Below are 139,525 nucleotides of genomic sequence, written 5' to 3' on the forward strand. Positions count from 1 at the left end.
GAAATATAAAGAGAAGGAAATGATAATATGCATCTATTGAAATTCAAAATAGGATTTTGCAGCAAGACAATGGACTTGAAAACTGGACTATGAGAAAGAAATTGTTTTCTGCATTCATTTAGCTCCCATTTAACATAATCAAGAGCCAGATCTAGAATCAAGTTTCTACCAAAGGAGGAGGTAATTTAATCTCTCATCTTTGATTTCCTATATGTCCATAATGAGGATAATAACAGCTACCTCAACAGATTGTTTCCAAAGGGAACCCTTGTCTTTTGAAGTGGCAATTAGAGCTAGGAAGCCAAAGATAAGATATGAAAAGAATAAAAGAGAAGCCTACCACTTCTCATCTTGGGGTTTCAACAAGATGAAGGCAGGGAGGTGAGAGTCAAGGAGATGCCTTGGAATTGGGGGAATGGCTTCAGAAACATCCAGAAAACAGAAGAGATCACTGAAGCTGCTACAAAATTTTGCCCATTGTAGATAAGTGGGCAAATCAGGATGCACTGGCAGGGAGACAGGGTCTGTTTTGTGTTACCAGCCCTTTTCCAGTGATGGGTATTGAATTGAGAGCCATGGGCCTGCCACGGGGCATGGGGGGTAGGAAGAGGGTGACCTGGCAGCAGAGGCATGTGGTTTGCATAACTTGGTTAGGAGCTGAATGGGAGACATGGTAGAGATTCAGGGGTCCCACTGGGCTACCGAGAGCCACAGGGAGGTTGAGTCAGCCAGAAAGCACCAATGAGATCAGATCCAGCCAAGAGATCCACGAGAAACTCTAAATGTTGACTTTAGCCAAAGGCCCCCAGGATGAATGTGACCAAGTACATACTGACTCATAAACCGGAGGAGCCGGAGGACACTCTGAGAACCCAAGGACCCTTGCTGTCCTCCTATACCTGTCCCCAGGAGATTGCTTAAGCCACTCTATTTATTTTCATGCTTATGGGTTTGTGAGTTGTCTGTGGTTTGTCTAATCAGGCTGGGCTTGACAGGGCTTGGTAGGACTCCTTTAGTCCTGGTCCAGTGTCTATTCTGGGTCACAGCTGAAGGGGCAATGGATATCTGGAATTTGCCTTTCTCTTGTCAGATCACAGGAGTGCAAGAGGCCAAGCCAAACTACAAAAGCACATTTAAAGCATCTGCTTGCATCGTGTCCTCTGACATTCTGTTGGCACAAGCAAGTCACACAGCAACGGGGATGGATGTACACTTAAATAATAAGGAGGAAGCAAAGAATTGGGAATAACAGTCCAAACCACCACAGGGCCCTACCTACCCCCAAGAAGTAATATCCTCAGATTGATCTGGGAAATCCAAGAGCAGATGATGTTTCCCATGTGCCAAGAATATCAGTGGAGTATCACACAGAGGGCCCCAAAAGCCAGCACGCCAAGGATGATGGAGCAGGATGAAGAGACCCTGGGTCTTAGATAATGTCGTTAGGGGGCTTACTGGCTGCTGACCTCCGGACATTTTTGAAATATGAAACAATTAAATGTCTTTATTAACTGACATTATTAGCTGAGTTTTCTGTTGCTTTCATCTGAATGCATCCTCACTGCTGCAGGACTCTATTTTTATTTTTTTTTATTTATTTATTTTTGAGATGGAGTTTCACTCTTGTCACCCAGGCTGGAGTGCAATGGTGCCATCTTGGCTCACTGCAACCTCCACCTCCCGAGTTCAAGTGATTCTCCCACCTTAGCCTCCCCAGTAGCTGGGACTACAGGCATGTGCCACTATGCCAGGCTAATTTTGTATTTTTAGTGGTGACAGGTTTCACCGTGTTGGCCAGGCTAGTCCTGACCTCAGGTGATCTGCCCACCTCGGCCTCCCAAAGTGCTGGGATTACAGGCTTGAGCCACCACGCCCAGCCTTGTTGCAGGACTCTTATTAACCCTATTTGTCCATGAGACCCAGAGACATAAAGGCGGGAGTTTGGGTTTTTTGTTTTGTTGTTGTTTTTTCAGGCAGCCCCCTGAACCAAAATGGGTTCAGAGAGACTCCTTGGAGGTTGGGTTTGATCTCAGACTTTGTCTCCAGAGCACATGCTTTTACCCACCACTGTGTTATCCTACCTTCCAAGCTTGCGTGAGGCTGAAGTGTCTTATGTACTTGTAGTTTATTCAAAGGATAAAGTGGTAAAATGCCCTCATAGTGAAAAAGTGAAAGGTCTGTGCATGGCAGTAAAAAAGTGCCAATGTGACCTTGGTCTGGCCGGTAGCTGGTCAACTCAGGGAAGAGTCAGCTCCCAGAGGCCCCTACTCAGTTGTAAGGCTTGTCTTGGGATTGCCCCAGCTTTACTCAGAGAGGAATGTTGTAGTGATGGTGACTCCATCCAACAATTTAGTCAAACCTGCTTGCTTGAATCAGGCCCTCTGAATTACCTCCTCCCTTCATTACTCTATTCTCCTTTGAGATACTGGGAAGGAAATTTAGCAAATAGCTGGTCTAAGCCATCAGCTCTCAGATCCACTCTATAGATTAAGATATCTGGATCACATGGAAATATTTGTCTAAGTTGATACCAGGGACAGACACAACCATGGTCTGCCCCCCAGGAGGTGCTCAGTCAGGGTTTACTAATAAACAAACAAACCATCATCTAGTATTAAGGACTGATGATTGTCACTAGGATCCAGGGATAACTTGACTTAAAGTTCTATTTGCCAGAATATTCAGGGTTATTGACATTCAAGGGAACTGACTGACGCTAGCCAAAGTCACACAAGACTGATAGGTAAGCTAGAATACCTGGGACATTGGTTTTTCCAGTGAGTAGCGAATTCTTGTTCCTCTGCCTAAGGCACTTCCTGGTACTAAGGTGCAGATGCAGACTAAACAAGATGATTACCCAACATGAGCCAGAGGGTCAGAACCTGGTGAGGGAAGTTTCTCCAGGGCCCTGCAGAAGCCACTGAGCTATCCGTGCCTTGGGTGGATTTAGGAATTTTGAAAGTGTGACTTAGGCCGGGTGTGGTGGCTGACGCCTGTAATCCCAGCACTTTGGGAGGCCGAGGCGGGTAGATCACGAGGTCAGGAAATCAAGACCATCCTGGCTAACATGGTGAAACCCTGTCTCTACTAAAAACACAAAAAATTAGCTGGGCGTGGTGGTGGGCGCCTATAGTCCCAGCTACTCAGGAGGCTGAGGCAGGAGAATGGCATGAACGCGGGAGGCGGAGCTTGCAGTGAGCCAAGATCGCACCACTACACTCCAGCCTGGGCGACAGAGTGAGACTCCATCTCAAAAAAAAAAAACAAAACAAAAAACAAAAACAAAACAAAACAAAAAAACTGGAAAATCTAGTCCTGCCCAAGCTCCTCTCTCTGTCTTTGAGGGGAGGCAATCTCCAGAAATCTCTGCTGTCTTCCCCATTACCCTGCATGGCTGCTGGCTCCCAGGTGACCATCCCAGAATCTCCAAGTGTTCAGGGCCACCTCTGCTGCATCTGCCAGAACTCCCAAGCTTCACTGACCTCCTATGATGATGGGGCCCCTGGTGCTGACACAGCTCGGCCTCTTTATGAGAGGCTCCTGCACAGAGGGACCAGGACTGCACTGACACCTCCTGGCCTAGGGCTCTGCTTCCACAGCTGGGCTGTAGCCCTTCTTTCTTCCGGTCTTCTCCTTTGTTCTGAAGCAGGAGGCCTTCCCAGGGCACTCCAGTTTGCCGTGTTTCTTTCACTCATTCCGCCAAACATATTTATTGGTGGCCAATTTTGTGACATCAATGTGCTAAGCACTGGGGTAGTGGTGAACAAAAGTTAGGTCCCTGTCCATGTAGCTTAGGGTCCAGCTGAGAATACCAACATTTAATGAGACATCACAATGAAATGTGCTGAGAGTCATGGAACAGAGACACCTAATCTAGTGGGAGAGAAAGCAAAGCCCTTTCTAACAACATGAAGTTTATGATGAGAACTGGAGAATGAGTAGAAATTAGCCCCGTAAAAGAATGGGGGCGAAGAGGCTTACTGTTTTATACAAATTGCTTCCAATAGCAGAAAAATGCTTCATGAGATAATTACCTAGATACAGAGTTATAACCAACATTAAAAACAAAACAAGCGGCCAGGCGTGGTGGCTCACGTCTGTAATCCCAGCACTTTAGGAGGCCGATGTGGGCAGATCACGAGGTCAGGAATTCGAGACCAGCCTGGGGAAGCCAACATGGAGAAACCTTGTCTCTACTAAAAATACAAAAATTAACCAGGCGTGGTGGTGGGCGTCTGTAATCCCAGCTACTCAAGAGCCTGAGGCAGGAGAATCGCTTGGACCTGGGAGGCAGAGGTTGCAGTGAGCCGAGATTGTGCCACTGCACTCCAGCCTGGGCAACAGAGCAAGACTCCGTCTCAAAAACATAAAAAAAAGAAAGAAAAGAAAACTAAAAACAAACAAGCAAAGAAAAAAAATGCCTTTCAAAAAGAGAGTATACTTTCAAACTATTTTATAAGACTTAATATAACCCAGTCTGGTAGCAGTGGCTCATGCCTGTAACCCCAGCATTTTGGGAAGCCAAGGCAGGTGGATCTCTTGAGGCCAGGAGTTCGAGACCAGCCTGGCCAACATGGCAAAACCCCATCTCTACTAAAAATTTAAAAACATTTTTTAAAAAAATTAGGCGACCATGGTGGCACATGCCTGTCATCCCAGCTATTCGGGATGCTGAGACACAAGAATAGCTTGAACCTGGGAGGTGGAGGTTGCAATGAGCTGAGATTGTGCCACTGCACTCCAGCTTGGGTGACAGAGCGAGACTTTTATCTCAAAAAAAAAAATTAATATAACCTCTATAACAATATTAGACAAAGACAGTGAAAGAAAGGAAAGCTATAGGCTAATCTCACTGACAAACATACCTGGAAAAATCCTAAATAAAAGTTTTGCAAATGAAACCAAGCCGTGTGTGTGAGCATGTGTGTGTATTTGTGTACAATGCTAACTTGACAATGAAAAATAAAAAATCCATAAATAATGACTTATTTCACTTAGCATAATGTTTTTGAAGTTCCTCACCGTTGTAGCATATAATGTATCACTACTGCATTCCTTTTTTTTTTTCTTTCCTTGAGACAGGGTCTTACCATTGCCCAGGCTGGAGTGTAGTGGTGTGATCATGTTTCACTGTAGTCTCCGCCTCCTGGGCTCAAGTGATACTCCAACCTCTTGCCTTCCGAGTAGCTGGGACCACAGGCACGAGTCACCATGTCCGGCTAATTTTTTTTTTTTTTTGAGGAAGCAATTCCTTTAATTTTATCAGAATCCAGGACACAAGAAGAAAAACACCCAAAAACCACATGGAGACAGAAGACGAGACACAACTCCTCCCCCACCGCCTCCCTGCTCTAGAGTGGGGACAAAGTGGGGGTGAGACAGCTGTGGGGAGACCTGAACCTCAGTCCAGCCCTACAGGCTCCAGGCCTGCAGGGAAGGAGGGTAACAGGGAGGCAGGGCCCAGCCCCCCAGTGTGGGGAAACAGCTGAGGGAAGGCCCCCCTCAAAAGGCTCCACCTCCTCACCAGCACTCCTGCCCAGGGACAGGGAGCCCACAGCAGCAAGGGGACCCCGGGGCCATGGCCACGTTCATGACTGAGAAGCAGCTGAGTGGAGGCAGGAGACACACGATTATCTGGGCAGAATCAGTTGGGGCAGGGGCCTGGGAGGGCCCCATGGGCCAAACCCTAAGGTTACAGGAGGGGGCCCAAAGCGGGGCTAGTGAGTGAGGTCCTGAGTGAGTGGGTCAGTGGCTGGGCCTCTTTCTCCAGCTGCCTGTAGTCCCTCCAATACTGCTGCCAGAGGGGCCCGCCTCCAGGCAAATGGGATAAGAAAGCAGCCTGCCCCTGCTGCAGACAGAGCCAGGTGGCTGAGGCCAGGAAGGAAGGCCCAGCCAGGCCTTGCCACCTGCCCCTAGAGGCCTGTGGGAAAAGGACAGGTCAGGAAGGGTGGGGACAGGGGCTCGACCAGCTCAGACCCAAGATGGTGCCATGCTTGCTTCCTGAGTCCCCCATGAGCTGGGGTACTGCACTGGGGCCAGCGACTAGTTAGACAGGAGGCAGCAGCTTCTCAAGAAATTCCTTCACAGCTGCCATCTCCTGAGGACAGGAGCTGTGCATGACACCCAGGTATGTCTGGAACTGGACCCTGGCAGGTGGGACAACAGACCAGAGCTTCTCAGCCATCAGGGCCCCAAACCGTACGGGCACCATGGGGTCCAGCTCCCCATGGCACTGGAGGATGGCCAGGTCCTTGGCACTGCCATTAGCTGCCTGGGGGAAGGCCCGGTGCAGAGGCGGCCAGCAGCTCAACGCCAGGATGCCAGCCAGAGGGTGGGGGCAGGTGAGGGCCGTGTAGAGGGACAGGGCCCGGCCCTGTGAAAAGCCTCCCAGGATGATTTGATTGGCAGGGATCCCGTTCTTCATTTCATGCTCAATCAAGGCCTTGATGTTCTCTGCTGCCTTCTTGATGCCAGCCTCGTCCTCTGGGGCATCTGGACTCAGCCCCATCAGGTCAAACCAGGAGGGCATCACCATCTTCATGTTGAGGGTCACAGGGATCCTAGGCGCATGGGAACAGATGTACTTGACGTGAGGGAGCCGAATGGCGGAGAGGGCGTCAGCCCAGCTGTGCCCTGTGTCTCCAAGTCCATGTAAAAAAATAACCACGGCCGTTTCCCGCTCAGCTCCAGACACGGTGGCAGCATTGTTGAGCAGGGGCACAGACATGGTGTTACCACACATACACCACACGGCTCCATGGCAGGGGCCTCCACTCCCTGGGACTTCTGAGGCCGCTTGGGTGATTCTCCTCTTTCTCCCGCAGACACACACTCTTCCCCATCGGCCGCCCCCGCCGGAACACTAATTTTTTTATTTTTTTATTTTTAGTGGACATGGGGTCTCCCTATGTTACTTACCTAGCCTGGTCTCAAACTCCTAGGCTCCAGGGATCCTCTTGCCTCAGCCTCCCAAAGTGCTGGGATTACCATGCTCAGCCCATCACTCCCTGTGTTCCTTTCATTTATTTTTTTCTTTGACACAGAGTCTTACTCTGTCACCCAGGCTGGAGTGCAGTGGTATGGTCATGGCTTACTGCAACCTCGACCTCCCAGGCTCAAGTGATCCTCCCATCTCAACCTCCCTAGTAGCTGGCATTCCTTTTTATGGCTGAATAATACTCCATTGCCTGTACAGATCACAATTTATTTATCCATTCATCAGTTAGTGGGCATTTGGGCTGTTTTCACCTTTTGGCTATTATAAATAATGTTGCTATAAACATTTGTATACAAGTTTCTGTGTGGATATATATCTTCATTTTTCGTGGGTATATACCTGGGAGTGGAATTGCTGGATCATCTCATAGATAAATAAAGCCAGACACTAGCTAAAGTGGTAAGGACAGGACAGGCACAGAGGCTCACGCCTGTAATCCCAGCACTTTGGGAGGCCGAGGCAGGCAGATCACTTGAGGCAAGGAATTCGAGACCAGCCTGACCAACATGGTGAAACCCCATCTCTACTAAAAAACAAAAATTAGCTGGGCATGGTGGTGCACACCTGTAATCCCAGCTACTCAGGAGGCTGAGGCAGGAGAATCGCCTGAACTCGGGAGGCAGATTTTGCAGTAAACCAAGATTGTGTCATTGCACTCCAGCCTGGGCCACATAGCAAGTCTCCGTCTCAAAATAATAAATAAATAAATAAATAAATAAATAAATAAAGTGGTAAGAACAGATTTTAATCAGTGACATATTACTGCAATAGGGAAAAGAGTCTAGCTTGAACTGAACTCAACTTTGATTTGTAGAGATAACTGGGCATTTTAAAGCAAGAATGAAAGAACAGAGAGGGTGAGTGGGGACTCAATGACATCAGAGAAGTGACAGATTACAAAAAGTGGGAAGAGGGTTGGTCTGTGTTAAGCCCACCTGGCCTTGTTAGCTGGGGCTTATCATTAGGCTCCTACACTCTCACAGCAGCGGGGAAACAGGGGCCTTACCTTCATCTGTGGGCTGGAACAAACAGTACATTCTTTTGGCAGCCTTGAGTTCTCTCAGTCAGACACTTTAAAGGGCATTAGGGTCATCCTAGAGATGTGGCCTTGAACTGTTAGAAACTATGTTAGTGTTCATGAAAGTCTTTATCAAGTCGGACGCAGTAGCTCACGCCTATAATCCCAGCACTTTGGGAGGCCAAGGTGGGCGGGTCACTTGAGGTCAGGAGTTCGAAACCAGCCTGGCCAACATGGTGAAACCCCATCTCTACTAAAAATACAAAAAAAACTAGCTGGGCTTGGGGGCAGGTGCCTGTAATCCCAGCTACTCAGGAGGCTGAGGCAGGAGAATTGCTTGAACCCGAGAGGTGGAGGTTGCAGTGAGCTAAGAACGGGCCATTGCACTCCAGCCTGGGGGCAACAAGAGTGAAACTCTGTCTCAAAAAAAAAAAAAAAATCCTGGTTTTTTTTTTTTACCTTTTTTTTTTTTTTTTTTTTGAGACAGAGTCTTGCTCTGCTGCCTTGGCTGGAGTGCAGTGGTGCGATCTCGGCTCACTGCAACCTCCGCCTCCCTGGTTCACGCCATTCTCCTTCCTCAGCCTCCCAGGTAGCTGGGACTACAGGTGCCTGCCAACACACCCCGCTAATTTTTTGTATTTTTAGTAGAGGTGGGGTTTCACTGTGTTAGCCAGGATGGTCTCGATCTCCTGACCTTGTGATCTGCCCACCTCAGCCTCCCAAAGTGCTGGGATTACAGGTGTGAGCCACCGTGCCCAGCCCCTGGTTATCTTTTTGTACCTTTTGAAATATATGTAAATATACTGGTTTTGCAAACATTAAATTAATAATAAAAGCCATGCCATAGCAGACTACATCATATATAGGTATATAACCAAGAAAGAATTACTGTCTAGAATTTACAAAGAACTCCACAAATCGATATGAAAAAGACAACCAACCCAAGAGAAAAAAAAATTTAAATATAGGAAAGACAATCCCTCAAAGAGAAAATAGAAAATGCAAATTAATACTGACATTTTGGGCTTCAAAAAAAAGCAAATTAAAATAACGACAAGGGCTGGGTTCAGTGGCTCACGCCTGTAATCCCAGCACTTTGGGAGGCTGAGGAGGGTGGATCATGAGGTCAGGAGTTCAAGACCAGCCTGGCCAAGATGGTGAAACCCCATCTCTACTAAAAATACAAAAATTAGCCAGGTGTGGTGGCAGGCGCCTATAATTCCCGTTACTCAGGCGGCAGAGGCAGGAGAGTTGCTTGAACCCAGGGAGGGGGTGGGGGCGCAGAGGTTGTAGTGAGCTGAGATCGTACCACTGCACTCCAGCCTGGGCAACAGTGAGACTCCGTCTTAAAATAAATAAATAAATAAAATAAAATAAAATAAAATAACGATGAGGTGAAAAAAATAAAATTAATAAAATTAAAAATAAAATAATAAAATAACAAGGCGACATTCATTAAATTGGCAAAGACAGGTTTGGGAATATCAGATGTTGTTGAAGCTCCAGGGCAACAGGGACTCTCTTCTAGTGGATGGGAGTGTAAACCAGAAAAACCACTGTGGAGACCATTTGGCAATATCTAGTAGAGTTGATAATACAACTCTACTTATGAGCTTATACCCAGCCTCTCCCACATTTGCTCAAGAAGGCATGCAGAAGTATGTTCATTGCAGCATTTTTTAATATAACAGTATATAAAGTAATTGGAAATACTTTAAAATCCATAAACAGAAGAATGGATACATTATTTGTGATATATTTATATAATTGAATATTAAAGAGCTGCGTTATCCAACATGGTAGCAATGAGCCACATGAGGCTATTTAAACTTAAATTTAAATAATTAAAATTACGTCTATGTTTCACATTTTAAAAATTTAAATTTAGTTCCTCGGCCAGGCACGGTGGCTCACGCCTGTAATCCCACCACTTTGCCGAGGCGGGCGGATCAGGAGGTCAAGAGATCGAGACCATCCTGGCCAACAGGGTGAAACCCCATCTCTACTAAAAATACAGAAATTAGCTGGGTGTGGTGGCACACGCCTATAGTCCCAGCTACTCAGGAGGCTGAGGCAAGAGAATCGCTCGAACCCTGGAGGTGGAGGTTGCAGTGAGCTGAGATCATGCCACTGCACTCCAGCCTGGCGACAGAGCAAGACTCCGTCTCAAAAATTAGTTCCTTAGTCACATTAGCCACATTTCAAGTGCTCAGTAGCCACATGTGATTAGTGAGTACCCATATTAGACAATGCTGATATAGAAAATTTCCATCATTGCAGAAAGTTCTATTGGACAGCACTGTTCTACAACATAAAATGAGCTAACTGGGTCTAAATATTTCAAAAAGAAAAAAAAACAAAAAACATCAAAATATAAGACTCAAAAATATGAAGTTCATCAGAAAAAGAAGGCAAGTTGTAGAACACATAGAATATCCTCCTATTTAAAATTTGGTACAGCATGATGACTATAGTTAATAACAATGTATTGTAGGCGCGGTGGCTCACACCTGTAATCCCAGCACTTTGCAAGGCTGAGGAGGGCAGATCACCTGAGGTCAGGAGTTCGAGACCAGCCTGGCCAATATGGTGAAACCCCATTGCTACTAAAAATACAAAAATTAGCTGGGTGTGGTGGTGCGCACCTGTAGTCCCAGCTACTTGGGAGGCTGGGGCAGGAGAATCTCATGAACCCGGAAGGCAGAGGTTGCAGTGAGACGAGATCACACCATTGTACCTCAGCCTGGGCGTCATAGCAAGACTCCCTCTCAAAACAAACAAAGTAAAACAGGCCAGGCATGGTGGCTCATGCCTGTAATCCCAGCACTTTGGGAGGCCGAGGGGGGCGGATAACGAAGTCAGGAGTTTGAGACCATCCTGGCTAACACGGTGAAACCCCGTCTCTACTAAAAATACAAAAAAAAAAAAAAAAAAAAATTAGCTGTGTGATGGCTGACGCCCGTAGTCCCAGCTACTTGGGAGGCTGAGGCAGAAGAATGACGTGAACCCAGGAGGCGGAGCTTGCAGTGAGCCGAGATCGCGCCACTGCACTTCAGCCTGGGTGACAGAGCGAAACTCCGTCTCAAGAAAAAGACAAACCAAACCAAACCAAACCAATATATTGTATTCTTGAAAAATGTTAAGAGATTGAATGTTGTGTTCTCACCACAAAAATGGTAATTATGTGAGGTAATGCATATGTTAATTAGCTAGATTTAGTCATTCCAAGTTTATATATGCTTCAAAATAGCATGTAATACCTATGGAAACTAAGAATTAGGCTGGGCACAGAGGCTCACACCTGAAATCCCAGTGCTTTGGTAGGCCAAGGCAAGAGGATTGCGTGAACCCAAGAATTTGAAACCAGCTTGGGCAACATAGGCAGGCCATGTCTCTACAAAAAATACAAAAAATTAGCTGGGAGTGGTGGCTGGAGCCTGTAGTCCCAGCTATAGGCTGAGGTGGGAGGATCACTGGAGCCCAGGTGTTTGAGACTGCAGTGAGCCTTGACTGTGGCAGTGCACCCCAGCCTGGGAGACTTGTCTCAAAAAAATAATGAAAATAAAAATAAAAAAGCAGGCCAGGTGCGGTGGCTTACGCCTGTAATCCCAGCACTTCAGGAGGCTGATGTGGATGGATCACTTGAGGCCAGGAGCTCAGGAACAGTCTGGACAACAAGGAGAAACCCCATCTCTATCAAAAAATACAAAAATTAACTGGACATGGTGGTGCATGCTTGTAGTCCCAGCTACTCTGGAGGCTGAGGCATGAGAATCTCTTGAATCCAGGAGGTTGAAGTTGCAGTGAGCCAAGAAGATCACTCTACTGCACTCCAGTCTGGGTGACAGAGCTAGAATTTGTCTCAAAAATAAATAAATAAATATTTAATAAATAAATAATCAAACCAAAACCAAACCATCATGTCCTATATGATAAATATGTAAAATTTATCTGTCAATTTAAAAATAATAGGCTGGGCACGTTGGCTCATGCCTGTAATCCCAGCACTTTGGAAGGCCAAGGCAAGTGGATCACCTGAGGTCAGGAGTTTGAGACCAGCCTGGCCAACATAGTGAAACCCTGTCTCTACTAAAAATACAAAAATTACCTGGGCGTATAATCCCAGCACTTTGGGAGGCTGAGGCAGGTGGATCATGAGGTCAGGAGATTGAGACCATCCTGGCTAACATGGTGAAACCCCATCTCTACTAAAAAAAATACAAAAAATTAGCCAGGCGTTGTGGCGGGCGCCTGTAGTCCCAGCTACTCGGGAGGCTGAGGCAGGAGAATAGCGTGAACCCAGGAGGCGGAGCTTGGAGTGAGCCGAGATTGCGCCACTGCACTCCAGCCTGGGTGACAGAACGAGACTCTGTCTCAAAAAAAAAAAAAAAAAAATTACCTGGGCGTGGTGGCGGGCTCCTGTAATCCAGCTACTCTGGAGGATGAGGCAGGAAAATTGTGGAACCTAGGAGGTGGAGGTTGCAGTTACCCGAGATCACGCCACTGCACTCCAGCCTGGGTGACAGAGTGAGACTCTGTCTCTAAATAAATAAATAAATATAATAAAATAGGCCAGGCGTGGTGGCTCACGCCTGTAATCCCAGCATTTTGGGAGGCTGAGGCTGGTGGATCACCTGAGGTCAGGAATTTGAGACCAGCCTGGCCAACATGGTGAAACTCTGTCTCTACTAAAACTACAAAAATTAGCTGGGTATGGTGGCACAGGCCTGTAAACCCAGCTACTCGGGAGACTGAGGCAAAAGAATCACTTGCACCCGGGAGGCAAAGGCTGCAGTGAGCCAAGATCGCACCACTGCACTCCAGCTTGAGCAACAGAGGGAGATTTTGTCTCAAAAAAAGAAAACAATAATAATACTAATAATCCAGAAATAAATAAATAAAAAGTTTGGAAGAAATTGATGACATTCATTGTCTCCAGGGGAGGGAAGTATGTGGATGAGGGATGAAGTGGGAGGGAGATTGTCACATATACCCTTTTTCTTCTTTTACACTTCAAACCCTGCAGTTGTATCATGTATTCAAAAATAAAATAAATTTTCCAGTACCAATCAAGCCAAGAAAAAGGCCGAATATGTGTACAATCTGTATGGATGTTGACATACCATATTTATTAGTTATTTATTGAAAGCCATCCACCAGGTTATTATTTTTTATTTTTTATTTTTGAGACAGAGCCTTGCTCTGTCACCCAGGCTGGAGTGCAATGGTGTGATTTTGGCTCACTGCAACCTCCGCCTCCTGGGTTCAAGCGATTCTCCTGCCTCAGCCTCCTTAGTAGCTGGGATTACAAGTGTGTGCCACCATGCCCGGCTAATGTTTGTATTTTTAGTAGAGACGGGGTTTCGCCATTTTGACCAGGCTGTTTTTGAACTCGCAACCTCTAGCCTCTAGTGATCTGCCCCCCTCGGCCTTCTAAAGTGCTGGGATTACAGGCGTGAGTCACCTCACTGTGCCTAGCCCTAGGTTATTTTTAAAACATACTCTTGTGATTCTTCTCTGTGATGATTCTACATTTCCAAAGTGTGAAATTTATCAGTACTGACATTTCCTGTCTTTTTTTTTTTTGAGACAGAGTCTCGCCCTGTCGCCCAGGCTGGAGTGCAGTGGCACGATCTCGGCTCACTCCAAGTTCTGCCTCCCAGGTTCACTCCATTCTCCTGCCTCAGCCTTCCGAGTAGCTGGGACTACAGGCGCACACCACCACACCTGGCTAATTTTTTGTATTTTTAGTAGAGACGGGGTTTCACCATTTTAGCCAGGATGGTCTCGATCTCCTGACCTCGTGATGTGCCCACCTCGGCCTTCCAAAGTGCTGGGATTCCAGGCGTGAGCCACCACGCCCGGTCTTTTTTTTTTTTTTTTTTTTGAGATAGAGTCTTGCTCTGTCACTCAGGCTGGAGTGCAGTGGCAGGATCTCAGCTCACTGCAACCTCTGCCTCCCGGGTTCAAGCAATTCTCCTGCCTCAGCCTCCCGAGTAGCTGGGATTACAGGTGCCCGCCACCATGTCCAGCTAATTTTTGTATTTTTAGTAGATACAGGGTTTTGCCATATTGGCCAGGCTGATCTAGAACTCCTGACCTCAGGTGATCCGCCCATGACGGCCTCCCAAAGTCCTGGGATTACAGGCATGAGCCACCGCACTGGGCCTGTGTTACTTATTTTAAAAAAGAGGGCAAATTATTAGTGTTGGTGTGGTATAAGGTGAAATATATTTGATCTTTGTTCCCGTTCCCGTCACAACTCCTAACAGTTGGAATTTCCAGAGTGATGAGTGTCTTTTGTTGTTTTATTTTTTTCTGAGACGGAGTCTTGCTCTTGTCACCCAGGTTGGAGTGCAATGGCGTGATCCCGGGTTCAAGCAATTCTCCTGCTTCAGCCTCCCAAGTAGCTGGGATTACAGATGCGCGCCACCACACCAGGCTAATTTTTGTAGTTTTAGTAGAGATGGGGTTTCATCATATTGGCCAGGCTGGTCTCGAACTCCTGACCTCATGATCCGCCTGCCTCAGCCTCCCAAAGTGCTGGGATTACAGACGTGAGCCACCTCGCCTGGCTGTTGTTTTATTTTTTAACTTTTTTTTTTCCTTGAATAGAGACAGGCAAATTACTATGCTGCTTAGACTGGTTTTTAACTCTTGGGCTCAAGTGATCCTCCTGCCTCTGCTTCCCAAAGTGTTGGGCCACAGTGCCCGGCCAAGAGTGTCTTTTATTATTCATAATGAGCTCTTTTGGATCACACCAGAGTTTATGCTAATGAGATGAGTTAGGGTGAGGCCCCTAAGTAGCCTCAGGATGGGGCTGGGCACCAGAAAGACCAAGGTATTAAAGGGGTAGATTTGGAATTTTCAGCCTCACCCACCAACTTCCAGGAAAAGGAGTGGTGTTTGAAGATTAAGCTTTATAAAAACTCCTTTTTTGGCTGGGCATGGTGGTTCATGCCTGTAATCCCAGCACTTTGGGAGGCCGAGGTGGTTGGATCACGAGGTCAGGAGTTTGAGACAAGCCTGGCCAACATAGTGAAACCCCTGTCTCTACTAAAAATACAAAAATTAGCCGGGCATGGTGGCGCACGCCTGTAGTCCCAGCTACTCGGGAGGCTGAGGCAGGAGAATCGCTTGAACCCGGGAGGCGGAGGTTGCAATGAGCCGAAATCAGGCCACTGCACTCCAGCCTGGGCGACAGAGCGAGAATCTGTCTCAAAAAAAATTTTTTTTGAGACAGAGTACTCTGTCACCCAGGCTGGACTGCAGTGGCGTGATCTTGGCTCACTGCAACCTCTGCCTCCCCGGTTCAAGGGATTCTCCTGCCTCAGCCTCCCGAGTAGCTGGGATTACAGGTGCCCACAACCATGGCTGGCTAATTTTTGTATTTTTAGTAGAGATGGGGTTTCGCCATGTTGGCCAGGCTGGTCTCGAACTCCTTACCTCAGGTGATCTGCCCATCTCGGCCTCCCAAAGTACTGAGATTATAGGCGTGAGCCACCACACCTGGCCTCTAAGAACTCTTTTTTTTTTTTTCCGAGACGGAGTCTTGCTCTGTCACCCAGGCTGGAGTGCAGTGGCCCGGCCATAAAAACTCTTGAACAAGAATGGATGGGGGCTGGGCACGGTGGCTCATGCCTGTAATCCTAGCCCTTTGCTGAGGTTGGCAAATCACTTGAGGTCAGGAGTTGGAGACCAGCCTGGCCAACACAGCAAAACACTGTCTCTACTAAAAATACAAAAAGTAGCCAGGCGTGGTGGAAGGTGCCTGTAATCTCTGCTACTCAGAAGGCTGAGGCTGGATAATCCCTTGAACCCAAGAGGTGGAGGTTGCAGTGAGCCGAGATCTTGCCATTGCACTCTGGCCTAGGCAACAGAGTGCAACTGCCTCTCAAAAGAAAAAAAAAAGAATTGATGGGTTGGCAGGGTACTGACACTTGGAGGTGCTGGGAGGGTGGTGCCCAGATGGGCCATGGAAGCGCCAAGCCTCTTCCTCCCGAAAGCTCACCCTATGCATCTTTTAAATCCAGCTATTCATCTATATCTTTAAAACGTCCTTCATAATTAAGTGATAAACGTGTTTCCCTGAGTTCTGTTAGCAATCCTAGCAAATTATGAAGCCAAGGAGGGGGTTGTAGGAACCCTGATTTATAGCAGGTTTGTCAGAAGCACAGATCACAGCCTTGGTCTTGGAATTGGCATCTAAAGTGGGAGGCAGTCTTTTGGGACTCAGCCCTCCCCCTGTGGAATCTGATACCATCTCCAGGTAGCTAGTGGCTGAATTGAATCAAATAGGCCACTCAGTGTTTGCTGGATAGTTAACTGTTTGGTGTGTGGAGAAAAAGTCCCATACATCTGGTCACAAGTGTTTTGTGTTGTGTGAGCAGACAGGGAGGGTCTTCAGGGATTACAGAAATTTAATCACCCTGAGCAATTGGCTTGTTTTACAGCCTCCTGCCCTGCAGCCTCTTTTTTCCTAAACCCTGTGTTGAGTGCAGTCACCTAGTTGGTTAAAACTGGCTCCTGGCAGACCCCAGAAACTTGTAGATAAACCCGAGTGAAAGTTCCTCATTACCATGCTGAAATCTCCATCCTGGGAGGAGCTGTGGCTTCATTCTCATAGCATGTGACCTGTGTGCGGGCGTGAGGATTCACTGTGTTTCCAAAACTGGGACCCCTCCTCTACATGCAATGAGGCACCCTCTCCCCTCCCCATCGCCCCCTAAAATCCTCCTGTCACTTCTCTCCGGGAGACACTGCTTTGAAGAATCCTCCCAGTGCTCTCCTTACTTGTGACGAGTAATTAAACTCCTATTGATTAAAACCTGCCTTGTGGAGAGTCATTTGTTATTTGCCAGGCAAACAAATCCTGTTTTTTTTTCAGGTAACGAGAGTATGGTGGAAGAAAACAGTTTAGGTCAGGCACAGTGGTGCATGCCTATAATCCCAGCACTTTGGGAGGCCGAGGCAGGTGGGAGGAACACTTGAGCCCAGGTGTTGGAGACCAGCCTGGGCAACATAGTGAGACACCCCCAACTCCACCCCCATAAAAAAAAAAAAAAAGATGTAATCCCAGCACTTTGGGAGGCTGAGGCAGGCGGATCACCTGAGGTCAAGAGTTGGAGACCAGCCTGGGCAACATGGTGAAACCCCGTTTCTATTCAAAATATAAAAAAATTAGCCAAGCATGGTGGTGGGCGCCTGTAATCCCAGCTACTCCAGAGGCTGAGGCAGGAGAATTGCTTGAACCCGGGAGGTGGAGGTTGCAGTGAGCCGAGATCCTGCCATTGCACTCCAGCCTGGGTGACAGATCGACACTTAATCTCCAAAAAAAAAAAAAAAAAAGAGGCCAGGCACAGTGGCTCACACCTGTAATCCTAGCACTTTGGGAGGCCGAAGCGGGTGGATCACCTGAGGTCAGGAGTTTGAGACCAGCCTGGCCAACATGGTGAAACCCCATCTCTACTAAAAATACAAAAATTAGCCGGGTGGAGTGGCATGGGCCTGTAATCCCAGCTACTTGGGAGGCTGAGGCAAGAATTGTTTGAACCCGGGAGGTAGAGGTTGCTGTGAGTTGAGATCGTGCCAATGCACTCCAGCCTGGGTGACAGGGTGGGACTCTGTCTCAAAAAAAAAAAAAAAAAGTTTGTGTTTACAGTTGTATAAGGAAGTGGTGAGTCTGTGAGGTTTGCTGAGGCTCAGAAATTAATACCCCAAAATATGCCAACACGCTGAACTGAAGAAGAAACTTCAAGGTTTCTCTGACCTCTCTTCTCAATCAGCTCTCCCACAGGCAGGATGAGTTATTCTCTGAAGTTCCTTTATCTGCTTCAAGTCCAGACATACCACAAAGAATAATTGTTTTCTCTTCCCCTCCCTGTAAGATCAGGAATGGAATCACACCTGAGCAGGTCCTTTCCCAAAAGAGTCTGTCTCTCAGCTCATTCACATTCCACAGAGAACTATTCAAAACTCAATCTCTATCTCTGGGCCCATTCATTCTCCCTAATAATCGCCTATGGCCCCTCAAGAGAATTCCTGTTCCCTATCCCATAACCTGTTTTGCCAGGATGGTAAATAAGCTCCTGAACCCTGTGGTGGATTGGTTAATTACTCTGTGGTTCTCTCTGTGTACACATTAATCCATTTATATGCCTCTTCTCCAATGCACCTTTTTGTTTGTTTGTTTGTTTGTTTGTTTTTTGGACAGACTCTCGCTCTGTCGACAGGGCTGGAATGCAATGGCACAATCTCAGCTCACTGCAACCTCCACCTCCTGGGCTCAAGTGATTCTCCTGTCTCAGCTTCCCGAGTAGCTGGGATTACAAGCACACGCCACTGTGCCCAACTAATTTTTATATTTTCACCATGTTTCCAGGCTGGTTTTGAACTCCTGACCTCAGGTGATCCACCCGACTCAGCCCCCCAAAGTGCTGGGATTACAGACGTGAGCCACCGTGCCCAGCCTGCATCTATCTTTTGTGAGTTAATTTTCCAGCCAACCTTCAGAGGGCGAAAGGGAAGTTTTCCTTTGGCCCATACAGGTTCATTATAGCTATTCTATGTAGTTTTCTACTTAAGTATGTCATAATTTCAAAAGAGAAAAAGAGAAGGGAGAAAATTGTTCTAAGCTTTCAATGTGAAGGCCTGGCACTTTTAAAGAATAACAGCTTCTGTGGCCAGACTTTTAGTGTCAGTGTGGACTTTCCCTGGAGAAGTCCAGCCAGATGGGCAGACTGGGCAGATGCTTATACTGATTAGCTAGATTTAGCTAATGGGCAGAGCCGTCACAATGCACTGGTTGAAATGGTGCAAAAAATAATGTAAGGCTTTTTTTTTTTTTGGTACAGGATCTGGCTCTGTTGCCTATGCTGGAGTACAGTTGCTCAATCTTGGCTCACTGTAACCTCCGTTTCCTGGACTCATGCCATCCTCTCGCTTCAGCCTTCTGAGAAGCTGGGACTACAGGAATGCACCACCACACCCGGCTAATTTTTGTATTTTTTGTAGAGATGGGGTTTCACCATGTTAACTAGGCTGGTCTCATAACCGCCCAATGTGTTTACCTTGCCCGCTGCCTAGACAGAGCCGATTTCTCAAGACAGAGGAATTGCAATATAGAAAGAGTAATTCACGCAGAGCCTGCTGTGTGGGAGACAGGAGTTTTATTATTACTCAAATCAGTCTGCCCAAGAATTCGAGGAGCAGAGTTTGTTTTTGTTGTTGTTGTTTTGTTCTGTTTTTTGAGATGGAGTCTCTCTCTGTCACCCAGGCTGGAGTGCAATGGCAAAATCTTGGCTCACTGCAACCTCCACCTCCCAGGTTCAAGTGATTCTCCTGCCTCGGCCTCAGTAGCTGGGATTACAGGCCTGTGCCACCATACCCAGCTGATTTTTGTATTTTTAGAGACAGGATTTCACCACATTGGCCAGGCTGGTCTTAAACTCCTGACCTCAGGTGATCCACCTCCCTCAGCCTCCCAAAGTGCTGGGATTAGAGGCACGAGCCACCTCGCCCAGCCTGGGGAGCAGAGTTTTTAAGGACAACTTGGTGGGTCAGGGGAAGCCAGTGAGCCAGGAGTGCTGATTGGTCAGAGATGAAATCATAGGGAGTCTAAGCTGTCTTCTTGCGCTGAGTCAGTTCCTGGGTGGGGGCCATAAGATCAGATGAGCCAGTTAATCAATCTGGGTGGTACCGGCTGATCCATCAAGTGCAGGGTCGGCAAAATGTCTCAAGCACTGATCTTAGGAGATGTTTAGGGAGGGTCAGAATCTTGTAGCCTTCACCTGCATGACTCCTAAACCGTAATTTCTTTCTTTCTGTTTTTTTTTTTTTTTTTTTTTCTTGAGACAGAGTTTCGCTCTTGTTGTCCAGGCTGGAGTGCAATGGCGCAATCTCGGCTCACTGCAATTTCTGCCTCTGGGGTTCAACCCATTCTCCTGTCTCAGCCTCCTGAGTAGCTGGGATTACAGGCACATGCCACCACGCCCAGCTACTTTTTGTATTTTTAGTAGAGATGGGGGTTCATGATATTGGTCAGGCTGGTCTCGAACTCCTGACCTCAGGTGATCCGCCCGCCTCTGCCTCCCAAAGTGCTGGGATTACAGGCATGAGCCACTGCACCCAGCCTAAACCATAATTTCTAATCTGTGTTAGTCCTACAAAGGCAATCTAGTCCCCAGGCAAGAAGGAGGTCTGTTATTGTCTTTGTTTTAAAGGGCTATTAAAACAAAGGGAAAGGGCTATTATTGTCTTTGTTTTAAATTATAAACCAAGTTTCTCCCAAAGTTAGTTCAGCCTAGGCCCAGGAATGAATGACAGCTTGGAGGTTAGAAGCAAAATGGAGTCGGTTAAGTTAGATTTCTTTCACTGTCTCAGTCATAATTTTGCAAAGGCAGTTTCAGTCTCTAACTCCTGCGCTCAAGCAATTCACCCACCTCGGCCTCCCAAAGTGTTGGGATTACAGGCATGAGCAACCAGGCCCAACCTGTAAGGCCTTTTTTAAAAAATATAAAATCAGATATGAAGTTTTCTTTGGACTGGGCGTGGTGGCTCACGCCTGTAGTCCCAGCACTTTGGGAGGCTGAAGAACGTGGATCACCTGAGGTCAGGAGTTCGAGACCAGCCTGGCCAACATGGTGAAATCTCATCTTTACTAAAAATAAAAAAAAAAACTATCCAGCCGTGGTGATGGGCGCCTGTAATCCTAGCTACTCAGGAGGCTGAGGCAGGAGAATCACTTGAACCTGGGAAGTGGAGGCTGCAGTGAGCCGAGATCTCGCCATCGCAAATCAGCCTGGGCAACAAGAGGGAAACACACAACTCTGTCTCAAAAAAAAAAAAAAAAAAGGTTTCTTTGAAGAATTGTTGCCAGAAAGTGGTAATGATCCAAACCCCAAGAAAGAGTTCTTGGATCTCATGCAACAAAGAATTCAAGGCAAATCCATAAAGTGAAAGCAAGTTTATTAGAGAAGTTAAGAAACAAAAGAAGGTTACTCCAAAGGCAGTGCATCCCTGAGGGCTGCTGTTTGCCCATTGTTATAGTTATTTCTTGATTATATGCTAAACAAGAGGCAAATTATTCATGCCTCCCCTTTTTAGATCATATAGGGTAACTTCCTGATGTTTCCATGGCATTTGTAAACTGTCAGGTTGCTGGTGGGAGCATAGCAGTGAGGACAACCAGAGGTCACTCTCATCGCCATCTTTGTTTCGGTGGGTTTCAGCCGGCTTCTTTACTGCAACCTGTTTTATCAGCAAGGTCTTTGTGACCTATGTCTTGTGCCGATCTCCTATCTCATCCTATGACCTAGAATGCCTCAAGTGTCTGGGAATGCAGCCCAGTACGTTTCAGCCTCATTTTATCCAACCCCTATTCAAGATGGAGTTGCTCTGGTTCAAATGTCTCTGACAGAATGGAAGTCCCCTTTCTATTTGTTTGTTTTAAAAAATAAAGTCAGGCCGGGCGCGGTGGCTCATGCCTGTAATCCCAGCACTTTGGAAGGCCGAGGCGGGTGGCTCATGAGCCGGGCGTGGCGAGCGCCTGTAGTCCCAGCTACTCGGGAGGCTGAGGCCGGAGAATGGTGTGAACCTGGGAGGCGGAGCTTGCAGTTAGCCGAGATCGCACCACTGCACTCCATCCAGCCTGGGCGACAGAGCGAGACTCCGTCTCAAAATAAATAAATAAATAAATAAATAAATAAATAATTAATTAATTAAAAAAATTAAAAATAAAGTCAGAGTTTCTGCTATATTGCCCAGGCTGGAGTTCAGTGACTATTCACTGACGAGATCACTGTGCACTATAACCTGGAAATCCTACAGTCTTGAACTCCTGGACTCAAGGGATCCTCCTGCTTCAGCCTCCAGCGTAGCTGGGACTACAGGCATGCACCACCACATCAGGCTCAGAAGATCACTTTTAATTAGCAAATGGCTCACTAGCAGGATTTGAAAAACTTCAAAAAGCTAAGTATAACTCTCAAATCGAATGCATTTTTACTTTGCACATACTGTTCTCAAGATTCTGGCATCCAAGAAGAAAAAAAATAATACTTCTCCTAGGGCTAATAAATTTGTAAAGACTTGCTATTACATGACTTGTTTCAAATGCTTGCAGCATATTGTTTATATAAATTATAATGGTTTCCGTGAAATTTAATAATGGTTCAAATTTGTATCATTTGAGATAAGTGAGGCATCAGTGAATTTACTATGCTTTTCCCACATTGTGTTATATTCAAAGACAAAAATCTATGGCTAGGTATGGTGGCACACACCTGTAGTCCCAACTACTCCTCAGACTGAGGCGAGAGAATAGCTTGAACCCGGGAGGCAGAGGTTGCAGTGAGCTGAGATCGTGCCACTGCACTCCAGCCTGGGTGACAGAGCAAGACTTTATCTCAAAAATTTAAAAATAGGCTGGGAGCAGTGGCTCACATGTGTAATCCCAGCACTTTGGGAGGCCGAGGCAGGCGGATCATGAGGTCAAGAGATTGAGATCATCCTGGCCAACATGGTGAAACCCCATCTCTACTAAAAATACAAAAATTAGCAGGGCATTGTGGTTCGCACCCGTGGTCCCAGCTACTCGGGAGGCTGAGGCAGGAGAATCGCCAAGATCACGCCACTGCACTCTGGCCTAGGCGACAGAGCAAGACTCCATCTCAAAAAAAAAAAAAAAAAAAAAATAGAAACACAGTGGCTCACACCAGTCAGTAATCCCAGCACTTTGGGAGGCCAAGGCAGGTGGATCACGAGGTCAAGAGTTCGAGACCAGCCTGACCAACTTGGCAAAACCCCATCACAAAAAACAAACAAACAAAAAAACTCTCGGCAAAACAGAGCAAGGCTCCATCTCAAAAAAAAAAAAAAAAAAAAAAAAATTAGCCAGGCGCGATGGCGGTTGCCTGTAATACCAGCTACTCAAGAGGCTGAGGCAGGAGAATCACTTGAACCTGGGAGCTGGAGGTTGCACTGAGCCGACATCGCGCCATTGCACTCCAGCCTGGGTGACAGAGCGCGACTCTGTCTCAAAAAAAAAAAAAAAAAAGAAAGTGATCACATTTTAGGAATGCATTGACTATACCCTAAAAAGCTCAGGAGAATATACAGTTGAGGCCGGGTGTGATGGCTAACGCCTGTAATCCCAGCACTTTGGGAGGGCGAGGCGGGTGGATCACCTGAGGACAGGAGTTTAAGACCAGCCTGGCCAACATGGTGAAACCCCATCTCTACAAAAATACAAAAATTTTCCGGGCATGATAGTGGGTGCCTGTAATCCCAGCTACTTGGGAGGCTGAGGCAGGAAAATCGCTTGAACCCGGGAGGCGGAGGCTGCAATGAGCCGAGATGGCGCCATGGCACTCCAGGCTGGGTGACAGAGCGAGACTCCGTCTTGAAAAAAATGACATCACTATACTTCACATGGGCTCATTTATTGTCATTATTATTATTATTTTTTGAGACAGAGTCTCACTCTGTCGCCCAGGCTGGAGTGCAGTGGTGTGATCTCAGCTCACTGCAACCTCCACCTCCCGGGTTCAAGTGATTTTCCTGCCTCAGCCTCCTGAGTAGCTGAGACTACAGGTGCCTGCCACCACGCCCAGCTAATTTTTTGTATTTTTAGTAGAGACCGGGTTTCACCATATTGGCCAGGATGGTCTCGATCTCTTGACCTCGTCATCTGCCCGCTTCGGCCTCCCAAAGTGCTGGGATTACAGGTGTGGGGCTCATGTATTTTGTAATATATTTTCTTTTCTTCTTTCTTTTTTTTTGTGTGTGTGTCTGTGTGTGTGTGTGTAGAGGCATGGTCTAAATATGTTGCCTGGGCTAGTCTCAAACTCCTGGGCTTAAGTAATCCACCCACTTTAGCCTCCTAAAGTGTTGGGATTACAGGCGTGAGCCATTGTGCCCAACCTGTTATAGACTTTAAAATAAATTTGTTTGTGTATTTGCTTATACCCTGCACACCCTAAGTGCAGTGTAGCCTCAACATGTCCAAGCAGAGCCCTTGACCTTCTCCACAAAACTCCTCCTCTTTTGGTGCCTGTCTCCCTGTGACTGACTTTGCCAGCCACCCAGTTGCTCAAGCCAACAATCTGACATTCTCCCTCCAACTACCTTCTCTGCTCGCCCCACCCATTTCATGTCTTATCCATCTCCAGGTCCTGCTGGTTCTGCCTGTTAAGAACCTTCCACATCTCTGACCTCTCTGCATCTTCACAACTACACTTTTGTCCAGGTCCTCTTGCCTCTTGCCTGGATGACTACAGTGGTGTCCTAACTATCTTTCCTCATCCTCACCCAATTACTGCCAATCTATTCTCCATTTTGTAGCTAGCATGTTCTTTCAAAAATGCAAATACCTTCACATCACTGCCTAAATTAAAGAGCACCCCCTCTCATTGCTGAAGTGTAAAGTCCCATGATCTGATATGTTCCCTTATCAACTAACAAGGGCCCTACAGTTAAGAAAACCAAAGTTACTTCCGGCTGGGAGTGGTGGCTCATGCCTGTAATCCCAGCACTTTGGGAGGCTGAGGCGGGTGGATCATGAGGTCAGGAGTTCAAGACCAGCCTGAACAACATGGTGAAACCCTGTCTCTACTAAAAGTACAAAAAATTAGCTACGCATGGTGGCAGTCGTCTGTAATCCCAGCTACTCAGGAGGCTGAGGCAGAGAATTGCTTAAACCTGGGAGGCGGAGGTTGCAGTGAGCCGAGATCGCACCACTGCACTCCAGCCTGGGCGACAGAGGGAGACTCCATCTCAAAAAAAAAGAAAAAAGAAAAAAAGAAAACCAAAGTTACCTACAGGTAGAGGGTTCAGAGTCTGGCTGGCATGGCAAATTTCTAAATTCCTATGGCTATAAGAAAAGCCATATTCTTACTATAAACTCTCTAACAATAGGGAGTTAGGAGCTATCAGACCCCTCTTAACTATGATTTACAACTCAGATCACTACAACTCCGAGTAGACGAAGGACGGGCCTTCCAAACATTCTGTTTTTATTTTATTTTATTTTATTTTATTTTATTTTATTTTATTTTTTTGAGACGGAGTCTCCCTCTGTCGCCAGGCTGGAGTGCAGTGGTGCGATCTTGGCTCACTGCAACCTCTGCCTCCCGGGTTCAAGTGATTCTCCTGCCTCAGCCTCCTGAATAGCTGGGACTACAGGCGCGCCACCATGCCCGGCCAATTTTTTTTGTATTTTCAGTAGAGACAGGGTTTCACCATGTTGGTCAGGCTGTTCTTGAACTCCTGACCTCAGGTCATCCACCAGCCTTGGGCTCCCAAAGTGCTGGGACTACAGGCGTGAGCCACCATGCCTGGCTGAATGTGATCGCCTTCAATGATGGCAGCACCCCTACATTTTACACAGGACCACCAGTAGGGTGGATAGGTGAGCGGCCTGTAGGTGGAATGAGAAGGGCAGTCCCTTTCTTTTCCTTCTTTTTTTTTAGTAGAGAAGTGGTCTCACTATGTTGCCCAGGCTGATGCTGAATTCCTGGTCTCAAGCAATCCTGCCACCTTGGCCTTCCAAAGTGCTGGGATTATAAGGGTAAGCCACTGCACCAGGCCAAGCAGTCACTTTCACGTAAAGAAAGTCCATCCCTTGACCAGCATAGCTAACCTGGGAGAGCAGAAGGTCAGCACATCAATTGAAGAGAAGAGAGGACATTAATGGGAAGAGCCTGTTGGGTTGTGGAACAACTTTCCTGAAAGCTTTGAGAGGAGATAGGCAGAGCTATTCCCAGAGGACAATCTGGCATGTAGCACAGAGGCTGTGGAGTGGATGGGATGACTTTCCTGGGTGCCAGTGAAGCATGTGGCGCGACACCATCAGTGAGGGACACACAGGACGAAGGACTCCTTTGACTACCTGCCACTCTAAGGTAACAGAGATACCACCACAGTTGGAGCACAAAGAATGGGGGCGGGGGAGCCATCACTAGGACCCACACATACAGCTCAAGCTTAAGGGTCAAAGTGGACCAGCCGGTAGCCCAATCATGTGCGATCCATAAAAGAAATACCTCTCTGCTAGCAGAATTGATCCTACAAGGCTACAGAACCCCATAAGCGCCCAATGGGAGCGAGTTCTCTGCTGGCACAGGCTGGCCCTTGGCTCTGTAGAGTGACTTAGGAAATTTCAAGGAAGATACTCCAAAGTGCAGAGTCCCTTCAAACACAGGGTCCGAGGCAGGGCCCAGGCCACTCAGGCATAGGGACGGTACTCTGTGGAGGCATAGCAACAATGTCTAGGCTGGGTGCAGTGGCTCATGCCTGTAATCCCAGCACTTTGGGAGGCCATGGAAGGCAGATGGCTTGAGTCCAGGAGTTTGAGAAATAACAGTGGCTTAAACAAGAGACAAGTGAATTTTTCCTGTAAGCAAATTCTGAGATAACCAGTCCAGGACTGGTGCAGAACTTCCAAGATTACCAGGAAGGCAAGACGTTTCTAATTTGTGGTTCTTTTTTTTTTTTTTTTTTTTTTTTGAGATGAAGTCTCACTCTGTCGCCTAGGCTGGAGTGCAGTGGCACAATCTTGGCTCACTGCAAACTTCCCCTCCCGGGTTCAAGCGATTCTCCTGCCTCAGCCTCCCAACTCCCAAGTAGCTGGGATTACAGGCACATGCCACCACGCCCAGCTAATTTTTGTATTTTTAGTAGAGACGGGGTTTCACCGTGTTGGCCAGGCTGGTCTCAAACTCCTGACCTCAGGCGATCTGCCCTCCTTGGCCTCCCAAAGTGCTGAGATTACAGGTGTGAGCCACCACGCCCGGTCAAGCTTGTGGTTCTTCTATTCTCAACAAATGGCATGGTTTGACGGGGAAGGGCATACTCCTTCCTTTAGGGCTCTCCCTGAAATGTGGATACATTACTTCCATTTGTGCTCTATTGGCCAGAGCACTGTCCATTGCCATACCTAGTCTCAAGAGAGGCTGGGAGTTGAGATCTTTTTTGGTGGCCATGTGTCTTGCAAAAAAAAATCGAGGGTTTATTAACAGGAAAAGATTGGAGAAACAATACTGGGGGGAAACTAACAGCCTCTATCAAAGGCTTAGTGTCAGTATCAGTATTATGCTCAGCTGTGAGAGGCTGGACCGAGGTTGAGTGCCTAAGCCACAGCACCCTGTGTGGGCAGGACACCCCTGGGCAGGCCTGTAGCACTTGAGGTGGCCCGGCAGAAAACCTTGCCCTGTGGGGCTCTCTATAGCAGATGGTGGCAAACTGCATGATGCAGAAGAAAAGGAGTGGTTACTCCTTTTCCCCATGTTGCCCAGGCTGGTCTTGAATTCCTGGGCTCACTCCAGCACAGACTTTGCCCCTGTAAAGCTTCACCCTTCCCCATCCTGGAAGTAGGGAATCCTGACCAACTGACAGATTTGTAGGAGACTCCTGCTCCTATCCCCAGGGTAAAGCCTTCATGGTCTGCCCCCTCCTACCCATCCCGCCAGCCTCAGCTCCCCAGACTGTTCCGTGCTGCAGCCCTTCTCAGTTCTGCACATTTGATGAGCCCGGCTCTGGCCTGTCGTGCCCTGCTGCTGCTGCTCAGGGATACATACAATTGTACAGACTGTGCTAAGAACTTCACATGCATGATCTCTTTTAGTTTTTGTCGCTGCCTCTCTGCTCATCTGTACTCCTCACTGGGCAGGAACTTCGAGAAATGGAGGCCCACATCTGTTGTGTTCACTGCTGTATTCCCAGCAAGCAGCATGGTGCAGCACCTTCACAGGGCCTCTGGCTCCAGATCGTTGGCACACAGTAAGTGTTTCTTTTTTTAAAATTATTATTATTACTTTTATCGAGAAGGAGTCTCGCTGTGTTAGCCCAGGCTGGAGTTCAGTGGTGCGATCTTGGCTCACTGCAACCTCCGCCTCCCGGGTTCAAGCCTCCTGAGTAGCTGGGATTAGAGGCCCGCCACCACGCCCAGCTAATTTTTATATTTTTAGTAGAAACGCGGTTTCACCATGTTGGTCAGGCTGGTCTCGAACTCCTGACCTCATGATCCGCCTGCCTCACCCTCCCAAAGTGCTGGGATTACAGGCGTGAGCCACTGCGCCCAGCCATAAGTGTTTCTTATATTGAATTTGCAGCTTGTATAAAAATGAACCAAGACATTATGAAATACAGTCACTTTTTTTTTTTCCTTTTGTGACTAATTTTTCTTAAGCAGCAGTGATCAGGGAAAGGAAGATGTTTCCCTAGAACTCCTCTAGAGGGCATATCTTCCCTGGATCTTTGACATTGATTTTCGGAGCGGTAATGGATCTTACACAAGGAGCGGCCATCCCCTAGGAGGCCTGTCCACGCAGATGGAGGGTGTGGTGGTGCTGAGTGATGTCTCCCTGGCAGCTTGGACTGGAGACCCTAGAGGGAGGTCTTCATGTCCAAAGGCAGGGATCTGGAAGAAGGGGAATGTGTGTGCACAGACTGCCCCCTGCCCTTTTTTTTTTTTTCTTTGAAGACAGGATCTCACTCTGTCACCCAGGCTGAAGTACAATGGTGTGATCATTACTCACTGCAGCCTCGACCTCCCAGGCTCAGGTGATCCTCCCACTTCAGCCTCCCGAGTAGCTGGGACTACACCTATGTGCCACCATGCCTGGCTAATTTTTTGTAGAGACAGGGTTTCCCCATGTTTCCCAGGCTGGTCTTGAACTCCTGGGCTCAAGCAATCCACCCACTTTGGCCTCCCAAAGTCCTGGGACTACGGGCATGAGCTACTGTGCCTGGTCTAGACTCCCCCACTTTTTTTTTTTTTTTTTTTATGAGATGGAGTTTCACTCTTGTTGCCCAGGCTGGAGTCCAATGGCGCAATCTCGGCTCACCGCAACCTCTGCCTCCCGGGTTCTAGAAATTCTCCTGCCTCAACCTCCTGAGTAGCTGGGATTACAGGCATGCACCACCACGTCTGGGTAATTTTGTATTTTTAGTAGAGATGGGGTTTCTCCATGCTGGTCAGGCTGGTCTCAACTCCCCACCTCAGGTGATCTGCCAGCTTCAGTCTCCCAAATTGCTGGGATTACAGATTACAGGCATGAGCCACCGTGCCCGGCTTTTTTTTTTAGGCGGAGTTTTGCTCTTGTCGCCCAGGCTGGAGTGGAATGGTGCGATCTTGGCTCACTGCAACCTCCGCCTCCTGGGTTCAAGCAATTCTCCTGCCTTAGCCTCCCAAGTAGCTGGGATTACAGGCACCCACCACCACGCCCAGCCAATTTTTGTATTTTTAGTAGAGATGGGGTTTCACCATATTGGCCAGGCTGGTCTTGAACTCCTGACCTCAGGTGATCCACCTGACTCAGCCTCTCAAAGTGCTGGGATTACAGGCGTGAGCCACCACACCGGGCCTAGACTCCCATTATTATTTAACGTCTTCCATTTCTTATCAGAGAAATGATAATAAAATATAGAAAGGCACAATTCTTTATTTTAACCCCACCTCTAGCTCACTTAAATGACCAGTTATTTCCAAGTCTGGATCTGAAAATTTCTATTATGAGAGACTCTCCAGGACCTTCATTCAGTTCCACGTGTAGTCGTGACACTGTGTGATATTGGCACACGGTTGGAAATAACACTTGTATAGCAATTTGAGATGAAATATAGGCAATGCCTGGCTTCTGAAAGTGCCTTGAGGCCTGATGTTACACAAGCATTCTCAGCCCAACTTGCCTCCCCTCCTATTTCTATCTCTACCTTTAGCTGGGTATTTGGATAGTTCAGGGGAAAAAGGGGGTAAAGATGAGATGACAAAAGACACCCCAGCCGCTGGGCCCAGCACTTTGGGAGGCTGAGGTGGGTGGATCACTGAGGTCAGGAGTTCAAGACCAGCCTGGCCAACATGGCAAAACCCTGTCTCTACAAAAAATACAAAATTTAGCTGGGCATGGGGTGCAGGCTTGCAGTCCCAGCTATTTGTTGGGGGAGGGGAGCTGAAGCAGGAGAATAGCTTGAACTTGCAAGGTGGAGTCTGCAGTGAGCCGAGATTGTGCCACTGCACTCTCTTACAAAGTAAGACCCTGGCTAAAAACAAACACACACAAAAATATATCATTATGCGTTTCTGAAAACAAATGTGCTATAATACTGCTTTGATCTGAATGTCCCCCAAAATTCATATGTTGACATTTAATCTCAACTTTGGTGGTATTAAGAGGTGAGGTTGTTTGGGAAGTAATTAAGTCATGAGGACTCCACTCCCATGAATGAATTGAGGGAAAGGGCTGGAGGGAAGGGCTGGAGGGAACTAGCTTCAGCCCTTTTTTGTTCTTCTACCATGTGAGGACACAGCATTCATCTCCTCCGGAAGATGCAACAACAAGGCTCTATGTGAAGAAGAAACCAGGTCCCTCACCAGACACTGTACCTGCCGGCACCTTGATCTTTCACTTCCCAGCCCTCCAGATCTGTGAGAAACACATTTCTGTTGTTTATAAATTACTCTGTCTCAGGTATTTTGTTATAGTAGCACAAACAGACTTAGACAAATAACGTTTTATGTTTACAACCCATAAGGAGGAAAATTCTGGATTTGGAATCTATCTTGGCAAGATAATACATAGATATGATTATAAGAAAATCAGTGAGGTCATAAACAGTGGCTTACCAACATAGGTTGGTATACAAATATAACTTCACATAACAAATACAGTTGACTTGAAGTAAACAAACATAATCTACTATAGCATTCTGACAAATGTAGTTTCCTATAACAAATAATCAAAGCCTTAAGTTTCAGGTTACAGTTTTCAGAGTTAGTAGTAGCCAATTACTGCCAGGCGTAGTGGCTCAAACCTGTAATCCCAGCACTTTGGGAGGCCAAGGTGGGAGGACTGCATGAGCCCAGGAGTTTGAGACCAGCCTGAGCAACATGGTGAGACCCTGTCTCTATTTTATTTCATTAAAAATTTTAAAATATTGGCCAGGAGCAGTGGCTCATGCCTGTAATCTCAGCACTTTGGGAAGCTGAGGCAGGCGGATCACTTGAGATCAGGAGTTCCAGACCAGCCTAGCCAACATGGTGAAACCCCCTCTCTACTAAAAATACAAAAATTAGCCTGGCATGGTGGTGTGCACCTGTAATCCCAGCCACTTGGGAGACTGAGTCAGAGTCGTTTGAACCTGGGAGGCAGAGGATGCAGTGACTCCAGATCGCACCACTGCACTCCAGCCTGAGTGATAGAGTAAGACTCTGTCTTAAAATAAATAAATAAATAAATAAAAATTATTTAAAAAAAGAAGTAGCCTATCTCAGAGGCTACGTGACTTTATTACAGTTTTAAAAATGGAATGGTAGGCCAGGTGCGGTGGCTCACACCTATAATCCCAGCACTTTGGGAGGCTAAGGCGGGCAGATCACGAGGTCAGGAGTTCGAGACCAGCCTGGCCAATATGGTGAAACCCCGTTTCTACTAAAAATGCCAAAATTAGCTGGGCATGGTGGCAGATGTCTGTAATCCCAGCTACTCAGGAGGCTGAGGCAGGAGAATCGCTTGAACCCATGAGGCAGAGGTTGCAGTGAGCTGAGATCACGCCACTGCACTCCAGCCTGGGGGACAGTGCAAGACTCCGTCTCCTTGGCCAGGCACGGTGGCTCACGCCTGTAATCCCAGCACTTTGGGAGGCTGAGGCGGGTGGATCAGGAGGTCAGGAGGTCGAGACCATCCTGGCTAACATGGTGAAGCCCCGTCTCTACTAAAAATATAAAAAATTAGCTGGGCGTAGTGGCGGGCGCCTGTAGTCCCAGCTACTTGGGAGGCTGAGGCAGGAGAATGGCATGAACCCCAGAGGCAGAGCTTGCAGCAAGCCGAGATTGCGCCAGAGCCAGACTCTGTCTCAAAAAAAAAAAAAAAAGACTCCATCTCCAAAAAATAAAAAATTTAAAAAATGGAATGGTAGTTACCTTTGCTAGAGACTGAGCATGCATAAAAGTAATCTTAAATAACTTTTTCACCTTTGGCCAAATGTTGGTTCATTGTGATTTGGAGTCTACCATTACTATAACTGTATCTGTACCTATACCAATATCTGTACCTGTACCTATACCTACATATGTACTTATACCTATACCATCTGTCCTCCCCTGAAAGACCTCATCAAAGTTCTCATCTTGCAATGTTTCCTGTTAAATATCATCATGACTACTTTTAACCTATTTGAATCAAGGCTGAGTTACAGCCTTTTAAATTTTTGAATAATTTTTTTTTTTTTTTTTTTGAGATGGAGTATTGCCCTCGTTGCCCAGGCTGGAGTGCGGTGGCACAATCTCGGCTCACCAAAACATCCACCTCACGGGTTCAAGCAATTCTCCTGCCTCAGCCTCCTGAGTAGCTGGAATTACAGGCACATGCCACAATGCCCGGCTAATTTTTTTTTTGTATTTTTAGTAGAGACGGGATCTCACCATGTTGGCCAGGCTGGTCTGGAACTCCTGACTTCAAGTGGTCCTTCTCTCTTGGCCTCCCAAAGTGCTGGGATTATAGGCACGATCCACCATGCCTGGAAATTTTTTTTTAAGAGCACAAATCCACGTTTATTTATTGACTTTTCTTTTTTCTTTCTTCTCTTTTTTTCTCTTTTTCTTTTTTTTTTTTTTTTGAGAAGGAGTCTCGCTCTGTTGCCCAGGCTAGAGTGCAGTGGCGCGATCTCGACTCACTGCAACCTCCACCTTCCAGGTTCAAGCAGTTCTCTGCCTCAGCCTCCCAAGCAGCTGGGATTACAGGTGCCCACCACCACACCCGGCTTTTTTGTATTTTTAGTAGAGACGGGGTTTCACCATCTTGGCCAGGCTGGTCTTGAACTCCTGACCTCGTGATTCACCCGCCTCAGCCTCCCAAAGTGCTGGGATGACAGGCGTGAGCCACCGCACCCGGCCTACTGACTTTTCATTAGTTTAAATCCTTGAAGGGTACAGCATCGGATTCTGTGTCCAATAGCCTTAGTGGGAAGATTGCTTCAGAATTTGGCACGAATCATGCCACTGTTTCCGTGGGCCTGCCTCAGCCTCCCGAGTAGCTGGGATTACAGGCGGCTGCCACCACGTCTGGCTAATTTTTTTGGTTTTTTTTTTTTTTTTTTTGAGACTGAGTCTTGCTCTGTCTTCCAGGCTGTAGTGCAGTGGCGCGATCTCCGCTCACTGCAAGCTCCGCCTGCCGGGTTCACGCCATTCTCCTGCCTCAGCCTTCTGAGTAGCTGGGACTACAGGCGCCCGCCACCACGCCCGGCTAATTTTTTTTGTATTTTTAGTACAGAGAGTTTTTCACCATGTTAGCCAGGATGGTCTCGATCTCCTGACCTCGTGATCCGCCCGCCTCGGCCTCCCAAAGTGCTAGGATTACAGGTGTGAGCCAACGCGCCCGGCCACCAAATAGTGTAATTTTTACAGTTACACTTTGTAACTAGTGTTGCTGAAGATGGAAATGCAATTGATTTTGAAAATTGATTTTTTTCCTCTTACTGATTTTTTATCCATCAACCTTGCTAAACTTATTTATCAATTCTATCTGAATTTTATTTTAGGGATGCTGCACATGCAATAATTTCATCTGCGAATATTAACATTATTGTTTCTTGTAGTCCTTATATATTTGTTGCTTATTGGACTGGCTACAACTTCCATTGTTTTATTGATGAGGATTATTGAGAGCAGGCATCCTTGCCTTGTTCCCCATCTTGAAAGGAATGCTTTCAACATTTCCCCATTATGGTGATGTGTTTTGCGAAATTTTTGAAGATGTCCTTTATCAGCTTCTGGAGTTTAAAAAAAAATATCAACGGGTGTTGAATATTTTGAGTGACTTTGCTGCATCAATTGAGATGAATAAATTTTCCCCCTTTAATCTGCTAATGGGTCTATATTTCTCCATTCCATTTAAATTTTTTTTAAATTTGATAAATATCTTTTGCTATATGTTTCTTCTCAGGTCTCCCTTCTCAGTTATCCCCCTTTACCTTCCATTGTTGGTTTTCTCTAGTCTCTTCCTTTTCTTTTTACTGTGTTCTCTTCAAGCTCTTGCTTTTTGGAGTTTTCCCAGGATATCAAAGGTTGGGGGGATGGCAACATGGTTTTCAGACAGTGTGTCTCCCCACAATCTGCTTCTCTCTACAAGCTTGTTTGAAGCCAAGTTAAAGCAATGGATAGAAGACGGCAGCGCGGGTGCCAGACCTGCCAATTTCCAACTGCACACCAAATCCCCGAACATATGCTTGAGGCCCCTGCCTTTCGGTTTCATAAATAAAACCCTGTCCTGACTACCTCCAGGACTGGATGGAAACTCGGATGAGTAAATATGGTAGAACGACTTTGCAAACTAGCACCCTATTCACACGTAAGGGGTTGCTCTTGTCACCGAGACTGTTAGAGGCAATGTGAATTAACAGAAATAGCTTGGATTTTGAAGCTAATGGAATCTAGATCCATTCCTAACCAGCAGTGTGACCTTATTATGTAACCTTACTGAACCTGTCTCCATCCATCTCTACAAAGAACGTGGCACAATGTAGGAACTCAGTGAATTTTCGTGATTAAAAGACGAGATAATACAGGTGCATAATCTGCAAAACATAAAATACTCCATAAATGGAAGCACTAAATCTTCCCCGAGCTCGAGACTCCAAAGGCCCTGGGCCCAGCACCAGTAACAAGCACCCAGGTAAGTAGGCTGGCTGAGAGAAGAGGGCTATAAAGAAAAATTCTTTCCTGAGCTTTGAATCCCCACTGTCAGGCTTCAATGGAGCGCAAAAGTTCCTAAATTTGGTGAGAAATGGCAACATTACCAGGGAATGAACAGACCAGGCCACTCACATCCACGTGAGGGCTCCAGGAGCCACTTCCGGGCCTAGTCAACCACGACCAGGAGAGGCAGCGCTGGAGCCTCAATCACGTCGACGGAAAACAAGTGCACTCCCTACTGCAGTCACCAGGAGGCGCTAGTCCCGCCTGTCTCCCGGCACGTGTCCTCGTTTGCGCACGCGTCATTTCTTTCCTCCAGCGTCCCCGCCCCTTCTCCTCCGGCCGCCACCAGTTACGCTTGGCCAGTTGCGTTCGTGCGGCGACGTCCACGCATTTTCTGACGTAGCGAGCGACGGCGGGGAGCCGAGCGGAAGTCCAGCAGTGTTGCCGCTAGAGGAGGGGAGGGGTGAGAAGCATAAGTGGCACCGGAAGTGGAATTAATCCGCCTACCTCTCCTGCGCCTGCGAAACAGAAAAGACAAGGCGCCTGTCGGGCGGGGTGTGGCTTCGGGTGGCGGAGAACGCTGCGATTGGCCCTCGGCCGTGGCGACAGCGACGATTGGTCCCTGCGTGCAGAGCGCGGTGAGAGTGGGTGGCGGCCGTTGGAATTCAAAAGTGGCGGGTGTGGCGCGGGGCTGGTAGCGGCCGGAGCCGTGCGAGTTCTCTACCCTGCTTCGCGAGCGGGCGAGAGAACGCGAGTCCCAGGATCCCCGGCACCCAGTTCTCTTCCACTGCATTCCCCCGGCGCGTGTGGGACCGAGGTGGACATGGATCCGCAGGTGAGTAGGGGCGGCGCAGGTGTCCTGCCCTGGGGATGGGGACGACGGCTGACCGCTCCGATGCTGTCGCGCCCCCGGCTCCCGGTCGGCCTTTGTCATGTCTACCGGGAGAGCGAAGGTCCGTGCGCCCCCGCACAAGTGGAAAGGGGCGGAGGCAGGAGTGGAGACGGCTTAGAGCACCCGGGGAGGTCGGAAGGGACGTTTGTCTGCCCTCCCCCAGCTTCAAGTCTTTGGAGCCCCTCCCTTACTTTCATGTCTCCGAGATTTCCCATTTCGAATTCTCAGCCTCGTCTGACACATTTCCACTTCTTTATTCCTACTCAGGGTGTGATTGCAGTGTGTAAGAAGGGAGAGTTCTGATATGACTTCTTCCTTTGGGGACATGGTGTCTGAGGCCACATCCTTGCTGAGGTCCTTTTGTGTTAATCGCCTCTCCTTATCACTGCTGCTTCGGAGTGTAGGAAAGGGAGAAGGAGAGTAGGGTAATCTGGGCCAAAAGACTTCTCATTCTCTCTCTCCTTTCCCAAATTGTGCAGATTCGTGCCCAATGAAACTGATTGATTTAGTTCTTTCTCTTAAATGGTGCCCTGCTGCACCCCACAACCATATGCAGCTTCCTGTCTCCAGTGAAGAGAGATGAATGTGTGTGACAGCTGGAGTGTACTGTTCTCTGGTGCCAGGAAAGGTCTCCTGCCTGAATCCTTTGTTTACTAGTATTTCACGTTCAGGTTTCCCTGAAGTTAGCATTCAGCCTTAAGAGAGATTCTTTCTCTCGTGACAACCAGAGAGCAGAGTAGTATGATGTGACAGTAAGAAGTAGTAAAAGCCTTCTCAGATCTATTAATCAAGTATTTATTGAGCACCTACTACATGCTAGGCGTGGTTGTAGGTACTTAGGATGCAGCAGTGAACAAGGGACAAATCGTTGCCATCATGGAGCTGCCATTCCATGGGGATACAGACAATAAATGTAATAAATGAATTATATAACTGCCAGAAGGTCGTAAGTGCTGTGGAGAAAAGGAGAAATTCAAGGTTGAGGACGTAGGGGAGGCCAACTGGCGGGATAGAGTATTAAATAGGGTGGTCTCAGTAACCCCCATGGAAAAGATGAGTTGAATAAAGACTTGAAGGAAGTGAGGGAGATAGACAAGCAGATAGTGAGGGAAGAACATTTCAGGCAGAGGGAATCTGTTAGAGCAGAGTCCCTAAAGAGTTGTAAGGAGGGAAGTGTGGCTGGAATGAAGTGAGCAAGGGGAAAAGTTGTGGGAAAGGAAGTCAGGTAATGGGTAGTGGGGTTGCTGATCACAGTTTGTCCTTGTGGGGGTTGTTGTGAGGACTTTTACTCTGAGTGAGATGGGGAATCATTGGATGATTTTAAGCAGAGAGATAAGATTTGTTGGGTCCAACAGATTTTCGTAACCATAGCACCATTGCCTTTTTTTTTTTTTTTTTTTTGAGACAGGTTCTCTTTCTCTGTTCCCAGGTTGGAGTGCAGTGGCATGATCATGGCTCACTGGAGCCTTAACTTCCTGGGCTCAAGTGATCCTCCCACCTCAGCCTCCTGAGTAGCTGGGACTACAGGCAGCTGCCACCATGCCTGGCTGATTTTTTGTATTTTTAATAGAGACAGGGTTTTGCCATGTTGCCCAGGCTGGTCTGGAACTAACTCCTGGGCTCAAGCAATTCGCCTGCCTCGGCCTCTGAAAGTGCTGGGATTACAGGCATGAGCCACCGTGCCCTGCAACATTTTTTTTTTTGAGAAGTAGTCACGCTCTGTCGCCAGCCTGGAGTGCAGTGGCGCGATCTCGGCTCACTGCAACCTCCGCCTCCCGGGTTCAGGCGATTCTCCTGCCTCAGCCTCCCAAGTAGCTGGGACTACAGGTGCCTGCCACCACGCCCGGCTAATTTTTTGTATTTTTAGTATAGACAGGGTTTCACCGTGTTAGCCCGGATGGTCTCAATCTCCTGACCTCATGATCCTCCCACCTCGGCCTCCCAAAGTGCTCGGATTACAGGCATGAGCCACCGCACCTGGCCAACATTTTTTATTGTCGTGACTAGGTGGGGGGTTGCTACTGGCATCTAGTGGGTAGAGGGCAGGGATGCTGCTAGGCATCTGACAGTGTACAGGACTGCATTGGACATTGTCAAATGTCACCTTGGGGATAAAATCACCCCCAGTTGAGAACCACTGGTTTATGATAATCTAGGTGCCAGATGATGGTGTCTTAGGTCAGGGTGATAGCAGTGGAAGAAACAGTAAAAAGTGATTGGATTCTGGATATATTTTGAAGGTACAATCAGCCATGCTTTGCTGACAGATTAGATGTGGTATGTAGGAGAAAGAGAGGACTCTGGGTTTTTGGCTTGAGCAACTGAAAGATGGAGTTATATCAATTGAGATGGAGAAAGCTGCAAAAGGAGCAAGTTCAAAGCAGGGTTGGACATCAAGAGGTCAGTTATTAGACTTCCAAATGGAGATGTTTTTTTGATACGGAGTCTCTCACTCTGTTGCCCAGGCTGGAGTGCAGTGGTGTGATCTCAGCTCACTGCAACTTCTACCTCCCAGCTTCAAGCAATCCTCCCACCTCAATCTCCCGAGTAGCTGGGATTACAGGCACGTGCCAGCACACCTGGCTAATTTTTGTATTTTTAGTAGAGACAGGGTTTTGCCATGTTGGCCATGCTGGTCTCGAACTCCTGAACTCAAGTGATCCGCCCGCCTCGGCCTCCCAAAGTGCTGGGATTACAGGCATGAGGCACCACTCCCAGCCTTAAATAGCGATGTTGAGGATGCAGTTCAGTATAGGTGCAGGATCGAGGTCTGAGCTGGACATATAAATTTGGAAACTGTCAGCATATCAATGATATTTAAAGGCATGGGAGTGGATAGTGAGTATAGATAGAGAATGCTGTTAAAATCTGGAGAGATGAGGAGGACCTGCCAGTGAGGTAAGAAAGGGTGGTCTCCTGGAAGCTACGTGAAGAAAGCCTATTAAGGAAAAGGGAGTAATCAGTTGTATCAAATGCTGTTTGATGGGTCAAGAAAATGAAGATAAAGAATTGACTTAGCAACATGAAGTTACTTGTGATCTTGAGGATAGCAATTTCGATGGAATAGTGGGAATGAAAGCCTGATTGCAGTGGGCTTAGGAGAGAAATTGGCCACGATGAATACACTAGAGGTAATACTTTAGAGTTTTGCTGCGAAAGGCGGCAAGGAAAAAGGATAGTACCTGTTAGGGAAAGCAGAGTTCAGATTCTTTTAGTTTCGAAGAAATAATAGAGTTTGTGGTATGCCAATTGGAGTGATGCCATAGAGTACAAAGCTGATGGTGCAGAGGTGAGAAGGGAGGATTGCTGGAGGAATGTTCCTGAAATTGGGAGGATTTGGTGAGTCCAGGATTTGGTGAGGAGGGATGGGAATGTGATGCATATATGAAAGGGTTGCCTTAGGAGCAGGGCCATCCACCTCTGATCTTGTGGTGAGGTGGATGTAGGCAGGGTTGCATGAATATCTGTTCTTATAGAAGGTTAAGTGCTTTTGCTTCTCACTGTGGAAAGTTGGAGGGCATCATGCATGTCTAGCTTTATATTAATAGATGGGAAAAATATATATACTGTGGTCTTTGGAGTTGTCCTGAATAAACAAACCTTTAAACACATTTTCTGAACCAACATAAATTCCAAGGAGGTAGGTCTGTAGCAGATCCACTACGGTAGTGTAGAGAGGAGGAAGGGCACAGGTTATTTTTAAAAATTAGTGTTTGACTTTGGAATACTTAAAGAAAAATTTGGTTTCCATACTATATTTGATTACACTAAATTAAAATAAGCATTATTTGTGCACACTTCTGTAGGTGGCAGGAAAAATGCTACCTCTTTTTTTCCCTTTTTATTTTTATAGAAGCCAATGGTATGGATATATCACAGTTTAAGTATTGCCCCACTGATGAACATTCAATTTCATTCCTTCAAAAACTGTAGAGTCCTACCATGTAGCAGACATTGTACTAGGCCCTCTGGTTATATAGTTATGAACAAAACAGATGAATTCTTATGGTGCTCACAGTCTTATGTAGGGGTTATGATAATAAAAACAAAAGAAAACAGTGTATCAGGTTGTTTCATGATTTTTAAAAATAATGATGGTCTGTGAACTTCCTTGAGTAAATCTCACTGTATCACGGGTAGCTCAAACTCACTTTCCCAAAATTGAACTTAGCATCCATGAAACCAATCCTGCTGGGTCCAGTAGCATGTGCTTGTTGTCCTAGGCACTTAAGAGGCTAAGGCAGGAGGATCACTTGAACTCAAAGTTCAAAGCCAGCTTGGGCAACCCTGTCTCAAAAACAAATAAACAAAAACCAACTCTTCAGGTACTCAGATCTCTGTGTTATTTCTTTTCTTTTTCTTTCTTTTCTTTTCTTTTTTTTTTTTTTTTTTTGAGACAGGATCTCAGTATGTCGCCCAGGCTGGAGTGCTGGAGTGCAGTGGCATGATCACGGCTCACTGCAGCCTTGATCTGGGCCCAAGCCATCCTCCCACCTCAGCCTCCCTTGTAGCTGGGACCACAGGCAAATGTCATCTGGTTCGCTAAGGTGGATGTCTGCCTAGCTTAGCCCTCAAGCTTCTAGAATAGCCCCTTTCAACTAGGTTCCATGAGAATTAAGTTCTTTTTTTTTTTTTTTTGAGACCGGAGTCTCGCTCTGTCACCCAGGCTGGAGTGCAGTGGCACAATCTTGGCTCACTGCAAGCTCCGCCTCCCGGGTTCACGCCATTCTCCTGCCTCAGCCTCCCCAGTAGCTGGGACTACAGGCTCCTGCCACCATGCCCGGCTAATTTTTTGTATTTTTTAGTAGAGACGGGATTTCACCGTGTTAGCTAGGATGGTCTTGATCTCCTGACCTTGTGATCCGCCCGCCTCGGCCTCCCAAAGTGCTGGGATTATAGGCGTAAGCCACTGCGCCTGGCCAAGTTCTTTTTTTTTTTTTTTTGAGACGTAGTCTCGCTCTGTCACCCAGGCTGGAGTGCAGTGGTGTGATCTCGGCTCACCGCAACCTCCACCAATCGTTCAAGCGATTCTCCTCCTCGGCCTCCCAAGTAGCTGGATTACAGGCACATGCCACCATGCCTGGGTAATTTTTGTAGAAACAGGGTTTCACCATGTTGGTCAGGCTGGTCTTGAACTCCTGACCTCAAGTAATCTGCCCGCCTCAGCCTCCCAAAATGCTGGAATTACAGGCATAAGCCACCATGCTTGGCCAGAATTAAGTTCTAATGCCCCCTTTTTTTTTTTTGAGAGGGAGTCTCACTCTATTGACCAGGTTGGAGTGCAGTGGCGTGATCTCGGCTCACCGCAACCTCTGCCTCCCAGGTTCAGGCGATTCTCCTGACTCAGCCTCCCGAGTAGCTGGGATTGCAGGCATGTGCCACCACACCCAGCTAATTTTTGTATTTTTAGTAGAGACGGGATTTCACCATGTTGGTCAGGCTAGTCTCAAACTCCTGACCTTGTGATCTGCCCACCTCCGCCTCCCAAAGTGCTGGGATTACAGGCGTGAGCCACTGCACCCGGTCCAGGTAAAACATTTCAAACGGCTCAGTAAATGTTGCCTGATTCTCCCAAGCAGTCTTCAGCCCTCACATATCTTCCACTCTCTCCCTTGTTTATGATTCTCAGCTCCAGCCAAAAGGCCAGTTGGTTTCTTAGCCATGCTCTGTACATATTTGAATTTTTGCCTTCCAGGAAGAGCATCCATTCCTCTCTGCTTGTTTGAGTCCCACCCTTAAAGTTAGTCAAGTCCAGCTTTTCCCCTAGAGGTTATTCCCACTTTTAGGTTACGTCCCCACTTCTGTTCATGCTGTCTGGCACATAATTCAGCTTTTGGCACAAGTGGTGCTCAGTGCTTGGTGGTGGTGATGTTGACAATTGAGGCTGGGGGCCAAGATGGGAAGTTCTTGGGACATTTGGGCTCCTGGGTATTGTCTTAAGGGTCTCTTTTCCCAACAGAGGTCCCCCCTATTGGAAGTAAAGGGGAACATAGAACTGAAGAGACCTCTGATTAAGGCCCCTTCCCAGCTGCCTCTCTCAGGAAGCAGACTCAAGAGGAGGCCTGACCAGATGGAAGATGGCCTGGAGCCTGAGAAGGTGAGCTGGGCATGGAGAGCTGTGCATGTGTGTGGGGTGTGTGTGTGTGTGAAAGAAAGGAGAGAGAGAGTATAAACCATTAGGGAGGGTGACTATGGACCTTGTCTTTATCTTTCCCCAGAAACGGACAAGAGGCCTGGGTGCAACGACCAAAATTACCACATCCCACCCAAGAGTTCCATCCCTCACTACAGTGCCACAGACACAAGGCCAGACCACAGGTGGGCTCTCAGGATGGATAGACTCCAGGGACATGGAAGGCCAGTGCTCTTCAACTCACTTGTTTCTTTTCTTTCAATTTTATTGTTTTTTTTTTTGAGACAGAGTCTCGCTCTATCGCCCAGGCTGGAGTGCAGTGGCTCAATCTCACTCACTGCAACCTCCTCCTCCCAGGTTCAAACGATTCTCCTACCTCAGCCTCCCGAGTAGCTGGGATTACAGGTGCCCACACCACGCCCAGCTAATTTTTGTATTTTTTTTTTTCAGTAGAGTTGGGGTTTCGCCATGTTGGCCAGGCTGGTCTTGAACTCCTGACCTCAGGTGATCCACCCGCCTCTGCCTTCCAAAGTGCTGGGATTATAGGCGTGAGGCACCGCACCCAGCCTATTTTGAATAGGTAATAACATTTCATTTGGTTCAAAATTCCAAAGGCACAAAGGTTGTTGTATAGTGAAGTTTGCTTCCTATTTCTGTCCTCCAGCCACCCAATTCTGCTACCCAGGGCAACTGTGTGTTCTTCCAGGGAAATTCTATTGGTATTCAAGCAAGTAAGACTATACTCCCCCACCTTTTTTACATAAATGGTGGCATACTTTAGACATGGTCCTGCTTTTACTTATCTTAATCCAAATTGCTTTTTGGCATATGGAGTACAGTTGGCCCTCTGTATCCGTGGGTTCTGCTTCTGCAGATTCAACCAACCATCGGTTGAAAATATTCAAGGAGAGTGGGCACAGTGGCTCATGCCTGTAATCCCAGCACTTTGGGGGGCCAAGGTGGGTAGATTACCTGAGGTCCGGAGTTCCAGACCAGCCTGGCCAATATGGTTGAAACCCTGTCTCTACTAAAAATACAAAATTAGCCAGACGTGATGGCCCGTGCCTGTAATCCCAGCTACTCTGGAGGCTGAGGCAGGAGAATTGCTTAGAACCCAGGAGGTGGAGGTTGCAGTGAGCCGAGATTGTGCCAGCCTGGCGACAGAGCGAGACTCGGTCTCAAAAAAAAAAAATGAGAAAATATTCATGGAAAATAAAAAATAAAACCAAAAAATACAGTATAACAGTTATGGTCATGTGTCACTTGGCAATGCAGATACATTATCAGAAATGCATTATTGTGGAAACATCATAGAATGTACTTACTGAAACCTAGATGATCTAGCCTGCTACACACCTAGGCTATCTGCGATAGCCTATTGTTCTTGGGCAACAAGCCTGTGTGGCGTGTTACTATACTGAAGCACGGTAGGTAACATAACACAGTGGTAACCATTTGTGTATATAAACATACCTAAACATAGAAAAGGTACAGTTAAAATACAATATAAATGATAAAAAATGGTACACCTGTACAGGGTACTAACCATTAAATGGAGCATGTTTGAATGGAAGTTGCTCTGGGTGAGTTAGTGAGTGAGTGGTGAGTGAATGTGAAGGCCTAGGGCCTTACTGTACACTGCTGTAGACTTTAGAAACATGGTACAGTTAGGCTACATCAAATTTATAAAAAATAGTTCTTTTATAATAAATTAACCTTAGTTTACTATAACTATTTTACTTTATAAACTTAACATTTTTTTTCCCACTTGCCAAGGCTGATGTAACATTTTAATCTTTTTTTAACTTTTTTTTTTCGACCAGTTGTCAAATGATCCTTTATTGAAATATTTTCCTTTGTGCTTAACTAGCTGGGCATTCCACAGCACCACTGTTGATGTCATCTATGATGTCATGAGGGTGGCAGCCATCAACATTACAGCCCATAGACTGGGCAGTCCCCGGGATCTCTTTAATGGTTCCAGAGAGTTCTCTGGCTAAGGATCGGTGCCGCATCTGTCGAGCAGTGTTGACGATCTCATCAAAAGTGACATTCCCATTGTGTTTAATGTTTTTCTGTTTCTTCCTGTCTCTTGGTGGTTTCTTGAGGGCTTTGATGATCGGGGCAGAGGCAGAAGGCACCACCTCAATCTGGGCCTGTCTGTTCTCAATGGTCAGTTTCACTGTAATCCTCAGGCCCTTCCAGTCACCCGTTGCCTTGGCAATGTCATCACCAACCTTTTTTGGAGACAGACCCAGGGGGCCGATCTTGGGGGCCAGGGCAGAAGTGGCACCGACTTCACCTCTGGTGCACCTCAGGTATACGACCTTGATCTTGTTGGGGTCGAACTTTGGCGGCATGGTGGAGGCAGCTGGTGTCGGATGAACCCAGATTCAGGACGACCGAAGAAAGTTGCACCTTGGCCTCCTCCGAGCCGAAAGCCGAGAACTTCTCTCTTTTGTTTTTGAGATGGAGTCTCGCTCTGTCGCCCAGGCTGGAGTGCAGTGGCACAATCTCGGCTCACTGCAAGCTCCGCCTCCCGGGTTCCCGCCATTTTCCTGCCTCAGCCTTCCGCGTAGCTGGGACTACAGGTGCCCTCCACCACACTTGACTAATTTTGTTTTTTTGTATTTTTAATAGAGACAGGGTTTCACCATGTTAGCCAGGATGGTCTCGATCTCCTGACCTCGTGATCTGCCTGCCTCAGCCTCCCAAAGTGCTGGGATTACAGGCGTGAGCCACTGCGCCCGGCTAACTTTTTGACTCTTGTAATAACAACTGAAAACACAAACATTGTATAGCTTTACAGAAATATTTTATTCCTTTATATCCTTATTCCTCATGCTTTTTTTCTATCTAAATTTTGTTTTGGGTGGGGAGCATATATTCAGGGCAATATGAATCTCTGTCTCCTGGCTTGAAAATAAAATTTTTGTTTTTTGTTTTTTGTTTTTGAGACAGAGTCTCGCTCTGTCGCCCAGGCTGGAGTGCAATGGCGTGATCTCGGCTCAGTGTAACCTCCGCCTCCTGGGTTCAAGTGATTCTCCTGCCTCAGCCTCCCGAGTAGCTGGGACTACAGGTGTGTGCCATCACACCCAGCTAATTTTTTGTATATTTAGTAGAGATGGGGTTTCACCGTATTAGTCAGGATGGTCTCGATCTCCTGACCTCGTGATCCGCCCGCCTCAGCCTCCCAAAGTGCTGGGATTACAGACATGAGTTACTGCGCCCCGCCTGAAGTTCTTTTTTTAATTTAAAATTTTATTTATTTGTATTTTTTCCGAGAAATAAGCTTAAATTTGAAAAATTCTAAATATTATTTTGCTTTTCAAACTTTTTGTTAAAAACGAAGAAATATACACATTAGCCTAGGCCAACATAGGGTCAGGATCATCAACATCACTGGCTTTCACCTCCACATCTTGTCTCACTGGAAGATCTTCAGGGGCAGTAACACACATGGAGATGTGACTTCCTGTGATAACAATGCCTTCTTCTGGATTGCCTTTTTTTTTTTTTGAGACGGAGTCTCGCACTGTCGCCCAGGCTAGAGTGCAGTGGCATGATCTCGGCTCACTGCAAGCTCCGCCTCCTGGGTTCACACCATTCTCCCGCCTCAGCCTCCCGAGTAGCTGGGACTACAGGTGCCCGCCACCACGCCTGGTTAATTTTGTTTTTGTATTTTTAGTAGAGACGGGGTTTCACCGTGTTAGCCAGGATGGTCTCAATCTCCTGACCCCTTGATCTGCCCACCTCGGCCTCCCAAAGTGCTGGGATTACAGGCATGAGCCACGGTGCCTGGCCTGGAATGCCTTTTGAATGACATGCCTGAGGCTGTTTTATAGTTAACTGTTTTTGCAAATAGAAGGAGTATACCCTAAAATAACAATAAAAAGTACGGTACGGTAAATATATAAACTAGTAACATAGTCATTATCATTATTAGGTATTATGTACTATATGTAATTATATGTGTTATACTTTTATACAACTGGCAGTGCATTAGGTTCGTTTATATCAGAATCACCACAAACAGGTGAGGAATGCTATGACATTACCATGGCTATAATGTCACTAGGCAATAGGAATTTTTAGCTCCATTATAATGTTACAGGGCTACTGTTGTATATGCAGTCTGTCATTGACCGAAATGTCATTATGGGCACATGACTGTATTAACATAGCATTTACATTGTGTTAGATATTCTAAGTAATCTAAAGATGATTTAAAGTATATGCGGCTGGATGCGGTGGCTCACGCCTGTAATCCCAGCACTTTGGGAGGCTGAGGCAGGCAGATCACCTGAGGTCAGGAGTTTGAGACCAGCCTGGCCAACATGCTGAAAACCTGTCTCTACTAAAAATATTTAAAAAAAAATTAGCCAGGCGTGGTGGCGCTTGCCTGTAATCCCAGCTACTCAGGAGGCTGAGGCAGAAGAATTGCTTGAACCCTGGAGGTGGAGGTTGCAGTGAGCCAAGATCGCGCCATTGCATTCCAGCCTGGGTGAGAAGAGTGCAACTCCATCTCAAAAAAAAAACCAAAATGGAGGCCAAGGCAGGCAGATCACCAGAGGTCAGGAGTTTGAGGCCAGCCTAATCAACATGGTGAAACCCTGTCTTTACTAAAAATACAAAATTAGCTGGGCGTGGTGGCGCATACCTATAATCCCAGCTACTTGGGAGGCTGAGGCGGGAGAATCGCTTGAACCCTGGAGGTAGAGTTTGCTGTGAGCTGAGATCATGCCATTGCACTTCAGCCTGGGCAACAAGTGAAACTCTGTCTCAGTCAATCAATAAATAAAGTATATGGGAGCGTGTGCATAGACTATATTTAATACTATATACCTATTTATGTAAGGGACTTGGGCATCCTTGGATTTTGGTATTCTTGGGGGGTGCTGGAATCAACCCCTTTTGGATACTGAGGGATGACTGTAATTTCTGGTTCTAGGGGAGGTATCATTAGGAGCTGGCCAGACTTAGGGATAAGGGAAGGAAGTTATCTTATTTCTAATTCTGAGAAAAGCACTTCTTCTGCCCCTGTCCTAGCAAGTGTACATGCCATCTTAAGAATGATCATTCTACCTTTGCTCTCTCCCATCTCCTGGGCAGCTCAAAAAGTTTCCAAGAAGACAGGACCCCGGTGTTCCACAGCTATTGCCACAGGTAACTGTGCTCAAGAGCTGGGTCTGAGAAGGGATTTGGGGTATGTGTAAAGGGAGAATGATGGAGGTGGAGGGACACTGGTCCTGTAATTCCTAAGTCACCTTCTCAATTCTCTAGGGTTGAAGAACCAGAAGCCAGTTCCTGCTGTTCCTGTCCAGAAGTCTGGCAGAGGTGACAAACATAACCACTGGGTGAGAGGCTGGGATAGGGAAGAGAAGATGGTGAGTGCCCAGAAAAATCCATTTGGTCTCTAAGGGGAAGGAGATGTAGCATCAGGTGTGGATCCCATAAAGGCTAGAAGGGAGGAGGGATAGAGAGCCTAGACTCCACTGACCTTTGTCCTTTCTGTGTTCATCTTAGCATCAGGTGTTCCTCCCATGGCAGGAGGGAAGAAACCCAGCAAACGTCCAGCCTGGGACTTAAAGGGTCAGTTATGTGACCTAAATGCAGAACTAAAACGATGCCGTGAGAGGACTCAAACATTGGACCAAGAGAACCAGCAGCTTCAGGACCAGCTCAGAGATGCCCAGCAGCAGGTCAAGGCCCTGGGGACAGAGCGCACAACACTGGAGGGGCATTTAGCCAAGGTACAGGCCCAGGCTGAGCAGGGCCAACAGGAGCTGAAGAACTTGCGTGCTTGTGTCCTGGAGCTGGAAGAGCGGCTGAGCACGCAGGAGGGCTTGGTGCAAGAGCTTCAGAAAAAACAGGTGGAATTGCAGGAAGAACGGAGGGGACTGACGTCCCAACTAGAGGAGAAGGAGGTAAGGGCCAGATTTTCACCAGATGTCAGCCCCGCTTTCCTGGCAGAGGTCATGCCTCCCCTCCCTTCCAGGTACCCCTCAAGTCTGGGCTGAGAACTCCTGAGCACCTATCTTTAGCAGTATAGGTGCTGCTGAAGATACCTCTCTCTTCTACCTGTCTGCACCCCAGCCCACTCCTGACTGTCTTGCTTTCTGCCACCCTTCTTCCTACCCTTGACTGTTTGCAAAGCTCCCATTTAGATCTGTGTCTTCCTTAGTCCTCCATCCCTCTTTCTTTGGGTTCCCATCCTGATCACAAATTCCTGTGGTACTCTCTTTCCCTCCTCCCATGTCCACTTGACTCCTTCCTGGTGAGCACCAACTAGATTAAGTTATTTGCAGTCTCTTAAATGACTCAACTTTCACTTCTGGGCATTCTGCATATGTGCTTCCCTCTTTCTGGAATGTTCTTTGTGTACTACATCCTTCCTTGGTTCACTCTTGTACTTCTGGGTGTCACCCTAGATATCATCTTCCTTGTGCTCCTCTTTGTGCTTGGGCATAACCATAGCACTCCCTGTCTTAGTACCATGATTCCTTATTTTCTCATCTTTCTTTGTTTACCAGACTTTGAGGTCCTTTTGAGCAGGGACCTCACCTCCACCCACTCCATACGCCACACAGTTTGTTCTTATTCTTGGTTGCATCTTACCCTCTGTGTATGTTGTGTTCTCTTCTGGGCAGAGGAGGCTGCAGACATCAGAAGCAGCCCTGTCAAGCAGCCAAGCAGAGGTGGCATCTCTGCGGCAGGAGACTGTGGCCCAGGCAGCCTTACTGACTGAGCGGGAAGAACGTCTTCATGGGCTAGAAATGGAGCGCCGGCGACTGCACAACCAGCTGCAGGAACTCAAGGGCAACATCCGTGTATTCTGCCGGGTCCGCCCTGTCCTGCCGGGGGAGCCCACTCCACCCCCTGGCCTCCTCCTGTTTCCCTCTGGCCCTGGTGGGCCCTCTGATCCTCCAACCCGCCTTAGCCTCTCCCGGTCTGACGAGCGGCGTGGGACCCTGAGTGGGGCACCAGCTCCCCCAACTCGCCATGATTTTTCCTTTGACCGGGTATTCCCACCAGGAAGTGGACAGGATGAAGTGTTTGAAGAGATTGCCATGCTTGTCCAGTCAGCCCTGGATGGCTATCCAGTATGCATCTTTGCCTATGGCCAGACAGGCAGTGGCAAGACCTTCACAATGGAGGGTGGGCCTGGGGGAGACCCCCAGTTGGAGGGGCTGATCCCTCGGGCCCTGCGGCACCTCTTCTCTGTGGCCCAGGAGCTGAGTGGTCAGGGCTGGACCTACAGCTTTGTAGCAAGCTACGTAGAGATCTACAATGAGACTGTCCGGGACCTGCTGGCCACTGGAACCCGGAAGGGTCAAGGGGGCGAGTGTGAGATTCGCCGTGCAGGGCCAGGGAGTGAGGAGCTCACTGTCACCAATGCTCGATATGTCCCTGTCTCCTGTGAGAAAGAAGTGAGGACCCATGGGCACTGGAACTGGGAAATGGGGAGGAGTGGGCAGGGTGCCACGAGATGGAGGTAGAGGGAGAAAGGAGCAGGAGAGAATTGAAGGATGAAGTGCGAGTTATGAGGATGGGTTACCACATCCCGTTTTGGCCTGTGGGCTGTCGGTAGATCTGCCTTAACCTGGGAGTGGCGAGGGAGTGATGCATCTGCCAAAACGAGGAGGGTCACTACATCTCATGTCTCATCTCCTTGCTCAGCTCATCCTAGCCATGCTGGCCTCCTGGCTGTTCCTCAACCAGCTAGTCGTGCTCCCCATCTCAGGGCCTTTGCCTGGATGCTCTTTCCTGGAGATCTTGGCTATCCTGTCAAAACTTGTGTTCCCCACCCCGCCTTTATACACTCCCTATTCTATGTATTCCTTACCATTTTCGGACATACTGTGCATCTTATTTTGTTTCTTGACAGGCTAGAAAGCTTCAAGGGGGGGGGGTGGGCTCTTATTCATTTCCATACATATTACTATGTACTGACTTCTGCCTGCCTTTTTGCCCCTTCTGCTCCCATCCCCAGGTGGAGGCCCTGCTTCATCTGGCCCGCCAGAATCGGGCTGTGGCCCGCACAGCCCAGAATGAACGGTCATCACGCAGCCACAGTGTATTCCAGCTACAGATTTCTGGGGAGCACTCCAGCCGAGGCCTGCAGTGTGGGGCCCCCCTCAGTCTTGTGGACCTGGCCGGGAGTGAGCGACTTGACCCCGGCTTAGCCCTCGGCCCTGGGGAGCGGGAACGCCTTCGGGAAACACAGGCCATTAACAGCAGCCTGTCCACGCTGGGGCTGGTTATCATGGCCCTGAGCAACAAGGTGGGAATGGGAGTGGGGTGAGATACGGGACCTGGGGGACAGTTGGGGTTGGCTGTGCAGAACCCTGCCTATTCCTAAACACCTGTCCCCACCTCAATCATCTAGGAGTCCCACGTGCCTTACCGGAACAGCAAACTGACCTACCTGCTGCAGAACTCTCTGGGTGGTAGTGCTAAGATGTGAGTGAAAGGGACAGATGGAAGGGGTCAGGTAGGAACTGTGTTGGGGTGAGGGGTAGAAAGGGGAACAGTGGAGACCTGTCCAGGCTCTGCTGGCCCCTAATGCTGGGGTTGGGCGTATTCTCTTTTCATAGGCTCATGTTTGTGAACATTTCTCCACTGGAAGAGAACGTCTCCGAGTCCCTCAACTCTCTACGCTTTGCCTCCAAGGTGCGATTACCACCAGTCAGCCTTGTCAGGACCCGTGGGTGGTTGTAGGCTTCTCCATTCCAATCCCTTTTGTCTTCTAGGATAGGGAGCACATTTGTGCAGAAAGGTTTTACATTTGCAGGTATCTGAGGCACTGCTCACCTGGTTCCATTTTTAATTATTAGCTTTTGAGTTAAGTTTTTTAAAAAACAGGTGATTAATTTAACCTGAGAAAGCTGATTAAAAAAAAAAGAAAAGGTGACTAAAAGGTCTAAACTGGTTGGGCGCAGTAGCTCATGCCTATAATCCGAACACTTCGGGAGGCCAAGGCAGGAGGATTGCTTGAGCCCAGGAGTTTGAAATCAGTCTGGGCAACATAGTGAGACCCTGTCTCTACAAAAAATAGGAAAATTAGCTGGGTGTAGTGGCTCACACCTGTAGTTCCAGCTACTCAGGAGGCTGAGGTGGGAGGATCACCTGAGGCTGGGAGGTGGAGGCTGCAGTGAGCCGTGATCCTACCACTGCACTTCAGCCTGGGTGACAGAGTAAGACCTTGTCTCAAAAAACCAACACACAAAAAATCCCTAAGATTCCTCCCTATCAGCATACAGAGATCATTATTTTTAGGTCTGCCTAGACTCCACTATGTAGCTGCACCAAAATTTATCCACCAGTTCCCTCTACTGGACACTTGGATTGTTTCCACACTTTTTTAGTCACAAACAAGGCCACGTTGACTAACTTTGTACATACATCATTTTGTATTTTTTCGGTTACATCTAACCAGGGAAATAGTCCTTGAAATGGGTTTACTGGATCAAAGACTTAGAGGTTTTTCAGACTATTCCAAATAGTGTGAATTCAGACTCCAAACCTCATGAGGGTCAGCCAGTGGCTATATGAATTCTCACTAATGAGAATTCCTTCCACTAGAATCTCCTTCCACTAGTGTTAAGCAAGTCAGAAAGTTTCCTTACTGTCTGCCTCCACGGTAATTTTTTTCTCTGGTACACCCTCCTCCTGCGCGTATAGCCCTTTGATGGGCTCTGGCTTTATTTGAGGTCTGATCAGGTCTGTCCTGCTGTGCGCTTGGGCCTCCTCCCAGTCAGCACTGATTGTTGCTGTGGAGTAGCCAGCACCTGCACCCTGATCTGGTATTCTACTTTGATGAGGGTTTCCCTCACTATCTTGCAAGTTCAATTTTAGAGGGTGGTGATGTTTTTTCTAACTTTTTATTAATGTTACACCAATGTAACATTCAACAACATGAACTTTAATATCCTCTAATACCCAGTTTATGTTAAATTTCACCCAACTGTCTCAGAAGTGTCTTTTATACATAATAGGTTTGTTCAAATCAGGATCCAGGCAAGGGCCACCCACTTGGTTGAAATGTCTCAAGTTCCACAACCCTATCCCACACTGCCACTATTATGTCATTTGTTTGTTGAAGGTCATTTGTCCTATAGAATATACTGTTCTGGATTTTGGCTGGTTGCTTCCTCTTTCCCCCATACTTTCACTTATTTATCATATTTGGGTGTTGTCAACCTGACCCATCCATTTACAAGCTCCTTATTGACTTTTTCACCTAGTGATTTTATCCAGCAGTGACCATACCTGGATCCTTTATTTCATTAAGGGGTTTCTAAATGGGGATTTTTCTAATCTTAGTTGTTCTGCATTGGTTAGTCACGATTCTTTTATGAAGACATTTGCCTTGCCATCTACTTGGTTTCTCTGCAATTCATACAGGAAAAACAAGATAAATGCTGAATTATTTATTGATTTTCAGTATTGAGTTGATATCCTAGCAGCTTCCAAAGGTGACCAATGAATGTTTATCTGAGGGTTATCTTTATTTTTATTTTTTTTTTGAGACAGGGACTTGCTCTGTTGCCCAGACTGGAATTCAGTGGCTCAATCATAGCTCATTGTAGCCACCAAAAGTGTTTCTTTTGGTGCATCTTTCTGATGCTCAAATTGCCCCATCTTTGGCCAATAGGAACCTCCTGGCCGGGCGCGGTGGCTCATGCCTGTAACCCCAGCACTTTGGGAGGCCGAGGCGGGTGGATCACGAGGTCAGGAGATCGAGACCATCCTGGCTAACACGGTGAAACCCCGTCTCTACTAAAAATACAAAAAATTCGCCGGGCGTGGTGGCGGGCGCCTGTAGTCTCAGCTACTTGGGAGTCTGAGGCAGAATGGCTTGAACCCGGGAGGTGGAGCTTGCAGTCAGCCGAGATCGCACCACTGCACTCCAGCCTGGGCGACAGAGCGAGACTCCGTCTCAAAAAAAAAAAAAAAAAAAAAGAGCCTCCTTCACCTTCAGATTGGTGCCAGTGTCCTTTAGACAGAACTCTAGTAGTCTTTTCAGATTCAACTTGTACATTTCCTTCCCCAGACTTCAACTGATCCATTTTCTAAGGAGTCCTAGTTCCTAAATGGGTGTTATTACTATTTTATCTCGGTTTAAGTGTTTTACAGTGGGAGAGGTTGGAGGTCTCTAGTACAGGGTATTGCTGGAAATGAAAGCCTCCTTTCTCTGCTCCTGTATTTTCTTCTGGGGCTTCCATCTCTTCTCAAGCCTTTTCACCTCCTCCAAACCTAGTGTGCAGAGGAGAACAAACCATAACTGGCACCAGCCTGAACCAGCCTTTGGAGGCCTTATTTCAGTATTTCTGAGGGCAGCCCTAGCATTGGAGGATGGGAGATCTTGGGAAAAATGTTGTATTGGTTACGCTGCAAACTTTTATCCTGTCTCACCCCTTGCCCCCAGGTGAACCAGTGTGTTATTGGTACTGCTCAGGCCAACAGAAAGTGAAGACGGATCCAGATCTGTGTGTGTGTGTGTGTGTGTGTGTGTGTGTGCGCGTGTCCGTATGTCTATGTATCGGGTGAGGGGTGGGAGGGTTGCTGGAGGGTGCTTTATTGGGTGGAGGGCACCATGTCCCAGGGCTATCAAATAAAGAATAGTTTTTTTTTTTAAATAAAGGTTTTATTAGCATTTGCCCAAGAAGGCAGATACTTTCATATCTGTAAAGGTGGGAGCTGTGATCTGTTCCCTCTGCCAAACGTTTATGTGGGAGGCGGGAGCGGGGGCTGAGGGCTTCGTCTTTTCTCCCCTCTGCTATCACCGGTTCTGGACCTTGGCCTGGATCATCTTACCCTCTGCTAATAACCCCTACCCCGTCCGTCACATCGGAGGTGTGCCCTCTAGCTATCCACGCCCCCTCCTTGGTCACTAGTTATAGGTAACTTACACCCTTCCGCCGGCCACCTCAGCCCCAGGGAAGAACGTTCCTTTGGTGGGTGTCGGCAAATGGGGACCGGACCCCAGAGTCCAGAGGCGGGGCTAGCGCGCGCTCCCAAACTGCTGGCTCTTTCCTCCCGCCCTTTCCCTGCCTTTCCGTTCGAACGGCTGGTGCTCTGCCCGCTCGCTGCCCATTGGCTGGCTCTCGGTGGCGTCACCGCCTCGGGTCCTCGCCCCCTTCGTCTGCGCCAGCCCTGGAAGCACGGGGCGGGACGTCCCCGGGAAGCGGCGCGCGCGCACGCCCGCCGACTCCCTCGCGCCAACCGCCGACGGCCGCCGCCCGGTGAAGGAGGGGCTCAGTCCTCCCAGGTGCCGCGCGCAGGAGGGGACACGCGTGCGCAAAAGGGCGGTGGGTGGGGCGCGACTCGCCACGGGGAGGGCGGGGCTGGGGCTAACAGCGAGTGGAGGGCGGGGCGCGCGAGGGAGGAGGGCGTGGTGGGGGCATCGAGAAGGGTGAATGGAGGGCGGGGCTGTGAACTGGGGCCGGGGGCGGGACTTGGAGTGACCATGGGGGGTGGGGCAGCTAACGGATGTGGCATGGGGCGGGGGACCAGGCCGGAGGCGTGCTGCCGGGAGGGGGGATTCCCTCGTGCCCCAAGGGCGAATCTCAGGTCGGAGGAAGGGGCTGAGGGGATTCCCTCTCCCACCGGGTCCGACTCTTCGCTCCCCAAGCCGCGGAGGGCCAGCCTCTTCCTCGGCGCCCTCCAGGCCTGTTGGAGGTGAGGGAGGTGGGGTGAGGTGGTGCCCGCCCCCCCCTCCGGCTCCTCCTTTCCCCCAGTCCTCCCCTCCCACCACCCTCCCCCCCAACCGGTCCGTCCCTCCCCTCCCTCCCTCCCCCCCGCCGCCTCCTCCTCCTGCCGCTGCCGCTGCTTTGGCTGCTGCGTCATACGCCCCAGAGCCGCCGGGACGGAGGGGCTGGGCCTGGGGACCCCCCGGCCTCCGCCTGCACGCCCCCCCACGCCCGGACGTGCCCTCTCCGCGCGGGGGACTCGCCTAGGTCTCCTACGTCTGCCCCTGCCCGGCTCCCGGCGGCCCCAGCTGTCACCGGTAAGGAGGCGGCAGGAGGCGCTGGTGGGGGGCAGGGAGCCGGGGGTCGGCGCGGGGCGCGGGCGGGAGAGCCTCGCCGCCTTGGCCTCGGGTCCGGGCTGGGCCGACACAAGTCCCTTCTCGGACTTGCCGTCCTGGGGAGTAGAGACCGGGACTGGGACACGCCCCCCTCCCGGGGCACTCAGAGAAGTTGTCTAACCCGGGGGCAGGGAGCCCCGAATTTGAGGGTGACCTGACATAACCTGGCACCAGGATGATTGTTCTTAATGAGACACGCAGGCCTGGGGAGACAGCCGTTTCTGCTCTGGAAAACATCTCCAGAAAAGGTCCCCAAACACATCTCTGGGCAACAGGACACCCTAATTATGATATCTCTAAACTGAGTAGCCTTTGCTTCTACAACCATAATTTCTCCTAAAATTTCAAGGCCAGTATATAATATCCCAGGAGAGCTCTGGAAGCTGGGAAACTAGCAACTAGGTTTGGGGTCGGGGGGAGGGCTGTTACCGAGAGGAGAGCCAGTCACTAGAGTTGGAAGAGGACTCAAAAAGCTGGTGATGGGTGCCCAGTGGTTTCCTATCAAGGTGTCTCAGGGATTTGGAGATGGGGGCACAGATACTTCATTCTTGATGGCAAAATAGGCAAAGAAAATGGGGAGGCTGGCCGGGCCCGGTGGCTCACGCCTGTAATCCCAGCACTTTGGGAAGCTGAGGTGGGTGGATCATGAGGTCAGGAGTTCGAGACCAGTTTGGCCAACATGGCCAACACCTCATCTCTACTAAAAATACAAAAATTAGCCAGGCATGGTGGCATGCGCCTGTAATCCCACTTACTTGGGAGACTGAGGCAGGAGAATTGCCTGAACCCGGGAGGTGGAGGTTGCAGTGAGCCAAGATTGTGCCACTGCACTCTGGCCTGGGCGACAGAGCAAAACTCCATCTCAGAAAAAAAAAAAAAAAAGAAAAAGAAAATGGGGAAGGTTTCTCAGCATTCATAATCTTCTCCTCCCCATTTCTTTTCTGGCTAGGCCCCCCCAGGATGCAATGGCGCAGCCCCCCCGGCTGAGCCGCTCTGGTGCCTCCTCACTTTGGGACCCAGCTTCTCCTGCTCCCACCTCTGGCCCCAGGCCTCGGCTTTGGGAGGGTCAAGATGTGCTGGCCAGATGGACTGATGGGCTGCTATACTTGGGTACCATCAAAAAGGTAAGATCTTCTACCTCTGATCTTCTTCCTAGTTCCCTTATCTAATTCTGGTTCCCATTTCATCCTGTTTGCTCACCCACTCCAGGTGGACAGTGCTAGGGAGGTGTGTCTGGTCCAGTTTGAGGATGATTCGCAGTTTCTGGTTCTATGGAAAGACATTAGCCCTGGTAAGACTCTAGAGACCTGAGATTGCACATCCCATGGAAAACAAACCTGGCCTAGAGGGGCAGAAAGAGACTTTAAAGGCAGGCCCCGTGACACTGTGTTCTCTCACAGCTGCCCTCCCTGGAGAGGAACTCCTCTGTTGTGTCTGTCGCTCTGAGACTGTGGTCCCTGGGAACCGGCTGGTCAGCTGTGAGAAGTGTCGCCATGGTGAGAGGGCAGGTCACCTGAATGGTCCAGCTTGCTCTTCCCTCCAGGATGGTCCCTATGTCACCTGTCCTGGCCTTAGTCCCCAAGCCACTGCTCTGGCCAGGCTGCTTAGCCCTATCTTAGTCCTCATCCGCTTTCAGCCCAGGGAGAAGCAGCCATGGAAAGGGGTGGTATAACCTTTGCAGGCAGAAGATGGTTTAAATGCATCCTTTTCTAACCATATGACCTCGGACAAGTCCCTTAACCTCTAGGATCCTCAGTTCCCTGACTTGTAAAATAAGGATAATGCACCCCCTCATCAAGACCATGGTCAGGGATTAAATGAGATGGGTAAAGACTATTCCTGTCCCAATACCAAGCACACACAGGTATGCAATAAGTGGTCTACTATTATCACTCCAGCTTATCACCAGGACTGCCATGTTCCCAGGGCTCCAGCCCCTGGAGAGGGAGAGGGCACATCCTGGGTATGCCGCCAGTGTGTCTTTGCGATCGCCACCAAGGTAAAGGCACTTCCCTGTTACCCTTCCTGTGGGAGCCTCGCATCCACAGCCTCTCCCAAGCCTTTTCCTCTCCCCACCCCTCTGAAGCCACCCACCTGTCCTGTCTCTGCAGAGGGGAGGTGCCCTGAAGAAGGGCCCCTATGCCCGGGCCATGCTGGGTATGAAGCTCTCTCTGCCATATGGACTGAAGGGGCTGGACTGGGATGCTGGACATCTGAGCAACCGACAGCAGAGTTACTGTTACTGTGGTGGCCCTGGGGAGTGAGTAATGAGAGGGGAGCAGACTGTGGAATGAATGATGTGGTGGTGGATCCCAGGAAATGAAGGAAAAAGAACAGGATGAGGGTAGCACTCAGGGGGATGGGAGGTAAGTTTAGGGTTTGGGACAGTTATGGGGAAGGGGGTTTCTGGAGGCCAGAAGTCCTGTGTTCCCCCTCAGGTGGAACCTGAAAATGCTGCAGTGCCGGAGCTGCCTGCAGTGGTTCCATGAGGCCTGCACCCAGTGTCTGAGCAAGCCCCTCCTCTATGGGGACAGGTGAGACCAAGGCAGACTCTCTAGGAACCAAGGATGCCCTCTTTCTTTGTGTTCCACCCTCAGTTCTCCCACGCCCTTCTCCACTCCAGTCTCTTCCCAACCTCTGCAGCGTTACCTCACCTGTTCGCCCCGTCCTTGCTTGTGAGTCTTCCAGGGGATGGCATAGTTTTCCTGTGTAAGTGTGTTTGCTCCCTCTTGCACATGTCCAGGTTCTATGAATTTGAATGCTGTGTGTGTCGCGGGGGCCCTGAGAAAGTCCGGAGACTACAGCTTCGCTGGTGAGCTGGATTGGGCATGACCTCAGTGTAACTCCACACCCCAGTATTTCACTCTATATGCCCCAACCTCCCACCTCAGGACTCCCCTGGCTCTTAAAATGCCTCTGTGGTCTTGAAAACTTTGATTTTCCAGGGTGGATGTGGCCCATCTTGTCCTGTATCACCTCAGTGTTTGCTGTAAGAAGAAATACTTTGATTTTGATCGTGAGATCCTCCCCTTCACTTCTGAGAATTGGGACAGTTTGCTCCTGGGGGAGGTAAGGGGTAGTGCAGTTTTGGGGGTTGGGATGGGACAGGGAGATGTAGTGGAAAGGGGAAGAGAAGAAATCACTGCTCCCCTGGCCCCATTTTTCTTCATTTCTCCCAGCTTTCAGACACCCCCAAAGGAGAACGTTCTTCCAAGCTCCTCTCTGCTCTCAACAGCCACAAGGACCGGTGAGTTGGAGGGAAGAGGAGGCAAGGATGAGGCTTGGAAAGAGATGGAGAGTGGAAGCCTGGAAGGGGAGGGGCTTGCAACCCACCTGGAAGACTGTGACTGAAAAGGATTGAGGAATGGCGTAAGGAGGAACAGTTTTTTACAGCACTGACCCTATATCATTTCTCTTCTTGCCCCAGTTTCATTTCAGGGAGAGAGATTAAGAAGAGGAAATGTTTGTTTGGTCTCCATGCTCGGATGCCTCCCCCTGTGGAGCCCCCTACTGGAGATGGAGCACTCACCAGGTCACTGGTCCAGGGGGGATGGGGGAAATTCTCAGGGTGTTAGTCCTGGGGGGTATATGTATAGAGATGGGGAGGTCTTGGGGGTGTCCGGGAGGGGGCTGGGGGGATAAGGAGGCCTCTTACAGCTTCCCTTCAGGGCAGGGCCCTGGGGGAGGGGTCTCACGTCCCCTGGGGAAGCGCCGGAGGCCGGAACCAGAGCCCCTGAGGAGGAGGCAGAAGGGGAAAGTGGAGGAGCTGGGGCCACCCTCAGCAGTGCGCAATCAGCCCGAGCCCCAGGAGCACAGGGAGCGGGCTCATCTACAGAGGGCACTGCAGGTACTGGAGCAGGGGGAACCCTATGGAGCAAATGGTGGGGTGTGGGAAGGAGTCAAGGATTATCTCTCAGTCCTTTGCCCCCTCTTCTAGGCCTCAGTGTCTCCACCATCCCCCAGCCCTAACCAGAGTTACCAGGGCAGCAGCGGCTACAACTTCCGGCCCACAGATGCCCGCTGCCTGCCCAGGTCAGTGCTCCTCTGCCCCTCCCCCACAAAATATGCTCCCAATTATTCACATCTTCTGGACTTTATCACCCAGAATTCTTTTCCCTCTCCCCCTTGGCTACCCACTTCTTGGCCTAGACCGACTTCTAGAACTAGTGTCTGGTAGCCAGTATTCTGGGGAAGGGAGTCCCTTGGGGGTCGTGTTTGAGCTCTGCACTTCCCCGGGGGAGAAGGTCCTGTTCCCCTGCTTCAGGTCCTGACTTTCCCCACTCCAACCCCAGCAGCCCCATCCGGATGTTTGCTTCCTTCCACCCTTCTGCCAGCACCGCAGGGACCTCTGGGGACGGTGAACCCCCAGACAGGTGAGATTCTGTCTTCTACTACCAGTGATGCTCCTCTTCCCCTCTATGTGCTCAAGGCTCTTAGTCTCTAACGCTGTTTCTCTGATTCACATGTGCTCTCCATTTCTGCCCATTTCTTACAATTGCCTTCTCTCCCTAGGTCACCCCTGGAACTTCACATTGGTTTCCCCACAGACATCCCTAAAAGTGCCCCCCACTCGATGACTGCCTCATCTTCCTCAGTCTCATCCCCATCCCCAGGTCTTCCTAGACGCTCAGCACCCACTTCTCCCCTGTGCCGTAGTTTGTCTCCTGGGACTGGGGGAGGAGTCCGAGGTGGGGTTGGTTACCTGTCCCGAGGGGACCCTGTCCGGGTCCTTGCTCGGAGAGTACGGCCTGATGGCTCTGTGCAGTACCTGGTTGAGTGGGGAGGAGGGGGCATCTTCTGAACAGCCTGCCTCTGCCCAGCTCCCCATTCACACACACCGGCACTTTCATACCCTGACCTCTGACCTCACCTACAGCTGGGATGTACCTGGAGAGATGGGGGTAGTTCTCCCTACTGCCCAGGCTGGAATCCAAGAGTGGGGGGTGGGGAAGAGGCTCTCTTCTCTACCCTCCTTCATGATTCCTGACCCCTCCCATCCTTCCCATTTCCTTTGATGTTATTTTGTTACAGCTTTTTAAATATTTTTTAAAATTATTTAACCCCTGAGGGCAGAGACTGAGGAGGGAGGATGATAAGGGATCCCGGACTCTGTATGATTGAAATAAAGAGAAATAAACAAATCTAGTAGCTCTGAGTCATTCTGAAAGATGTGGAGAATACAGGGACTAGAAGCACTTATATTCTCCCAACAAATTTGCATACATGACAAAAAACAGGCAAAAGGCAGAGACCCAAAGACAGGATTTATTGGGGGCCCAGTCATCACTTGGAAGTCAGAAGGCGTTGAAGTATCGCGGGGATCTTCATGATGAGCAGGAACAGGGCTCATCATGGCAGGACTGTGATAGAGTCAGAAACTGTCTCTGTGACCTGGCGCACCCACTGCAGGTACGGAAAGTTCCCCTGTTCCACAGGCAATGCAATTACCTCGGCCACTTCGTAAGGGTGCACAGAACTACAAAATGGGTGGGGGAAGGGGATCACTCAAACATTTACCCAAAGGAACCCACTCCCTCACACGCAAGCCCTAGACTGCCCAGCAAGTCACACCCACACAGTACACACCCTTACCCCATCCATCTCAAAGTTCTCACCGAACAAAATCTGTCAAAGCTGGGACCAAGGAACTTTGGGTTTTAATCATCTAAGGGACAAAGATAAACATGGTTGAATCAAGGAGTGGGATTGAGTTCAGTTTCTCAGAAGAGGGGTAAGGGCTAAAGGGGTCAGGGATTGGGGATATTTTGTTGGGTGGGGGAAATGTTTCTCACCATCAGCACCTCACTGTCTTCCTCGATCTTCCCTTTCCACTCATAGCTGAAAGGTCAGAGGGGGAGAGTTGTGGGGAGCAAAGAATTTCCCCCAGGAAAGAGGTTCCCAGTCAGCTCCTACAGTTAGGTTAACCCCCCAACTCCTATGACTCACATGGATGTAATCTGAGGGATGAGGTTGACGCAGGCTGCTAGGCGCTTCTCCACCACGGCCCTGGAGTGAAGAGACAGTCCCATTCAGAGTACCCCATGACCCCAGTTTTTGTACTGGCAGCCCAGAGACAGGCTTCCAGAGCTGGAGAAAGGAGAAAGCAGCACTCTTCTGCCCCACCCCCAACTCTCCCTTCATGATCATCCTTTCTCGCTGCACATCGAGGTCCCTACCTGGCGATCTCCCTGGCGACCTTCTCGTTGGGGCAAGTAACAAAGGCTGCAGAGACCGAGCCCGGAACGTAGCCAGAGCCGGAATCCGAGGCCGGCGAGGGCTGGGTCGGAGGGCTTCCAGAGGCCATGGTCAGCAGGACTCGGGGTAGCAACAAAAGGCGGGAGGCCACAGGCAGCAGCGCCGGCATCCAAACAAAAGACAGGAGCAGAGAGGCCTGAGAGCAGGAGGCGAATTCGATCTCTCCTCACAAACAGCCCAGGAAATTACACCCGGGGAAGCCTTCGCTTAGATCCTCAGGCTCTGCCCTCCCTCTGATGCACCCCCGAAGAATGCCCCTGAAGGTGAAAGAGAAACTTGGAAAATAAAGCAAAAGCTCATTTCACTCACACCTCAGGGGGCCAACCTCTGGGATTTGGGGTGCGGGTAGCGGTCGAGGCTTCGAGGACCGGAAGGGGCGGGGCGGGGCCGGTCACTCACCACTCCGCCGAGCAGGACCGCGGGAGCCCGCCCCCCACTCATGCGGCCTACGCTGGTACAGAAGAGTTGATCTCAAAGGCCACACGTCACACGGAGAAACAACCCCAGGAAGAGCGGCCTCTTCTTACCTTGGTGGCAGCCACGTGATTAGAAAACAGCGCGCACCATGTGACAGTAGAAGGACCACCCGCGCCTCCAGAGCCAGCCAATCCCGGCCCTATCATGGCGCGGTTTGCCCGCCTCCTGATGAGGGAGGAGCCATGGGAGACTTGACCAATCGACTACCGCATCTGCAGACGTGCGCGGAAATGGCACGCCCGTTTCCGTGTGAACCCGAAACTGCCACTTGCTGGCTGAGGAGAGCCGCTGCGGCGTTCCACTGTCACGTGAGGGGGCCGGTCCTCTTCGGCGGCGGCACTCAGTGAGTGACGCCAAGTGGCCAATCACAGGCCAGCCTCGCAGGCCACGTGAGGCGAGAGCTGGTTCCAGGAAAGGGGGGCCAGAGACCCCGCAGAGTCGATGCGTCAGGCTCTGGAGTGGGGAATCATCCTTAAACCCCACAATGTGCCTAGTGACCTCCCCTGCACTGTTTCCGAGGTCTTAAGGAGTAGGGAAGGTCTGAGAAGGACCTTTCACCCCAACCTCAGGGGTTAAGAGAGCGCCCCCTGCCCTTTTAGTTGGGCAGAGATATGCCTGGGTTTGGGAATGAACAACGGTGATCTAGAAGCCCGCTGTCCCTGGGTAGCAGGGAGTGATTAGGCAGGCACGGGCATGGCAAGACAATAGCTAGGTGAGGAAAGAAGCATTTTAAAACAGAGCGAGACCCTGTGGTAGAGGATGGTGAAAATGGGGCCTAGCCATCTTAATTGAAAACCCAAAGCTTGAGACAGACTACTGAATCAGAGGGAAGGAGAACGAGGGCTGCAGGATGGGGACAGTGGTGATGGTCCTTCTGTCCCCTCTTCCCTGCCTATTCCACTCCCCAGGATTGGTCCACCTCTCAGCCTCGGGTCTCCTTTCCCTAACCCATCCCCCGAGGAGCCAGGACCTGCCCTACATAACTTCCCTGGGGCCCAAGCACATCCTGTGACCCAAAAATGGAGAGAGGGGCCAATGAGAGGCAGAGAGGTGGGAGGAGGTGCAGAGAAAAAAGCTCTTGCCACTGCCCCCACCCAATATTTCCCCTCCCTTCAAGGTCTGAGGTCATTGGTCTGGTGGTGGGGATGCCTCGGAGTTTCCCAGGCTGACGTCAGGGTTATACCTCTCCGAGGTTCTAGGGCAGGGAAGTGGGGAGGGGAGGTTCCCTAAGATCTCTGTCTTTGAGTTTGGAGTTTGTCTCTGAGATAGATTTCGGAGGGGTCTTTCAGTATTTGTGTGGAGATCTTTCTTAGGATTGAGTTTCCTTTTATGCTTCTGGTTTGGGGGGTTTCTATGTTTCAGGGTCTGTGGTCGCACTCTGAGGTCTTTCGAAGTCTTCTTCATGAATTTTGGGTCTCTGAGTTGTCCATCTCCGGACCAGCTGAAGTCTCTATCTCCCCTTAAGTCAGGAGTGTCTCTGTCTCTAAGTTATCAGTCTCTGAGATCTGAGTCTGGGGTCTCTTTCTAGGTCTGAGTTCTCTAAGCTCTAATTCTACATCTGGCTCTTTCTGAATCTGGGCCTCATTTTCTTCTGAGTCTAGGTCTCAGGTCCTGGTCCCTGAAATCATCATCTCAGGGTCTGGAGTCTAAGATGTCTGTAGGTATGGAGAACCCTTTTTAGACTGGATTTTCAGATTTTGATATTGGGCTTCTCTCTCTGGGGGATCTGGGGTCGTTTTTTCCTCAAATCAGGAGTCTCTTTTCCTTTAGATTTTGGGCCTGTGTCTCAAATTAACCCACAGTAGGGGGTGGTGAAGTATCTTTCTCTGTGGGTCTAGGGTCTCTCTGTCTCAGGGTCTGGGGTCTGCATCTTTAGGACCTCTGTCTCTCTCTGGTGTGTTTTTGAGTCAGGGGTCTCTCTCTCTCTCACAATCTGGGCCTCCCGGAGTAGGGGTGGGGGCTGCAGAGTCTCTCCCTCCTCCTCCTCCTCCTGCTCTCTTCGCTCTCGCTCGCTCCCCCGCCCCCCCTCTCTCTCGGCTGCCGCTGCTGCCGTTGGCTCTTATTCTCCTCCTCCTCCTCCTCTCTCCTCCTCTCTGCTTCTCTCTGCTCCTCTCTCCTCCTCTCTCCTCCTCCTCCTCCTCCACCTCCTCCTCCTTCTCCCCCTCTTTCTCCCCCTCTTTCTCTCTTCTTTCTCCCCCGTCCCCCCGCCCCCTCCCCCCAGGCCTGATGAGCAGGTCTCGAGCCTCCATCCATCGGGGGAGCATCCCCGCGATGTCCTATGCCCCCTTCAGAGGTACGTGGTGGGGGGAGGGGGAGGGCCATATGGGGGGCAACAGGGGGAGGGGCAGGGGGCGGGGGAGAGTCGGGGCCGAGGGAAGGGAGCGGCTGAAATGGAGGGAGAGGGGAGGACCGGGAAGGCAGGGGTGGGAGCAACCGGGAAGGAGGGATTGGAGGCCAGAGGGATAGGGGTAGATAAGGGATGGAGGGGCCAGGAAATGGGCCTTGAAAGGGGGCTGAAGGGAAAATGATGAAGGGGAAAGAAAGCGCCAGAAAGGGGTGGGAAGGTAGAAGGATTGGGTTGGGGAAAAAGCTGCAGAAATAATTTGGGGGTGGGAGCTGAGTGATGAGGAAAACATCAAGGAAATAGAGGGACAGAGTCTTGGGAGAGGGGCTAGGAAGGAGAAATGAAAACATAGGGGTGAAAAGAGAAGCCAAGAAGATGTGGGGGGAGAATTTGGTGGGGGACTCAGAGTATGGTAAGGGGCGGAAAAAGAGAGGAGGATGGAGGGAGAGAAGGGGCCAGATGGAGAGAGAGGGAGGCAGTGGGGGGTGGGGGGATGGAGGGTCCAGATGGAGGGAAGAGAGAAGAGAGAGGGAATGGTGGGGGAGGGGAGACCAGGGCAGGGGGAGGGCCAAATTATGTGTGCTTGGGGGGGTGGCAGTACAAGTAAGATTAAATGATGGGAGTAGGGGACAGGTTAGGATCCTGCCCCAGACTCTGACCCTCTCAAAGGCTCTTGACCAGTAAAATGTAACCTCTGGGGTCTTAATGCTGTCTTCACTTCATCACTTTTACCCCCTTCCCCCACCCCTCCAATCCTTATTTCCATTCCCCCTCCCTCCTCTGCTGTCCATCACCTATATCTTTCCCCCCATATGGTGTCCGTTCCTTATATGAGTCCCCCTTCTGTCCTTCCCCTATATCAGTCCCCTCTCTGGTGTTCATTGCCTCTCCTTATCTCTTTTCTATGTGGTCGCTCCCTTATATCTCTATCGCTTCTTTACTAGTCCGTCTTGACCCCTTGTCATAGCCCCCGCATTAGGTCTGCCTCCTTTGCTCTGACACATGTCCAGTCGAGCCCTTCAGGTGTATTCCCTTGCCCCTGGGCATTTACCATCATTTCTGCCTCCTTTTCTATCTACTCCTATTATTTGTCTCCCAGACCATTCCTTGTCACCACAAGTCTGTGCCTACCCACTTTCCCTTAATACCTCAACTCTTATTATCATTTCTCTTTTCTTGTCTCCTCTACTTATTGGGGTGTTGGAGATTTGGGGTACAAAGACACAGGTTTTGATGATTAGAACAAGGGATCCCCATCTCAGCCCTTGAGGGATTTCTCATCCTAGTAAAAATTTCCCGTTTCTCAGCCATGTTGCTCTGCCTCTTGCATCTGCCTCCCAGAATCATTCTTCACCAAATCCAGACAGTATTTTTGTGTGTGTGTGTGTGTGTGTGTGTGTGTGTGTGTGTGTGTGTGTGTGTGTGTGTGTTTCTAGAGTTGTTCCTAAGTTCCCTGCTGCCAGGAGAAAGATGCCCTCTGAAGTCTAACCTGCCTCCCTTGGCTGCAGCCTGAACCAGCCCTTTCCCCAAATGCTATGTATATCGACAGATTTCTCCTCTGGGTATACCAAGTGTCTAAGTGCGGTGGGCATGTTGCCTGCAATGTCTGTAGTTTCAGAGGCTAGGTATTGGTGATCTCTGTATCTAGAGAACATTAGTTAGTCTCTGAGATGGGTTGAGATAGAGTTTCAAAGTATGTGGTTTCTAAATGGTGGACATTCTGAGGGTTCATCGCTCACTGTGATCTGGAGGTTGGGTAAATTTGAGAGACATATTTATAGACAGAAAAGGGCTGAATTTGCAAAACTCTGCTACTGAGTGCATTCTGTTGGAATGAAGCTCAAAGACCAGTTCTCCTGCAATATACTCATGGTTATCCCATAAAGGTGACAGAGTTTGATCTTTTTTCCATCTAAAATCTGATACCTTAAGCCTAATTTCTAGCTCTTTGCTGTCGCAAAGAGATGTAAGAGAGATGTGACATCTCTCTTACTTCAATAGGGCCTGTGTGGCATTGGGGTTTAAAGGAGAGGCAGTTTGCAGGGAGAGCGGCATGGCAAGAACAACAGAGCTGGGGAAGGAGGACCCTGGGTTCATCTCAGCCATAGGCGACACTTGGTCTACTGTTCTCTCTTCTCAAAGTTTTGTTCCCATCTCCAGCTCTTGTCTTTGGAGGCCCCTCTGTGCCACCAGGCCTGGATATTCCATTCTTTCCCCCTGACATCTTTCTTCCTCAAGCTCCTCACTGTGCCTTGGGAAGGCTCCTGACCTATGGAGTGGCTTCCATCCTGTCCACTGAGACTAGGTGGGGTGAGGTGGTGGGGGCAGTGTTGAATCTCTGGGCACTGAATGGGAGAAGAGATAAATTTGGTCTCTACTTGTCCAAACAAGGGCATATTTCCCACATTCTGCCCTGGGGCCTCCACAGCCAGATGCCGACAAAAGCCATCTTCTCCTTACCACCAGAAGAACCAGAACTTTCCCTAAAGGATGAGCAGGGTTGAACTAGGGGAGGAGGGCACAGAGGAGGGAAGAGTTGGGAGGGGAGGCCCTCTCATGTCTCTGACTGTGAACAGGTAAGCTCCCCGACTTCTTCTTTTCTAGATATTTAGCCCTCAGAATCTCATGATCCCAATGTTCCTACACACACACCCCATCCTTCTTTCCCACAGCCATGTAGCTTTCCTCATACTCTTTTATAGAGGGGTGGTGCCACCTTCCAAGTCCTTGTCTTCTGCAGCTATTTGGATGCCTTCCTCTACCCAGATATCTGACACCAACTTCTCTGTTTTTCTCCTGCCAATTTTGCAGCACCTCTACCTTATTTTCCTGAAGTAGATGGAGAGCTCCTTCATCTTTCTCTGCCCCCAAACGTGTACCTTCTCTGTCATATAATTCCCATCCCTGAACCTCTGCATTTCTTCCCCCAAGTCTCCAGAGCCTTCTGTGATGTGATCCTCTCCTCTTTTCCCCTTTGTATAAATGCTTGTCTTGTGTTCCTTTAGAGTTGCCAGGTGTCTCACTTTCAACTGTGATCTCCTGAAGGCTGGTGGGGTCCCCTTCTCACTTTGTGGACTCTCTTCTTGCCATTTTAGGCCTCTGCTTCCAAATGCATAGAGCCTCCCTTACTGTTTCTGTGTGTCTCTGTCCTCCAGATGTACGGGGACCCTCTATGCACCGAACCCAATACGTTCATTCCCCGTATGATCGTCCTGGTTGGAACCCTCGGTTCTGCATCATCTCGGGGAACCAGCTGCTCATGCTGGATGAGGACGAGGTGAGTGTGGTGAGAAGGCTGGGAAAACGCATGTGGGAGAATGGGGAGAGTCCTCATTAGTGAAGGGGAGAGAGACACAAAGAAGGCAGACAAAGAAGAAACATTTGCAAATGGCAGGAGGGTGGCCATTGAGACTTGGGTTGGAGTGTGACAAGAGGGGTAGTCATTCTCTCATCTTGGGCAGGGAGTCTTTGAGGGTTATGAGCTGTGTTGGGGAGGAGATGTGGTTCTGAAGATTTCGGGGGTGGGGAGGCTCCTGTTTTCACACTGTCCATATTGTAGGATAGGTTAGAATGGGGAAGGGGAACTGAAGGGTTTGGAGAAGGGGTGAAGACATGGAAAGCCCTCCCAACCAAAGCAATCCTCAGGACCCCTCTCTGCTTTGCCCACTGAGCAAGACTCCCAGTCCTTTCTCCATCAGGGGGCAGAGTGCAAGAAGAGAAATTGCAGGACCCAGAGAAAAGGCAGGGGATAGAGGAGGTTTTAGGTAGCTGGAGGATACTGGGAAAGAAGACTGAGGTCAGTGGATCTTGGCATGATGGGGTGAAGACTGGGAGAGTGATTGAGATCAAGGTTTAGAGAGACACTGAGAGGGCTTCTGCAAGGGACTGGTTGGACATCAGGAAGGAATATAAGGGAGGGGAACTGGGAGTATGTGGAGTTATCTAAAGGAGTACGAGTGGAGTAGGGGCAGGGACTAGCCAGAGTAAAGGAGATGAAACGGACAGAGGCCTCTTATGGGAGGTGGTGGCCAGGTATGGAGATCTGAGAGCCAGGGAAGTGTGGGTTCTGATTTGGGAGCTGGGTCAGCAGGAGTGTCCATTGGAGGAAATAGAGGATGAAAACTGGAATGGTGCCCCACAAGTGTGAGTCAGGGAATGGGGGTGATTTGGGGGACAAGCTTTAAAAAATGGTAGGGTAGCCTGGAAAACCAAACGTGGTGAGAGATGGACCCTGAAAGTTATTGGGAATGGTGTGATGAGGAAGGGTTAGAATTTGAGTCAGGGCTAACTAGAGTGTCAAGGGACCTATGGGGGCAGGTGAGAGTGTGGAGAGATGGCTGGGTAGACAGCTTCCAGGCCACAGAGTAAAGTAGAGGTGTTAAGGAGAGGATATGGTGACTTTGAAAGGAGAGGTGGCTTGGGGAGTCTAAGTTTTGGACACCATTGGGAGACATTTGAGTGACTGTGGTCAAACCCCTAGATCAAGGTTTGGAGTCTGTAGGAGAAATGGGGGAAACTGGAACCAAGAGTGGGGACTGTTATAGGGATGAAGAGGGAAGACAATGGATTGGGGTAATGAAGGAATGACAGAGATAGGGACAGACTGAAGGGACCAGTGGCCAGCAAGCTGAGGGGCAATAGGAATGGCCGGTCTGGAGCAGGAAGGGCGTGTGTGTGGGAGGGGGAGTAGATGGAATTGGGAAAATGAGCAGCCTGAACAGACGCAGGGAGTTGGAATTGGATGGGTGGTGGAACTGGGGCTGGGGGATAGTGAGGGGTCTGTTCCTGTGGCTCTTTGTAGAGGTGGAGGAGACTGCAGGGGTGGAGGTGTATGGAGGTAGGGATGGAGGTGGACAGGGGGAGTTGGGTGTGAAGCTTAGGGAAAGGTGATGGCTGAGGGGAAGAAGGGAACTGAGAGATGCTGGGTCGGGTGATGGAAGGAGATGAAAGGTGGGGGAAGGTGACCAGGCCCTCTGGCGGGAGGGGAGGTTGGGTCCCAGTCTGGCCGCAAGCCGGGCCGTGGGAGGGAGACAAGCTGTGGATCCTGATTATAAATGCAGCTTCTGCTACCCCCGTGACAGGCTCGGAGGGAGAGAAGGGGGTAAGGGAGGTGGGAGGTTGGGAGGAAAGCAGGGAGAATGGAGGAACTGAAGGTCAAGGGAAAACTGGATTCAGGAAGTAGCTAACTTCTGAGGAGTTGCAGAAGAGCTGAGTAGGGTTTGGGAGAATTCTCGGGAAGGTGTTTCAAGACAAATGGAGGGAGAAAAGAGGGTGGGACGGCAAAGAATGAGAGAGAGAGACTGGGGGAGAGAAGGGAGAGATCCAGTCACCAAGTATGGAGGGGCCGGGGCAGAAAAAGTGGGCAGGCTTAGGGGGAAAGGGAGGCCCGCCCTTCCTGGGAGGAGGCGGAGGGGGGAAGAGGGAGGGGAGGGGAGGGGCGGCGTGGGCCAGGGAGGTCTGACACACCCCCACCTCCCCTAGATACACCCCCTACTGATCCGGGACCGGAGGAGCGAGTCCAGTCGCAACAAACTGCTGAGGCGCACAGTCTCCGTGCCGGTGGAGGGGCGGCCCCACGGCGAGCATGGTACGGCGGCCGAGCGGGCTCTCATGACCCGGACAGGCGCGGGGAGAGGGCTGAAGATGGACCGGGATGGCGGGGCGGGGGCGTCGGGGAGCGGCGGGAGCTGGCCGGGGGCGGGAGAAGGCGGAGACAAAGTCTTGCTTCCCGAGGGGAGATGGCGCCCTCCTCTGGAAGGTGGAGCGGGACAGGGGCTGTGGGTGAGAGGCCCCTGTGGGTCCTCGCTCGGCTTCGCTCCCTTTCTCCTCTCCAGCAGTGAAGTTTGACTATTTTCCTGGTGCTTGTAAAAATAGTCTCCTTAGATCTTTAGCTTCCAGTCCGTGTGTTCCTGCCCCTGCCCCTCCCAGCCCCTGGTCTGGGATCTTGGAAAGAATGACCTAGTTCCTGCCCTCCCCCCAGACCTCTTCCCCACCCCTATGCTCCTGATTCTTCTTCCGGACCTTCAGTCCTTGAGGTCTCCTTTTATTACCCCCTTTTTCTCCTCTCATCAGCTGCTTCTATTTTCTGCAATTGTATCACCCTTTCTCTTTCCTCCCTGATTTCTCTTATTTTCTGTACCCCTCTTCATTACCCCGTCCCTCCCCTCTGCTCCCGGCGAAAGTCCATCAGACTCCCATCTCATCTCCTTTCTGTCTGTAGAGCTATCTGCGCGGTCTGTCTCTCCAACTCTCTCCCTCTCTCCATCTGTCTCTTCCCCTCCCTCCCCCTTTCTGCCCCCCCAACCCCCTCTTTAGTCATTTAAAAAAAGATTTTTGTCTTCCTGAGAAGTTCGCTTAAAAGGTTTCCATGGGAACAGTGAGGGGAGATGAAGGCAGAGAACAGAGATCTGCAGCCAAGGTGCAGAGAGACGCCCTCAGCCCCCGGAAACCCCCTCGTCACTGCCCCCTTCCACTTCATTTCCCTTCCCGGACCTAGCGATCCAGGTTCCCATTCCTCCAACCCCCAGGTGACCCCTTTTTCCCACCAGCTCCCCCTCCCTTCAGGAATTCAAGCTACCAGTTTCTCTCCCTTAGAGAGCCAGTGACCTGTCCCCATCCTTTGGCTCCTTCCAGCCTTCTGATAGGTCCAGGCCCTACTAGCCTTGTGGGCCGGTTTGGGGACCTTGGGTGGGTGGGTGGGTGGTCAGGGATGTGTGTCATTGTCATGGAAACCCCATACCATCGGGGTGTGTGGGTAGCACATCTCTGTGAGGCAAAGTCAGGTGGTGGTGGAGTGTATACAGAGAATGTGTGTGATGTCTGTCACATCTGTGTGTATATGTGTGTATGTCATGTTCATGTCTGGGGAAGATGTGTGTGTTTGTGTGCATGTGTGTACACCTGCGTTTCCAGGCCAGAATGGTCACATGCTCACAGAGCATGTTTATCATGTGTCCTGTGGTTGGCAGATCTGCCCACTTATTCCCCATCTTTCTCCTTATCCTGAGTCCTCAGGGTCTAGGGGTCTCTGGCGGGGGTCTCCCGTGTGTTTTGGGTGGGGACACCGTGTGTGTTTGGAGTTGAGGTGGCATGTGGAGGTTGCTGTATTGGGGTTCAGTAGGGGCTGGGAGGGGTTCCAGGGGCATATGTATTTGGGGGGAGGGCTTAGTGAAAGTTGATAGGGGGTGAACGTTTAGGGTCTTCAGGCAGACATGGAATGTGTAAAGGGCATGGAGGATGTGCAGTGGACATAGGGGTCGTTGGGACCTTGGGGACTTGGCAATGCAAAGGTGTTTGCTGAGGCTGTGGACTCTCCAGCCCGGGAGAGGTCGCCGGACCTTTGAGGGGCATTGGAATCCTGGGCTCCTCCTCTGCTGGGTGGAGCCGCGAACCCTCGTTCTCTCCGCGGTTTTGTGTGTGTGGGGGGGGTCCTGCTCAGGAAGGGATGGTGGGTGGCCTGGTTTGTTTTGGGGGTCTCCTTGCCCCCCTCCCCCGTTTCTCTCGCGCTGTCTCCGGGCGACGGGGCTCGTGACAGAGGCGGCCACGGCAGCAGCGGTCGCCTAGCAACGGCGGCGGGGCCCGGGCAACGGCGGCAGCGGCGGGAGCGGCGGCGGAGGGAGCCGTTCCCGCGGCCGTCACCGCGCGGCCGTCCCGGCCGTCCCGGGCCCCGCCACCGCCCCCACCGCGCCGGGCGGCGCGAGCCGGGCCGTACCGCCCCCTCTCCCTCCGCACCCCGCCCTTCCCCCGCGCAGGGGCGGGGCCCCTCCCCCACCGGGGACACCCCTGACCCCCCCGGGGGGCGGTGCGAGGTAAGGGCGGGGCCGGGCGGACTAGGAGCGCGCGTAGAGGGGGGGGCGCCGCGCGCGTGGGGCGGGGGCGCGCGTGTGCGTGGGCGCGGGGAGGGGGGTGGGGAAGCCGCGGTGGCGGCGGCGGCGGCGGCAGCTGCTCCCTCCGCATGTTCTCGCTGCATCTTCCGAGTGGGGGGAGTTATGGTAACCGGAGGGGGACAGCGGAGGACGGGAGGGTCGGGGACCGGCCTCGTGCGGACAGGGTCTTGAGCACGCGGGGGCGGCCGGTGTGTGTGGGATCTTGGAGCCCCTGGTGGAAGGGGCAGCCCGTGTGTCCGCGTGTGTGTTCGTGCCCATGCTCGTGTCTCCTGTGTGTCGGTGCCATGTGCACACGGGGGCCCAGTTCCTCGTGCACACATGTGCAGCCAGCCTTGTGCAAGTGTGTCCTGTCTTATCTTGCCTCTGCCTGTTTCCTGCCTAGGGGGCTGTTGGGCCAGCCACGGGCTTGTGGGGCAGTCGGCGGCCTTGCTGGTCCATGTCACCTCTGACCCTGAGCATGCATATCCCTGGCTGGGGCTCACCTCCTGTCAGCCTTCTGTGTGTGGGAATGTGTGGCCCTATGAGCAGGATTTTCTGTGTCCCTGGTGGCAGGTGTGTGTCTTTGCATGTGTGTTCCAGCACTGGCCTGAGTATCTGTGTCAATCCCAGCATGGGTGTCCAGGGCGTGTCTGGATGTGGGTGGTGTGGCTGGGGGGAGTAAGTGTGTGAATGTGTTCCTTGGAATTCTACTGTGTATGAAACACCTTTGGGCTGGGCAGGTGTAAGCCCTGCTTGGTCAGTAAGTGGGGACAGAAAAGCTCAAAAAGGGAAGAAATGGGGTAAAGAGGAAAAGTGGGGAGGGGATAGGAGAGAAGGAATGAGAGAGGCTTGAAGAGGAGAGTAGAGAGCAGCAGGCCAGGGAGAAAGAATAGCTGGAGAATGGGAATGTGGGAGAAAGCCAAGCCAGACTTAGAAGAGAGAACAGGGGATAAGAGCTTAAGATGGGGAACTGGATAGAGATGGTGGGAGAAGGGGTCTGGGAGCTGGGGAGGCAGTGGGGAGGAGAGAGTCAGGCCTTCTGGTAAAGTGATCTCTGAAAGAAGAAAGGGAAGAAGATGGGAGAAGGCACTGGATTCTTGTAGGCCTTGTAGGATCAGGCTTGGTTTTGGATTAGGGAAGGCCACTCAGGCATACGGGCTGGCTCACAGGCCTGTCATAGCAGGGACTGTCATTAGAGGTTCATATCCCCAGCACAGAGCTCTGTCTCCCATTTCTCTGCTCTGTGTCCAACCCTGTTCTTCGCCCTTCTCTGGCAACCTCCCTCCCCTGGCTCCCCTTGAGAGCTGCCAGCTGGGTGTGGAGAGGAAGAAAGGCCAAAGGGAAGGTTAGGGATTTGGAGGGCAGGGGGAGATTCTGTGGGTGATGGCAAGATTAGAGATGTTGGAGGGGCAGGAGTCCAAGCCCTTGCTGTGTGTGTGAGAGTGCCATTGTGTGTGTACACAGGGTGTGTACATGTGTGGGTGTGTGCACAATGCCTGTGTTACGGGTTTGTGTAGGTGGCTGTTATGTGTGTGCATGCGTGTACACATCGTGCAGGCATGGGACATGGAGACCCAGGATCACAGTTTGTGCTTTTCAGGTTTGCTGTGTGTGTGTGTACACGGGTGTGTGTTGTTTTCTCTGTACATGTCACTGCATGCAGCATTAATAACAGGATGTTCTGTGTTTCTGTCACTCTGCCCCCCTTTCCTCTGTGTTTCTGCTATTCTTTTCCTGCGGCAACAAAAGTGTTTAATAAGCATATGTGTATGTGGCCTCTGTGTACCTGTGACTTATGAGTGAGTTCATGGATCTTAGTTCTTGGTAATATGTGTAAGGTTATATTACTTCCAAGAACCAAGCAAGCCAATTAGCAAATTTGTTCTTCTGTTAATGCTTTAGTTCCAAAGCAGAATTTTAATGCATTTAAAGTTAGACTTTATGCCTTTATTAGATGAGCTTGCACATGAAAATAATGGCTGAGCTCGGTTCCCTGAAATGAGAGTGAGGCAGCCATACCTGAGAAATGCAGAAAAAATGTTACTAGGGAAGAGATATCCTGAACCATTGGATGCATTGCTTAGTGTGTACCAGAAGGATAATTAACACATTTGCTCCTGGTTTTTCTTTACTCTGGTGGCAATCTCGGATGCCTGTGTTAGAGTGAGAGAAGGGCTGGGGGAGGAAAGGGGGTTGGCCTGAGACAGAGTGGATGTGGTTGTACTTTTCACGTGAATGAAAGGATGTTTGTGCTTCTGAGATATGGGGATACCTTTCTGTGGTCAGGATCATGGTGTACTCAAGCATGTATTTCAGGGGTTAAACTGGAATTCCCCTGCATGGGGATATGTGTGTCTTAGGGTTATAGGTCCATTTCTGTAGTGTGCTGTCCACATGATTGCCCAAGAGACTTGGGCCACAAAGTCCACACCAGCAGCTCTCATGTGGGTCACTGGGTTCAAGTATGTACTCCCTTGTTGCAGAGCTCACATATGTCAAAGCATGTATCCTGTGGGGTGTGTGGGCCTCAGGGTCTCAGAATGTGGATCCGTGCTATGCCCGTGCTCACAGTTGTCTGTATGTCTCAAAAGCACATAGATCCCCAGTTATTTTTCTGTATTGTGGTTCTCATATACACGTACCTCCACAGCTCAGTATATGTTTCTGTACTATACACCTGTTCCTGAGGGAGTGATAGGGTTCTCGTGTCATGGGGTCCACATTTTTGTATGCAAACCTCCTAACACCTGGGTTTTACAGGTAAAGGGAAGCTGGGGACTGATTCTAGGGCAATTTGCAGGCAATTTGCAATTCTGGAAGCAGACAGTGAAAATATAATTGTGGTCCTCCCTTGTTCTGTTCTGGAACCTAGAGGGTTAACAGGCAGCTCTTCCGGTCCACCCCCCTCCTTCCAGCCTGTAGCTTCTTGTTGCCGTGGAGATGGTGGCCCCGCCCCGATGCAGCACCTGCCCCCCCATTGGCTGCAGTGGTGACTGTGGGGCTGAGGGGGGAGCCCAGGCCTGGGCAGCCATTCTGGAGCTGGAGCCGGAGCTTGGCATCCCCCCACTTACATTCTCTTCCAGCCCCTCGGCCCCTCTAAATTCCCTTGCAGCCGAGCCTCAGCTTCCTTTTTCAGCGCTTGCCATCCCTCTAGGCTCTTGGCAGACTGAGCTGCATCCGCATTCACCTCCCCTCCTCCTCCTTTCCCTATCCTTACTTGGGAGTCCCCAGAACCCCCACTGCCCATCCTTCCTGCTCCCTGCCCATTCCCCTGCATTCTTTGCTTTTCCCCTCCCCCCCCCCGCCAACCTTCTGAGCCCCTGCCACTGCAGTGCACGTGGAACCGGCTCCTTCTCCCTTCCCCCCACCTGCCCCTTCCTTGGATTTTCTGTCCCCAGCTTCTCCCCCTGCTACTCTTCACAGGTCTCTTCCAAGACCTCCCCCTCCAGTCCAGGGAGGGGGTCATGGGAGGCAGCCCTGGCCCTCCAGACAGACAGGGGTTCCAGGAGGTGGGGGGCAGGTGGAAGATGTGCCCACCAGGGGGAAGAGGAAAGCTTGCCTATGGGCAATGACCTTTAACCCATCTTTCCCCCCAGCTAGCCCCTTCTGGGGTGGGTGGGCACCAGGGACCTAGCCTCCCTGGATCTTTGGTGTCCTTCATTACTGGGGTTTTACTGATCCTCTCAGCCATGCTCCCCTGCTGACTGCCAGCCCCAGTCATGGGCCTAAGGCCTCCCACCCCATCCCCCTCAGGGGGCTCCTGCTCAGGTTCCTTGCCCCCTCCTTCCCGCTGCCAGCCTCTCCGCCGTCGCTGCTCTTCCTGCTGCTTTCCGGGGGGTAGGTGAGGCCGGAGCTGAGGGGCAGAGGGAGGTGGGGGCATGCACTGGGGTCAGGGGTGGGAACCTGGGTTAACAGCTTCCCTTCTGGCCCCCTCCCCAACTTCCCTTCTGGCCATTTCCTCCCCTCCAGAATACCACTTGGGTCGCTCGAGGAGGAAGAGTGTCCCAGGGGGGAAGCAGTACAGCATGGAGGGTGCCCCTGCTGCGCCCTTCCGGCCCTCGGTGAGTGGTGCCTACCAGATGTGGCTCAGTTGGGCCCCCTCCCCTCCAGCCCCAACTGGGGCCCTAGGAGTCTGAGAAAGAGGGCAGGAGGGGGAGAGAGGGAGTGAGAGTGAGAAAAAGAGTGTGTGTCTGTGTGTGTCTCCCCACCTCTTTGGTTTCCCCCTTCTTGGCTCTGCCCCCCTGCTTCTGAGACCAGCCCTCCCACCTTCTCCAAGCTGTGTGTGTGTGTGTGTGTGTGTGTGTGTGTGTGTGTGTGTGTGTGTGTGCTTGCACTGTACCCATGGGAGCAAGGAAGGCAAACTGGTATTAGGGTTCCTATCCCCCTTTCCTCGCCTCTGGATACTTCCCTTTTCCCCATCCCACTTTCATCCAGGGGCTCTCTACCAGCTGAGGGATGAGTAGGTAGAACTGACCCTGCCCCAACCCACCCCATCCCCATTTCCCCCCCAGCAAGGCTTCCTGAGCCGACGGCTAAAAAGCTCCATCAAACGAACGAAGTCACAACCCAAACTTGACCGGACCAGCAGCTTTCGCCAGATCCTGCCTCGCTTCCGAAGTGCTGACCATGACCGGTACAGGGGCTGGAGCATGTGGGATGAGATTGATGTAATGTAGGGTCTCCTGTGTGAGATGCAGAGGGAGGGGGTTATCTGTGTGCAAAGGTTGAAGGATTCAACTCAAGTTGGTTGGGGGATGTCATGGCACAGGGGACAGAACAGAAAAGAACTAGAATAGGGATCTGTGAGCAGCAGGAGAGGGGTAGGGTGGCAGAGAGAAGACAGACAGAGAGGCTGGAAAGGGAATGAAGGTGAAGCCAAGGAGGGACTCCTCAGGGACTCCTCAGGCCAAGAAGGATGGGCTCTAGCCCAGGATCAAAGGAGCTGTACAGGAGGAGAGTGACCCTGGAGGAATGTTTAAGGAATGCAGGGAAGGGGTTGGTAGGTGAGTGAGCAATAGGCTGTAGGTGGAAGGGTGTCAGGGAAGGTCAGGAAATACAGGGGCAGCAGGTTGGAGTGGGGCTGGGGGTGGCTGAATGAATGGATGATGGCTAGGGCTCAAGGACCTCATCAGTGAGGGAAGAGACAGTATAGAGCATGGCAGAGAAGGGGAGGCTGGGACAGGTGTGCAGGGTGACAGAATGGGAAGCAACCCATGGACTGAGGCATGAAGAAGCAGCCAGCGGAGAAGTCCAGAAGGCACTGTCCCTGAGACCAGGCTGAAGGAGACCTCCACTGTTTGCCTTTGTTGCCTACCATTTGGGGTTCCTCTCTGGGTTTCCCCCTCACCCAGTCACTCCCCAGGGAGAACCATGCCCTCCCTTTCCCCCATGTCTGGCCACCCCCAGGATTGGGCAGGTAGGGAGGTTGGGATAAAGTGAGTCACACCTTTCCCTGCCCCCCTCCCATGTTGCCAGAGCTGGATTTGGGGCCGGCAGGGGGTGAGGGCATGGTATTCCTGGCCGCGGGGGCGGGGGGGGGGTCCGGGGGCCGGGGGAGCGTCGCGCTGACGGCAGCCAGAGCCTGCGATGACGGGGCTGCTATAAATAACTTCTTGGAGGCTCCCACACCCGAGCTCCCCTCCCGCTTTCCCACTGCTCTCTACTCTTCATCCCCTGCCCATCTCCATACCGCTTTTGTATTGCTATCCTACCCCTCATTATTCCATGCCCCCAGCCCCCTTTATCTTCTGCCCTCCTGCAGTGATTTTTTTGCATTCCATCCCCTCTTAGCCCTCACCTCGGTTCTCCCGGCCATCTCTCCAGTTGGCCCTCCTCCTCTTCTCCTGTCCTCTGTCTTGCTGCACATACCTTTGTCTCCCTCTTTCTTCTTCTTGCCCTACCTCCTCTTCTTCCCTAGTCCCTGTATTCTGTCTTTTATCCTCTTTGAGCTCTTTTCTGCCCACAGCTTTCTCCTATTTCTTATGCTTTTCCCTCACTCTTTCCCCTGCTTCTGCTAAAACTTGTCCTCTTATGCTGTGTTCATTCATTCTTTGAATCATTAAATGTTTATCAGGCACTAGCCGTGTGCCAGGCCCAGGCTAGACATATCTCTTCTCTGTGCCTTCACTTCTTTACTTCCACTTTTTCCTTTATACTGAGGCTCTGGTTTCTGGGGTTACCTGGAGGTACTACCTAGAAGTGCCCCAGGCCCACTTTGTTCTCTCCTTTTTTTTTTTTCTTTTCTGCCATGGTCCATTTCTGGGTTGAGATATTTCTAGATGTCCCCAGTCCTCGCAATCCCTTAGGTGTGAGATGGTGGGAGTTTCTTTTTTTTCCTTTTTTTTTAAAAAATAGAAATAGGGTCTCACTGTGTTGCCCAGACTGGTCTTGAACTCCTGGGCTCAAGTGACCCTCCCACCTTGGCCTTTGAAATGTTGGGATTACAGGCGTGAGCCACCAGGCCCAGCTGGAGCAGGGGAGTTCCTTAAAGGATTCTGATTTTTTTCACATCCCTCACGTCCTTCCTGATAGGCAGGGTTTCTTTCTGTGTCTGTTTGGGAAGGGTGTTCAGGGGGCCTTCTCTCCAAGTCTCCATCCTGGAACAGACTGATGATGCAGGGTACCTATGTGTCTAAGAAGAGTAGGGGGGCCAGGCGCGGTGGCTCATGCCTGTAATCCCAGCACTTTGGGAGGCTGAATCACTTGAGGTCAGGAGTTTGAGACCAGCCTGACCAACAGGGTGAAACCCCGTCTCAGCTAAAAATACAAAAAAAAAAAAAAAAAAAAAAAAAAAAATTAGCTGGGTATGCTGAGGCAGGAGAGATGCTTGAGCCCAGGAGGCAGAAGTTGCAGCAAGCCGAGATCACGCCACTGTACTCCAGCCTGGGCGACAGAACAAGACTCTGTCTCAAAAAAAAAAAAAAAAAAAAAAAAAAAAAAAAAAAAAGAAGAGTGGGAAGCCCTGATCCCTTCCTCTCCTGAACCTCCTGCCTGCCAGGGCCCGGCTGATGCAAAGCTTTAAGGAGTCACACTCTCATGAGTCCTTGCTGAGTCCTAGCAGTGCAGCTGAGGCACTGGAGCTCAACTTGGATGAAGATTCCATTATCAAGCCAGTGCACAGCTCCATCCTGGGCCAGGAGTTCTGTTTTGAGGTACTGGGTCTGGTGGGCTGGGGAGGGCCAAAGGACAGGGGTGATGGAAGGTGGGGGGCAGAGAGGTCTAGAGAAAGTGGCACAGGTGGGGACGTCAAGGAAACAGAAACTTCTGGGACTGGAGGAAAGGGTAGGCCAGGGAGGAAGAGAAGGTAGCAGAGTCTCCTCCCCTCTGTAGCCCTTTCCCTCAACTCCACACTCCTTTCTAGGTAACAACTTCATCAGGAACAAAATGCTTTGCCTGTCGGTCTGCGGCCGAAAGAGACAAATGGATTGAGAATCTGCAGCGGGCAGTAAAGCCCAACAAGGTATTGGGGAATAAAGGGGACACAACCTGTGCAGGGCAAAGGTTGCGCCAACACGGGAAGCTGGGGGCCTAGGGAGGAAAGTGAGTTAAAGGAGGAGAGGCTTGGGGAAGGAGAGGATTGAGGTACAGTGTATCTGGACAAGCAGGGGGAGACCCCCATTATTCTGAGTCCCCCATTTCTTTTCTCTTTCTGTACTGCTACCCTGCCTTACGATCTCTTTCCCTGCCATAGAAGTCGTAGACTTACAGAGTTGATGGGGCTCTGGAAATTCTTTAGTCTAGCTTCCCTGCAGGCAGGAATGCTTCACTAATACCCCACAGGACACATCAAATACACTTAGCCAAGTTTCTGTACCTTGGTTTCCTCTCTAAGACAGAGGGAACTGGTGGCAATGGGTTGGATTAAATGATCTCTAAGGTCCCTTTGGCACATAAATTCTATGAGTCTGTGTTCTTCCCAAAACTTCATGCTTCCAGTTCTGTCAGCTATTCTCTGTATCCCAGTTTCTAGCAAGCTTACAGTCCTAGTCACACTCCTCTGGGGGGAACTCTTGTGTCTTGATGTCCTTAAAGAACTCAACCCAAGATGCTGACATGATCTGACCTATGCAGAGTACAAACACCATGTTCCTTTTCAACACACTGCAATATCACCTGAGCCTTACCATTAGCTTGTGCTCAATTGTATCCTCCCAGGCCCTTACTCATTGTTTTTTTTTTTTTTTTTTTTTTGAGACAGAGTCTCACTCTGTCACCCAGGCTGGAGTGCAGTGGCGTGATCTTGGCTCACTGCAACCTCCGCCTCCTGGGTTTAAGCAATTCCTGTGCCTCAGCCTCCCCAGTAGCTGGGATTACAGGCATGCACCACCACACCCGACTAATTTTTGTATTTTTAGTAGAGACGAGGTTTCACCATGTTGGCCAGGCTAGTCTCAAACTCCTGACCTCAGGTTGTCTGCCTGCCTCAGCCTCCCAAAGTGCTAGGATTACAGGCATGAGCCACCACATCTGGCCAAGCTTTACCCATTCTATATGCAATTCTTTTTTCACAATTTCTGATAGTCTCTGCAGGACTTTCCAGTTCCCTTCAAATTCTACATTAATATTTTTGGCTTGTTATTCCAGCTTTTAAAATCTTTCCAATACTGTTTGTGTTGTCTAGTGTATGTCTACGCTTCTAGAGTAGCTTCCTGGGGCTGCTATAACAAACTGCTACAAACTGGGTCACGTAAAACAACAGAAATTTATTCTCTCACAGTTCAGGAGGTTGGAAGTCCAAAAGCAAGGTATCAGCAGGGCCACGCTCTCTTTGATGCTGTAGCAGGGAATCCTTCCTTGCCTCTTCCTAGCTTCCGGAGGTTTCCAGCAGTCCTTGGCATTCCTGGGCTTATAACTGCATCCGTCTAATTTCTGCCTCCATCTCCATGTAGCTGGCTTCCTTCTGTGTGTCTCTGTATCCTGTATCTCTGTGTCTCCAAATCTCCCTCTCCATATAAAGACACCAGTTTTTATAAGGTGGGTTAAGGGTCCACTCTAATTCAGTATGGCCTCTTTTTTTTGAGACGGAATATCGCTCTTGTTTCCCAGGCTGGAGTGCAATGGCATGAGCTCAGCTCACTGCAACCTCCACCTTCCAGGTTCAAGTGATTCTCCTGCCTCAGCCTCCTGAGTAGCTGGGATTACAGGCACGTGCCACTATGCCCAGCTAATTTTTTTTTGTATTTTTATTAGAGACGGGGTTTCACTATGTTGGCCAGGCTGGCTCGAACTCCTGACCTCAGGCAATCCACCCACCTCGGCCTCCCAAAGTGCTGGGATTACAGGAATGAGATACCATGGCTGGCCTCTTCTTAGTTTGATTACATTTGCAGGGATCCTGTTTCCAAATAAGATCACATTCACAGGTTCAGGGTAGACATGAGTTTTGGTGGGATACTATTCAACCCAGTACACCATCTCACCTTATGATTGCTGTCTGTATCCCACTTTCTTACTGTCTCTCCTCTTTTGGTGTCTCTCTGTCCCTTCCCCCTTTAACATCATGCCCACCCCACCATGCCAGGACAACAGCCGCCGGGTAGACAATGTGCTAAAGCTGTGGATCATAGAGGCCCGGGAGCTGCCCCCCAAGAAGCGGTACTACTGTGAGCTCTGCCTGGATGACATGCTGTATGCACGCACCACCTCCAAGCCCCGCTCTGCCTCTGGGGACACCGTCTTCTGGGGCGAGCACTTCGAGTTTAACAACCTGCCGGCTGTCCGTGCCCTGCGGCTGCATCTGTACCGTGACTCAGACAAAAAGCGCAAGAAGGACAAGGCAGGCTATGTCGGCCTGGTGACTGTGCCAGTGGCCACCCTGGCTGGGCGCCACTTCACAGAGCAGTGGTACCCTGTAACCCTGCCAACAGGCAGTGGGGGATCTGGGGGCATGGGTTCGGGAGGGGGAGGGGGCTCGGGGGGTGGCTCAGGGGGCAAGGGCAAAGGAGGTTGCCCGGCTGTGCGGCTGAAAGCACGTTACCAGACAATGAGCATCTTGCCCATGGAGCTATATAAAGAGTTTGCAGAGTATGTCACCAACCATTATCGGATGCTGTGTGCAGTCTTGGAGCCCGCCCTGAATGTCAAAGGCAAGGAGGAGGTTGCCAGTGCACTAGTTCACATCCTGCAGAGTACAGGCAAGGCCAAGGTGAGTGTTGTGCCCTCAGGGAAAGGTGACTTGGGAATGGGCACTTGCTTGGGGGTTAGTGAGGACAGGGCAAATTCACGAGATTGGGTTGTGCAGAGGCTGACACTTGGATTTTCCTGGGCCTCAGGACTTCCTTTCAGACATGGCCATGTCTGAGGTAGACCGGTTCATGGAACGGGAGCACCTCATATTCCGTGAGAACACGCTTGCCACTAAAGCCATAGAAGAGTATATGAGACTGATTGGTCAGAAATACCTCAAGGATGCCATTGGTATGGCCCACACTCAGGCCCTCTTCTTCCCAAACCTGCCAGATGTCCACCCCAGACCCCAAGTCCACCTTTCCACAGCTTGATACTTCCTAACCCAGACTCCTAGGACTCCGGCCTCCAACACCTGATTCTGAAATTTCCCCAACCCCGGCCACCCCCTTCCCTGCCCTTGGAAAGTGTGACCACACCCTCTTGTGCCCCCACCCCCCAGGAGAGTTCATCCGTGCTCTGTATGAATCTGAGGAAAACTGCGAGGTAGACCCTATCAAGTGCACAGCATCCAGTTTGGCAGAGCACCAGGCCAACCTGCGAATGTGCTGTGAGTTGGCCCTGTGCAAGGTGGTCAACTCCCACTGGTGAGACTGGGAACGCTGGGCTGGGGGGCCAGGGTCGGGGGAATTATGTGTTCATCTGTTCATCTATCTATCCATCCTCAAAGAGGACTGAGCACCATTTATGGGCAAAGCATTGTTCTAGGTGCTATAGAGCAAACAGGTGAAAGAGGCCTGGTCCCTGCCCTCAGAGGGCCTCCACCAGAATGGGGACAAATTAGAAGAAAAAAAAAAAAAAGCCACAGAGCCATAATGGTGTGTAAGTGCTGAGTAAGGGTCCCCCCAACCTCTGTGTGATAAGGTCAGAGAGAAGGCAGAGCTTTGAGATAAGTGGGGAAGAGGTGCCCCCTTGGGTAGGCTTTGAAGACTGGTTTAGGTTCTGATATATGGACAAAGTTGGCAAGAAAGACATTTCAGAAGAAGGCTGTGAGAAAGGCACATGTGTGATGGTGAAAAGGCCCAGGAGTTTTCAGGGGACATTAAAGTAGGTTAGTAGCAATTACATCAGGTTTAGTGGAGCATGTGCCTCATAATGGGGAGTGGCGGGAGAGATGTCTGGGCAGGAAGATTAGCTTTAGAAACTGGAAGGCCTCAAGGAGTCTGAGGTCATTGGTAGGCCTTGGGATGCCATTAAAGGTGTCAGAAATATTGTGATTTAGAAGATTAATCCATAGGCTGGGCACGGTGGCTCACACCTGTAATCCCAGCACTTTGGGAGGCTGAGGCGGGCAGACCACCTGAGGTCAGGAGTTTGAGACCAGGCTGACCAACATGGAGAAACCCTGTCTCTACTAAAAATACAAAATTAACCAGATGTGGTGGCACATGCCTGTAATCCCAGCTATTTGGGAGGCTAAGGCAGGAGAATCACTTGAATCTGGGAGGTGGAGGTTGTAGTGAGCCGAGATCACACCATTGCACTCTAGCCTGGGCAACAAGAGTGAAACTCCATCTCAAAAAAAAAAAAAAATTAATCCATAAGTAGAGTGTATGTAGTAGAGTAGAGGGATGTATGTTGGGGGATGACTGGAATAGAGCCAGCTGGGGGCTCGGAGGCATGAAAGTCAGATCCTGAATCAGAACAGTGACAGAAGTTAGGAAGGAGCTACTGGAAGGACCCTCTCAGGAAAGGATCAGTAGGAATTGTCAGCTTATTGGAAAGGAGGGAGCATGTCTGTGGGGTGTCACGGATGACTCAAGAGGCCATGAGGCTGGTGGTTGGGAGACCGGTGGCCTCATTGACAACCAGGAAAGTCAGGAGGAGGAGCCAGTTGGAGGTGTGGGGGCGATGGTGAGCTCTGCTTTACACCAGCCGAGTTTAAGGTGTCAGTGGGACATTGAAGTGGAACTGGGAGGTGCGGGGAGTGAGCTCTGAGCCATTCCAGGGACTGGGGATCATGCCTGGGGCACCTCCATCCCCATTTCCCTGGAATCCAGAAGAGTTGGGGGGTCCGAGCTCCCTGTACCTCAAGTGACCCTCCATCTCTCTCCCATCTCTGTCTCTCCCTGGTGTCTGTTTTTCTTCTCCTCCTCTCCTTGTCTCTCTCCCACACCCCTCCATCTCTCTCCCACGTGTCTCTCCCCTCACCTTCTCTCCCCCTCCATTTCTCTCTCCCTAATCTGTCTGTTCCCTCTGCCATGGCCCCCTTCTTCAAGCAGCCTCCCATCTTCCTCCTGCGGTCCCTCCTTCCCTGTCTCTCTCACCCCTGTTTCCACACCCTCACCTCCTACCACCCCCCTCAGCATGTTCCCTGGAAGCTGAGGGTCTCTGGGGCTCAGTCCCGGTCTCTCTCTTTCTCTCTCTCTCTCTCTGTCTCCCCGACCCTTCCCCCCAGCGTGTTCCCGAGGGAGCTGAAGGAGGTGTTTGCTTCGTGGCGGCTGCGCTGCGCAGAGCGAGGCCGGGAGGACATCGCAGACAGGCTTATCAGCGCCTCACTCTTCCTGCGCTTCCTCTGCCCAGCGATTATGTCGCCCAGTCTCTTTGGGCTTATGCAGGAGTACCCAGATGAGCAGACCTCACGAACCCTCACCCTCATTGCCAAGGTCATCCAGAACCTGGCCAACTTTTCCAAGTGAGGGAAGCTTCAGGAGTGGGCAGGGCAGGGAGTGGCAGGGCTGGGGGTCGGCAAGAAGGGTCTCCTGAGTCCCCAGAGATCCTGAGATGGGGAGGCTATGATACCTTTTGTTTGTGTGTGTGTGTGTGTGTGTGTATGTGACCTTTATCTTCTGGATTCTTGGCTAGGTTTACCTCAAAGGAGGACTTTCTGGGCTTCATGAATGAGTTTCTGGAGCTGGAATGGGGTTCCATGCAGCAGTTTTTGTATGAGATCTCCAATCTGGACACGCTAACCAACAGCAGTAGCTTTGAGGGTTACATCGACTTGGGCCGAGAGCTCTCCACACTGCATGCCCTACTCTGGGAGGTGCTGCCCCAGCTCAGCAAGGTCAGCAGATCCCCTCTTTGCCCTATCCCCAGATGGCTCCAGAGGTTCCTGGAGCCTGAGAAACTACCCTTTGAAGATTTTTTTTCTCCCCTTGTTCCTCGAGGTGTCACCACTACTATCCCAACTCAGACCCCCTCCACCTGCACCCTCAGAGGCCCTCTTAGAACTGGGCACTGAGCCCCCAGGTAACAGCCTCACCCTTCCAGGAAGCCCTCCTGAAGCTGGGTCCACTGCCCCGGCTCCTCAACGACATCAGCACAGCTCTGAGGAACCCCAACATCCAAAGGCAGCCAAGCCGCCAGAGTGAGCGGCCCCGGCCTCAGCCTGTGGTACTGCGGGGGCCATCGGCTGAGATGCAGGGCTACATGATGCGGGACCTCAACAGGTGAGCACCCTGGGACAGCCAGGCCTGTGCCCTAGGAGCCTTCTCCTATTCTAGATACTCCTCACTGGGCCCCACATGCATCTCTCTAGGGCTTGAAAGAAGGGAGGAAAAAGCACCAAGTTCTCAGGGGAGACGATAAGGAGACAGGTACAGTCAGTGGTAGGCTGAGAGCCCTTTACAGCCTGAGGGAGTGAGAGATGTGGAGCTCTAGGAATAGGGCTGAGGCTCCACCAACTCGCGGCTTAGTTGTAAGCCTAGAGCATCCCTGCTGCAAGCTCTGATTTGCTGTCCCTCTGCCTGCCCATGCTAGTCCCCAGGCTGAGGTTCAGCCAGCATGTCATGTCAGCCATGTGTCAAAATGTTCAAACATCTCAGTAATAGCTAGTGAATAAGCACTTCCCCCAGCCCCCGACCACAACCCCACAGACCTCCCCATGATCCAGCACTTAGAGCAGTGACAGCAGAAGCCTAGCAGGGCTTGCAGCCTGCTCCAGAGTCCCAGCCTCCATTCTGATAGGTGGTGCCCGTGCTTCATTTGCTGCTCATTATTTTGATGATGGCCCTGCTTTTTCCTCTGCCCGTGTCTTCCTCCATGACACCATACCCATCCCACCATTCCTGCCTCTCCTTTCATTTGTCCACATCTCTCTCCTTCTCTGTCTGTGCTCGCCCCTCTTTCCATCTCTCTCCAGCTCCATCGACCTTCAGTCCTTCATGGCTCGAGGCCTCAACAGGTGAGGGGCTCTCCCCTCCCCCGCCCTCCTCTCCTCTCCTGTCTGTTCCCTCTCCCACTCCACTGGCCTTCGCCCTACTCCTCTCCTCTCCTCCTCCATGGACCTCATCTCCTCCATATGTGCCCAGCCCTGCCCCCATCCCTTCTCTTGCTGCCCCCATCTCCCCTCCTCTAGGCCTCACCCCCTTCCCGGAGGGGCCCTGTCCTTTCCCTTTACTCACCTGTCCCCTCCCATCCTCCCTGCCTGCCCTCTTCAGGGCTGCCACCGCTAGCTCTCAGCCCTTCCCTCTGGGTCCCACTTTTCACCCCAAGGCCTGTGCCAGACCACAGCAAGGTTCAATTGCTAGGAGCCCTGACCTTACCTTTTGCTTGTGTGCCCCCTTCCCTTCTGACAGCTCTATGGATATGGCTCGCCTCCCCTCCCCAACCAAGGAAAAGCCACCCCCACCACCGCCTGGTGGGGGTAAAGACCTGTTCTATGTAAGCCGTCCACCCCTGGCCCGTTCCTCACCAGCATACTGCACGAGCAGCTCGGACATCACAGAGCCAGAGCAGAAGATGCTGAGTGTCAACAAGAGTGTGTCCATGCTGGACTTACAGGGTGATGGGCCTGGTGGCCGCCTCAACAGCAGCAGTGTTTCGAACCTGGCGGCCGTAGGGGACCTGCTGCACTCAAGCCAGGCCTCGCTGACAGCAGCCTTGGGGCTACGGCCTGCGCCTGCCGGACGCCTCTCCCAGGGGAGTGGCTCATCCATCACGGCGGCTGGCATGCGCCTCAGCCAGATGGGTGTCACCACAGACGGTGTCCCTGCCCAGCAACTGCGAATCCCCCTCTCCTTCCAGAACCCTCTCTTCCACATGGCTGCTGATGGGCCAGGTCCCCCAGGCGGCCATGGAGGGGGCGGTGGCCATGGCCCACCTTCCTCCCATCACCACCACCACCACCATCACCACCACCGAGGTGGAGAGCCCCCTGGGGACACCTTTGCCCCATTCCATGGCTATAGCAAGAGTGAGGACCTCTCTTCCGGGGTCCCCAAGCCCCCTGCTGCCTCCATCCTTCATAGCCACAGCTACAGTGATGAGTTTGGACCCTCTGGCACTGACTTCACCCGTCGGCAGCTTTCACTCCAGGACAACCTGCAGCACATGCTGTCCCCTCCCCAGATCACCATTGGTCCCCAGAGGCCAGCCCCCTCAGGGCCTGGAGGTGGGAGCGGTGGGGGCAGCGGTGGGGGTGGCGGGGGCCAGCCGCCTCCATTGCAGAGGGGCAAGTCTCAGCAGTTGACAGTCAGCGCAGCCCAGAAACCCCGGCCATCCAGCGGGAATCTATTGCAGTCCCCAGAGCCAAGTTATGGCCCCGCCCGTCCACGGCAACAGAGCCTCAGCAAGGAGGGCAGCATTGGGGGCAGCGGGGGCAGCGGTGGCGGAGGGGGTGGGGGGCTGAAGCCCTCCATCACCAAGCAGGTAGGTGAAGGCAGGAGGAAGGCGGGCTGGGTCACAACAGGGAGGGAAGAAGGAGATGGAGGGGTGGGGTTGAAACAGAGTCTGTGGCCTGAAGTTACAATCTTCTTGCCTCCTTTTGGCCATTAAACAAATGTGTATAGAGGGCCTGCTATGTGCCATGTGCTATGCCAGGCACTAAGGATATGGCACTGAACCCTCTTAGCACTCTCATTCCAGAGGGGATTAATCCATAAGTAGAATGGGGGTGACTGGAATAGGGCCAGTTGGGAGCTTGGAGGCATGAAGATCAGATCCTGAATCAGAACAACAGGAGAAATTCTCTGGCATTCAGCTCACATCTCTGGCATTCAGAGGTGATAAAGGCTACAGCAGGGCAATAGGACTGGGGCTGTTGTCTCCTTTGGCTGTGCTGTTGCCCTCTAAATGTACCCTGCTTTTTCCTACCTTTTCTTTCTCTGTTCGCCCTCACTGTGCCTTGTCCCAGCATTCTCAGACACCATCCACATTGAACCCCACAATGCCAGCCTCTGAGCGGACAGTGGCCTGGGTCTCCAATATGCCTCACCTGTCGGCTGACATCGAGAGTGCGCACATCGAGCGGGAAGAGTACAAGCTCAAGGAGTACTCAAAATCGATGGATGAGAGCCGGCTGGATAGGGTACGATGGGCTCTACCAGCTCCAAGCCCCAGTGTTTCCTTTTACCCACAGGGGAGATCTCTAGTCACTTCCAAGGGAAACCTCCAGGGTCAGTTATGGTGGTAAGAAAAGGCAAAGACCTGATCACCTCTTGAGAAGCCTTCCGTCCATCTGGGGAGACCAGATACACACAGTTGTTAAAAGTCACTTTCAACTCTATTTTGTAGGTTATATATATCATAGACTATCTGGGGATCATCTATTTTAGGCTTACCTCCATGTTCTTCCCCAGGAGGAACATAAGCCCTGGCTCCCGTGACTGCTTAGGAAAGGAAATGTTACTTTACTGGCAGTAGGAGCTAATAAATTGGATGGGGATGGAGGGGGTTGCAGCTATATTACAAGTGATGTCTGGCCTACCCAGTCACTGTCCCATGGGCATAAGTGACAGTCAGTGGGCAGGGGATGCATGTGGTAAAGTAGTATGTATCGGTCATGTGTGAAAAGGCCATCCAGACCCTCACTTGGTGGAGGCTGAGGGCAAAGGGCACCAAGAGCTCTGGGGCTAACACAGATAACTTAGCAGAAAGTTACTTGAGGAAGCTGTTGTTCCTAGGGCCTGAGGAAGAGGGTGGCTGCAGGATTAGGTCATATATAAAAAACATATGACCCTAACACGGGGAAGTGGTCTTTGAGCATAGGAAATGTTGGGACTGACTCAGATGGGCTTGACCAGCAAATTTAATGAGAATTAAACCCTAATATTAGCCCCAAGGCAGCCACCGTAGGAAGTTAATTCACATCTCTCCTCTGCATGTAGAAGGGTTGGTGATATATGTACGTATCCTCTTCAGAGAATGAGGAAATAGTCTTTTGAATCATTTTTTTTTTTCTGTGCTTCAGATGAGGAAACCTTGTTGAGAAAGGCTGTAGACTAGCACTATCCAATATAACTTTCTGCAGTGATGAAATGTTCTGTAATCTGTAGTGTTCACATGTGTCTAGTTGTGATTCAGGAACTGAATTTTTAGCTCTATTTAATTTTAATTTTGTAATTTTTTTGAGACAGGGTCTTGCTCTGTCACCCAGGCTGGAGTGCAGTGGTGCAAACATGGCTCGAGGCAACCTCCGCCTCCTGGGCTCAAGACATCGTCCCACCTCAGCCCCCTGAGTAGCTAGGACTACAGGGTCGTGCTACCATGCCTGGCTAGTTTTTTTTCTTTTTTTTTTTTTTTTTTTTTTGTAGAGACGGGGTTTTGCCATGTTGCCCAGGCTGGTCTAGAACTTGTGAGCTCAAGTGATCTACCTGCCTCAGCCTTCCAAAGTGCTGGGATTACAGGTGTTGAGCCACTGTGCCTGGCCTAAATTTTAAATAGCTACATGTGGGCTGGTGGCTACCATATTAGACAGCACAGCTGTAGACTCTAGAGCCAATAGGGCAGATAAAATGACTCTTCTGAGTTCTTCCAGCTCTGGAATTCCTAGATTCTCAGCCTAGAATTCACTTGTAGACCTCCTATCCTTGGCACCTTGACAGAGCCAAGGAGAGGGTCACATGGAGGACAGCACCTGCCTTTCCCCCGTCAATTGCCTTTTCTTCCTATGTCTCCAGCATGTGTTCTGGGGCCTGGCTTAGGGCTGAAGAGTCACCCTATTTTTAATTTCTGAGCACAGTTACTCAAGGTGTGTTTGTGAGTGTAGGTTTCTGTGTGGGTCTTCATGAGGGGCCATACATAGACCTCAGGGTGTGGGAGTCTGTGACCTTGCTCCATTTTGAGGGAACCTCAGCACCATGGCAGGGTCTTCTCAAAAGCAGGTGTGTGGATATGATCCACAGGCAGGGAAGGGGTTGGGGAAGGCAGCTGGATGTCCCTCAACATGCAGTGGCTGTGCTTGGCAGACAGGGATGGAGGCTGGGTGGTGGGCTTGGGGTGGGGCGCCCCTCATAGTGCGGGGTCGTGTGCCCGGCGGGCAGGTGAAGGAGTACGAGGAGGAGATTCACTCACTGAAAGAGCGGCTGCACATGTCCAACCGGAAGCTGGAAGAGTATGAGCGGAGGCTGCTGTCCCAGGAAGAACAAACCAGCAAAATCCTGATGCAGTATCAGGCCCGACTGGAGCAGAGTGAGAAGAGGCTAAGGCAGCAGCAGGCAGAGAAGGATTCCCAGATCAAGAGCATCATTGGCAGGTGAGGGGCGGCCTGGGGAGGGGGTTGTGAGGGAGAGCTTGAGGCTGAAGAGAGCAAGTGGGCGAGCTACTCCTCTGACTCCCATCCCCAAACTCAGGAGCCCACCAGGAGAGCCCACCACTCTCCTCCCCAGGAAGCCACCCACTCACTCATCACCAGATGGAGAGAAACCCCAACCTGCTTAGTGCATTAAATATCCCTTTACCAAACCCTGACCTCTCTTCTGATAGAGTAGCTTCGGAAGCCCTTGGAAAATATACCTGTTCCTGTCCAACCATCACTGCATTTGCATTTACCCTAGGCCAGAGCTCCCCACTAGTTATTCTCAACTTAACCTGTGATGTTCACTCCAAACCTAAGCAGGGCTCCCTAGCCAGAGTAGGCCCTGCCCTTCCTGGGTGGACCGTCCCTCTCTAGCCTTGGAAAGGTGTTCTGTTAGAAAGGGTCTTTTAGCCTGTGTATGTTTTCAGCTGCTCCAGCAAGTCCTGGGCTCCAAAGAGGGTATCCTCAGCAAAGAGGTCAATTATCTTCAGAGTGGTGGGGTCGGGGCGGGGGGGACCCTGGGCGCACTCCAACCAGAGCCACCTCCATTTTGATCCATTCTAAATGTATTTTATGTAAGATTTAATTAGAAGAAAAGGGCTTCTTGAAATATTTTTTGAAAACCACTGCTCTAATTGATATCCTTTATGATAAATCACCTCAAGGATCTTCACAGTGAGGTGACATGGGGGATACAGAAGCCAGGTCCTCAGCCATGGAAGGTCTGGGGAAGGGGCACTGCTGTCCTGATTGGGACGATGGAGGCCTGGAGGTGTCTGGATGGTAGAAGTCTTTGAGGCACAGAAAGCTGCCTTAGCAGGGAGGTGTAAGGGTTCCTGGGAGGAAGGTGGAGAGCATGATCCTGAGGAACAGGGAGTCTTGCATCACGGCAATGGAGGGACTCTTGATTCTAAGGGATAAGGATGCCTGAGGCTTTTCCAGAGAGCTATGGGGTTCCATGGGCAGGCTCTGAGCCTGTGCCCGCCACTAACCCCACTGAAGCCCGTCCCTTCAGGCTGATGCTGGTGGAGGAGGAGCTGCGCCGGGACCACCCCGCCATGGCTGAGCCGCTGCCAGAACCCAAGAAGAGGCTGCTCGACGCTCAGGTGGAAATTACAATGTCATTTATCTTCTCCGTGTCCCATCCCCATCCATCCCACTGTCTTTCGTGCACTCACTACACCAGCCACCTAGCCCCATCACCATCTGTCTCTCATAGTCTGCTGTTTGTCCACTGGCTGCTCCTGGCAGCCCCCTAGTGACCCCATCTTCATCCCATCGTCTGTGCCTTTGTCACTCCTGGCAGCGTCAGCCCAACTCCTGTGCCTTCCCATCCAGTCTTCCCACTCCTCTCTGCATCTCAGGACCTTCTCTACCAGAACCTTGGTCTTTCTGCCCCTAGACCCCACCTAGTTCCAAGAACCCCTGCCCCTTCTTTGCTCACTCCTATTCAAGCCACGTTGTTCAGCTTCCTCTGCGCTCTTGGGCCAGAGGGCTAGAAGCTGCCGTTTTCTGGAATAGAGCACAGGGCAGTATGATCTGTAGTTTCTCTAGGCCCTGGCCGGTACCCTGAAAACTTGGGGACCCATCACCTCTGTTCTCTTGGCTCCCTAATTTTCCTGTCTCTTTGGCAGCTCCTGCATAGCTTCCTCTTCCTGACTCTTCAGATCTTGAAGGCCTTCCATCCTGTAACCTCCCTTTGCCCTCAGTATTTAAGTCCAGCCTCCCTTTGGCCTCCCTCCCACTCTGGCCCTCAGACCTTCCCAGCTGCCTGCTGCCCAGCCTCTCTTCTCACAAGCCAGCTTCTAGGACCTCCCTTCTGCACCCTTACCCCTTGCTTTCCCAAAATTCTGCTCATTTTCCTACCCATACTCCTCTCTGCTCTGACTGCTAGGCTCCCCCCGCCTGCCATCCCCCCACCAAGGCTCCTGACCCCATGACCCCACTCTCTCCCACTGCAGCTCCTCATCAGGTAATTCTCCTGGTTCCGCTTTGGCCACGGGCGGAGGACACAGGGGGAGGTGACTCCGGACCACTGCAGGTTGGTCGTGAAGCCCACTCCCTCCAACACCTCCGGAGCCTCTCCCCTCTCACTGCTGCCCTCCACACCCAGGGAACCTCCACAGACTCCCAGCCCTCCGACACCTGCACAGATCCATCTCCCAAGACACCACCCAAAGAGAGCATTTGCTGCTGCTTCCCAGAACTGTCCAACAATACCTTAGCAACACCAAGAGTTGGGCCCTAGATGGGCCCAGCACATTCACAGGTCACACCCACTTCCCTGCAAAACCCACCCCCTCCCAGCCTCCTCCTGACTCTAAGCCCTCCTCTTCCTCTACCTCTCCAGTGTATGTCTGTCACCCCCCATTTCACCAGAGCGTCCTTAGGGGCTGGGGGTGGGTTTGTTAATGGGGTGGAGGCAATGATGGGTTGGAGGATCTTGGCTATAGGGGCTGTGCTGACTGCAGCAGGTAGGTTGGGTTTCCCTCTTCCTTCCCTAACCTTGGTTCTCTACCCTCCTTTCCACTCCTCACCTGATTCTCTCTCTTACTCCTCCTTATATCTGTGAGGCAGAAGGCATCTGAAGCTCATATTAGCCCCCATTGGGTGGGAATTAGGAGTGGGTAGTTAACTCAGGGAGACTTGAGATACCCTGGAAAAAATGCTATTGAGATGTCCTGACATTAGGCAGGGTGGATGGAACAAGAAGGAGCAAGAAAGGAACCTCAGGCAGATTTTAGGACATGGACTTGATCATGTGGCCTGGGAGTTTAGAAATGGGGAGAGACATCCTCCTAGATCAGATCGTGGGCTCAGTAGGCATGTTGATTCCCAGGGAGAGGTGCCAGGAACAGCATGGTAAAGAATGTACTCTCACAGCTCACATCCCCAGGTTGCTGATGCCACTCACTCCCCCTCTCCTGCCATCGAGTGGCCTTGCCGGACACATAATCCTATCTAAAAAGCCAGTAAATGAGAACCTGTCAGCTATAGCCATCATTTCTGAGATGCGGTTTTCTTTGGGATTGAGCTGCAGTGGGCAGTGGCTCCTTACACTGTAATTTTAATTCTCTGCCTGCCCAGCCTCTCTGTCAAAGTAGCTGGTGATCTATAAAGATGCTAAAAGGCACCAGGGGACTTTGCCATTTAAAGGACTCCTGCAGTGAATTCTTTTGTAAAATGAATAATGGCACCCTAATTTATCCACTTTCTAAATTTGGGTCCATGGGGGTGTCCAGGGCATGCTTATGTGCTGTCACCAGCAGACAAACAGAGGGAATGGAATCTGGGGGTTCCTTCCCTGCTCTCCCGCCATACTCAGGATACCCTACCATAAGTGATTTCCTCTCACTGACTTGCAGAAAACGTGTGAGATACCCAGCAAGCTAAGAAGGCAGTTTTGCTGGGTATCTCATACCCAAGGCTGGGGTTTGGGTGATCTGAGAGGTTAGCTCCTTGATCCTAGGATGGAAGGGAGAGCTTATATAGAAGCTTTTACTTGGAAGGTTTTGTATCCTAAGGTCAGACATAGCTATATTACCAAGCCTAAATGCCATGTGGCCCAGGAAATAATTTGGAAATTTGTTCTAAACCACTTGTGGTAGGTATTGGTCTCTCTGCAACTCAGCCATTAATTAGAAATTAGTTTTGAGCCTGAATTTTAAAAAGCCAAGTGTTGCCCCCAGCCCACACACACACACACACGGACATGTACAGTACAAACCCCAGATAATTACAACAGCCAAAGAGAGAAGGAAGTGAATTTCCCAACCAGAAGTGTAGGGAAATTCAGATCGCTTTCTTTTCTCCCAGCAGAGGAACAGAAGGCGGAGCTAAGGGCAGGAACCAGGAGTTGGTCAAGGAGCTATAGGAGGTGATGAGAGTAGAACCAGGGGTAGGAGCTGGTCTGGTACCCCTCACCCTCTAATTGGGAGCCCAGGGAGAAGGACTGAAAAGAAGATGGGGGTGGAAAAGAATAAAGCCAGTTTCTGCTTCCCAGGGATGCAGAGATTGGGGCATGCTGTGTCTGCAGAAGCTCCTAGTCATTTCCGCCATAATTGTGAAAGAGAGGGGCAGCCCTCCCACAAGATTTTTCCCTTCCCATATCACTTCCCTGAATCCCCTTCCTTTCCCCCCAGTACAGTTAAACCTCTCTCTAATTTGGAATGTTATATTTGAGAAGATGGCCACTGTGAATAAGTGACAAACTGAATGACAGTGTCTATTTAATGAAATGCATGTCTTCAAAATATATACAGAACTCGATGAACAAGGCTTTTTCCACTCCTCAGGGAGCATGCATTAATAAATAGATAGGATTCAAAAGTCTGTTTTCTGGTATGGGTTAAATATCCCCTCCTACAGACATATTTCCACCACTAATTTGCTTAGTACACCTTTTCTTCACAGATAAAGGAAAACGCAAGCTCAGTTTTTCTTCAGATTATGAAGAAATTCCAAATCCACAGGGGTTTGGATTAATGAGGTTTTGCTGTACTGCCTCCCCTTATTCCTCAACATGAAGTTCCCACCTCGGATTGGGGATGGGTGGGAGGGGGTTTCAAGAGGAGGAGGGTGGGATGGGCAAGGAATATACACAGGTGAAGCCAGAGAAGGGTTAGTTTGGGGGTGCGGTGGGAACTTGCTGTTTTGATCTGGTTTCCTGGTGTGACACTCTGGGTTAAAGGCTTGAAGGCCCCTGTTAGGAGTCTAGGGGTGAGATTCTCTTCTCTCTGATCCCAGAGGACGTTAACTTCTACTGCAGGTGAGAAACAAAATAGGAGGATGGTGGGGACTGTCCTGGGAGGAGGGGGTGGTCCATGGCTTGTGGTGTGGGCTGGCTATAGGGGAGGCCACTGCTAGGGGACTGGCATCCAGGCCCCCTTGAAGCGTCTCAATAAGTCCGCGCTCTCCTTTTTGGTGTCTTGCAGGAGAGGCAGCTTCCCCCCTTGGGTCCAACAAACCCGCGTGTGACGCTGGCCCCACCATGGAACGGCCTGGCCCCCCCAGCCCCACCACCCCCACCCCGGCTGCAGATTACGGAGAACGGCGAGTTCCGAAACACCGCAGACCACTAGCCCACCCAGCATCACAGACCTTCTCTTCCTTTCCTGTGCACCCCACCCTGTAACAGCACCAACCACCAGGATTGGACATCACCGAGGAACAGCGGGATTGCCTCCCCGAATGCCTCCCTGGGAGGCACACTGATTGCCCACCCCCCCCACTGCACCATTTCCAGGAGGGAGAGTGGGGACCCTCAGCCGCCCCCTTTTCCTTCCCATTGGGGTGCTGCCCTCTCTTTGACCCCCAGGGACCCTTGCCCCAGGACACCGCCTACCCCACACAGACCCCTTCACTCCGGGGTGCTATCCCCATCCTCTGCCTCATCGTTCCCCTGAGCACTGGGGGACAGACCCTCACCCCCACCCTGGGGGTGTGGCACCTCCAAACTTTCAACTTCAGGGTGATTTTTTTAGCAGTAACCAGAGCTGACAATCTAACTCCCCTCCACCGCCCCATTTTGGCCTCCCCTGCCCCCCTTGTTATGGGGAGGGGACCCCGGGTGAGGGGGCCCTATTACCCCTTGATTTCTCAGGAGCGTCTGGGGGGGCTCAGCACGCACAAACTCCTCCTCCTTCTACCACTCTTAAATTTACTCCCTCCCCACCCAGAACCCAGATGGGGTGGAGGGGGCCACCGGGGCAGGGAGGGGGCGGCAAGGGGGGAATGGGAGTTGTCTCCCCTTCTCCCCACACCTGATCTGCTCTCGGCTGGTCCCAGAGCGGGGTGAGGGGGCTTATGCCCCCCCCTCCCCCAGTGTGTTGGGTGGGGTGGAATTGAGGTTAGGGTGAGGGGTCAGGGTTTAGGAGGGTGTGTATGTTGGGAGGACAGGCTAGTTGATCTGTCCTACTCTGACACACAGTCCCCCCTGCCCCTTCCTTCTCTCTTCTTGGTCTCTACTCCCAGGGGGAGGGGGGAACTTACTCTAGGAAAAGCCATGTCTCTCTCCCCCAGGGTGGGGGGACCTGTGTTGGAGGAGGGGTGTTGGGGGGCCCCCTTCCATGACTCTGTCCCCTGGGGGAGGTAGGACAGGGCTGGGCTTCCCTCTCATCCTCCCCCTCCCAATCTCCTTCCACCTCCCTCCCTCCCGCCAGCTCCACGATTTTTCGGTGTTTCTCTGTACATAGTTTTCTGGCGGGATAGGGGAGGTAGGATGGATGGGGTTTGGGGTGGGTAGGCCATGGGAGGGGAGAAGCCCCTCCTTGGCACCCCCTCTTCCCTGACTGCTGTCCCCTACCCAGCCTTGCCCCCTTCATCCTTTTGCGTTTGGTATTGAGACTCTCCTAGACTCTACTCCTCTTTCTTTTGTATGGACAGTTCCCCTTCAGTCCCATCCCCCTACACATACACCCAGCCGGGGCCAAATTTATACTTATATAAAAGTTGTAAATATGTGAAATTTTATCCCTGTGCCCTTTCCCCACCTCAGGCCCTACCCCTGGACCCTCCCCAACCTTCCTTCTCTCTTCTTTGGCTGTTGTAATTATCTGGGGTTTGTACTGTACATATCCGGGGTGTGTGTGTGTGGGCTGGGGGCAACCCTTCTGTACAGAGCTTCCTGGCCCCCTCCCCCCCCGCCCCTCTGCTTCCCTCCCCACCCACCACCTCAAGGGTAGGGAGTTGCTCTTCCTACCTGTTTTATTTTGTTTTCTCGTTCTCCCTCCCCACCCCACTCCCAGCCTTATCTATCCCCCCTCACTGTCCCCTTTTCTCCACTCCCAGCCCCATTTCCTTTTTTTCTGGAGTGTGTGGTGAAACAGAAAAAAACATGTTTAATAAACGGAGATTGTTCTTTTATCGCTGTGCCGACTTTCTTAGGCAGGGCTCTCCAGACCTGTACGGTGGTAAGATCTGCTTTCTGAAAGGAAGCTGACAGCCTGAGAGGAAAACCGTATATCCCCACCTGATGCCACACTCTCCTCATAGAATGTCACTCTCCCCTCCCAATGAGATTTTTTATATTTTAGAGCAGGAGTTTTGCACCGGCCAAACTTCTCCAATCTAACTCTCCCCTCACCACTGTGTCACTTAGTCCGATGCCAGGAACAGCGGCGTTATCTGATAAAAGAGTTCATGTATATATCCACATTTATCTCTTTTAAAAATTACCTAGAAATAAGGTTTCTTTAATTGCTGGTTAAAATGCTCCCGTGCAGAAAACAGGAAAGAACCTGCCTGGTTCCTTAGCAAATCTGAGTTCCAGTCCCAGGTCCACTACTATTAGCTGAGTGACGCTTCCAGCCCGTTTCCCCCGCCTGGAAACTGAGGACGGCAACCCCCACCCTCGCAGGGCCGGTGGGAAGACACAAAGTGATGTGGGCAAGTGCCAGGCCCACATGGTAAGTGCCCAACTAATCTCGCCCCTCTCAGGACCTACCGGGGGCGGGTGCTACACTTAATCACCGGGAAACGCAGCTTTCCGGGGCGGCTGACGGCCCGCCCCCTCCGACCGGGCTGTTCTCTCCCGGGCCCTGGCTCTCGGTCCTCTGCAGCGGGGAGGACTTCGGCAGCTCCCCGGGACGCCCGTTGCGAGGGCACCCTGGGCCAGTGCCCTCCTACTAGCACCGCCCTCCTCGTCTGCAGTAGCCAATCAACACGAGGCTTGTAGGCTGCCGTTCCTCGATTGGCTACGGCTCTAGCTCCGCCCGCCGCACTTGGCGACGGTGTCCGGCGGGGAGGCGGCGGCTTCCGGTCTGGGACGGAGCTGTAGCGAGCGGCACTGTAGCTGCGAGGGCAGCGCCGCGTGTGTAACGGCGGGGGCGTGTCGGCGGGAAGGACAGTCGGGCCGGGACTCGCGGTGTCCGGGTGACCGCGGCTTCCCGGGAGCAGACCTCTGTGGGCACTGTGAGGCAGAACGGAGCGGCGGGGCAGGAGCTGTTCTGGGCAGGTGAAGGCAGGCTGGTGGCTGAAGGACCTCCTTCTTATCTTCCACAGGGGCTGGAAGTTAAAACCCCGGTTGGTGTTCAGTGGTGGTTGTTGTTGTTGTTGTTTGTTTTTGCTTTCTTGGTGTGCGGGACTGATTTGCAGAAACCGCCACTGACTTAAAAGTTTCCAGTTATTGCTCGTGGGGAGGGGGTTGTTTGAGGAGATGTGGCTCCCTTTATCCAGTGCTTCTGTGACCTCCATCTTTTTCCTCTGCAGCCTTCATCCCGCGTGGAGTCTACCCCCAAGCCCTTCTCCTCTTCCCAATTCTTGTCACCTTCGAGGAGGCCATGGAAACCCCAACACCTTTGCCACCTGTACCTGCCTCCCCGACCTGCAACCCAGCCCCACGGACAATCCAGATCGAGTTCCCGCAGCATAGCTCGTCGCTGCTGGAATCTCTGAACCGCCACAGGCTAGAGGGAAAGTTCTGTGATGTGTCCCTCCTGGTGCAGGGCCGGGAACTTAGGGCTCATAAAGCAGTGTTGGCTGCTGCCTCTCCTTATTTCCATGACAAGCTGCTTCTGGGGGATGCGCCTCGTCTCACTCTACCGAGTGTCATTGAAGCCGATGCCTTCGAGGGGCTGCTCCAGCTCATTTATTCAGGGCGTCTCCGCCTGCCACTGGATGCTCTTCCTGCTCATCTCCTTGTGGCCAGTGGCCTTCAAATGTGGCAAGTAGTAGATCAGTGCTCAGAAATTCTTAGAGAATTAGAAACTTCAGGTGGTGGAATTTCAGCCCGTGGAGGAAACTCCTACCATGCCCTTCTTTCCACTACATCCTCTACAGGAGGCTGGTGCATTCGCTCTTCGCCTTTCCAGACCCCAGTACAGTCCTCTGCTTCTACTGAAAGCCCTGCTTCCACTGAGAGCCCTGTGGGAGGGGAGGGAAGTGAACTGGGAGAAGTGCTGCAAATTCAGGTGGAAGAAGAGGAGGAGGAGGAGGAAGAAGATGATGATGAGGACCAGGGGTCAGCCACACTCTCTCAGACTCCTCAGCCCCAGAGAGTATCAGGGGTTTTTCCCCGTCCTCATGGACCCCACCCACTGCCCATGACTGCTACTCCCCGAAAGCTTCCAGAGGGTGAGAGTGCACCACTTGAGCTTCCTGCCCCTCCTGCACTGCCCCCCAAAATCTTCTACATTAAGCAGGAACCCTTCGAGCCTAAGGAGGAGATATCAGGAAGTGGAACTCAGCCTGGAGGAGCAAAGGAGGAAACCAAAGTGTTTTCTGGAGGGGACACTGAAGGGAATGGGGAGCTAGGGTTCTTGTTGCCTTCAGGGGCAGGGCCAACATCTGGGGGAGGGGGTCCATCCTGGAAACCAGTGGATCTTCATGGGAATGAAATCCTATCAGGGGGTGGAGGACCTGGGGGAGCAGGCCAGGCCGTGCATGGGCCTGTGAAGCTAGGGGGGACACCCCCTGCAGATGGAAAACGCTTTGGTTGCCTGTGTGGGAAGCGGTTTGCAGTGAAGCCAAAGCGTGACCGGCACATCATGCTGACCTTCAGCCTTCGGCCTTTTGGCTGTGGCATCTGCAACAAGCGCTTCAAGCTGAAGCACCATCTGACAGAGCACATGAAGACCCATGCTGGAGCCCTGCATGCCTGTCCCCACTGTGGCCGTCGGTTCCGAGTCCATGCCTGTTTTCTCCGCCACCGGGACCTATGCAAGGGCCAGGGCTGGGCCACTGCCCACTGGACTTACAAGTGACTGCTGAGGCTATACACTAGCTTCTAGAACAAGATAACCACTGCTGCTGATGGATACTTTTCCCTCACTGCCATGGCACACCAGTCATGGATCTTGTAATCATGCCAAGAGAATAGATACATTATGGACCTCTTGTTCTTAGATATGGGCCTCTCAGCCTGGCAGATGTGGAAACTCAAATTTCTCGTCCCACTCCAGGTTTTGGCTAGCCAACCTTGCAGGAAAGTGGTTTATAGGCCATTCATACTTAAGTTGATCACTTGCCCATGGTGGACATTTTTGTGGTGGTGATGTCCATTAAGGAAACCAGATTTTCAATTATTTAGTGAGAGAAGAGTTAGAGCAAAAGACAGTGGTAAATGTTTTATTCCGTCTCCATGAGGAATTGAAGGAGTTGGTCTCCACCTAGAGATACATTTGATTTACAGCTTAAGTAATTCAGAGGCTAAGCTCTAAGCTTTTTTCTCTCATTGCTGGAATGATTTAAGCAGAAGTCCTTTTGTGTACTTTAAAAATTGTATCTTTCCAGGAGCCCCTCAGATTGTACCTTGCTTTCTCACCAATAGACACCTTCCCGACACTTTTTTAATGTTGTAGTTGAGCACTTTAACAAGTTGAGCATTCCATGTTTCATTCTTAGAACCTTCCTTAATAGAGGGTCTTCCCTCAACAGCCTGTGCCTCTGGTCTACCTTTGACCACCACTGATAACTAATATATTGGTCACAATGACTGGAATGTGACTAGTGATCTCAGGAGATGGCACTGTCCTAAAGTGCTGTCAGGGTGGCACCACTGCTCTCTGAACAAGTTACCTTGGTCAGAGGGACTCAGGTTTGGGACAGCACAAGCTGAAGGCTGAAGAGTAACTTGCATAGTAGGACCATACCTCTTCCTTTCCCATCCCACCCACATATGATAGACAGCCCCTCTGTTGAGATATGGAGGGGATAGATACTGGAATCGGGGGTGGGACTTGCAGTTACTTAAAATTTTTTAATAAACTGTGCCCTGAAACCTAAACTGACAGTGGACTGGATTGAGTAATTTGTGTGGGAGAGAATGTGAGAATGGAGCTGCAGAGCCTTGGGTGTGTTCCTTAGGTGGCTAGGTTATGTTGATGGGGAAGGAATGGGATGGTATCACACTGGTGCCAAGAACACTCTTCTGGACTTAGGCCCTGACCTGCTACTTAATAACCTTCAGTAGGTTGACTTACTGTTTTTTTTGTTTTTTTGTTTTTTTTTTTTTGAGATAGAGTGTCCCTCTGTTGCCCAGGCTGGAGTGCAGTGGCACAATCGCATGCTCACTGCAACCTCTGCCTCCCGGGTCCAAGTGATTCTCCTGCCTCAGCCTCCTGAGTAGCTGGGGTTATCAGGCACCCGCCACCATGCCTGGCTAAGTTTTTTGTATTTTTAGTAGAGACGGGGTTTCACCGTGTTAGCCAGGATGGTCTGGATCTCCTGACCTCATGATCCGCCTGCCTCAGCCTTCCAAAGTGCTGGGATTACAGGCATGAGCCACTGCACCTGGCCTGCCTTACGTTTTAAAATCTGAACTAGTACTTTTTTTGGTAGGGTGGTGTGGAACACCTAACTGGTTCTGTTTTCCTTTTTAAAAGAGGTTGGTTCACATTATCTTTTTATAATTATTTATTTATTTTTTGAGACGGAGTCTTGCTCTGTCGCCTAGGCTGGTGTACAGTGACGTGATCTTGGCTCACTGCAACCTTCGCCTCCTGGGTTCAAGCGATTCTCCTGCCTAAGCCTCCCAAGTAGCGGGACTACAGGTGTGTGCCACCACGCCTGGCTAATTTTGTATTTTTAGGAGAGATGGGGTTTTACCATGTTGGCCAGTCTGGTCTTGAACTCCTGACCTCCGGTGATCCACCCACCTGGGCCTCCCAAAGTGCTGGGATTACAGGCCTGAGCCACTGCACCCAGTCTATTATTTTAGAGACAAGGTCTCACTATGTTGCCCAGGCTGGTCTCGAACTCCCAAGCTCAAGTGATACTTCTGCCTCAGCCACCCAAAGTGCTGGGATTCCAGGCATGAGCCACCACACCTGGCTGGTTCACATGATCTTTATAATATTCCCCAACTTCCTGTATTCTGTATGTTTGGTTGGTTGTTCTACAAACATTCAGTGCAAAGCACTATGCTAGACCCTGATTAATACACTGCCCTTAAAGGGTTCACAGGTATTACCAAAGATAGACGAGCCATTACAACGTGATAGGATAAGTTGATGATAGTGGGCAGTACAAACCGCTTGAATGGCACAAAGAAAGCTAAGTAAAGACCTTCTCTAGGTCAGCAGAGGTTTCACAAACACAGCTTCCATGTGCCACAGTGTGGTCATGGGTGTGGGTGGCTGAACTGACATGTAGATGGTAAACAGAGGAGTCGAACTGAGAAGTATAGGGCCAGGGGTGATAGCCTTCCCCAAAGTTTGTTTCTGAAAGTTATGAGGTATGGCACTCAGAAGGGTCTGAAAAATGTGACTGTGGCTAAGAAGGTAAATTCTAGCTGGGATTTGACAGCGTCTCAAAAGAGCCATGCCATGATCCCATCCCCATGATAAGGACTGTGAACATATTGGGAAAGGGGATGAAGAGGGGTCAACCTGTCTTGGATCTGCTATAATCCCATCCATCAGCTATTCTTGACACATATTCTATGGGTGGCTATATCCATTGGCCAAGATCCTTTGGCTTCAAGCACTGGAAGCTGGCTCTGGCTAACCTCACCAGACAGGGAATTTATGGCAGGATGTGGGGTGGCTCTTGGAATTCAAAGAAGGGCCAAAGGACCAGCCATCAGAAGGATAAGACCTGGGTCAGCGTCGGGGGTCCATGGCGCAGGAACTCCAAGGCATACAGTTTGGGATGATGACTCATTCTTGTTTCTTGTGTCACTCATCTCAAGATAAAATTTCCCAGGGAAAGAACTCTAAGCCTCATGACCACCCTCTGGTCAGAGCACCTTGATCATATAGTCCATCAAGATGGCAACAAAGTGGGCATGGAATCCTCAAAAGCAATTAAAGTCCTAGGACAGAAGAGAATGGGTTCTGGCCAGCCCACAGCAACAGAGACACACAGCGGACGATCTCCATATGTTACACATTTTGGGATCCCAAAGCCTCAGGTATACTTGCTACTTAGTGGGTGTTCAAGATACGCTGAAGCTGCCCAACTTCCACCTCTGCCCACTGGACTTAAGGCAGAATTGTTTCCTCCCTCTCCTTAATCCCCATGACACTTTGTCCTTACTTGTATCAAAGCAATTAAAATAGCTTGTTAGAGTTTTTCTTCTTTTGTTTTTAGGTATTATACAGAAAACAAGTGCTGAAATTAAAGATTTTGGTTTAAACAAATAAACTTGTTACCTCTCTGCCTCTGTCCTTCAGAAGGTGCAGTGGAGGAGATGTCCAATCTAGTGTCAAAGGATAGCCCCATTCCCAGAGCCTTTGCTCTTTTAATTATCACTTCTCTCCTTTATCTTTCCCCTCTCTGTCTCTGTAGTTCATTACATTTAACCATGCTCACAGGGTAGTGAGAATTAATTAATACATGTAAAATACTTAGAACCATGCCTTGCATGCAGTAGTCACTCAATAAGTGTTAGCTGTTATCATGAGTGAGACCAGTAGTCATTGGTTCCCCACCCCTTTACTGCGATCAGTTCTCCCAGAGAGAGATAACACTCATAATAAAGGAAATTGCCCCATCAAAAAGTGGGCGAAGGACATGAACAGACACTTCTCAAAAGAAGACATTTATGCAGCCAAAAAACACATGAGAAAAAATGCTCATCATCACTGGCCATCAGAGAAATGCAAATCAAAACCACAATGAGATACCATCTCACACCAGTTAGAATGGCAATCATTAAAAAGTCAGGAAACAACAGGTGCTGGAGAGGATGTGGAGAAATAGGAACACTTTTACACTGTTGGTGGGACTGTAAACTAGTTCAACCATTGTGGAAGTCAGTGTGGCGATTCCTCAGGGATCTAGAACTAGAAATACCATTTGACCCAGCCATCCCATTACTGGGTATATACCCAAAGGACTATAAGTCATGCTGCTATAAAGACACATGCACACGTATGTTTATTGCGGCACTATTCACAATAGCAAAGACTTGGAACCAATCCAAATGTCCAACAACTGTAGACTGGATTAAGAAAATGTGGCACATATACACCATGGAACACTATGCAGCCATAAAAAATAATGAGTTCATGTCCTTTGTAGGGACATGGATGAAATTGGAAATCATCATTCTCAGTAAACTATTGCAAGAACAAAAAACCATACACCGCATATTCTCACTCATAGGTGGGAATTGAACAATGAGAACACATGGACACAGGAAGGGGAAAATCACACTCTGGGGACTGTTGTGGGGTGGGGGGAGGGGGGAGGGATAGCATTAGGAGATATATCTAATGCTAAATGACGAGTTAATGGGTGCAGCGCACCAGCATGGCACATGTATACATATGTAACTAACCTGCACATTGTGCACATGTACCCTAAAACTTAAAGTATAATAATAATAAAATAAAATTTAAAAAAAAAGGAAATTGCAAGATAGGGGGAAATAAGAGCTATCAGAGCACATAGCAGAGGTCTTAGCCTGGCCTAATAATTGGGAGATTTCTAGATGAAATGGAAAAATTTCTAGTGAAGGGGCAAAATATTTTCAACAAAATTGGAAATGAGGCACATAGTACTTAGTGAGGATTACATGTTATCATTATCATTACCTATCTCATAAATGCTACAGTTCTTCAGGGCCCTTTATGCCCTCTTCCAAATTTACACACTCCAGGGTGATTTTTTTTCCCCATGCAGAACTCATGTTAAAATTCCTGGGTGACTTTATCCACTCTTCTGAGTTGAACCATTTAAATAGTGATGACCTTTAATTTAATGTATTTCTTTAAATTTTATTATTATTATTATTTTTTGAGACGGAGTCTTGCTCTGTCGCCCAGGCTGGAGTGCAATGGCGCGATCTCACCTCACTGTAACTTCCACCTCCTGGATTCAAGTGATTCTCCTGCCTCAGCCTCCCGAATAGCTGGGATTATAGGCACTTGCCACCATGCCCAGCTAATTTTTGTATTTTTAGTAGAGACAGAGTTTCACCATGTTGGCCAGGCTGGTCTCGAACTCCTGACCTCGGGTGATCCACCTGCCTCGTCCTCCCAAAGTGTTGGGATTACAGGCATGAGCCACTACACCCAGCCAACCTTTAATTTTATACCTCTAGTTTTACTGGGCCCCAAACCCACTTGGATTTTTTCCTTCTTTCCTTTCTTTTTTCAACAAGTGCCTGCTGTATACCAGACACTGAAGAAAAAAGCAGAAGGCATCATAGGGGCTTGGACTCTGGATGATCTCTTTAAGAGACAAGACGTTTAAACCAGCCATATGCTGTAGACATCTCAAGCTCAACATGTCTAAAATACTCCACCCCACCTCTAGCCAGCTCTCCTCTGTTGTTTCCAGGTTTGGTAATGGTTCCATCATCAACCCAAATGCCCAAGGTTGAAAACTGGGAGGGTTCCTTGCCAGCAGCTCTCTCACCTCCCATACCTGTCCTACCAAAGCTATCTCCTAAATATTTCACATTGATGCACTCCTTACCCACTTCTGCCACTGCAACCTCCTAACTGGTTCTTTGTCTCCTGTCTTGCTTCCCTCCATATTTCACCCTATGCACTATGACCAGAGTAATCTTTCTAAAGCAAGAATTAATGTTTCACCACTCTCCAGCTTAAACCTTTCATTGGCTTCCTCTTGCTCTTTCATGAGGTCCAAGTGATCTGGTCCCAGTTACTGGTCCCAGGCCTTTGCTTTTGCTGCTTCTCATGCTCATCTCTACCTAGTATAGTTTCCCGTCAGTGGAATAATTTCTGCTCTTCAGATATTAGTTTAAACATCACTTCATCTAGAAATCTTGACCATGGGTCCAGGGTAGGACCTCTGCTATGTGCTCTGATAGCTCTTAATTCCCCATATTTTTCAATTTCCTTTATTCAATAAGTACTTGCATTTGGAAGGGAGTGTGAGTCGAAAGCCTATCTGTTGGGTACTCCACTGACTATCTGAGTGCCATATACCCATGTAACAAACATGCACATGTACCCCCTCTATCTAAAATAAAAGTTGAGGCTGTTCTGCCTATGGGATAGCCCTGCTCTGTCTATGGAGCAGCCATTAAAATAAAAAATAAAAGTTGAGAAAAAAACATACTTGCCAACTACCTACTGTTACTCATGTGTGGGCACTGCTCTAGGCACAATGATCACTCCCTGTTCTTCTTATTAACATTATTATTATTATTATTATTATTATTATTATTATTATTTGAGACAGAGTCTCGCTTTTTTATACAGGCTGGAGTGCAATGGCGCCATCTCGGCTCACTGCAACCTCCGCCTCCCAGGTTCAAATGATTCTTCTGCCTCAGCCTCCTGAGTAGCTGGGATTACAGGCATATGCCACCATGCCCAGCTAATTTTTATTTTTAGTAGAGACAGGGTTTCACCATTTTGGCCAGGCTGGACTCGAACTCCTGACCTCAAGTGATCCACCTGCCTCAGCCTTCCAAAGTGCTGGGATTACAGGCATGAGCTACCACACTCGGCCGTATTTATTATTTTTTTAATTGAAACGGGGTCCTGCCATGCTCCTCAGGCTGTTCTCGAACTCCTGGGCTCCTCAGGCAATCTGCCTGCTTTGGCATCCCAAAGTGCTGGGATTATAAACATGAGCCACTATGCCTGGGCAGTGCCTGTTCTCATAAGCTTACACTCCAGTGCTGTAAATGAAATAAACTAGGTAAGGAAGAGAGTAACAGAAAAGGAGGGCATACTGTATACATTAATCTAATATTCAAAGGGGAAATAAAGGCCCAGACATGCAAAGAAAAGGGAGAAGATGGTTTACTGAAGTGTTTAACAGATGCCCAAGCCAAGAAAGAGAAAAAGAATGGTTTGCTTAACAAGGAGACCAGTGGACCTAGAGCTACAGGGAAAGAGGGAAAAGATGTGGTTGAAGAGGTAGGATGCAGCTGGGTCATATAGAGCCTTTGACATCATGATAAAGAATTTAGATTTGGAAGTGCAATGGGAAGGCAATAAAAAGTTTTAAGTAGGGAATTAATAATCTTTTAACATTTTAGAGAGATTCCTTCTAGCTAGAGTGAATATTGGCTCATTAGGGGGCAAGAGTGGAAGTGGGGAGACCAATCAGACCATTTTAGTAGTGCAGACAAGAGATGGGTAAAGGCAGCAGATAGGCAGAGGACTAGATGAATTAAAGCTACTGTATTTGGGGGCAGAACTGACAGGATATTCTGTTGGATTAATACAGAGACTGTGGGAAAGTAAAAAAAAATCAAAAAAGATCTGTAAAGTTTTGGCTTGAGGAATTGAATTAGAGGTCATTTAATGAGTGGAAGACAGGAATAAAAGAACTTGGGAGTGGATCAAGAGTTTTGTATAGGCTAGGCACAGTGGCTCATGCCTGTAATCCCAGCACTTTGGGAGGCCAAAGTGGTAGACAACTTGAGGTCAGGAGTTCAAGACCAGCCTGTCCAACATGGTGAAACCTTGTCTCTACTAAAAATACAAAAATTAGCTGGGTGTGGTGGTGGGTGCCTGTAATCCCAGCTACTCGGGAGGCTGAGGCAGGAGAATCACTTGAACCCGGGAGGTGGGGGTTGCAGTGAGCCACGTACCACTGCACTCCAGCCTGGGTGACAGAGTGTCTCAAAAAAAAAAAAAAAAAGTTTTGTAGAAATCACTATAAGCTATCCAAGATGTATTTATCAGGTGTTCTTCTAGATTGGGGGTTGGCAAACTCATTCTATGAAGGATCAAATAGTAAACATTTTAGGCTTTGCATGCCAAGAAACAAAATTAAGGATATTATATAAGTACTTTAAGAATAAAACAAATTTGCATAAATTGTCATTGACAAATTTGTTTTATAAAGAAACAAAATTCATTTCTTACATTTCTGAAGGCTGGAAGTCCAAGGTCAAGAGGGTGCATCTGGTGAGAGCATTCTTGCTGATGGGGACTCTGCAGAGTCCCAAGGTGATGCAGGGCATCACATGGTGAGAAGGGTGAGTATGCTTTGGCAAAATAAAAAATAATAATAATTGAATGCAATTTTTTTGTAATACAGATTTGCTGATTAATTGGGGTTCAAATTTAGTGTTCCCCATCATCAAAGTCAATTGCAAATGTTCGTCTTTTTTTTTTTTTTTTTTTTGGAGACAGAGTTTCAGTCTGTCACCCAGGCTGGAGTGCAGTGGCGTGATCTCGGCTCACTGCAACCTCTGCCTCCCAGGTTCAAGAGATTCTCCTGTCTCAGCCTCCTGAGTAGCTGGGACTATAGGCGCATGCCACCATGCCTGGCTAATTTTTGTATTTATATTAGAGATGGGGTTTCGCCATTTTGGCCAGGCTGGTCTTGAACTCCTGACCTCAAGAGATCCACACACCTGGGCCTCCCAAAGTGCTGGGATTTCAGGCATGAGCCACTGCGTCCGGCCCTAAATATTCATCTGTTAATGCTGATCTACAATGAGATTTTACATATTTTGTCTTTGAAAATGTCTTTACAAAGGCAGGTATTGCCAAATACTGATATCAATCCAAGACCATCTGGTTTTGATTGGGTATATTCATTACTTGGAAGGCTTTATATAATTTTATTATATGCTTATATGGTTTGGCTGTGTCCCCATTCAAATCTCAACTTGAATTGTATCTCCCAGAATTCCCCTGTATTGTGGTAGGGATCTAGGGGGTGGTAATTGTGAATCATGGTGGCCAGTCTTTCCCGTGCTATTCTCATGATAGTGAATAAGTCTCACAAGATCTGATGGGTTTATCAGGGGTTTCTGCTTTTGCTTATTCCTCATTTTCTCTTGCCACCACCATGTAAGAAGTGCCTTTCACCTCCTGCCGTGATTCTGAGGCCTTCCCAGCCATATGGAACTGTAAGTCCAATTAAACCTTTTTTTCTTCTCAGTCTCGGATATGTTTTTATCAGCAGCATGAAAACAGACTAATATAGTAAATTGGTAACAGTAGAGTGAGATGCTGCTGAAAAGATACCCGAAAATGTGGAAGTGACTTTGGAACTGGATAACAGGCAGAGGTTGGAACAGTTTGGAGGGCTCAGAAGAAGACAGGAAAATGTGGGAAAGTTTGCAACTTCCCAGAGACTTGTTGAATGGCTTTGCCCAAAATGCTGATAGCAATATGGGCAATAAGATCCAGGCTGAGGTGGTCTCAGATGGAGATGAGGAACTTGTTGGGAACTGGAGCAAAGGTTATTCTTGTTATGTTTTAGCAAAGAGACTGGTGGCATTTTGCCCCTGCCCCAGAGATTTGTGGAACTTTAAACTTGAGAGAGATGATTTAGGGTGTCTGGCGGAAGAAATTTCTAAGCAGCAAAGCATGCAAGAGGTGACTTGGGTACTGATAAAGGCATTCAGTTCTATAAGGGAAGCAGAGCATAAAAGTTTGGAAAACCTTCAGCCTGACAATGTGATAGAAAAGAAAAACCCATTTTCTCAAGAGAAATTCAAGCCTGCTGCAGAAATTTGCATAAGTAGCAAGAAGCCTAATGTTAATCCCAAGACTGTGGGGAAACTATCTCCAGGCCATGTCAGACACCTTCACAGCAGCCCCTCCCATCACAGTCCTGGAGGCCCAGAAGGAAAAAGTGGTTCATGGGCTGGGCTCAGGATCCCCATGCTGTGTGCAGCCTGGGGGCCTGGTGTCCTGTGTCCCAGCAACTCCAGCCATGACTGAAAGGGGCCAATGTACAGCATGGGCTGTGGCTTCAGAGGGTGGAAGCCCCAAGCCTTGGTAGCTTCCATGTGGTGTTGAGCCTGCAGGTACACAGAAGTCAAAAACTGAGGTTTGCGAACCTCGACCTAAATTTCAGAAGATGTGTGGAAATGCCTGGATGTCCAGGCATAAGTTTTCTGCAGGGTCAGGGCCCTCATGGAGAACCTCTGCTAGGGTAATGCGGAAGGGAAATGTGGGGTCAGAGCCCCCACACAAAGTCCCTAGTGGGGCATTGCCTAGTGGAGCTGTGAGAAGAGGGCACTGTCCTCCAGACTCCAGAATGGTAGATTCACTGACAGCCTGCACCGTGTGCCTGGAGAAGCCACAGACACTCAACTCCAGCCTCTGAAAGCAGCAGGAGGGAAGCTGTACCATGCAAAGCCACAGGGCCAGAGCTGCCCAAGACCATGGGAACCCACCTCATGCATCAGCGTGACCTGGATGTGAGACCTGGAGTCAAAGGAGATCATTTTGGAGCTTTAAAATTTCACTGTCCTGCTGGATTTCTGACTTGCATGGGCCCTGTAACCCCTTTGTTTTGGCCAATTTCTTCCATTTGGAATGGCTGTATTTACCTAATAGCTGTACCCCAATTGTATCTAGGAAGTAACTAGCTTGCTTTTGATTTTACAGGCTCATAGGCGGAAGGGACTTGCCTTGTCTCAGATGAGACTTTGGACTGTGGACTTATGGGTTAATGCTAAAATGAGTGAAGACTGGGGGACTGTTGGGACGGCATAATTGGTTTCGAAATACGAGGACATGAGGTTTGGAGGGACCAAGGGTAGAATGGTATGGTTTGGCCGTGTCCCCATTCAAATCTCAATTTGAATTGTATTTCCCAGAATTTCCACATGTTGTGGGAGGGACTTAGGAAGAGGTAATTGAATCATGGGGGCTGGTCTTTCCTGTCCTATTCTTGTGATAGTGAATAAGTCTCACAAGATCTGATGGGTTTATCAGGGGTTTCCGCTTTTGCATCTTCCTCATTTTCTCTTGCCACTGCCGTGTAAGAAGTGCGTTTCGCTTCCCACCATGATTCTGAGGCCTCCTCAACCATGTGGAAATGTAAGTCCAATTAAACTTTTTTTCTTAGTCTCAGGTATGAAACTTAGTCTTATCAGCAGCATGAAAACAGACTAATACACATACTTTTCTTGATCTTTGCCTTTTAGCATGTCATTGCATTGTAGGTTAATCACCTCCAATTGAGGGTTAGGTAGAAGTTCCTCAATTGCACAGTTAAATGAAATATAGAATTTTTCTTTTTTTGAAACAGGGTCTCACTTTGTCATCCAGGCTGGAGTGCAGTGGTTTGATCTCGGCTGACTGCAGCCTCGACCACCTGAGTTCAAGGAATCCTCTTGCCTCAGCCTCCCAAGTAGCTGGGACTGCAGGTATGTGCCACCACCCACAGCTAAGTTTTGTATTTTTTGTAGAGAAAGGGTTTCTACAAAAACCCTGGCCAGGCTGGTCTCAAACTCCTGGGCTCAAGTGATCTGCTCGCCTGGGCCTCCCAAAGTCCTAGGATTATAGGCATGAGCTCCCAAGCACTGCCTGAAATATAGAAATTTCCTTGCACTTGCACTGAGGACCAAAAAACCTGCTAGAACTGTAGTTTGAGCTCAGAAAATATAACTGCTGCAAATTTTGTATGGGAATGGAGATTTTGGTTCTTGTTTTAGCTTTTGATGACAGGAAATATGTAAAGTAGCTTAACCTTACCTGTGATTCAAACAACTTTAATAAATTTACTGTAGTATAAGTTTCACAATAAGCACCTTTTTACCTTGTAATTTTAGATTAAATTCATCAAGTCCAGGGGCAGCAGCTCACTCCTGTAATCCTAGGACTTTGGGAGGCCAAGGCAGGCAGATTGTCTGAGCTCAGGAGTTTGAGACCAGCCTGGGTAACACAGTGAAACCCCTTCTCTACTAAAGTGCAAAAATTTAGCCAGGAGTGGTTGTGCATGCCTGTTGTCCCAGCTACTTGGGAGGCTGAGGCATGAGAATTTCATGAACCCGGGAGGTGGAGGTTGTAGTGAGCTGAGATTGCACCACTGTACTCCAGCGTGGGCAACAGAGAGAGACACCGTCTGCCAAAAAAAAAAAAAGATCCATGCAGCAACATGGATGGATTTGGAGGCTATTATCCTAAGCAAGCTAATGCAGGAACAGAAAACCAAATACCACATGTTCTCACTTATAAGTGGGAGCTAAACAATGAGAACACATATACCAAGAGGGGAACAACAGACACTGAGGCCTACTTGAATGTGGAGGGTGGGAGGAAGGAGAGGATCAGAAAAAGTACTTATCAGGTACTACGCTTATTACCTGGGTGAGTAAATAATCTGTACACCAAACCCCTGGTGACACACAGTTTACCTATATAACAAACCTGCCCATGTACCCCTAAACCTAAAATAAAAGTTTTTTAAAAAGATTTATTTTAAGGAATTGGCTTACACAACTGTGGGGGCTGACAAGTCTGAAATTTGTAGGGCAGGTCAGCAGGATGGAAACTCAGGCAGAATTTCAATGTTACAGTCTTGAGGCAGAATACTTTCTTTTCCAGGAAACCTCAGTCTTTGCTCTTAAGGCTTTTGACTAATTGGATGAGTCCTACCCGTATCATCAAGGATAATCTACTTTACTTAGAGTCAGTTGATTATAAGTGTTCATTATATCTACAAGATACCCTTAGAGCAATATCTAGACTAGTGTTTGAACAAAGAACCGGACACCATAGCCTATCCAAGATGACACAGAAAGTTTAACCATTACATGTGTTTGAAGGCATGTTCGGAAAATTTTCTATCTCAGCCCTGAGCTCAGGAAAATCTCAACACCTCTTTGCCACCACTATGTCAATGAACTGCTGTATGGTAGGACAAGTCAGGATATTCAACTTCTATTTCTAACAAAAACTGTTTTAGTTCAGTCAGCTACAACAAATTAACACAGACTGGTAGGTTAAACAACAAACACGCATTTTTCACAGTTCTGGAGACTGGAAAGCCCAAGATGTAGATGGCTATCTTCTCATATTTTCACATGGCAGAGAGCAGAGAGAAGCAAGCTCTCTTGTGTCTCTTCTTATAATGATACTAATCTCATTCGCAAAGCTCCACCCTCATGACCTAATTACTTCCCAAAGGCCACACCACCAAATACCATCATATTGGGATGAGGGGTTAGCATATGAATTTTGGGGGTACACAAACATTCAGTTCAAAGCATTGACAATGTTAAGACCATGAGATGCAAATGAAGTTCACTGTTGACACACTGGTTCAATAACACATGATAAATTCAAATATTCTTCACAGTGTACCTACTGATGGTTAATACAGTGAATAACCACAGGCTTTAAACACCTTACATTTTCATATGCCTTGTGAATATGCCTCACTACACCGTTTCCTTTACCACCATCAGTTGTAGTACATCTTAGTAGGTTCTACTTCAGGCTGTACGGAAGTAGTGTTTTCTCAACTTTTTTGAAAATATTATCCTATGTAATTGTTCCAAACATACTATTGATAGCGGCTTATTCTGCATTCACTCCAAACTTCACATCAACTCCTTGAATAAATAACAGCTAAGCAGTGTCAGTAGCATCTGTCGCCTCATCAAGAGCCAAGGGAAAATCACATTTAATCATTGGCCTTGTTTTTTAGTTGATTATTGATGTTTATCCCAGTGTCCTCAACTCTTCAAGCAGCTGTTCTTGATGAATAAGAGTCTTAAACAAATTTATTTTCTCTGGACACATTTCTTTGGCTTCTGCATCACATGATTTAATTAACTCATTATTGATAAATGGCTTTCCTTGTTTGGCTACAAATGAACTATGTGGAAACTTACTCTCTGATTGTAGCTTTATTTTAATTTTGTGTGTATGAAGAATTTCTGCTGTGATTAACTTTTTTAAAAAAAACTTTCTAATTTTACTGACTGTTGCTTTCTTGTGAATTGGGAATATTGCAATGACTACTCAGTCTATAATGTCAATGTATATATTCTATTTTTTTTTTTGAGACGGAGTCTCGCTCTGTCACCTAGGCTGGAGTACAGTGATGCTATCTCAGCTCACTGCAAGCTCTGCCTCCTGGGTTCACGCCATTCTCCTGCCTCAGCCTCCGGTGTAGCTGGGACTACAGGCGCCCGCCACCACGCCCAGCTAATTTTTTTGTATTTTTAGTAGAGACGGGGTTTCACTGTGTTAGCCAGGATGGTCTCGATCTCCTGACCTCATGATCTGCCTAAGTCAGCCTCCCAAAGTGCTGGGATTACAGGCGTGAGCCACCGCGCCCGGCCATGTCAATGTATATATTCTTATTCTTTTAGCACAACTATAGTATCATTTCTTTTTTTTTTTTTTTTTTTTTGGAGACAGTCTCACTCTATCCTCCAGGCCTGCATGCTGGAGTGCAGTGGTGTGATCTTGCCTCACTGCAACATCCGCCTCCTGGGTTCAAGTGATTCTCCTGCCTCAGCCTCCCAAGTAGCTGGGATTACAGGCACATGCCACCGCACCTGGCTAATTTTTGTATTTTTAGTAGAGACAAGGTTTCACCATGTTGGCCAGGCTGGTCTCAAACTCCTGACCTCAGGTGATTTGCCCGCCTCGGCCTCCCAAAGTGCTGGGATTGCAGGCATGAGCAACCAAGCCTGTCCAAGTCTCGTTTCTTAATAAACAAAATATAGGTTGGGTGCAGTGGCTCATGCCTGTAATTCCAGCACTTTGGGAGACCGAGGTAGGAAGATAGCTTGAGCCCAGTAGTTCGAGACCAGGCTGGGCAACATGGCAAAAACCCATCTCTATAAAAAATACAAAAATTAGCCATGCATGGTGATGCACAACTATAGTCCCAGCTACTTGGGAGGCTGAGGTGAAAGGATTACCTGAGCCCAGGAGGTGGAGGCTGCAGTGAGATGTGATCAGGCCACTGCACTGCAGCCTGGGCAGAGAGAGAATCCGTCTCAAAAAACAAAAACAAACCAATGAAAAAACCACTAAAGAACTTACTCATGTAACCAAATACCACCTGTTCCCCAAAAACCTATGGAAATAAATAAATAAATTTATTTCTGTAGACATTTTAAAAAAAGATCTAATTATCAATTTACAGAAAATGACGCAGAGGGCAGGGAAACACATTAAATCACACCAAAGTGGTACAATCAACAAAATCGAGACTGTAAGAAACTCTAAAGGACAAACAACCCATTTCTTCACACACACACAAAAAATTGCAAGGGAAAAAAGAGATGGATTGGAACCTATAGTTTAAGAGTTTAAAAGAGGCCTGGCATCGCTTCTCGGCCTTTTGGCTAAGATGAAGTGTAAAAGAGGCCTGGCACAGTGGCTCACTCCCGTAATCCCAACACTTTAGGAGGATAAGCAAGAGGATGGCTTGAGCTCAGGACTTCGAGGCTACAGTGAGTTATGATAGCACCACTGCACTCTGCCTGGGTGACAGAGCAAGACCTTGTCTCTAAGAAAAATGAAAGACACATTAACCAATCATAATGTGTGGACCTTACTTGGATCATAGTGTTAAAAAAAATGGTCTCGATCTCTTTTTAACATGACATTTATGAGACAACTGTAGACTCAACCACTGACTGAACATTTGATGATATTAGGGAGTTCTTATTTTTATTTTTTATTTTTTTGAGATGGAGTTTCGCTCTTGCTGCCCAGGCTGGAGTGCAATGGCACGATCTCGGCTCACTGCAACCTCCGCCTCCTGGGTTCAAGTGATTCTCCTGCCTCAGCTTCCCGAGTAGCTGGGATTATAGGCATGCACCACCATGCCCGGCCAATTTTTATATTTTTAGTAGAGATGGGGTTTCTGCATGTTGGTCAGGCTGGTTTCGAACTCCCGACCTCAGGTGATCCGCCCGCCTCGCCTGGGCCTCCCAGTGTTAGGATTACAGGGTGAGCCACCGCGCCCAGCCAGGGAGTTACTTTTAAAAATTTCAGTTGTTGGCCGGGCGTGGTGGCTCACGCCTGTAATCCCAGCACTTTGGGAGGCTGAGGCGGGCGGATCACAAGGTCAGGAGATCGAGACCATCCTGGCTAACACAGTGAAACCCTGTCTCTACTAAAAATACAAAAATTAGCCAGGCGTGGTGGCGGGTGCCTCTAGTCCCAGCTGCTGGGGAGGCTGAGGCAGGAGAATGGCATGAACCCGGGAGGCAGAGCTTGCAGTGAGCCGAGATCCCACCACTGCACTCCAGTCTGGGTGACAGAGCGAGACTCCATCTCAAAAAAAAAAAAAAAAAAAAAAAAAAAAAAAAAAAAAAAAAATTTCAGTTGTGGGCTGGGCGCGGCAGCTCAGGCCTGTAATCCCAGCACTTTGGGAGGCTGAGGCTGGAGGATCACGAGGTCAAGAGATGGAGACCATCCTGGCTAACACGATGAAACCCTGTCTCTACTAAAAATACAAAAAAAAAAAAAATTAGCCGGGTGTGGTAGCGGGCACCTGTAGTCCCAGCTACTCGGGAGGCCGAGGCGGGAGAATGACGTGAACCCGGGAGGCGGAGCTTGCAGTGAGCTGAGATCCCGCCACTGCACTCCAGCCTGGGCGACAGAACAAGACTCCGTCTCAAAAAAAAAAAGGCCTATACCTGGGCATGGTAAGGCATATCTGTAAATCCCAGCTACTTGGGAGGCTGAAGTGGGATGATCCCTGCAGCCTAGGATTTCAAAGCCAGACTGGGCAACATAGTGAGACTCCATCACTAAAAAAAAAGGCGGGGGGTGGGCTTGTCTTTTGACGGCATTGGCTATTTATAGATAATAAAAAATTCATGGTTATGGGTTGAATAAAATGTTAAATGCATACATATACATGCTCTAGATAAGTGTATAAATTAAAATTTGTGTATATAGTCAATGTAAAGAAAGATTGGGAAATAAATTTGGAAATAGCTATTTATACACTTTAAGAATGTCTGATCAAAAATTTTATATTATAAGCACATAGTTCTGTTCCAAGTTAATAAATAAAACTATTCTTATTTGCTTAACCTTAAAATAATCAGAGTCTCCACATATTGATGTAGAAGGATCTCCAGTATATATTGTTGAGTGAAAAAAGTAAAGTGCAGAACAGGATATATAGCATGCTATGTTTTATATGAGAAAGGGTGGAGGTGGCAAAGAAATAAGAAAGGTCTAATATTATATTTGTAAAAACAAGCACTGCTGGAATAAACAAGAAACAATAAAAATGGGAGAGGAGTTGAGGAGGTAAAAACAGAAGCAAGACTCCATGTGCTTTGAGACTGCTCCTTGTATACTTTGAGTCAGGTAATGCCATTACCTAACCCCAAAATAAAAGAGGCCAGGAGTTCAAGACCAGCCCGGACAAGATAGTGAGACTGCAGTCTCTACCAAAAACAAACAACCAACCAAACAACCCCCCACCCACCACCACCCCCCACACACAACTAGCTGGTTCTGGTGGTGCGCCCCTGTGGCCCTAGCTACTCAGGAGGTGAGAGGATCACTTGAGTCCAGGAGGTGAAAGCTGCAGTGAGCCATGATTGTGCCACTGCACTCCACCCTGGGCAACATAGCAAGACCCTGTCTCAAAAAAGAGAGAGAGAGAGACTTTACGTCATTAACAGGACGCTTTTTTTTTTTTTTTTTTGAGACGGAGTCTTACTCTGTCGCCAGGCTGGAGTGCAGTGGCGCAATCTCGGCTTACTACAACCTCCGCCTCCCATGTTCAAGCAATTCTCCTGCCTCAGCCTCCTGAGTAGCTGGGACTACAGGCATGTGCCACCACACCTAGCTAATATTTGTATTTTTAGTAGAGACAGCGTTTCACCATGTTAGCCAGGATGGTCTCAATCTCTTGACCTCATGATCCACCTGCCTCGGCCTCTCAAAGTGCTGGGATTACAGGCATGAGCCACCGCTCCCAGCCAATAGGATGCATTTTAAGGATAAAAAAGATGAAACTAAAATTTTAAACTTTAGACCCTTACATATTAAACTCTCCTAAATTTTAAACTCTCTCAGAAGTAATATTGTTTGTAGTATTATCAGTACTGGAATTTTGAAAATATATAATTTTCTCATAAGAGACATAAATAGTTATAATAATGTAAGGAAACAGGTTTTTTGTTTGTTTGTTTTTTGTTTTTGTTTTGTTTTGTTTTTTGAGACGGAGTCTCCTTGTCACCCAGGCTGGAATGCAGTGGTGTGATCTTGGCTCACTGCAAACTCCGCCTTCTGGGTTCAAGCAATTCTCCTGCCTCAGCTTCCTGAGTAGCTGGAATTACAGGCACCCGCCACCATGCCTGACTAATTTTTATATTTTTAGTAGAGACAGGGTTTCGCCATGTTGGCCAGGCTGGTCTTGAACTCCTGACCTCAGGTGATCCACCTGCCTCAGCCTCCCAAAATGCTGGGATTTCAGGCATGAGCCACCGCAGCCGGCCAGGAACCAGTATTTTTAGTACAAGAGAAAAGATACAATTATATAATCAAAGAAACTAAGTGAAAACGCAATAATGTTAAAATTGAATTGAAAAATCAATATTAACTCATTGTTTTAAAAAATATATTTTCTGGGCCAGGCATGGTGGCTCACGCCTGTAATCCCAGCATTTTGGGAGGCCGAGGTGGGCAGATCATGAGGTCAGGAAATCAAGACCATCCTGGCTAACATGGTGAAACCCTATCTCTACTAAAAATACAAAAACAAAATTAGCCGGGTGTGGTGGCAGGTGCCTGTAGTCCCAGCTACTCGTGAGGCTGAGGTGGGAGAATGGTGTGAACCCGGGAGGAGGAGCTTGCAGTGAGCCAAGATGACGCCACTGCACTCCAGCCTGGGCCACAGAGCGAGACTCTGTCTCAAAAACACAGCAGCAGCAACAACAAAATATATATATATATTTTTTCTGGCCAGGAGCTGTGGCTCACGCCTATAATTCCAGCACTTTGGGAGGCTAAGCGAGGCAGATCGCTTGAGCCCAGGAGTTTGAGACCAGCCTGGACAACATGGCAAAACCCTGCCTTTACAAAAAAATACAAAATTAAATTAGCCAGGCATGGTGGTGCATGCCCGTAGTCCTAGCCACCTGGGAGGCTGAGGTAGGAGGCGTGAACCCAGGAAGTTGAGGCTGCAGTGAACCAAGATCACACTACCACACTCCAGCCTAGGAGACAGAGTGAGACCTTGTCTCAAAAAATATATAAAAATTATATATCTCTATTTTTTAAATATACATAATACACACACACACACACACACACACACACACACACATATATATGTATAATTTTTTTTCTGGTCCTGTCCACTGAAATGGACCAGAAGAAATGAGCATTCCTAATGTCCATGCTGTGCTCTCTAATACCATTCCACATTAAAACAAGATGTGGCTCATTGGGAAACTGCTGATTTCAGGTCTAGTGCAGGCACTTTTCAAGGTGAGCCTGGGACTCCTTTTCATGTTAACACGCATGAAAGCAGGGCTGGGCATGGTGGCTCACGCCTGTAATCCTAGCACTTTGGGAGGCCAAGGCGGGCGGGTCACATGAGATCAGGAGTTTGAGACCAGCCTGGCCAACATGGTGAAACCCCTTCTCTACTAAAAATTCAAAAAACCTAGCCAGGTGTGGTGGTGCGCGCCTGTAGTCCCCAGCTACTCGGAAGGCTGAGGCAGGAGAATCGCTTGAATCTGGGAGGCAGAGGTTAGTTGAGATTGCATGCTTCACTCCAGCCTGGGTGACAGAGAAAGACTCTGTCTCAAAAAAAAAAAAAAAAAAAAAAGAAAAGAAAAACAAAAGAAGAATGAAAGCTTTAGAAGATAATGTCACGTCAAAAGGACTCAGGAGCATATGTGAAGGTGTCCCCACTGAACAATGTTGTGACAATTGGACAACTAAAAGTATAATGATAATTTTGGATTGAATATACTGAATCAATGAAAATTCATTAGTTCATAAAGATACAATAAGAAGTCAAGAAGTCGCATTCATTACCATTTGAGACAACTATTAAAACAACTCCTTACTTTGAAAATTGGTAATTAAAAAAAATTAAAATTTTAGGCCGGGTGCAGTGACTCATGCCTGTAATCGCAGCACTTTGGGAGCCCGAGACAGGCAGATTGCTTGAGCTCAGGAGTTCGAGACCAGACTGGGCAACATGGCTAAACCCCATGTGTACACATACACAAAAAAATACAAAAATTAAACAGGCATGTTGGTGCATACCTGTGGTCCCAGTTACTCAGGAGGCTGAGGTAGGAGGATTGCTTAAGCCGAGGAGGTTGAGGCTGCAGTGAGCCGAGATCACCCCATTGCATTCCAGCCTGGGTGACAGAGCCAGAACCTGTCTCAACAAGAAAAAAAAAAGCATTTATTTTGCTCTTTCAGTAAAAATTTATTTTAGGATAACCAAATAGCCCTAGTTGATGAATAAAGTCTTCATAGAATTCTAGTTAATATCTTTTGTTTTAAATGTTATTAACTTTTTTTTTTTTGAGACAGAGCTTTGTCACCCAGGTTGGAGTGCAGTGGCATGATCTCAGCTCACTGCAACCTCTGCCTCCCAGGCTCAAGTGATTCTTGTGCCTCAGCTTCCTGAGTAGCTGGGATTACAGAAGTGCGCCACCACCCCTGGCCAATCTGTTTTGTATTTTTAGTAGAGACAGGGTTTTGCCACGTTGGCCAGGCTGGTCTTGAACTCCTGGCCTCAAGTGATCTGCCTGCCTTGGCCTCCCAAACTGCTGGGATTACAGGGGTGAGCCACCACTCCCAGTCTTTTTCACTTTTTTAAACTTAAGTGGATGTGTACACATCTAGTTAATACATGTGAATGAAATAAAAGAAATATAATTTTACAAACTCCAATAAATTAGTGATTCAGGTAAGGATTATCATTTGGCATTGAAAACAATAGATGATTGATTGTTGTAGACATTCATATAGGACCAAAGTAACACCACACAGATTACTTCTAGTCCCAAAAGGAAAACATTAACTATAAATGGAGTGATCAGAATGTCACCACCCTAATCTAGGTAGGGGTCAACTTTAGCATAACTAATGGTCGATCATATTTGCCTTCTAATGGAATATAACCTAAAATACACATCAATATGGTGACTGTATGACTTCATCCTTTCTAATATCTCGAATCCTAGTTCAGACATCCCTCAGAAATTCTAATCCATTCCTAAAAACACGCTGGATAGTGAATTTTCAATAGTGGGAGTCTGTATGTCATCATTTTAAATGGGAAAAAAATGATAATGTATTCCCAGCACATCTAAAAACCCCAACCATTTTCTATATATACGTATATATATAAGATCTTTCTGCTTAATATAAAGCCTTTAAAACACCAATAGCATAATTGTTTAACACTAAATTAACTCATTAATTTGTGTAGTAACAAGATACAAATTATGTTTTCCTTTAACTGCAACAAATGTGAACAGTGAAATAATGTGTGAAAGACACATAATGAAGGTAAATAACACTTAGCAATAATAAAATGAAGCAAGTTTTTTGACTTGCTTTTAAAAGCAAGTTGGTTAGTGAAGAGTGAAGTGAGTGAGGTTTAGAGATGAGAAGGGATATGTAGATATGGAGGCTGTGGTCCCTGTTGCTGTTAGCGGAAGATAAAAGCGAACAAAATGAGCTGTGGAAGGAGTGAGTGAAACAGTGAATGCCTGGGGTTCATCCATATTCAGATCCAAGAAGCTGACGGACAGTCTGCTTTTCTTTCTTGGCAATGGAGTCTTCAGAAGTGGATGATTGTTAATTATCTTCTGAAAGTATTGACAAAGCATCACAAGAAACTCAAAATGGACAAGTGTCCCATTCCTTTTGCTTGTGTCATGCAGCTTCTGATAACCCTAGACTGTGCCATAATGCATTTTTGAATGTGATTTTTGTCCTCTTGCTGTGATCATAATCTCTCTCTCTCTCTTTTTTTCTTTTTTTCTTTTTTTTTGAGGCAGAGTCTAGCTCTGTCACCCAGGCTGGAGTGCAGTGGCATCAGCTCGGCTCACTGCAACCTCCATCTCCCTGGTTCAAGCAATTCTCCTGTCTCAGCCTCCCCAGTTGGGAGTAGTTGGGATTACAGGTGCGCGCCACCTCGGCCAGCTGATTTTTGTGTCTTTAGTAGAGACGGGGTTTCACTGTGTTGGCCAGGCTGGTCTTGAACTCCTGACCTCGTGATCTGCCTGCCTCAGCCTCCCAAAGTGCTGGGATTACAAGCGTGAGCCACCACACCCAGCTGATCATAATCTCTTATAAGCAAACAGCAATCATTCTGTCTTCATGATTAAAATTTCCTTTAAAAATTTGTCGTCAGTTATTAGTGTCTCCTTGTATTAGTTTGCTAGGGCTGTCATAACAAAATGCCCCAGACTGGGGGTCTTAAACAGCAGAGATTTATTTTCTCACAGTCCTGGAGGCCGGACGTTCAGTATCGAGGTCCCAGCAGGTTTGGCTTCTTCTGAGGTCTCTCTCCTTGGCTTGTTGACTGCCTTTTCACTGTGTCTTCTCATGGTCTTTCCCCAGTGCGTGCGCATCACTGGTGTCTTTTATTCTAGATTTTTTTTTTTTCTTTTTTGAGATGAAGTCTTACTCTGTTGCCAGGCTGGAGTGCAGTGGTGTGATCTCGGCTCACTGCAACCTCGGTGTTCAAGCAATTCTCCCGCCTCAGCCTCCTGAGTAGCTGGGAATACAGGCTCCCGCCACCATGCCCAGCTAATTTTTTGTATTTAGTAGAGATAGGGTTTCTCCATATTGGTCAGGCTGGTCTCGAACTCCCGACCTCAGGTGATCCACCCGCCTTGGCCTCCCAAAGTGCTGGGATTACAGGCGTGAACCACTGCACCCAGCTTATTCTTTCTTATAAGGACTCCGGTTCTATTGCATTAGGGTCTCATCCTTATGTCCTCATTTAACCTGAGTCACCTTTTTAAAGGTTGTACCTCTAAAATCAGTCACATTGAGGGTGAGGGCTTCAATATAAAAATTTGAGAGGGTCGAGGGACACAGTTCCATCCATAACTCTCCTCTTCCTCCAGCTTAGCTCCTTCCAGCATTATTCCTTCTAAATCAATGCATTTTTTGAAAGGAACACAGTAAGCTAGAAGGTGGTGATGATTGCACAGCTTTCCAGATCCACAATTATTTTAATAATTTGTCTTTATTTTCTCACACGCAGAAAATAAGGTATGCACAGGAGATGGAACATGTGCATGGCCAAGCATGTATCTTTTTATGCCTTCACCTCCTAATATAATTTATCTTTTCCAATATACATGATTCTTTAGTGTTTTCAGTTCACCTGCTTTCTTCACAGTGTTCCACTTCAGTTGTTTCATTTTGTAATGTGGCGAACTGACACAGAAAATGCATAACATTAGTCTGTCTATCTTTTCACCCATACCACACTGTCTTAAATATTATAGCTTTATGATATCTATTAGTGTAGAACCTCCAAATTTGTTCTTTTACTTCAAGATTGTGTTTGCCATTCCTTGCTCTTTGCAATTCCATATACATTTTTGAATCAATTCCATTTGTTTGTTTATATTTATTTTTAGAGATTTCAGAAGTGATATCTTTATAATATTGCATTTTCCCATTCAGGTGGTATAGCCTTTCGTTTATTTAAGTCCTTACTATTTTTTAACTATTATTATTATTATTATTATTTTGAGACAGAGTCTCTCTCTGTCGCCCAGGCTGGAGTGCAGTGGTGCGATCTTGGCTCACTGCAACTTCCACCTCCTGAGTTCAAGTGATTCTCCTGCCTCAGCCTCCTGAGTAGCTGGGATTACAGGCACGTGCCACCATGCGTGGCTAATAGCAATTATTTTTAAAAATAAATTTTATTGTGTATATTTCAGATTTACTACATGATGTTGTGGGATACACATGGATAGTAAAATGATTACAATAATGAAGCAAGTTAACATGTCTGTCCTCTCATGTGGTTACTTTTTCTTGTGACAAAAGCAGCTGAGATCTATTTATTTAACAAATAATAAATTCTTAGCCGGGTGTGGTGGCTCACACCTGTAATCCCAGCACTTTGGGAGGCCAAGGAGGGTGGATCACCTGAGGTCAGGAGTTTGAGACTAGCCTGGCCAACATGGTGAAACCCCATATCTACTAAAAATACACAAAAATTAGCTGGGCGTGGTGCCGGGCGCCTGTAATCTCAGCTACTCTGGAGGTTGAGGCAGGAGAATTGCTGGAACCCAGCAGGCGGAGGTTGCAGTGAGCCGAGATCGTGCCATTGCACTCCAGCCCGGGCTGACAACGAGACTCTGTCTCAAAACAAAATAATAATAAATTCTTAGTAATAATTAATTTTATGAACTTTAGTCTTCATGCTGTACATTAGATGTCTACACTTGTTTATCTTACATATCTGCTACTTTGTATCCTTTGACTTATATCTTCCCATTTCCTCCCCCTCCCTGAACCACTCTCTCTCTATGTCTGTAGTTGAGCTCTTTTTAAAAATATTCCACATATAAGTGAGCTCATGCAATATTTTCTTTCTCTGTCTGGCTTATTTCGCTTAGCATAATGTCCTTCAGGTCCATCCATGTTGTGGCAAATGGCAGGATCTCCTTTTTAAAGGCCGAATAATATTCCATTATATATATTTGTGACATACACTTACACACACCCCCCCCCACACACATTTTCTTTATCCGTTCATCCATAAGGGAAGTGCAAGTTAAAACCACTATGAGATACCACCTTACACCCATAAGGATGGCTATTATCAGAAAGACAGGAGATAATAAATGTTGGTGAGGGTATGGAGAAAAGGGAACCTGGCACACTGTTGTTGGGAATGTATATTGGTACAACCACTATGGGAAACAGTGCAGAGACTCCTAAAGAAGTTGAAAATAGAACTACCTTATGACCCAGCAACCCCCTCTGCTGGGTATACGCCCAGAGATGAAATCACCACCTTGTAAAATATCTGCACTCCCATGTTCACTCCAGTATTATTCACATTAATAATTAGTTTGTGGCCAGGCACAGTGGCTCACACCTGTAATCTCGACACTTTGGAAGGCTGAGGCAGGAGGATCACTTGAGGCCAGGAGTTCAAGACCACTCTAGACAACATAGATAGACTCTGTCGCTACATTAAAAAAAAAAAAAAGGTGTTTTTTGTTTGTTTGTTTTTTTAGACAGTGTCTTGCTCTGTCACCCAGGCTGGAGTGCAGTGGCACAATCTCTGCTTACTGCAACCTCTGCCTCCCAGGTTCAAGCAATTCTCCTGCCTCAGCCTCCCAAGTAGTTGGGATTACAGGTGTGCATCACCATGCCTGGCTCATTTTTGTAGTTTTAGTAGAGATGGGGTTTCACCATGTTGGCTAGGCTGGTCTTGAACTCCTGGCCTCAAGAGATCCACCCGCCTTGGCCTCCCAAAGTGCTGGGATTATAGGTGTGAGCACCTGGCCTTCCACAAAACATTTAAAAATAAGCCAGGCGCAGTGGCTGGCACCTCTGGTCCAAGCTACTCAGGAGGCTGAGGCAGGAGTATTGCTTGAGTCCAGGAGGTCGAGGCAGCAGTGAGCAATCATCGTGCCACTGCACTCCAGCCTGGGCAACAAAGCAGGACCCTGTGTCTTAAAAAAAATAAGAAAAAAACAGTTAGTTTTAAATTGTGGTAAAATACATACAACAAATTTTACCATTTTAACAATTTTAAAGTGATATAGTGGTGTTAAATACATTCAGAATGCTACACAACCATCACCACTATCTAGTTCCAGAAATTTTTCATTACCCAACAGAAACCCTGTACTCATGAAGCAGTCGCCCCTCATTTCCCCCATGCATCCAGCTTCTGCAATCGGCTTCTGTCTCTGTGGCTTTGCCTATTCTGGACATTTCATATAAATAGAATCACATAATATGTGGCCTGTTGTGATTGGTTTCTTTCATTTTGCATGTTTTCAAGGTTCATCCATGTTGTAGATGGTATTTTTATGGATGAATAATATTCCATTGTATGTATATAACACATTTTGTTTATCTATTCATCTGTAGATGACATTTGGGTTGTTTTCACCTGTTGGCTTCTGTGAATAATGCCACTGTGAACACTGGTGTACAAATATCTATTCCAGGCTCTGCTTTCAATTCTTTTGGATATATACCCAGAAGTGGAATTACTGAACCATATGGTAGCTCTACATTTAATTTTTTGAGAAACTGCCATGCTGCTATCCACAGCAGCTGCATCGTTTTATGTCCCATTCCCACCAGCAATGCACTTTGGCCCATGTTTTAATTGGGTTGTTTGTCTTTTGGCTGTTGAATTGTGAGAGTTCTATTTTATCTATCTATCTATCATCTATCTATCTATCTACCTACCTACCTACCTATCTATTTATTTATTTATTTTGAGAGACAGAGTTTCACTCTTGTTGCCCAGGCTGGAGTGCAATGGCGCGAACTTGGCTCACTGCAACCTCCGCCTCCTGGGTTCAAGCAATTCTCCTGCCTCAGCCTCCCAAGTAGTTGGGATTACAGGCATGAGCCACTGTGCCCGGCTGAGAGTTCTTTATATAGGCTGGATACTAGACCCTTATCAGATGTTTAATATGCAAATATTTTCTCCCCTTCTATTGCCACTTTCTGCCTCTTCTCTGTCTTGCATTCTCATTAGGCCTAAGTTGGTACGCTTAATGGTCCCGCAAGTCTCGCAGGCTCTGTCTGGGAGAAAATATTATCTTTTCATTTTCTTTATAGTGTCTTTTGATGCAAACAGTTTTTAATTTTGATGAAGTCCAACTTACCTATTTTTTCTTTTGTTGCTTGTGCTTTTGGTGTCATATTTTAGAAACCATTGCCAAATCCAACATCATGAAGATTTCTCCCTAAGTTTTCTTCTAATAATTGTATGGTGTTAGTTCTTACTTTCAGGTTTTTGACCGATTTTTAGTTAATTTTTATTTATGGTGTCCTTATGGAATAAGTGTCCAAATTCATTATTCTGTAAGTTCCTTTCCTTTTGCCCCAAGGAACTCCCTATAACTTTTTTATAGGGCCAGACTAATGGTAATAAACTCTCAGCTTTTGTTTATCTGGGAGTGTCTTAATTTATTCTAAATTCTTGAAGGATAGTTTGACTGGAATAGAATTCTTGGTAGACAGCTTTTTTTCTTTTAGCTCTTTAAATATGTCATTCCACTGCCTTCTGGCCTTAATGGTTTCTAATGAGAAACTGGCTGTTATACTTATTGATTATCCCTTGCACATTATGATTCACTTCTCTCTGCTTTCAAGTTTGTCTCTTTATATTTGGCTTTCAACAGTTTGATGATCTGTCTCAATGTGGATCTCTTTGAGTTTAGGAGTTTGTTGAGCTTCTTGGATGTGTAGATTCATGTCTTTTATCAAATTTGGGGGCATTAATTCTTCAAATATTCTTTTTTTTATTGTTATTATTATACTTTACGTTTTAGGGTACATATGCACAATGTGCAGGTTAGTTACATATGTATACATGTGCCATGCTGGTGTGCTGCACCCATTAACTCGTCATTTAGCATTAGATATATCTCCTAATGCTATCCCTCCCCCCTCCCCCCACCCCACAACAGTCCCCAGAGTGTGATGTTCCCCTTCCTGTGTCCATGTGTTCTCCTTGTTCAATTCCCACCTATGAGTGAGAACATGCGGTGTTTGGTTTTTTGTCCTTGCGATAGTTTACTGAGAATGATGATTTCCAATTTCATCCATGTCCCTACAAAGGACATGAACTCATCATTTTTTATGGCTGCATAGTGTTCCATGGTGTATATGTGCCACATTTTCTTAATCCAATCTACAGTTGTTGGACATTTGGATTGGTTCCAAGTCTTTGCTATTGTGAATAGTGCCGCAATAAACATACATGTGCATGTGTCTTTATAGCAGCATGATTTATAGTCCTTTGGGTATATACCCAGTAATGGGATGGCTGGGTCAAATGGTATTTCTAGTTCTAGATCCCTGAGGAATCGCCACACTGACTTCCACAATGGTTGAACTAGTTTACAGTCCCACCAACAGTGTAAAAGTGTTCCTATTTCTCCACATCCTCTCCAGCACCTGTTGTTTCCTGACTTTTTAATGATTGCCATTCTAACTGGTGTGAGATGGTATCTCATTGTGGTTTTGATTTGCATTTCTCTGATGGCCAGTGATGGTGAGCATTTTTTCATGTGTTTTTTGGCTGCATAAATGTCTTCTTTTGAGAAGTGTCTGTTCATGTCCTTCGCCCACTTTTTGATGGGGTTGTTTGTTTTTTTCTTGTAAATTTGTTTGAGTTCATTGTAGATTCTGGATATTAGCCCTTTGTCAGATGAGTAGGTTGCGAAAATTTTCTCCTATTTTGTAGGTTGCCTGTTCACTCTGATGGTAGTTTCTTTTGCTGTGCAGAAGCTCTTTAGTTTAATTAGATCCCATTTGTCCATTTTGGCTTTTATTGCCATTGCTTTTGGTGTTTTAGACATGAAGTCCTTGCCCATGCCTATGTCCTGAATGGTAATGCCTAGGTTAATTCTTCAAATATTCTTTATGCCTCTTTCTCTCTCTTCTCTTTCTTACATTCTCATTATGCCTAGATTGACATGTTTAATGGTGCCTCACAAGTCTCCTAGGCTCTGTTCATTTCTTTCTTTCTTTCTTTCTGTCTTTCTTTCTACCTTCCTTCCTTCCTTCCTTCTTTTCCTTCCTTCCTTCTCTCTTTCTCTCTTTCTATCTTTTTTGAGAAAGGGTCTCACTCTGTCACCCAGGCTACAGTACAGTGGCATGATCATGGCTCACTGCAGCAGGAGGCTCAAGTAATCCTCCTGCATCAGCCTCTCATCTCTACAAAAAATACAAAAATTAGCTGGGTGTGGTGTCATGCACCTGTAGTCCCAGCTACTCTGGAGACTGAGGTGGAGGATTGCTTGAGCTGGAGAGGCGGAGGTTGCAGTGAGCTGAGATCACATCACTGCACTCCAGCCTGGGCAACAGAGTGAGATCCTATCTAGAAAAAAAATTAAATAAAAAGAAAACTAGACACCATATATTTATTTATATATGTATACACACACACACATATGTGTGTGTGTGTGTTTGTGTGTGTGTATATATATGTATTTATATTTTGAGATGGAGTCTTACTCTTGTTGCCCAGGCTGGAGTGCAGTGGCACAATCTTGGCTCACTGCAACCTCCACCTCCCAGGTTCAAGTGATTCTCCTGCCTCAGCCTCCTGAGTAGCTGGGATTACAGGTGCCTGCCACCATGCCTGGCTAACTTTTATATTTTTATTTTTTGTATTTTGTATTTTTAAAATTATTATTATTATTATTATTTGAGACACAGTCTCCCTCTATCACCCAGGCTGGATTGCAGTGGTGCAATCTTGACTCACTGCAACCTCCACTTCCCAGGTTCAGGTGATTCGCCTGCTCCAGCCTCCCAAGTAGCTGGGATTACAGGCGCTTGCCATGACACTTGGCTAATTTTGCATTTTTAGTAGAGACAGGGTTTCACCATGTTGCCCAGGCTGGTCTCTAACTCCTGACCTCCGGTGATCCACCTGCCTTGGCCTCCCAAAGTGCTGGGATTACAGGTGTGAACCACTGTGCCTGGCCGACACCTTTAATATTATGATATGACTAAAAAGGAAGGAAAGGGGGCCAGGTGTGGTGGCTCACACCTGTAATCTCAGCACTTTGGGAGGCCAAGGCGGGCAGACCACCTGATGTCAGGAGTTCGAGACCAGCCTGGACAACATGGTGAAACCCTGCCTCTACTAAAAATTAAAAAATTACCTGGGCATGGTGGTGGGTGCCTGTAACCCCAGCTACTTGGAAGGCTGAGGCAGGAGAATCGCTTGAACCTGGGAGGTAGAGAAAGAAAGAAAGAGAGGGAAAATGAAAGAAAGAGAGAGAGAGAGAGAAAGAAAGAAGAGAGAGAGAAAGAAAGAAGGAAGGAAAGAAAGGCAGGCAAAGCGAAATTACTCTCTAGGTGTTTGCAGATTGGCTCTGTGTTGGGAGAACTTTTTCAATGCCTAACCTGGCCATTTACAACTCTTTCTTAGCCTTCACTTTCTGTTTCTTCTGAACCTAAAGACCATTTGGAGGTGAATGCTTGTGCTCTTCTCAGGTCTTTTCTGGGCATGCATCCTGCCTTGGGCATGTGTGTGGATTTCTAGGTTCCCCAGTATACAGAGGAGATTTTCCAGACCTCCTATTTCCCCAAAATCTCACTCTCCAGCTTTTCCTCCCAGGCTTTCTTCATGTCTTCTTTGCCCCAATGTTACGTTTTGCCCCGGGTGGCAGCAGCTAGTTCATTTATCTTTCAGTTTTCAAAGAATGCCCTCTGCACAGCTGCTCCACCCTGATAGATTTCTGAGTTAGGCAAAACAAAGAGAAGCCTCTTACATCAATCCTTCAGGGAAACCCATCAGGTGAAAACAGATAAACACAACTTCTTGGGAACAAAGTCCACTCTGTTCCCTCTGGAACCAGTTATCAGGAATGCCAGCTGCCATCTTCCATGCCAAGGAGGGGTGTGGGGAAGGGCTCATTTAAAACATCTCGAGGGGCCGGGCACAGTGGCTCACGCCTGTAATCCCAGGACTCTGGGAAGCCGAGGTGGGAAGATCACGAGTTTAGGAGATCAAGACCATCCTGGCTAACATGGTGAAACCCCGTCTCTACTAAAAATACAAAAAGTTAGCCAGGCATGGTGGCACGCACCTGTAGGCCAAGCTACTCAGGAGGCTGAGGCAGGAGAATCACTTGAACCTGGGAGGCGGAGGCTGCAGTGAGCCGAGATCGCGCCACTGCACTCTAGACTGGGCGACAGAGCGAGACTCTGTCTCACAAACAAAACAAAACAAAACAAAACAAAACAAACACAAAATAACACCTTGACACTCTCCTTCCCTTACAGTAGCTTTTCTGGTTAAGCATTTGCTTGGTTGCGGTAAACCTTTGACTATATTTTAGAGTTTGATAAGGTTGACTCTGACAATTCTTGATAGTTTTTTTGGGTGTCTCTGGGGACGGGTGGCCTCCAGAGGTTCCCCCTCCACCATTTTTACTAGTGTCACTGTTAGTGATGTTTTGTAAAGATCTTGCATGTCTTTTGTTAGATATCGTTCTGGGTTAGATACTGTGTTAGATATTTTTCTTGGTATTTGATGCAATTGTAATTACTATTTTTTTCTTTTTAAGAGACAGTGTCTTGTTCTGTCACCTAGGCTGAAATGAAAAAGTGCGATCATAGCTCGCTACAGCCCAAACTCCCGGGCTCAAGTGATCCTCCTGCCTCAGCCTCCTGAGTAGCTGGGACCACAGGTACGTGCCATCATGCCTGACTAATTTTATTAATTTTTTGTAGAGATGAGATCTCACTATGTTGCTCAGGCTGGTCTTGAACTCCTGGCTTCAAGCAAACCTCCTGCTTCAGCCTCCAAAGCACTGGCATTATAAGCATGAGCCACTGTGCCTGGATTGTATTTTTTTAAAAATCTCATTTTCTAATTGACAGTTACTGGCATGTAAAAAGGTACTTGTAAAAAATATTGATGAGGCTGGGCGCAGTGGCTCACGCCTGTAATCCCAGCACTTTGGGAGGCTGAGGTGGGTGGATCACCTGAGGTCAGGAGTTCGAGACCAGCCTTGCCGACATGGCAAAACCCCGTCTCTACTAAAAATACAAAAATTAGCCGGGCATTGTGGCAAGTGCCTGTAATCCCAGCTACTTGGGAGGCTGAGACAGGAGAATCACTTGAACCCAGGAGGTGGAGGCTGCAGTGAGCCGAGATCACACCACTGAACTCCAGCCTGGGCAACAAGAGCAAAACTCTGTCTCAAAAAAATAAAAATTAAAAATTAAAAAATTGTTTTAAAGATTATGCTAAATTTACTTCTTAATTTTAACAGTTTCTGTGAACTCTTTTGGATTTTCTATGTCATCTATGAATGATGTCAGTTTTATTTTTTCCTTTCTAATCTGTATATCTTATACCTTATTAGGTTGCTGTTAAGTGCCATTGATATGCTGAATGAAGAAAATGACAGATTGAAGCTAACCAGCCACAAACTCAGGAAAGGTGTGACAGCCAGAATGCCACTATGACAGGATTTTTTTTTTTTTTTTAGATGGGCTCTCACTATGTTGTCCAGGCTGGTCTTTAATTCCTGGGCTCAAGTGATCCTCCTGCCTCAGCCTCTGAAGCAGCTGGGACTACAGGTATGAGTCACTGCACCTGGCCCTGTCAAAGCACTGTTAAAGACTGGACTATGTAAGCATTTCTCCTTTGCAAGGAGCGTGATGTTGAGCTTTTTCAGTAGAGGGCACAGGAGGGACACCGTAGAAGGAAGGGAGCTTCTCTTCCTAGTTCCAGTGTGCTGCATTTTGCTTTTATTGCTCCTCTTCCATTGTCTAACAGCAATGAGTGTATGCCGATGGTGGGGACTACCTACGAGTGCTCTGTTCAAGCTGTGTGCACCAAGAATGGGAATGCAGCCCCTCAGCTGCACACTATAAATAAGCTACCATGAGGCCCCAGTGTGGGCCCAGAGACCACCTTGCTGCTGCCAATGCAGATTTAGCACACTCCAGACCGCACAGCCGTAGTGGTGCCCTCACTGTCTCTGCATGCCTGTCCACTGGCCTCAGCTCACCTCGCAACCCTCCTGATGTGGACACCACGTGCTCCAAGAAGCCAAGCTCTCCATGCAGGCCTGTCCATCAGCCTCATTCCCCTGGCACCCTGGGGGTTGTTTCCTGCTTGCCTGCTGATTGCTGACTAGCTCTGGCCTGGGCATGTGGCAGACCTTTCCGCCATCCAGTGGACTGCAGCCGCAGCTTCTCCAATAAGGTCTCAACCAGGGCCTTGGTAGTATTCTCCCTCCACTCCACAATACCCTTTAGAGCTTTTTTCACATCTTTATAGTTACCATCCTGTCATCATTTAATAATTCTTTATATTAAGCCACTCTGTTTAAGTTACTGGATGGTTTCTGTCTACTAATTGGACACAGACTGATAAAAAAAAATCGGTCCTGGCCGGGCACAGTGGCTCACACCTGTAATCCCAGCACTTTGGGAGGCCAAGGTGGGTGGATCACTGGAGGTCAGAAGTTCGACACTAGCCTGACCAACACGGTGAAACCCCGTCTGTACTAAAAATATAAAAATTAGCAGGGCGTGGTGGCACACACCTGTAATCCCAGCTACTTGGGAGGCTGAGACAGGAGAATCACTGGAACCTGGGAGGCGGAGGTTGCAGTGAGCCCAGATCGTGCCATTGCACTCTAGGCTGGGTGACAAAAAGCAAAAACTTCATCAAAAAAAAAAAAATTCAGTCCCAGGAGTGGTCCCAGGAATAGACTGATAAACGTGAGATGTGGGCATTGGTTTGTTTGTGTCCTTGGGCTTGAGCACAGTACAAACCTCCTTGTCCATGAGAAATGGGCATGCAATGGCATCACAATTAGTCAAGCCATCATCTGTGGTTGATTTTTATAGAGTGCCAACGGAAGGAAGCACATGCCTCAGGAGCCCATATGGCTGCTACCCTGCACCATTATGACAGTAATAATGACTATAAGCTCTAAGGTGTGGGACAGTTCTTTCCAGCATACTTGAGAGCTCATAAGAGAAAAACTGACAAGCTCCTGTCTGTTACCTTTCAGTTCAAGTCTTGAAGTGAGAACCAGAAAGCTTCCATGATGACCCTAAAAAGAACCTTGCTGGGAACGGTGACTCATGCCTATAATCCCAGCAACTGGGGAGGCTGAGGCAGGAGCATTGCTTGAGGCCAGGAGTTTAAGACCAGCTTGGGCAGCATAGCGAGATCTTGTCTCTAAAAAAAATTATTTTTAGGAATCTTTCTTGTAGATCCAGGGCTGATATTGCTGAAGACCAAAAATAAAATTTAATTGTGCAGGTTGCTGAATAATAATGACATTTCAGTTCACAGTCTTGCCAAGTTTTTAATGTGAAAGTTAGGGCACTGATAAGGAAAGAATGGGATCCTGAACCTTGTAATCAAGACATCTCAAATGAACTGAGACAACTCAAATGAATTGAGACATCCAAATGAAGCCCATAGTCTTGAGATCCAAGATTATCAGGGGGTCGTTCTGAGTCCCCTGACCAGCAGAAGTAGGTTGCCCTCTGGTGTCTGAGGACATTACCTTTCTTCTGCTTGAAATCCTTGTGACAACCTTGCTTGAGGCAGACGCCTTGAATAGGGATGCTCATTCTCCACTAGACCCACCATAGCCATACCCTGTGGCCACCAGACCCACAAAGTCTTAGCATGCTCCAGAGGGACAAGAGGACTTAAGACCCAGGAGGAGACAGCTTAGGCACGAAAAGGATTGCAGGGCCTTGCTAACATATATTAGTAGTAATCTGGTGACTATACATAGGAATGGATTCTGAGGTTGGTAGATCAGAGGGCAAAATATAGCACAATATCAGGCCAAATCCTTTTACATGAGTGTGCTTACTAGAATTCTGAATGGAAAGTGTTAGCTTGTGTAGATAAAGGTGAATCTAACTGCTTATTTTGTTGATTGACTGAAACTTCAACTCAAAATTCAAGTTTCATGAAGTCTAATTTAATGAGGTTAAGACGCCAGAGCTTTGCTGGTGTGTCGTGGAAGAAGAAATCCAAGAGCACCGGGAGATGGCAATGTTGGAGTGGATTGATCATGTGTGACTTATTCCCTAACTATATTCTATGTGAAGACCCAAGAAGATACTCCCTTTACCAAGGCATTAAAAAATACATTTGTCAGGGGAGCACCTGCATCTTTGACAAGTTCTGTGGTTATGCCCTTTGTTAGGCTAGGCTGTAGGTGGTTCCAACTTTAAGATGGGCCCCCTAATTTCAGTGGGGATGATGGTATTGCATTGTAGCAGAGGCCAGGTTGAAGCACTTAACCAACAAAGACAAGGTGGGCACATCAACCATAAAGGGCACCAGAAATGTTTCAGTAATCAAAACACTTTGGCCTACAGAGATCTTAACTGATCTATATAATAGGAAAACTCTATGTCCAGCAGCCAAATACCTGATTTGAGTCAGGCATTGATTTGAGTCATAACAATGGTGAATGGTGGCCTCTCACTCAGTTTCCAGGCTTAAGTTGGTTCACTGATTCAGAGTGAAGTTGGTTCACTGATTCAGAACCTTTGCTTGAATAGGAGGCTAGGTTCCCTTGAAGATCTTGCAGGACCTCGTAACACTGCTATAAGAAAACACCTGCAGCCAGGCGCAGTGGCTCATGCCTATAATTCCAGCACTTTGTGAGGCCAAGGCAGGTGGATCACGATGTCAGGAGATCGAGACCATCCTGGCCAACATGGTGAAACCCCGTCTTTACTAAAATACAAAAATTAGCTGGGTGTGGTGGCATGCACCTGTAATCCCAGCTACTCAGGAGGCTGAGGCAGAAGGTTACTTGAACCCGGGAGGCAGAGGTTGCAATGAGCCGAGATCGCACCACTGCACTCCAGCCTGGGTGACAGAGCGAGATTCTGCCTCAAAAAGAAAGAAAGAAAGAAAGAAAGAAAGAAAGAAAGAAAGAAAGAAAGAAAGAAAGAAAGAAAGAAAGAAAGAAAGAAAGAAGAGGAAGAAAGAAAGAAAGAAAGAAAAAGATAGAATGGGAAAAAAAAAGGGAGGGAGGGAGCACCTTCATCTTCTTCTAAGCATTCTGGCTGGGCACAGTGGCTCACACCTGTAATCCCAGCATTTTGGGAGGCTGAGGCGGGAGGATCACTTGAACTCAGGAGTTCGGGACCAGCCTGGGCAAAATAGTGAGACCTCATCTCTACAAAAAATAAACAAAAAATTAGCAGGTGTGGTGGTGTGTGCCTGTAGTCCCAGCTACTTGAGAGCTGAGGTAGGAGGATAGCTTGACTGTAGGAGGTCGAGGTTGCAGTGAGCCGAGATTGCACCACTGCACTCCAGCCTGGGGAACAGAACAAGACCTTGTCTCAAAAACAAAACAAAACAAAACAAAAAACACCAACAACTACAAAAAACATTTTCTAAGCATTCCCTAAAGGAATCTGCAGGCATTTCCTAGAGTGACTGTGCCTTGCAAAAAAGGAAATACCCAGACCTTTTGGGGATTATTGGACACTGGCTCTGCATTAATGCCAATTCTGGGGATTCAAAATGCCATTCCAAGTAGGGATATATGGGAGCCAGCACAGTGGCTCACACCTGTAATCCCAGTGACTCAGAAGGCTGAGGCAGGAGATTCCTTGAGGTCAGGAGTTTGGGACCAGCCTGAGCAACATAGCAAAATCCCCAACTCTAAAACAATTTAAAAACAGCTCCAGTGATGGCGCAAGCCTGTTGTCCCAGCTACTCAGGTGGCTGAGGTGAGAGGATTGCTTGAGTCCAGGAGATCAAGGCTGCAGTGAGCTATGATCGCACCACTGCACTTCATCCTGGGAGACAGAGTGAGATCCTGATTCTTAAAAAAAAAAAAAAACAATAAAACAAATAGGGGTTATGGTGGTCAAGTGATGGATGGACTCTCAATTCCAGTCTGACTCAGAACAGGCAGGCCCGGTTGGGCCGTGAACTCACCATGTGGTTATTTCCCAGGTTCCTGAATGTGAAATTGTAATAGACATATTTGCTAACAGCTCTGATCCATGGGATCGTGTGTGTGTGTGTGTGTGTGTGTGTTTGTGTGTGTCTGAGACAGAGTCTTGCTCTATCGCCCAGGCTGGAGTGCAGTGGCGCGATCTCAGCTCACTGCAACCTCTGCCTCCTAGGTTCAAGCAATTCTCCTGCCTCAGCCTCCCAAGTAGCTGGGATTTCAGGCGCCCGCCACCACGCCTGGCTAATTTTTTGTATTTTTAGTGGAGATGGGGTTTCACCATGTTGGCCAGGCTGGTCTCAAGCTCCTGACCTTGTGATCTGCCCACCTCGGCCTCCCAAAGTGCTGGGATTACAGGCGTGAGCCACTGCTCCCACCCTAATAATCCTTTTGTTTGGTTAGCTTTTTGTCTACTATATCTTTTTCCATCCATTTATTTTCAACTTTTCTGAAAATAGCTTCTTTGTTTTAAATGTGATCTAGTAAATAGCACATAGCTTGTTATTTAAAAATCATTCAACCCACTAATCCTTGGAATGATGGGAAAATTATACTTATTGTTATTGGTGACTATTTGGATTTATTTATTTATTTATTTTTGAAACAGAGTCTTGCTCTGTCACCCAGGCTGGAGTGCTATGGCACGATCTTGGCTCACTGCAACCTCTGCCTCCTGGGTCCAAGCAATTCTCCTGCCTCAGCCTCCCGAGTAGCTGGGATTACAGGCTCCCGCCACCATGTCTGGCTAATTTTTGTATTTTTAGTAGAGACAAGGTTTCACCATGTTGGTCAGGCTGGTCTCAAACTCTTGACCTCATGATAATAATTTGGAATTACTGTGTTTTATTTTTTTTCCCTTATTTTCTCTCTACTGGTTTGAAGTTAACTTTCTGTTTCTATTCTCTTGGTAAATATCTTTTATATTTTATATTATTATTATTATTATTATTTTTTGAGACAGAGTCTCCCTCTGTTGCCAGGCTGGAGGGCACTGGCACGATCTCAGATCACTGCAACCTCTGCCTCCCAGGTTCAAGCGATTTCCCTGCCTCAGCCTCCCGAGTAGCTGGGACTACAGGTGTGCACCACTATGCCTGGATGATTTTTTTTTTTTTTGTATTTTAGTAGAGACGGGGTTTCACCATGTTGGCCAGGATGATCTCGATCTCCTGACCTTGTGATCTGCCCGCCTCGGCCTCCCAAAGTGCTGGGATTACAGGCATGAGCCACTGCGCCCGACCTATCTTTAATATTTTAATATGCACACTTGACCAAGTGTAAAGTTGATCAACTTCAGTGCCTTCTTTCAGAAGAGTAAAGGGCCTCTGAACGCTACCACGCTGACCACCTCCCTTCCATCTGGTGTCCAGTGTTATCGCTGTATCTTATTTTCTATGCTCCAGATTGATGATATTATTATTCTTGCTTTGTACAGTCAGCTCCTCTTTAAACATACTCAAGTTCTTACTGATTTATTCGTAGACTCCTCTCTCCTGCATCTTAACGTTCAGCTTTCTTCATCTTGAAATACATCTCTTAGAAATCCTTCACTGAGGCTGTGTAGGTGATAAACTCTTTGTTTTCTTTGAATAAAAATGACTCGACTTCACCTTCATTTAAAACATTTTTTAACTTGCTTTATATTTTAAAAATCCAGAATTTTTAATGTCTTGATATTCCAACCTTAAATATAATTTGTCTATATTAAAAAAGAACTTTTTCTTAGTCAAATAAACATAAACACATCTAACAAAATAAACAATTTCTTAGTATCATCTAATTTCCATTCCATATTCAAAGATTCCCAATTATCCCAATAGTGTTTGCTTTTTCAGTTCAGATCCAATCCAGAACCACATACTGTCAGTTTATTTAGTATGCCTGTTAGTCTCTTTTAGTCTTGGACAGCCCTTTTTTCATACTGCTCACTGGCTGAAGAGACAGGGTAGGCTGTTCTGCAGAGTTTCCCACCTCCGGGGTCCGACCGCTTCCTGTGATAGTGGTTAGCGCATTCCTCTTTCCTCTATATTTCCTATAAATTGTAAATTAGATCCAAAGTTTTCATTGGATTCATATCAAACATTATTGGCTGATCACATCATAGGTGGTGCGATATTCACATCAGAATAGTTCTTCTTGAGACAGAGTCTGGCTCTGTCGCCCAGGCTAGAGTGCAGCGGCGCCATCTTGGCTCACTGCAACCTCTGACTCCCAGGCTCAAGAGATCCTCCCAACTCAGCCTCCCTAGTAGCTGGGACTACAGGCGCCTGCCATTGAGAGGTGACAGCGTGCTGGCAGCCCTCACAGCCCTCGCTTGCTCCTCACCTGTAATCCCAGCTACGCGGGAGGCTGAGGCAGAAGAATCGCTTGAACCTGGGAGGCGGAAGTTGCGGTGAGCCAAGATCGCGCCATTGTACTCCAGCCTGGGCAACAACAGTGAAACTCTGTCTAAAAAAAAAAAAAGCAAGAGACAAGGAAGAATGTTGGAAAATGCATGCTGGGGATAAAGGGCCATACACATACAACCTCTAAGCGGCACTCATTGGGACCACTTGGAAGATGCCTCTGTATATGCAGGAGAATTTTTCTAAGCTATAAACTTAAAGAGCAGAATTACTGAGTAGAAGGAGATTACATCTTCAACTTTACCACTTAGTCTCAAATTGCTCTCTAATTAGCCCATTTACACCTCCTCCGGTAGCATGTAAGGCATTTCTTTTCCCCAACACTTGGTATTTTCAGATTTTTTTACTTTAGCCAATATAATTATGGGAAACAATATCTCATTATGGTTTTAAAAAAATTATTTCACACATGATTGATGGCAGTGGCTGCTGCCATCATGCCGGCTGCAGCGAGGAGGTCTG

At 48.6% G+C, this 139,525-nt stretch overlaps 7 protein-coding genes across 29 annotated transcripts; 4 read left to right on the forward strand and 3 right to left on the reverse strand.

The window, feature by feature from the left end:
* Positions 1-3,980: 3,980 nt before the first annotated feature.
* LOC100987395 (acyl-protein thioesterase 2-like) lies at positions 3,981-7,097 on the reverse strand. The gene has a single exon (XM_034961847.3). The coding sequence runs from the start codon at positions 6,740-6,742 to the stop codon at positions 6,047-6,049; it is 696 nt and encodes a 231-aa protein (XP_034817738.2). The 5' UTR covers positions 6,743-7,097; the 3' UTR covers positions 3,981-6,046.
* Positions 7,098-35,087: 27,990 nt separating this feature from the next.
* KIFC1 (kinesin family member C1) lies at positions 35,088-53,397 on the forward strand. Its single transcript, XM_008960641.4, has 11 exons — positions 35,088-35,539; positions 41,556-41,693; positions 41,815-41,914; positions 46,842-46,895; positions 47,013-47,066; positions 47,256-47,656; positions 48,380-49,159; positions 49,723-50,013; positions 50,119-50,192; positions 50,327-50,402; positions 53,161-53,397. The coding sequence occupies exons 1-11, from the start codon at positions 35,528-35,530 to the stop codon at positions 53,203-53,205; spliced, it is 2,025 nt and encodes a 674-aa protein (XP_008958889.1). The 5' UTR covers positions 35,088-35,527; the 3' UTR covers positions 53,206-53,397.
* Positions 43,308-45,495, reverse strand: LOC100987045 (large ribosomal subunit protein uL11-like). The gene has a single exon (XM_034961862.3). It carries the CDS (start codon positions 44,087-44,089, stop codon positions 43,592-43,594), a length of 498 nt encoding a protein of 165 aa, XP_034817753.2. The 5' UTR covers positions 44,090-45,495; the 3' UTR covers positions 43,308-43,591.
* Positions 53,398-54,100: 703 nt separating the features above from the next.
* On the forward strand, positions 54,101-59,960 carry PHF1 (PHD finger protein 1). 7 transcript variants are annotated; one of them, XM_063604828.1, is made up of 15 exons: positions 54,101-54,741; positions 55,769-55,943; positions 56,029-56,110; positions 56,220-56,315; positions 56,718-56,818; positions 56,931-57,079; positions 57,258-57,353; positions 57,563-57,631; positions 57,765-57,888; positions 57,999-58,066; positions 58,247-58,351; positions 58,477-58,666; positions 58,737-58,851; positions 59,112-59,192; positions 59,332-59,960. In XM_063604828.1, exons 2-15 carry the CDS (start codon positions 55,785-55,787, stop codon positions 59,394-59,396), a joined length of 1,500 nt encoding a protein of 499 aa, XP_063460898.1. In that variant the 5' UTR covers positions 54,101-54,741; positions 55,769-55,784; the 3' UTR covers positions 59,397-59,960. The 7 variants fall into 7 exon arrangements, 5 of the variants coding, with proteins under 5 accessions (XP_063460898.1, XP_063460900.1, XP_034817748.1 ...); XM_063604830.1 differs by having other exon boundaries at positions 59,115-59,192; XM_034961857.3 differs by having other exon boundaries at positions 58,757-58,851.
* A 104-nt stretch (positions 59,961-60,064) lies between these two features.
* CUTA (cutA divalent cation tolerance homolog) lies at positions 60,065-62,660 on the reverse strand. Of its 3 annotated transcripts, none has more exons than XM_003808570.6 (6): positions 61,602-62,660; positions 60,996-61,210; positions 60,766-60,825; positions 60,612-60,657; positions 60,435-60,484; positions 60,065-60,295 (listed from the first exon to the last, which is right to left on the reverse strand). In XM_003808570.6, the coding sequence occupies exons 1-6, from the start codon at positions 61,695-61,697 to the stop codon at positions 60,169-60,171; spliced, it is 594 nt and encodes a 197-aa protein (XP_003808618.1). In that variant the 5' UTR covers positions 61,698-62,660; the 3' UTR covers positions 60,065-60,168. The 3 variants fall into 3 exon arrangements, with proteins under 3 accessions (XP_003808618.1, XP_003808615.1, XP_003808620.1); XM_003808567.6 differs by having other exon boundaries at positions 61,474-61,889; XM_003808572.6 differs by having other exon boundaries at positions 60,996-61,331; positions 61,474-61,612.
* Positions 62,661-63,576: 916 nt separating this feature from the next.
* Positions 63,577-97,267, forward strand: SYNGAP1 (synaptic Ras GTPase activating protein 1). Of its 13 annotated transcripts, none has more exons than XM_063604823.1 (20): positions 63,582-63,844; positions 67,051-67,172; positions 69,377-69,482; positions 75,730-75,821; positions 76,272-76,393; positions 78,758-78,911; positions 79,121-79,219; positions 81,281-81,904; positions 82,032-82,176; positions 82,388-82,532; positions 84,344-84,580; positions 84,751-84,952; positions 85,159-85,337; positions 86,030-86,071; positions 86,466-86,550; positions 86,671-87,537; positions 88,022-88,195; positions 90,150-90,361; positions 91,419-91,511; positions 95,337-97,267. In XM_063604823.1, exons 1-20 carry the CDS (start codon positions 63,778-63,780, stop codon positions 95,482-95,484), a joined length of 3,915 nt encoding a protein of 1,304 aa, XP_063460893.1. In that variant the 5' UTR covers positions 63,582-63,777; the 3' UTR covers positions 95,485-97,267. The 13 variants fall into 13 exon arrangements, 12 of the variants coding, with proteins under 12 accessions (XP_034817739.1, XP_063460894.1, XP_063460896.1 ...); XR_004671946.3 differs by adding an exon at positions 92,365-92,444 and having other exon boundaries at positions 63,583-63,844; positions 86,466-87,537; positions 91,419-91,509; positions 95,338-95,474; XM_034961848.4 differs by having other exon boundaries at positions 63,577-63,844; positions 86,466-87,537; positions 91,419-91,509; positions 95,338-97,267.
* ZBTB9 (zinc finger and BTB domain containing 9) lies at positions 96,901-101,126 on the forward strand. Of its 3 annotated transcripts, none has more exons than XM_063604831.1 (2): positions 96,901-97,809; positions 98,612-101,126. In XM_063604831.1, the coding sequence occupies exon 2, from the start codon at positions 98,683-98,685 to the stop codon at positions 100,102-100,104; it is 1,422 nt and encodes a 473-aa protein (XP_063460901.1). In that variant the 5' UTR covers positions 96,901-97,809; positions 98,612-98,682; the 3' UTR covers positions 100,105-101,126. The 3 variants fall into 3 exon arrangements, with proteins under 3 accessions (XP_063460901.1, XP_008958874.1, XP_003808612.1); XM_008960626.6 differs by lacking the exon at positions 96,901-97,809 and adding an exon at positions 97,837-98,425; XM_003808564.5 differs by lacking the exon at positions 96,901-97,809 and adding an exon at positions 97,837-98,357.
* The last annotated feature ends 38,399 nt before the right edge of the window (positions 101,127-139,525 follow it).

The sequence above is a fragment of the Pan paniscus genome, chromosome 5 (genome assembly GCF_029289425.2).
Source record: "Pan paniscus chromosome 5, NHGRI_mPanPan1-v2.0_pri, whole genome shotgun sequence".
Classification (NCBI taxonomy): Eukaryota; Metazoa; Chordata; class Mammalia; order Primates; family Hominidae; genus Pan; species Pan paniscus.

Coding starts and splice junctions, on each gene's coding strand:
- LOC100987395 (XM_034961847.3), bottom strand. CDS start 6,742: ATGTGTGGTAACACCATGTCTGTGCCCCTGCTCAACAATGCTGCCACC.
- KIFC1 (XM_008960641.4), top strand. Junction 46,896..47,012: donor TTCCACAGCTATTGCCACAG/GTAACTGTGCTC, acceptor TCAATTCTCTAG/GGTTGAAGAACCAGAAGCCA. Junction 49,160..49,722: donor CTGTCTCCTGTGAGAAAGAA/GTGAGGACCCAT, acceptor TCCCATCCCCAG/GTGGAGGCCCTGCTTCATCT.
- LOC100987045 (XM_034961862.3), bottom strand. CDS start 44,089: ATGCCGCCAAAGTTCGACCCCAACAAGATCAAGGTCGTATACCTGAGG.
- PHF1 (XM_034961857.3), top strand. CDS start 55,785: ATGGCGCAGCCCCCCCGGCTGAGCCGCTCTGGTGCCTCCTCACTTTGG. Junction 56,819..56,930: donor TCTTTGCGATCGCCACCAAG/GTAAAGGCACTT, acceptor CTGTCTCTGCAG/AGGGGAGGTGCCCTGAAGAA. Junction 58,667..58,756: donor ATCTACAGAGGGCACTGCAG/GTACTGGAGCAG, acceptor CCCCTCTTCTAG/GCCTCAGTGTCTCCACCATC.
- CUTA (XM_003808570.6), bottom strand. CDS start 61,697: ATGATAGGGCCGGGATTGGCTGGCTCTGGAGGCGCGGGTGGTCCTTCT. Junction 60,826..60,995: donor GTCGCCAGGGAGATCGCCAG/GTAGGGACCTCG, acceptor TCTTCACTCCAG/GGCCGTGGTGGAGAAGCGCC. Junction 60,485..60,611: donor AAGACAGTGAGGTGCTGATG/GTGAGAAACATT, acceptor TTTGTCCCTTAG/ATGATTAAAACCCAAAGTTC.
- SYNGAP1 (XM_034961848.4), top strand. CDS start 63,778: ATGAGCAGGTCTCGAGCCTCCATCCATCGGGGGAGCATCCCCGCGATG. Junction 81,905..82,031: donor AGAGTACAGGCAAGGCCAAG/GTGAGTGTTGTG, acceptor CCTGGGCCTCAG/GACTTCCTTTCAGACATGGC. Junction 84,581..84,750: donor AACCTGGCCAACTTTTCCAA/GTGAGGGAAGCT, acceptor ATTCTTGGCTAG/GTTTACCTCAAAGGAGGACT.
- ZBTB9 (XM_063604831.1), top strand. CDS start 98,683: ATGGAAACCCCAACACCTTTGCCACCTGTACCTGCCTCCCCGACCTGC.